General features: G+C 31.8%; 6 protein-coding genes, 2 long non-coding RNA genes and 2 pseudogenes across 12 annotated transcripts; 5 read left to right on the top strand and 5 right to left on the bottom strand.

The window, feature by feature from the left end:
- Nucleotides 1-5,230: 5,230 nt before the first annotated feature.
- On the top strand, nucleotides 5,231-6,892 carry LOC114180235 (U-box domain-containing protein 28 pseudogene; annotated as a pseudogene).
- A 2,643-nt stretch (nucleotides 6,893-9,535) lies between these two features.
- On the top strand, nucleotides 9,536-12,175 carry LOC146887167 (uncharacterized). The gene is made up of 3 exons (XM_085672055.1): nucleotides 9,536-10,673; nucleotides 10,760-10,983; nucleotides 11,407-12,175. The coding sequence occupies exons 1-3, from the start codon at nucleotides 9,732-9,734 to the stop codon at nucleotides 12,173-12,175; spliced, it is 1,935 nt and encodes a 644-aa protein (XP_085528181.1). The 5' UTR covers nucleotides 9,536-9,731.
- An 8,399-nt stretch (nucleotides 12,176-20,574) lies between these two features.
- LOC114182366 (RNA-binding protein 1-like) lies at nucleotides 20,575-31,165 on the top strand. Its single transcript, XM_028069237.2, has 6 exons — nucleotides 20,575-20,836; nucleotides 22,799-22,935; nucleotides 23,063-23,357; nucleotides 23,469-23,530; nucleotides 23,633-23,714; nucleotides 30,775-31,165. Exons 1-6 carry the CDS (start codon nucleotides 20,758-20,760, stop codon nucleotides 30,876-30,878), a joined length of 759 nt encoding a protein of 252 aa, XP_027925038.2. The 5' UTR covers nucleotides 20,575-20,757; the 3' UTR covers nucleotides 30,879-31,165.
- An 8,186-nt stretch (nucleotides 31,166-39,351) lies between these two features.
- On the bottom strand, nucleotides 39,352-106,346 carry LOC146887166 (uncharacterized). Its single transcript, XR_014994289.1, has 3 exons — nucleotides 106,165-106,346; nucleotides 105,985-106,055; nucleotides 39,352-39,416 (listed from the first exon to the last, which is right to left on the bottom strand). It is a non-coding gene; the product is annotated as an uncharacterized LOC146887166 (long non-coding RNA).
- Nucleotides 47,180-49,853, top strand: LOC114181454 (uncharacterized). Its single transcript, XM_028067918.2, has 2 exons — nucleotides 47,180-48,704; nucleotides 49,566-49,853. Exon 1 carries the CDS (start codon nucleotides 47,195-47,197, stop codon nucleotides 48,674-48,676), a length of 1,482 nt encoding a protein of 493 aa, XP_027923719.2. The 5' UTR covers nucleotides 47,180-47,194; the 3' UTR covers nucleotides 48,677-48,704; nucleotides 49,566-49,853.
- On the bottom strand, nucleotides 67,841-70,593 carry LOC114189648 (uncharacterized). 2 transcript variants are annotated; one of them, XR_003605707.2, is made up of 3 exons: nucleotides 70,295-70,593; nucleotides 68,344-70,227; nucleotides 67,841-68,224 (listed from the first exon to the last, which is right to left on the bottom strand). It is a non-coding gene; the product is annotated as an uncharacterized LOC114189648 (long non-coding RNA). The 2 variants fall into 2 exon arrangements; XR_003605708.2 differs by lacking the exon at nucleotides 67,841-68,224 and having other exon boundaries at nucleotides 68,231-68,535; nucleotides 70,094-70,227; nucleotides 70,295-70,582.
- LOC114180391 (uncharacterized) lies at nucleotides 73,177-75,218 on the top strand. Its single transcript, XM_028066702.2, has 2 exons — nucleotides 73,177-73,964; nucleotides 74,978-75,218. Exon 1 carries the CDS (start codon nucleotides 73,205-73,207, stop codon nucleotides 73,937-73,939), a length of 735 nt encoding a protein of 244 aa, XP_027922503.2. The 5' UTR covers nucleotides 73,177-73,204; the 3' UTR covers nucleotides 73,940-73,964; nucleotides 74,978-75,218.
- On the bottom strand, nucleotides 89,241-91,394 carry LOC114182714 (uncharacterized). Its single transcript, XM_085672268.1, has 2 exons — nucleotides 89,662-91,394; nucleotides 89,241-89,516 (listed from the first exon to the last, which is right to left on the bottom strand). Exon 1 carries the CDS (start codon nucleotides 91,308-91,310, stop codon nucleotides 89,673-89,675), a length of 1,638 nt encoding a protein of 545 aa, XP_085528394.1. The 5' UTR covers nucleotides 91,311-91,394; the 3' UTR covers nucleotides 89,241-89,516; nucleotides 89,662-89,672.
- A 19,065-nt stretch (nucleotides 106,347-125,411) lies between the features above and the next one.
- LOC114180397 (F-box family protein) lies at nucleotides 125,412-129,346 on the bottom strand. 4 transcript variants are annotated; one of them, XR_003603687.2, is made up of 3 exons: nucleotides 128,016-129,346; nucleotides 126,688-126,772; nucleotides 125,412-125,767 (listed from the first exon to the last, which is right to left on the bottom strand). XR_003603687.2 is itself a non-coding variant. In XM_028066709.2 (2 exons), exon 1 carries the CDS (start codon nucleotides 129,185-129,187, stop codon nucleotides 128,054-128,056), a length of 1,134 nt encoding a protein of 377 aa, XP_027922510.1. In that variant the 5' UTR covers nucleotides 129,188-129,346; the 3' UTR covers nucleotides 125,412-125,767; nucleotides 128,027-128,053. The 4 variants fall into 4 exon arrangements, 2 of the variants coding, with proteins under 2 accessions (XP_027922510.1, XP_027922509.1); XR_003603688.2 differs by having other exon boundaries at nucleotides 128,027-129,346; XM_028066709.2 differs by lacking the exon at nucleotides 126,688-126,772 and having other exon boundaries at nucleotides 128,027-129,346.
- Nucleotides 129,347-140,195: 10,849 nt separating this feature from the next.
- On the bottom strand, nucleotides 140,196-143,502 carry LOC146887165 (uncharacterized; annotated as a pseudogene).
- Nucleotides 143,503-144,179: the final 677 nt, after the last annotated feature.

Raw genomic sequence — 144,179 nt, 5'->3', positions numbered from 1 at the left:
AAATCCATTAAAAACATAATTGAAAAAAAATACTTTTCATTATTGATTTCTTAAGCTAGCTAGTAGCACTGGTTTTAGTACCCCAGTTACCAAGGACCATAAAATAAAATTCAACATATTGTAAAATGTTATTTCACATCAAGTTCTGGAGCAATGTACATGCATTTAATATATTGTATTTATGAAGGGCATTAATATAGCCATATGGCGAATTTTAAACGAGAGGTGCATTAGTTCATGATCTGACTTTATATGGCCACAGTATATTTATTTGCCTGACCCATTGGACCACCATTTAATTGTCTCTGATACCAACGGGGACACTCATAAAAGCAATGTTTCATAAAAAGAAAATTTATATTTAACTTTTTATCCTTTTAATGTTTAAGATTCACGTACAACATAATAATGCAAGGCTTGAATTTCATACCTCTAGGTTACATTTTGTTGGCTTTGGAACTTACTTACATGAACATTCATGTGGTTCAACATGCATAAGCTTGTATTAAAATTCTCTCTCTTTTCTCACTTCTCTCTCAAATATAATGACACATATATAGGATGTTCAACACGTGTATAGAATACGTATAAATAGATGTACAAGAAGTGGTAGTAATATATGTATTTGAACAAAAATATTGGACAATCTCCACAACCTACAAAATCCCTCGTATATACGATGATTTAACACCCTTAGAGACATCATTATAACATCTTTCATGTTTATCAACAAGTTTTATGAGATTCCACACATCTCCATATAAAATAATTTGGCATCTCCTAACCATTTTAAATGTTTAATGACACCCTAAATTTTATTTTCTTGAATTGTTATTTGAGTTAATGAAAATAATAAATGAAGTAGACCAATCATATAATATAATAATATAATAATAAAATGAAACTGGATAGAATTAGTTCATGTCATTCCATTTTAGTTTTTTTTTTCTTCTTTCTCTTTATCAATTTGTAAAAGAAATAGGATACATGACTTACAATATCTATTTCCTACTTATTATGAGTTTTATCCGCGGTACATGTGTCAACAGATTTTTTTAACATCTATAATTCTAATATTAAGACTACTTCTCAATGATAAGTTTTGCAACAAAGATGTGGTGGTATACATATGAAAACACTCTAATCTAACTCATAAAAACTTAGGTAGAATAACAATAAAAAAAATGGTATGTACCAAGGATTATTCTTATAACTAATTCCTCGATAATTATGAAGTGCATGGATTAAGAAAGTCAGAAATATTCACCCTTGTGTTGGCTAGATAAAAACCTACCCTTATCTTTGCCAAAATAATTGCTCTTCGGTTACCTTGAAATAATCATTAACAAGATCGGTTTTTCAAGGATGATATTAAGGGTACAAGTTAAGAAAAGTTATAAGATAAGAAAATGAATAAGACAGAATCATTTGTGTTCTTTTTATAAGAATTTTTTTAATTGAATGAGCATTAATATTCTTCCTATAATATTTTTAATGAATTGAGATGCTTTTATTAAAAAATTAATAAATGTTGTAAATAAATGACATAATTTTTTCTTTTTAATTCAATTTGAAAATAAAATATTTGAGGATATCAATTTTTTCTTCGACTACTTTAAATATGATAAGAATAATTTTGAAACAATAACTAAGAACACATAATAGACTTTATAAAGAATAATATGAAAAGTTTTTTTACACAAGATACGAAAAGTTTTAAAGCATAAAAGTTTGTTTACGTGGACATGGAAAACATTTTTCAGAAATCTCCAAGGTAATTCAAGGGAGTTTATAAAAAATTCCTTTTCAGAGAGATCTCAACACGGAAATACAAAAAATAATAATAGTAAAACAGAAGCATATAAATGTACTCTTTCAGTAAAATAATAACAATAATAATAAATTTCAATAGATATTTATAACTACTCTATGGCCAGACCACTTTGCTGAAATTCTTTAAGATATAAATTGTATTTTCTTGGTGAAGTTTGGTACAGAAATAGAAAATTGTTTAACACGTGATGTGAATACTTCTTTTTTTACAGTAATAGGTTCCACTACTATTTGCAAATTCGAGCCGAATTATAGAGTAGATTTAGATTTTAAAATTTTTCTTATTTTATTGGGTTAAATATGTTTTTGGTCCCTTAACTTTCAGTGAATTTTGGAATTAGTCCATTTTGAAACTTTGGACCAATTTAGTCCTTCATCTTTCGGAATACGTGAATTTAGTCCTTTTAATCAAATTTTGTTAGGTTTATTTGATATTTCGTACGCATTTTAGGATTGTATTTGAGTTATTTATACTGTTTGACACATTTTTGCTTTAATGTTAAGTCAAATACTATTGTGAAACGCGCTTGAAATGTCAAATAAACTTTACAAAATTTGATTAAAAGGACTAAATCCACGTATTTCAAAAGATGAAGGACTAAATTGGTTCAAAGTTTCAAAATGGACTAATTCCAAAATTCACTGAAAGTTAAGGGACCAAAAACATATTTAACCCTATTTTATTTCTAACCTGTATCTTCTATAAAAAAAATAACATTTCATGCTTGATTAGCTTTTTAAATTAAATACTTTTGTGAACTTAAAATATGGTCAAACTAATTTAGACTTCTAGAAGTTAGAATAGGACAATTGTTCCCTCTTTTTTTTTTTCCACCCTACTAAACGTCAACGATAAACCTAACTTAATGGAAAATAATTGCGAAATATTCACTATATAAATTTAATATTAATTAATTCTATATACAATTGATCTGGTCAATAACCTATTCATTTAAATTATCCTGTAATATATATATATATATATATATATATATATATATATATATATATATATATATATGCATATATGGACGGCTTTGAATCGATGCGTAATTATTGATATGTAATATGTTTCTCCAAATTATTTTCAGTTTAAAGTATTTCTACTTATATATTAAAACTAATAAAGTTTACTTAATAGTTAGTCATTCTTTTCAATTCATTAATAATATTAAGATGATTTATATTAGAAAAAAAATAACAGGACCTTGTAAAAAAACATATAATTTATTTGATACAGATTATAAATATTAAAGCAACAAATAATTTGGGTGGATAGAAGAATATATGCTCATGTTATCATCCAACAGGTTAAATATGATTTTCCAAAAATAAACGTTAATTTCAATTCAGTGGTGCTTGACTATAATTATTTTGATTATGTCAAACAATAGTAGGTGAAGTTCTTGAGTCAAGAGTGGTTGAGGTTTTGGGTATGTTGTTTATGGAAAACTTGCTTGTGACTTTAGCCGGTTGTTACTATCGAGTTGAGAACTTGTAGAATGAAGAAAACAAGGCTAGTCAACACAACTTTATGAAATTCCACAAAACCAGAGAGTTTTTGAGAATTCATTGACCACATTTTTTAAGGCAGGTATTCTGGCACAAGCATCACTCCCATGAACTTCTCTCTCTTATTATCATATAGACCAATTCAACTAACTCAACTTCCATTACTGTTTTGGGGTCTATTTACAGTAAGGTTGTTCTACCCAAAATAATTTAGTATTTTTAGAAATTACTCTAATATTCTTAGAGATATTATTTTAATAGACAATTGTCTGAACGGTACTTAATAATTTTAGAATATTAAAAAAAATTAAAATATTAAAAAAAAGTGAAAATGTGAATAAGTAACTATGGTAGATAATAACATTCAAGTTTATATCTTTTAAGTATTTATTCCTTACTTTTATTCATTGTGTGAGAACATTATGTGTATCTTTCTCTTTTTTTTATTTATCATGTTATCATGATTTTCTGTTTAAAAAAATCACTTTTCAACCTTTTAATGACTTGGTTTTAACTCTTATAACTATGCATTAATCATTCTTTTGAAAATAGACACAACTTAAAGGACAAGTTACATCCTTTTGTTGAAAAATATAAATATAAATATATATATATATATATATATATATATATATATATATATATATATATATATATATATATATATAAGATCATAATTACTCATAATCTCTTAATTACTTCTAATCATATTTATTATTCCAAGACGTTCTGGTTTTGATTTATTTCAAATGACCAGCAGCAAAAATTGTTTTGAGAAGCAATTAAAGTAATTTGAGTGTTAGCACAATAAAAGGCAGTCATGTAGTATAACAAAACTTAAGTGAATCATTGTCACTCGATATATCTTTATCTCTAACATTCGGTATTAGCTCATTTCCCCTAATCAAAATTAGATGCATGGGTAACACAATGGAAAAAACAAATAGAAACATCTAAAACCTACTTTCTCTCCTCACTATGGCAAAGGAAAAATAAAGCTTTTTTAGTTCATCAAAACAGGAAAGTAATTAGCCGAAACAAAAGCGTTCCATTACAGAAAATGGAAAAAATTATTGTAATATTCTTATTTATAAAAGATACTTATTCTCAAGTGGGTAATATTATTCAAAATATGCAAGTTGGTACTATATATTTAGCAATTCTAAGAAAACACTCTGTGAGACTTTGATAACTATACGTTCCCCTTTTTGCTTAGTTCTCATATACTCCTCTCTTGTACGTAACATATATATATATATATATATATATATATATATATATATATATATATATATATATATATATATATATATATATATATATATATATATATATAACTTCAATTTAGATGCTTTTAGATGCTAGCTAGCAGTATTATTTTGAATTTGATTCTCTGGAAACTTCTTTTACTGATTCTTTACTATATTTTACAATACACTAATTATTTTTAATTTTAATATTTTACAATATATTAATATATTTTTAATGTAGACAACACTAAAAAAACCAATAAAAAAATCTAAACTCTCATTCTTTACATCATTTTCAGGAGAGTTACCTTCTAAGCTAATTAATACCATTTCCAAATATATTCTACCCCACCTTAAAAATACTTATTGAACACATCAAATTTGGATGTCATATCCTAAACACTCTTAATATTCTCAGTTCTCAATTCAAAGCTATTTATGAAGTGTGACCATGGTTCAACCCTCCTTTCTTGGTTTAATAAATAATGAAAATGATTCATATGTGTTATCACAGAAGAAAATAGAAGAAAGAAAAGAAAATGGATGACCGTTTAAGTTAAGATGACCTAGTGAAACATCTGTACAAAACTGCACCTCAAAATTTTCAAAATATTTGAAGGATTGGTCAAACAATGAAAGATGTCGTTTTCCTCTTGAATACCACCCTTCTCACTCTGTCATATTTTTCCAGTTAGAGTCCCACTGTTATTAGAAACAAAAGTTTGACCAAAGACCACACACCCGTTTAAATGGACCACACTCTGTGTCAAGTGTGTGTATAATAATATCTCCTTTATCTTCTTACGCTCTGTGTTGTGCTGTGTGTGAGAAACCAAAGAGAAAGAAGCAGAAGAGAAAACAAAAGCATTGCTATTAAAGGAAAGAATGGCAAAGATAAGGGAGAAGTTATACATCACCGTTCCGAGTCTCTTTCGGTGCCCAATTTCAATGGACGTGATGCAATCCCCCGTGAGCCTCTGCACCGGCGTCACATACGATCGCACCAGCATTCAGCGCTGGCTTGACTCAGGACACGACACGTGTCCCGCCACCATGCAGGTTCTTCCCTCCAAAGACTTCATTCCCAATCTCACGCTTCACCGTCTCATCCGCCTGTGGCTCCTCTCCGCCGAACCTCCCTCGCCGGATTCCTCCGCCGACAACCTGCACTCCCTCCTCCGCCAAATCCAAACCGCCGACGATGACCTCGCCGGAACCCTCTCCAAAATCGCCGAATTCGCCACAACCTCTGGCGAAAATCGTCGGAAACTTGCCTACTTCCCCGGCTTCGACGCTGCCATCGTCCGCGCGCTGGCCAGGTGTAGTTCGCGGATAGACGCGTCTGAAAACGCGATTTACCTTCTCGACTCGGTCCTCCGAGAAAACGGAAATCCAGAGAAAATCCGAAGGCTAATTTTCGACGCTCGCCAACAATGCTTTGATTCGATGATTTTCGTTTTGCGAAACGGATCTACGAAATCGAAGATTGAAACGGTTAGAGTTTTGGAGTTTCTCGCGTGCGATTTTCAGTCCTCAAAATCCATCGCGGAAACGCAAGGACTGTTGTCTTCGGTAACAGGTTTTTTGAAGGACGGTGGAGAGGAGTTACGCGATGCCGTTTTGTTGTTTCTAGGCGTCGTTTCGGTGACTCGCTCCGCGAAGGTGGAACTAGTTAATTGCGGTGTTGTCGAATTGGTTTCGAAATTTTTACGAGAGTGTTCGTCGGCGAAGACGGCGGAGAGGTGTCTGAGGGTACTGGCGGTGCTGGCCACATGCGCGGAGGGGAGGGAGGCGATGGCAGCGGAGCCTTCATGTGCAGCGGCGGTAGTGGAGAGAGTGACGAAGGCGGCGAAGGCCGCGGCGGAGGACGCAGTGGTGGTGCTGTGGAGCTTGTGCTGTTTGAGCGGTAATGTGAAGGTGAGGGATGACGTGGCAAAGCGAAACGGTGTGGCAGTGATTTTATTGGTTATGCAGAGAGGGTGGGAGGAGCACGTGAGGAGCATGTGTGTGGATTTGATTAAGGTTTTGAAGGGTGCGTGCAAGAACAACGGGTTGGGGTTGGAACTAGGAACCTATGACACCAAAACCACTCATATCAAACCTTGCTAGTGTTGTAATGTTGATGAAACCAACTTTCCTTTTTTGGTAAATAGTTGAACCATCTTTTTAGCATGCTAACAAAAGAATGTTTCGTGTTCGTTTCACTCTTTTCTTTTATTGGAAAGAAAGAAACAAAAAAACCAAAATGTATATTGGTAGAGAATAATAATATTCCAATACAACAAACAGATTTGAAATTTTGGGTTTGAAGTTAAGTTTTGCATACGAGAAAGTTTTAGCTAATCAAGAACTTACGTAAACTAAAAATATAAGTTTTTATGACCTAAAGAATGTTTTAAACTTTTGGGTCATGGAGAAAACATCTACACATTCTTTCAACCACAAATAAGTTCTACAGTTTTCAATACTTTACACTAATAACAAGGAAAAAAAATGTTGTATGTTAACTTGTGTATGCATATAACAAAATAACTTGGTATTGTATTTTCTTTAAAAGATTTCATGTTCAAAGGAACTGTGAGACGTGGATTTGTAATATTCATTTGTGTTTGTTTCATGTGCTTTGAGAACGAAGGAATGAGTGAATTTGCGGAATTATTACATGATGTTGTCTCGCTTGAGATGAGGAGATTTGTGGTTGAGAATTGTATTTTTACACTAATGTCCTTAGTTTTTACAAAGTTTTATAAGTGTGAGGGAATTAATTAAATAGATTCTACATTTTTCATTAGAATCGATTCCCATTTTCGTTACAATCAATTCTTGATTGTGGTTTGCAAAATAGGGTGATCATGTTGGTGGATGCCACCAATACTTCACTTGAACAAGCGAAAAATGTCAATGACAAATTTGATAGCCTTTGCATTTCCTTATGTAGGGGCTTTGCTCTAGAAGCTTCAAAAATGAAAAAGGTAGGTGTGTTGATCATGTGTCATACTAGGAAAGTGTAGCATTATTATTATTATATATTATAATATATATATATATATATATATATATATATATATATATATATATATATATATATATAATATTAATTTTAACTATAAGGGTAAAATAGTAATCTTACATTTTAATCTATTACAACTTAATTTTTTACCTATCACATCAATCAAATCATTCACAAACTTTCATAAACTCCACCCTCAAATCCATTCGTTTTTATCTCTAAATCCCTTAAAAGAAACAACACAAATTTTACCTTCAAATCTAACTCAAATTCATTTATTCATCCTCGTTCTGAACAATGAGAGAGATAGAATGTTAATATAAGGTATAAATACTGATTAGGTACCCAAACTTTTTCTGAATGTTCATTTTGGTACCCGAACTTTCTGAATGTTCAATTTAGTACCCAAACTTTTTAAACGGGTTAATTTTAGTACCTTCCGTTAAATACCATTTAACGTCGTTTGAGACCTGTTGAGCTGGCACAGTGGAACAGATACGTGGCAGAATCAGTGGGTGTGCACGTGGATTAAGATGTAAAAAAAAGTAATTAAGTAATAAAAGCAAAAGTAAAAATTTGTGGTTCGTGTTTTCTGAGTGAATTGGGGTAAATATTACGTTGAGAGAGAATTAGGGCACAGGACATTAGAGAGAATTAGGGCACAACACATGAAATTGGGTGGAGAAGGAAAAATCAGGGCAGAAAGCGGAAAGCGAAAATTGGGATTGTGGTTCGACGATCGGCGAAGTTGGGAAGAAGAAGGTTCGGCAGTGGAAGACGACGAAGGGGAATCTTTGGCAGTCGTGGAAGGTGAGTTTTCTTTTGTGCTTTTTGTCTTCGTGCTGATGAATGTGTGTTGATGAATGTGTGTTGTTGTTTTATATGTTCGAAGTTGTACTCGTTTTGGGGTTTGTATTATATTGCATAAATGTTGTGGGGGGTGGGTTCTGTTGTGGGGGGTTCTGTTGTGGGGGGTTGTGTTGTGGGGGTCCTTTCTGTGAAGTGTAAAGTAAAGTATGCGGTGGGTGGGTGGCTTGTGGTCCCCTTTATGACTTTATACTGTTTTTTTTGTGGTATGGTTGTAATTTGTGGCGTTTTTTTGGGTATTCTTATTTGACAGGGTCAGTGATTTTACTATATTGGTTGTGATGTCTGATGATTGTTTTGAAGTTGTACTCCACCATGGTGGCCATTTTATACAAACTGATAGGTTAACTTATAGTGATGGGTTAACAGCTACATGGGTATGTGACCCGGATTGGTGGAGTTTTTTTGAGATTAAAGGGAAACTGAAAGAGATGGGTTATCATGCTGTGAAGGAATTGTGGTATAAAGTTGGAAAAGGATCAGTGTTACAAAATAAGTTGAAGTTGTTGTGTGATGATAAAGGAGCATTGCACATGGCAGATATTGCTCGAAGAAATGGGAATGTGCACTTGTTTGTAGTACACACAGTTTCTGAGGCTGAAGTAGTTGATAACTTTTTGGAATACTACCCCTTAGGTGATGACAATGTAGAAACTGGTCATGGAAATGTTGAGGTACAGGGGCAGATGGATTGTGATAGTGCTTGTGTAGGTGGCAATAATGGGGAGGCTGAATTGCAGGATGGTGGTAATAATGACAAAGAAGTTCACTCTGAACAGCCCGATGGAGGTGATAAGGTTGTGGATCCTGAATTACAGGATGATGCTAATAATGAGACATGCAAAGATGGGATGGAGGATGATGGTAATAACCCGGATGAAGTTGGGTATGATAAGGTGGATGGAGGTGATAAAGATAGAATGGATGATGATGTGCAGGGTGATAAAGATAGAATGGATGATGATGTGCAGGGTGATAAAGATAGAATGGATGATGATGTGCAGGGTGATAAAGATAGAATGGATGATAATGTGCAGGGTGATATGGAGGGACGTCATGATGAGGGAGTTGATGATGTTGAAGTCCACAGTTGGACTGAATCAGAACCTGATATTGCTGATGCTACAGGGGATCAGGAATTAGAAGGTTTAGTTGATGTCAATGTTGCTTATGATGGAGATGCTACACATGACCATAACTTGTGTGAGGGCAGTGTTGAAGTAGATCTGTATTTCAGTGAGGGAAGTCAGGAAAGTGAAATGGGATTATCTGATAACGAATGGGTGTCAGACCACTTGGACAGTGGTGAAGAAAGTGAGGACACAGTGGGGAAAGAAGAAAACACTAAGTCAAGCTTCATGAACTTTCGGATGCCAATAAACATGGAAGATTATCAGTGGGAAATTGGTACATATTTCATAGATAAGGCCCAATTTGTAGATGCAATTAGGACGTATGGTGTGCATTCTGGTTTGAAATTGAAAATTCAAAGAAATGATAACCGCAGACTTAGAGTTATTTGTTTAGGAGCTAAGGGAAAATGTAAATGGTTTGCATATTGTGGATATGTTCCTGCTAAAAACATTTGGCAACTAAGGAAAGTAGTTGACAAACACACATGTAGTAGAGAGTTCAATGTGAATTTAATAAATGCAAAGTGGCTAAGTGGGCAGATGAAAAACACAATTAGAGATAATCCAAGGACTAGGGCTGTGGATATTCGTAAGAAGATATCAAGAAAGTGGAACGTGAATGTGAGTAAGTCAGTGTCACGTAGGGCAAGGGCATTGGCCAATGAGGAAGTTGAAGGTTCTTTTAAAGAACAATTTAAAAGAATATATGATTATGCCCATGAAATTCTGAGATCTAATCCGGGATCAACTGCAAAGGTTAAAGTTGATACAATTGAAGGGAAAACATACTTTATGAGATTTTATATATGTCTTAAAGCCTGCAAGGATAGTTTTTTTTGTTGTCGACCTATTATTGGTTTGGATGGGTGTTTTCTCAAAGGGAGATATGGAGGTGAATTGTTGACAGCTATTGGAAGGGATGCAAATGATCAAATGCTGCCAATTGCATGGGCTGTGGTGGAAGTAGAAAATAAAGATACATGGAGTTGGTTCTTGGAATTGTTAGTTGATGATCTTGGTGGTCCCAATATATGTTCTTCCATCACTTTCATGTCAGACCAGCAAAAGGTATCAACCATATCGATTAAACACTTTTTTGTTTTTCATTTATCAACCATATGGATTAAACACTTATGAAGTGAATTGTTGAATAGGGTTTGTTGCCTGCTATACAAGACCTTTTGCCAGGAGCTGATCAGAGATTTTGCATGCGTCACTTATATGCAAACTTTAGGAAAAAATTCCCAGGAAAAAATCTGAAAAATCTGATGTGGCAGGCTGCAGTCAGTACTTATCCACAACAATGGGAAACAACTATGCGGATGATTAAAGAAGTTAACTTGGACGCATTCAAGCATCTAATAGCCATACCCCCTAGGTAACTGAACTTATACAATATTGCTGTCACTTTAACATTGTCGATACATTCTTATACATTGTTCTCATTTTTGTGCATAAATAGGTATTGGTCTAGGTCCAGGTTCAACCCAAGACCCATGTCTGATACATTAGTGAATAATATGAGTGAGGCTTTCAACAATGTAATTGTAGAGGCGAGGACCAAGCCTATCATAAGTATGATGGAACAAATTAGAGGTTACTTGATGGATAGATGAGCTACAAACAGATCAAAGGTGACTGCTGCAGAAGGGCCAATCTGCCCGAAAATTAAATCAAGAATGAAACAGGAATCTAAAGAAACCAAAAACTGGTTACCAAGGTATTTGCTATTTGCTATTTGCTATTTGCTGTTGTATACATACATTTTAAGTGGTGAACAACTTTGCTTTTATCATGGTAGGTGGTCTGCAGAAAAAAATTTTGAGGTTAGGCACACATTCAATGGGGAGAAATATGTTGTCAACCTAGATACAAGGGACTGCAGCTGTAGGAAATGGAGTATCACAGGGCTCCCTTGCTGTCACTCATTGGCTGCAATGAAATTCCTGAATTTGGATGAAGAAGACTTCATACCTTTATGCTTCAAGATGTCAACATATGAGGAGACTTACCAGCCAATAATATACCCAACCAATGGACAACACCAGTGGGATGTCACAGAATATCCAGATGTTTTACCTCCACAAAAAAGAATCCTACCAGGCAGGCCAAAGAAGAAAAGACGTCTAGAAGCTTGGGAGTTAAAGAAGAAAGATAAAAATGTTATATCTGTGAATAGATCAGGTGTAAGAAAAAAATGTGGCATATGTATGCAAATTGGCCACTTCAGAAAAACTTGCCCCCTACGGCCTAAAGAATATGGACCTGAACCTGCACCACATTCTGCACCAAAATCTGCTACTGCACCTACACCAGATACTGCACCAGAATCTGCTACTGCACCTACACCAGCTTCTGTACCAGACTCTGCACCTGCACCCACACCAGCTTCTGCACCTGCAACTACACCAGAATTTGTAACACAGGCTGCATCTGCTTCTGAATTACCTGCACCTGCATCTACAACACAGCCTGCACCTGCAACCACATCACAGTCTGCAACACAGAATGGACCTCCACCACCTTCTACAACACATGAACAAGCAACACAGATAACTCATGGAACATAATCATCCCAACCAGTCCACCAAAATCTCATTCCTCAACCAACACGTGGCAGACCTTTTTCAAGGCAAAAACTCCAGCATAGGAGAGGCGTTGTATGGAAACCATGACTTTAGGATTAGTTTTAAGAATTCAGGATGCACTTTTTGTAATGACTTTAAGTCTGCAACTTCACTAGAAGTATTTCATATGTATTATGTTATTTTGGATTGGTATAGTCTGCAACTTCACTTGAAGTATAGTCTGCAACTTCACTTGAAGTGTTACCAATACTTTTGTCGGATGTTTGTTATCCATACCTATGAACAATGTCCTTTTGTTATATCATATTTGATATTCAATGAATTTGTGGCAACTTATCCTGCTTTTGTTCAAATTTACATTTCTTTCTTGTTATTTCAGCCCATGTAACATTTCAAATACCAGAAAAATAAATGCAGCACTTTAAAAGATGGTTCCCATTTTTCATAACTCCGAACTTTAATTCATTTCATTAAATTTCATATTACAAAATAACCTTCCACACACCTAAAGTCAAACAACTTTAAACAGCTAATCTTTCACTACAGCTAATCTATCACTACACAATTTTAAACAGCTAATCTTTCACTACAATATCAGTCTACATCAACATCATGGATACTAAAATCAGATTCACTACAACCAATACACACACCAATCCAATTAACAAGTTCACCCACTTTCTCCATCCCTTAACTTCTTTCTCTAGAATATAAATCTTTTGCCTTTGCCTCAGAATAATTGCATCTTTTTCGTCATCACCATCTTCAATGCACCATTTAAAGAAAATGCACCCATAACAACCTTCACTTCCACCCTGTTCTTCAAAAAACAACACAACAAAGAATTACTTTACTATGCAACTATCTCCAAACACAAACATAAACTTACCCAAAAAATTAACACCATATGACTAACCTTGAAATTAGGGCATCCCCAAAACTGCCTCCCACCATTCTTGATTGTTCTAGCTGTTCTCAGCACAGCTGCCACTCCACAATTGCATGTGGGTGCTTCACCCAAGCCTCTACAGCCACCACTACTACAGCATGAGCTTTGATTTCGCATCACCCGTGAATTGTGAGAGCAAGAAGAAGAGGATTGAACCCTTGACATCTCTTCACCCTTTCAGAAAAACCAGAAGAGGAGAAATCTAAAATTAGGCCAACCTCCACAACAAAAGGGGCACTTTAATTTGATCCCAAATAAATACAATCCAAGTCATTTTATGCGAACCCTTATGTCTGCCACGTATCTGTTGCACACTGCCAGCACAACAGGTCCCAAACGGCGTCAAAGTGTATTTAACGGAAGGTACTAAAATAATCCTCTTTAAAAAGTTTGGGTACTAAATTGAATATTCAGAAAGTTCGGGTACCAAAATGAACATTCAGAAAAAGTTTGGGTACCAAATCAGTATTTATACCTTAATATAATATTGAAGGTGCAAAAGAGTACTTGGTGAAGCCAAGCCAATTTTCCCTCGTGTTGGGGTTAAGTGCATATGTATATCTTTTACAATAATCTAAAAATGCATATTTATATGTTGAAATAATTAGTTTGGATCTAAAACTTAGTATGTTTTAATAACTTTAGATAGTTCTTTTGTTAGATTACATTTGGGTTAAATGTGTTTTTAATCTTTGAAATTTTATGTGAATTTGGACTTTGTTTTTGTGTGAAACTTTGAATCACTTTCATCTTCAAACTTTATTAATGAATGGATAATGTTTTCGTCATCCAACGACGTTAAACATTTGTTGATGTGACAAACGACATTGCATAGTAAAAGTCAATGTGATTGTGTATATTGGCATTGTGTTTTAGAAAGTACCATATGTGTCTCTCTATGGTGTCTTCACTACAAGAAAATCATATATTATCGACCGACACAATTCATCGAAAATAACAAAAATTTGTTGGTAATTTGAGTTTATCAACGAATTATTGACGATAAAAAATTTGTTGGTAAATGGTCATTGTTAAAATTTACCAATAGGTTGTGAAATCTGTTAGTAATTATTGACAACAAAACTGTTGATAGTAGGTAATTACTTATTGATTATGGCTGTTAGTAAATTCTATCAATAAATAATGAAAACCCATTTAAGGAGTTGCAACATGGATTAGTGGAAAAACGCAATCCTTTTCCTTGATTATAAATATACGATTAGGAGTAGTATATTTTGTATAGGATTAAACTTTTTTTTTTTTGTAATGAGTCTTTTCATAAGGCCTTGTATTTGGGCTAAACATATATTTCTTTTGGGGTTTATATTTTGGCCATTGTTTAGAAGTTTGATGAATTTAATCAATTATGTAAATACTATAATCAATTAAATCAGGCAACATCTACAAATTTATAGTTTTGAGACTTTTAATGTTATTGTTTATGATCCTTGTAACTAATTGTAATAATTGTGTTTTTAACATTTTAATGCATTGGAAGTCCTTTGTAGAAATTAAAGGATAGTCCTTTCTTTACTTGGTAAGAGTTTTCTACTATAAACTTATTGGAGGAGTTTTATTTCCTAAGGTAAAATGGGTTGAAATTTAAAGTGGCCAATACAATTGGATACATGTTGTTGTGTTAAAGATTGAAGGAGACTCTCTCTTAGAGAAGAAAAACTTCAAGAAATTTTTTGTATATCTTGGTTATTGTAGAAACTCAATTGTTTCTCAAGGTGAAAATATAAGGCCATAAAAGACAAGTGAGATGGAGATTAATGAAAGGCTTCTAGCATTTATTCTTGTATGGATGTTGGTGTCTAAGGGGAACAATCATCTCAACTTTCAGAAGATGATATTTTGTTGATATATGCACAGGAGAATGACATTCAGTTGCATTGACCTACTATCTTCTCAGATGTCTTGATCAAAGCAAAAAGATTATTTACTTGTCATCTTTCTTTTTTTGTTTTTTTATGAAAAGTTTGCAGCATTATAGGATGAAGTTGGAGGGTGAAAATGCAATTATTATGTAGTCCTGAAATAAAATTGGAGAATTTTCTTTACATAAAATAGAGATGATTAAGAGAATCAACTGATAGTCTTTTAAGAACAAAAGATCTTACTTAATAACTACAATGTGTTCAATAACTTGCCCAAAAATAATAAAAGTCTTTTATCCTTTTTGAACTCATTTTTATTATAAGTAATTTTTATTTATTTATAGATATAATTCAATTAATTAAAAAGTAGTTAAGTTTAAAAGATGATTAAATAAAAAAATTAATAAATTTAAATAGAAGGCTACTTCAAAAATAATTATTTTAATATAAAAAAATATTTAGAGGATAAAAAATTCCTTCTATACTAGTATAGATACTCTTAGACAAATATATATATATATATATATATATATATATATATATATATATATATAAAGGTTTTTTAAATTTTTATTAATTGATTTTAAAATTGTAAAATTTATTTTATTTTCTTGTATCAAAATAAAATATTTGATTAATTGTTTTGAAACATACGAAATTATTAATTATTGTTTCATTTAAATTTAAATTTAGATTCTTTATTTTAATTGATAGAATTGATTTTGAAAAAGTTGTATATTAAAGTATTACAAAATATATAAATAACTTAAAAATATTGCACAAATTTATTTTTTAAAATATGTGAATAACTTAAAAATAATAAATTAATAAAATGTTACTATTCAAATTTACGCAATAGAAAATTTTAGAGTTAAATATGTTTTTGGTCCCTCAAGTTTCAGCGAAATTTGGAATTAGTCCCTCATCAAAACTTTTGACCAATTTAGTCCTTCATCTTTCAAAATGCGTGAATTTAGTCCTTTTAACCAAATTTTGTTAAGTTTATCTGACGTTTCAAGCGCATTTCATGATAGTATTTAAATTATTTACACTTTTTGACACATTTTTTCTTCAATATTAACTTAAATACTATCATGAAATGTGCTTAAAACGTCAGATAAACTTAACAAAATTTGATTAAAAGGACTAAATTCACGCATTTTGAAAGATGAAGGACTAAATTGGTATAAAGTTTTGATGAGGGACTAATTCCAAAATTCACTGAAACTTGAGGGACCAAAAACATATTTAACCCAAAATTTTAATTATATTTATATAATAAAATATTTTAATTTTTTAATACTCTAGTAGCTCGATAAAATACTAGTTTTTTTGTATAATTACTCGTATAGTACCCAGTTTGGAGCTAGTGTGTCAAATAGGTACCCGGTTTAAAAAAGTGTCAATTGCATCCCAATTTTTTGAAAAAAGTGCTTCAATTAGGCCCCTTTCAAACGGAGTTGATTAACATCGTTAGTCAACGTGCCACGTGTCAGTTTGTGATTTTTTTGATTTTTTTAATTTTTTTTTTAAATTTATAATTTTTTTTTATTTTTTTGAAAATAAAAAAAAATGTCAAGTGTCAAGTCCATGTGTGTGACACGTGACATTGTCAGTGCCACATGACATTGCAATGCCACATGTTAGTGTCACTACCAGATGTCATTGTGTTGATTTCGATTTAGTCCCTATATATGTCTTTTTGTTTCAATTTAGTACCCAAGTATATCTGATTCAATTTTGTCCCAAATTTTTTTAATAATTAAAATATTTTTGTAATCCATTTTTTATAAGATTAAAAATAATTAAGTATAAATATTTTTACAAAATTAAATACTAATACTTATATTGTTTCTCTCAATTTTAGACCAAATTTATTATTTGTAAAATGTAAGGCCCATTAAAAATATTTCCATTTCTCCCTGCCCTATATTTTAAGGGGTTGTCCTGGTAAGTGGGCCTAAGGGTTGGCCCAGTAGATAAAAACCATCTTTCTTTGCCCTAAGCCTCGCTTTTCGCTCATTTTCACAGAACCTAGGTCTGCAGCCGTCAACCCCTCTGCTAGGGTTTATTCACAGTCACGTTGAGCTAAGGGAGATTGGTACTCCATGTAAGTATTCCTTCCTGTTTGTACTGGTCCCTCTTCACCTTATCGAAACTTCAGTTGAGAGCCTCTACTAACTCCATCTTCTGGTTTTGTCCCACTCTGTTTTCAGCCCCATAGTTCGTCCTTAGAAGCCGTTGTGCCTGTGGTTGTGCCGCCAGGATCTCTACTAAGCTTTTCTAGGTACGGGAAGTTAGGGTTTCGAGTTCGAGTTGTCCCTAATCTATTTTTGGGTTGTCTTTGATCTGTTTGAACCTGCTGGATGTTTGTATGGATAAATCGCTATCTGTGGTGCGTGGGATATCTTGTATGATTGAAGGGTTTGGAAAATTGTATCTGCTGCAGGTGAATCCAGGGCGAGACCTGGTAATCTCGCACAAGCAAGTCGAACTCGCCTAAGCTAGTCTGGCAGAGGCTTGCCCAAGCCTTTTTCGCCCAAGGTCGCCCAGGCGGCCAACTCTTTAATTTTGAGCGAGCAGACAACTCGCCCAGGCGGGAGGGGTCTCGCCTAAGCGAGATCCCGCGCTGTTTCCTGTTCCTGTTTTGAGCCCTCGCCTAGGCGGAGGGGGAACTCGCCTGAGCGAGACCCCTCAGCCTGAGCGAGGTGCTGGGCGAGACAACGCTGTGTTTGGATGTTTGTTTATTTCTGGATGATCTATTTTGGTTGGGTATGAATGTTATGATGAGGGACATGTATATAATGGAGTGTGATGTATACGTAGCATGATTCATGAATTATAAATGATGTGTTTGGTATGAGTATTGACATGTGAACTAAATGAGATTTGGTGTTGTTAAAGTGGCATGATAATGAGATGAGTTGGATTCTATGTACATGGATGGATTATGATAAGTTGGAATGGGTTGGATCTGGAAATTGAAAGGTAACGACTTTAAAGGTTGATATAATGAGGGTATCTTTGCATGGTGAATATTATTTGATTGTATGATCGTATTTTGTCTGTTTCAGCGCATAATTCCTTGGGGTCTCTAGGTGAGACTTTCAGGGTCGCGCTTCAGTGGTCGGGACGTAATTCCATGGCCCCTGTTAGTGGGTGTTCATGGTGGTGCCCCATATGTATAACTAGGTAAGGATTTGAGGTAAGGTTGCATCCTGACACTCTGAGGAGTCAGTTAGTCTCACCTAGAGCGGACTGACTCCTGTGGTGAGAGTAGCAGGAGGCCTGAAATTCACTAAGGGCTAACCTTGTGGTGAGGGAAAATTGATCCATCATAAGACTTGTAACACATAGCTCGGGGGTGAGCAGAGGTATCCACCACAAGTGCAAGCATCCGCTGAATCCGACTAAGTTATACGTATTCGGATGAGTCGAGTCGAGTCGTAGTGTATTGAATGAAAGGTCATAACATGCTTGGTTGTTGTATGGATATGGGATGGTGAAAATATATTTGATTATATGATGAATATGTTGTCGGCTCTAGCTTACCCGTTTTGTTGCATGGTTGTATTGTATGTGGCTGTTCTTTCTTGCGATGATCATCAATTTGATTGATGGGAGCAGATGGGCGAGGTTCTCGTGGTCAACAAGGGAATGGTGATTCCGCTGCTTAGCCATCTGGGCTGGAGTTATTTTCTTCGTGATTTCTTTAGGGCTATGACCCATGTATCGCTTTATGCATTTCTACTCTATACTCTTTGTTAGACTTGTTTCTGGTTTTCCGTTGGCATCGTGGTGTGCCCAGGTTGTAGGGGTTGCGATAAGGACCCCAAGGCTACGCTACTGTACTATCGTTGCATGACGTTTCCTTTAATTTCGTTTAATAATTAAATGGGACGTTACATATAAATGTTATACTAGTATTTTTTATTAAAAACGACTTTTTAACATATTACTTTATTAATTACTTTTTTTATTAAGTTTGTTAATTTTTATTTTTTTTCCAAAATAGAACAATGTTGTCTCTTACTAATTTTAAACCAAAATTTCTATTGGTATGAATGTTATACTAATTTTTTTATTAAAAATGACTTAATAAAATGACTTTTACTACTAAATTTTAATATAAATATCAAATACTTAATTTTTGTAAAACTTTTATACTTAATTACTTTTAATTTTATAAAAAATGGATTTTAATTATTAAAAAATATTAAGTCAAAATTGAATCAGATACACATAAGTAGGTACTAAATTGAAACAAAAAAACATATGTGGGGACTAAATCGAAATCAACACAATGACATCTGATAATGATACTGATACGTGGCATTGCAATGCCACGTGACACTGACAATGCCATGTGTCACACACAGGGACTTGATACGTGACATTTTTATTTTTATTTTCAAAAAATTTTAAAAAAAATTTTAAAAAAAATAGAAAAAACCACAAACTGACACATGATTAGGGATGTCAACGGGGCGGGTAGGGTACGGGCAGTAGCTCCCCCGTACCCTACCCGCTAGATAAATATCTGTCCCGTACCCGTACCAATATCCGTCGGGTATCCATTATGCGGGTACCCGTCTATTTTTTTTCATACCCGCGGATATCTACGGGTACCCACAGGTATTTACAAAATTATTTAAAAAATAAATATTTAACCATAAATTCAAATAAAATAAAATAAAATACATCACTGTCATAAATTTTAAACTAACTCAAGTCCAAATAATTATAAAAATAAATACAAAATGACGTTCAACACGATGGAAATTCTTTAATTAGTGTTTTGATCAACAAGTCCACTTTCTCCGATTGATTCTTGAAAAATAATCAAATAATAAACCTCAAATATCACGTGCCAAATATTCTTATTTTGATTCCATCATTTGACAACAAACATACCATAAACGTCACTATCTATATATGGTTTGATGTATATGCCCAATTTCAAAAAAGAGAAGAGAAAAATGTTAAGGGATGTACTTGAAAGAAGACAACGTACCAATATTTCACGTTAGAAGAATGAAGACAGAAGACAAGATGTGCAACTTATAAAAAATTAGGACAAAATGTTTTTTACTAATATATATATATAAGGGTATTTTTGTGAATTAAAGTTTAACGGGTACGGGTATCCACAGATACATATACTATGATACCCGTACCCACCCCCTTAACATGCGGGTATCAAAAATACTCGTACCCACGGGTAGCGGGTATCCATTTTTAATATCCATTTCTTATCCATTGCGGGTTTTATCCGCGGATACCCACGGGTACGGATATTTTTGACATCCCTACACGTGATGTTAGTCAACTCTATCGAAAATGGACCTAATTGAAACACTTTCTCAAAAGTTGGGATACAATTAACATTTATTTTAAACTAAATACCTATTTGACACACTAACCCCAAATTGGATAATATATAAGTAATTATATATATATATATATATTTTTTTTTTTCTTCTTTTAATTCAGAGGATTAAACCCTGCGTCATCTCCACATAAAACAAAACACATGATATAATTAGAAAAACACTTATTTGCCATTTGTCCAACTTAGAGTAGTGAAGTTCCTCAGTCTTTAGTTAGTCCCATCACACAGATCAAACTGACTCAGTTTTCTACACCAACAGCAGCAACACGCAAACTACACCTACGGTTAGGGTTTCCGCCATTCCCCAAATACCCATTTTTCAAAAATTAGGGATTCTTCGGCCATGACGGACGGCTATTGGAATCGCCAACAGGCGCTTCTCCCTCACTCCGGCATGCTCAAGCGACCGCGTTCCGAATATGGTTTTTTCTTTTTCCCTCGATTTTCTTCGTGCTGCAGTTTTGGTTATCTTTTGTGCAATTTGCCCACTTTTTCTTGAATTGTTGTGAAAGTTTGCAATTTTCTGTTTCGTTTGTAAATTATTTGTTGTTGGTTGTCGCAATTTATTTGGGCGTTAAGTGCCAATATGCTTGCGCGTTAAACGGTGCTAATTTGTTCGCTTGTTCTAGCTTATTAGGTTCTGTTGTGGTTTAATGGTGTCTGTCTTTCTTTGGTCTTTCCGTTAATTTGTGGGGTTTTTATTAACTTGCGTTGGGATCTTGGTGTTTTTGTTAGAAGACAATCGATCAATCTTCTAGTGTAGAATTTGTTAAGGTTTTGTTAATGTAGAAGACAAACGCCTTTTGGACTATAGACATTGCATAGGGTTTATACTTGGGGTGATAATTCAATTTAAGGTCTGAGATACTGTTTATTTGGATTTCCTTTTTGTTTAAGATATTGGAGAGCCCAAATAAGTTGACGCCTCTCTTTTTATTTTTGTGTCTGTTTCCTTTGCTACACAGTTTTGGATTGGTTTTGGGAGAGGGGTGGGTAATACTTTTGTTCGTTAATAAATTGGACAAGAAAATGTATGTTTGTTGACGTTAATCCGGAGTGATTGGAAGGTTGCATGATAATCTCATTTGACAAAATCTCAATTGTCGAATAAAAGGAATGTTATATATTAAATAAATAGTTAGTAATTACAAATTTAGTTGTAAGTTAGTTACTTTACGTATTGTAGATATAATATAAGCCACCTGGATTTCATTTTAATTGTCCTGTCATTCTATCTTGTCTTGGGCTCTCTGCCGTTTTTCTCCATGGTGTCAGAGTTCTCAATGTATCCACCGTGAAGAAATTTCCCTTTGCATTGCGGCATTGAGCTTTGAGAAAGCTCTATCACACACCCACTCATATACATACACCTTTTCTCTCATTTTCCTACATATTTATGATTGTAAACTCGCTAATTTTGTCTTCTATCTTCCATTTTTACATTATTTTCTGATCAAAATTTTGAAAATCCACATATTTCAGTTCATTTCAAAAAATAGAAAATCCAACCTTATAGCGCAACGATTGCATTTCCATTTGCTACTGGTGTTTTTTACTGTCTAGCTCTTGTGAATTCAACTTTGAAACCTTGAATTCCTCTCCTCTCTCTCTTGAATTTGGCATAGCATTTTTTCTTGGTTTATCCACTTTTCCTACCTCTGGCACCCTGGCTTTGTGAGTTTTATCTTGTTCACCATTGTGGTAAGTTGACAGGGGAGCCTCATGTAGTATACCTAGAAAGAACACGTTCTCTTTCATTGGATTGGGAAGAAGTGTATTTGTCTGTTTCCATCTTCTCATAAGAGATATTTGGATGAATGTGGTTCCCTTCTATTAACCTGGTTACATTGTTGATCTTTTTTCAAATTGTTTTCTTCTAATGTTCTTTAAATTAAATTTATTGCTATACTCATTTTTCTATCCGTTGGATTAGATATGCTGATTGGTGGATTAGTTAATTTAATTTTATTATGTACAATTAGGCTTATTAGGTCCAGAAGGTTTAGTTCATGAAAGCTTGTGTCGTGTGGTACATTTTCTGTCTTTTCGTGTAGTTCTTTTTTAAAACCTTTTCTGTTTATGTCATTTTGGCTTTATTAGTTCCTTTTAGTATATTGGATCTTGATATTCTGATGGTGCATGAGTTGACAAGTAATGATATCTTTCTGCTGTGTCAGCAAACCATGATTTGGGTTTCCTAAAGCTGCACCAAAAATGGACATTCTTCTATTCTATTCAGTCTATAGCAGTGCCAGTGTATGAATAGGAAACATATATGATGGAGAATTTTCAATATAGTGTTTACAGCTTTAGTACTCTTTGCTATACAATTGATTTGTATCAATTATATTTTTTAATGTTATTATTTTATTTTTTCATTTCAGATATGCCAGCTTCTGGTCTGTCTTCAGGTAATGAGATTCATAATTATATTGCTCGTGATGATGACCGTACTGGGCACCGAATGCTAAAGGACACAAAAACAATTGGAACTGCTTATGATCGCTACCTTCAGAGTGGGGTAACACTTCATCTTGCTGTGCTTTCTTAAATATTTCAGTGCTGGTTTTTTGGGCACTTTCACTACTGTTTTTTTGGGTCTTTCACTGTTTGCTTATGAGATCATGCATCCTGTTTTGTTTATACAGCAAGTTTCTTCATTTGCCTCTGGGGAAGCCAGTACAGTTGGTGGTATTGGGTTGGCTAGGGGTGGTGGTGGCGGATTACCAGGCCATTCACTTGCTGATCCTGCTGTTTTGGGGCGTCATGGGGGTGGTGGTCCAGATCTAGTACCAAATGGACGGGGTGTTAATTATGGTGGTCAGCTACCTGTAGATGCTGTTTCCAGGCCTGGACCTGAGACGGTACCTCTACCTCCAGATGCTTCTAGCACTTTGTATGTTGAAGGCCTTCCATCTGATAGTACAAGAAGAGAAGTGGCTCGTATCCTTTTTATTCTAATGCAATGATTGGGAATTATCTTATTGCTTTTCATTTATTTCTGAGTTACATTGATTTTAGTTCAGTTATTCAAATTCCTTGACATCACCTTAGATATTTTCCGCCCCTTTGTTGGGTACAGAGAAGTGAGACTTGTGAGCAAAGAATCCAAACATGTAAGTGTACTGTTTGCAACAGATGCTTCTTTTCATCTTTTGGTATTTAGTTTGTTGGTAAAAAGTTGATCCTCTTTGTGGTGAAATGGCTGTTCATTGCAGCGTGGTGGAGACCCTTTAATCCTTTGTTTTGTGGACTTTGCAAATCCAGCTTGTGCAGCAACTGCTATGAGTGCCTTGCAAGGTATCATTTACAATTACCTGCTGATATAAAAGTAAATTATGTTTTGGTTTTGTAACTTACATACCTGCATCATTTTAAAATGAGATGAAATGTTGATGATTGTTATGAATTAGAGAGCATTCAGGCAGAATTTGGTGTGCAAATAGAATCAAATGTGAACATTCTGCTCTATTCTTGTTTGTTCCACCCCCTAGTGAAACCAAAATGTCATCTACGCTTGAATCTTATGTTCTAATTTATATTTAAAATGCCTTCTTTTTTTGTGGAACTGAATTTGCACCTCATATCTTGTTATGCTTATATCAAAACGCGCCAAAGACAACCCATATTTCATATTTTATCCTATTCTACGCACATGTCAAACACTGCCTTTGCATGGTTAAACCTTTTGAACTAATGACTATTGTTGGGAGCATGTTCCCAGCGATAAAACTGTTAGAATATCTATAAAATATCTCAACATTATTGCATGTTAGAATATTTTATAGTTATTTGATTACCTCTTGGGAGTAGTTTCTATATTTCATTATTTTCTTTTGGTTAAGCTATAGGAAGGAGGGAGACATTGAGCTGAAACTAATTAGACAACACAGATGCTTAATTTATATTGAAAAAAAGGGAATCAACACGGTAAATAGAGGAGATTTCGTACCCTCTTATCGTAAATATGATATGGGAATAAATAAAACGTTTTTAATAAATAGACATATAGTCTAGATATTTTTTATGACAAGATTTGCGGTATAACACCCCCTAAAAGCTGAATCATTTAGGTCATATGTGCCCAACATCTTGCAAATATAAACAATCCTTGGTCTTCTTAAAGACTTGGTGAATATGTTAACCAGCTATTCACTAGAGCCAAAAAATCCAGTGATGTCATTGGACACCAATTTTTCTCTTATGAAATGGCAATCACCTCAATATGTTTGGTCCTCTCATGAAAGACAAGATTAGATGAAATGTGTAATGCCTAGTTGTCACATTTGGTGCATTTGAGAAATTTATCAAATTTAAGCTCTTTAAGTAGTTGTTTTAGCCATAACCTTAGAAGTGACTAATGTCATTGCTTTGTATTCTGCTTCTGTACTTTATCTTGCCACACATTTTGTTTCTTGCTTTTCCACAATAGTAAATTACCTTCAACAAGAACGCAATACTTGAAGTGGAGCGTATATGGCTTGGTGAGATTACCCAATCATCACCAAAATACCTTAATTTTACTATATCCCTTGTCTTCATAAATGAGGCTTTCTCTGATAGCATTCTTAATATGTTTCATGATTTGTACGACTTCATCCCACTGGATTTGACAAGGAGAGTTAAAAAATTGACTTACTGTGCTCACTGTAAAGATGATGTCAGGATGAGTCACAACAATGAGGTGATGTCAGGATCAAAGTATGATTTTCCTTGATAAAGTACAAGTGTGACACCCAAAACCATTAGTGTGTCCACAATCTTAGCATTTAAACATCATTGTTTTGTCTAAATATGTCCAGAGCATATTTTCTTTGATATATGACCAAACCATCCTTGGATTGCGCAACTTCTTTACCAAGGGAGTACCTCAAGTGTCTAAGATCTTTTGCCTATAACTTTTAAGCAAGATATTATTTTAGTTGGACAATACCCTCCTTATCATTTCCTATGATAAAGATGTTCATATATACAATGAGATAGATACATCCTCAAGGATAATGACATTAAACCAGAGACCTACTTAGATAACTCGCCCTATGGAGACTTTCTCATCAAGATCACCATGTAGAAATGAATGTTATGTTAAGCTGAAACAGGAGTCTAGTGGTGAATTGCTATAATGTAAAAGAAAAGTCGAATAAATGTCATTTTCGCTGCAAAAGAGAAAGTGTCAGTATAATCTTCATATATTTTGTCAGTTTCCTTTAGCAACTACATGTCCTGTTTTAAGTGTACAACCATTGACACCCAACAATTGATCTGTCAGTTGGAGGAACTAACTCCCAAACTATTATGAAGGGCAGAAATCTCATCAATTGATGCTTGTTGCTACTCTGGGTGAGATGAAACTTCATTGGGAGAATTAGGAATAGGAGTAGGAGATATTGAGGAAAAAAAAGTATAATGTGTGATGGAAAGTTGATGATAGTTTAAGGTAGAGCATATATCATTTTAAATAATAATAGACTAGTCATATGTAGAGAAGACCGGGTTCAGTACGGGAGACAGAGATGGGGAAGGATCAAGCGTGACCCCCACTATATCATTATCTATCAAAGATGGGTCCCCTACTTGAATTCAATACGCTTGAACGACATTCATGTACTTGAAGGGGTGATGTTGAAGCATATCGAGTTATGGAGAGTCATCTGGTGGTGATGGAGGAATATTAACAGTGATGAAGAAGTGATTACATATGTCGTCATTAGACGGAACAAGTCTATATTATGGAATAAACTCAAAGAGATGTTAGGAGAGAACATATCAATTAAGATAAGGAGAGAAACATTGAAACTCTTTTTGAGATCTTGGCACCTGTCTACCAATGTTATGTGTCTTTGGTATAAATCAAACATGCCTCACTACAAATAGGGATGGAAACTAGGTAGGTTTCAGTGAAGTGTGAATATTGGATAACACTGAATTTTTGATTTGTCAATTTTTATCCATTGTTCATGTTGTTCTGTAGGAGCATTTTCAACAATTGTAGTGAAATGGGATTTGTTGCCCATCCCACTTAAGCATGACCTGATTTATGAAGCCCAAGTTGAATAGTGTGACCCGTCCATCTTCTCAATACTTAACAATATGGTGAGAAAAAATGGGAGAATTTGTTCTAGATATTGATGTGGTGTTGGAAGATTTCTTATTGAAATATAGAAAAAAAAAATGATAAAATAATCCAAGGAAAGTGAACAGTATTTTGGACTGTCGCTCTAATGGAGCTTCCACCATAGAGGTAGGAGTGCACAAAGGAGGCGACTTAGGCACATGTTGATTGGTTGTTAGGCGTCGATTGGAGTTGTGGTTGGAATGGGAAAGAAGATGCACATGAGGGTGTATGGACAGTTGGATAGCCTTGGCATGGTCCCAATCTTATGTTTGTTAAAGAAAATGATGGTTGTTTGTGAACTTGCTAGAACAATGCATGCAAACGGGAGAAAGAAAGGTTTGCCCAAAAACAAATCCTTTGGAGATACTTAGTCTACGACCAAAACAGCTCTGGAAAAGGCTCTAGATAACACATTAAGCTATAAGAAAAAGAGAAACATTGAGTTGAAACCGTGTGTTCTGAAGGCAACATAAGGCTTTATTTACATTGAAAAAATGGAATTAGTACAGTAAATGGAGGAGATTTGGTTTCCTCTAATAATAAAGATATGATACAGGAAAAAATAAAAATGTTGTTCTTAATAATTATTAAAATATAAAATATTAGTAAATTTTATATTTAATAGTAAAAAAATCAATACAGAAAAAAAGTAAGGAAACAATTATAAAAAGGATCATTTTAGTTAGTTTTTTACGAACAGTAAAATAAATAAGATAGGTTATGTTGTAAGTAGGAATTCTTTTTAGTGGTTATATAATGTGTACACTAAAAGAGCACTTACAAATAGAATCCTCATTGTTAATAGTTGGTTAGGTAGCTTTTTTTTTTTTTTTTTTACAAATATGAAAAATAAGACAGGTTATATTCATAAGAGTAAAACAGGTAACATAATGTGTACACTAAAGAGCAGTTACAAATAGAATCCTCATTATTCATAGCTATAGATAATCTTGATATTTTTAATTATATAAGATTTGTTCCTTATTTCAATAATTTAAGAACTTTTATATTTAATTAAGATTTAAAATTAATATTAATATAACTATGTTGGTAGTGAGGGAAGGAAATTTTCAAGAGTTCATTGTTGTTTTGGTTTTGGATAACTTAATGGGGAAGGACATGCTAGTCTCAATTTCTCTACGGTTTCCGATTTTAGTTATGAACACTTGATTTGAGAAGTTGAAGGAAAATTTATTCACATCTAAGAGTGGAAGGTTAAGGTCGAAGATTGATGACAAGGATATTTTGTGAGTCTTACTAACATATGCTTTTGATTATTGATATAACTCTAGCACGGTCATGTTTACCTTATTTAGGACAAGACGCTAAGAAGATTGATTGAGTAGCCTTGAGTGAACCAAAAGTTATCAGTTTGAGGTATAAGGAGTTGTGGTAAAAAGTGTTTGAGACAGAAACAAAAATGAGTGCTTTCAAAGGTATAGGAGAGCCTGGTATTGTTTAGCTTGCTAATTTACTTATTAAGATTTTGAGATATACAACAATGCTAGATAAAGGTATGTTCTATTATACCGGGGTATGCTTAGAATTGTGCTAATTATACAGGAGTATGGACTTAGGAGAGCCTGGTATTGTTTAGCTTGCTAATTATTAACTCTCCAATCTTAATGTAGACAACTCTCCAATCTTCCATTTTCCTACACAATAATTTCCAGAAAAATATACCTAACTCGAAAGAACACATAACACTCAACATCTTTTAATGAAATGAACACAAAACACATGAATAAAAACAAATAAGAAAGGTTAATAAGCTTAAATACTAAGTATTTATCAAGCTTATCAGAGGTGAGGATTTAAGACAATCAATTTGTTTTTATGTGATGAAGGTCTACAATAGAAACCATATCTTTTACTTTAGATTGATGGAATGTTATTGAAAAAGGCTTGCATGATTTTTATTGAATTGGAAAAAGCCTATGATGGAGTGTCTAGAGAAGTGTTATGGAAGATTTTGATAAGGAAAGGATTTCACATGGTCTTACACTTAATCTATGTACAGGACATGCATGGTATGCCAACTACTAGTGTAAGAACTCCAATAGATGAGACCAAAGGATTTTCTAGTAGGCGTTAAAGTAGAGATCACGACATTGGACTGAATACTTTGTATTGGGTATCAGTTTATGCATAACAATATCTAATCAGTTATGCGAATTGCTATATCCCAATGGTTTGGGCAAGGAGAGTTCAAGAATTGGCTCACCACACTCGCATAAAAGGAAATATTGGATGAGTAACTATCAGATAGTATAGTTGTCCAACCAACCCATATATTTTCCAAGGATTCGACAAGGGCTTCCCCTAATTGGTTAGTAATTTGACATTAGGATCCATGAGAGTCTCCACCGATTTCGCACTTGATCGCCAGTTTCTTTGATGTTCAAGAGCAGGACTTCCTCTTTGAGATTATTGATACATTCTTGGATTGTGCAACTTCTATACTTAAACAAGTCTCGAAACTTCCAAGTTTTACTTTGGAAGTAGTGAGAGAGGTACTGCTTGAGGCTGATAATTCGTTTTGATCATTTGCTGTAATTTCAATATCATCCACAGACAGTGAGATAAAGTTTCCCTTTGGTGAATGGGGATGGAAGACAGAGTGGTCAACTTCACTATGAATCAAATTGAATTTTGTATAACAGTTCAAAAGTGGCCAAACCATGCTCATGGATTGTTTAAAACCATATAGCGACTTGTGAAGTTGGCATACCATATTTTGAGAACTCCCCCTGAGCAACAAAACGAAGAGATCTCTCCATTCATACATCTTCGTCGTAGTCATGCAAGAAAAGTTCCTAATATTAGATCAGAGTAGCTGCCAATGACCGTCAATAATCCATTTTGGGTTAGATGATACTTCACCTATAGGAATCAGGAATAGAAACGTAAGACAAAGGATAAAGGCAAACCTAATATAAAGGAGAAAAGCAATGATAACTAAGGTTAATATAGTGGGGGTTGGGTTGAGTCAAATACCTTTTCTCATAGAAATAGGTGAATCATGTTCAGTTGGCAGACCCAAATCCTGTTATGAAGAAAGCACTAGTGAATGGTCAACATGTCATCGTGAGTTGTCATAAGAGCTTGTACATTATTGTCATTAGGTCGTGACTGACCTTGATATGTTTGAAGGGGTTGCTACTTGGGTCTCTCCTTTGGGAACATATAGGGGAACCACAAGGTCATCTTGAGAAACAGATGGAGGTGGAATAAAAGTAGGGGTTCTTTGTGTTGACAGGAGACAGCATTATGTGAGAAGAATTAGAATTATCAAAATCATAAAGACTAAAAAGGGAGATATAAATAAATATGAAATATTTTGAAGGTTGGAGAGAAACAACAAGATGTCTTGTACCTGGATGTGATGTAATAGCCTAGAAGACACATTTAATGTACCTAGCCAAATGTTTGTACCTGGAGTTAAAGATGTCTTGTGATTAACACGTTGTGAGAGCTGTATCTCACTAGAAGCGTTAGGGAAGATTGCCACGGCCACGAAGGACAAGAGTTATCTTAATAAGATTCTTTTGTGCTAACCGCCTCGATTTGTTGAGGAGTGTGTGTGTGTGCATAGAATGTTCCGTGAAAAATGTAATAGATTTACCAGTATGAGCAATCAAAGCGGTAGTGTTAAGATTAACCCGGTATGATCTGCAGGCTGTGGGGGTCTCTGTCAGATGTGTAATGTGAGACCCATTGGCTGGGTAAGGGGACGAGGTTGGGTTTGGGGTGTAGCATTGATTAGTATATAGAGATCGCAGAAAATTGGATGAGTTAGTTTGGACGGACATGTACAGAGGCAGACACAGTAGCCTGTGAGTAGAGCAGTTCTATGGTTTATACTCGTTAGAAGAAAGCCAAGTAATATTTGATGAAATTGTTTTGAGAGATGAAGAGGTAATTAATATTTTAAAAGTCTGGTATTTGACATACTTGTATAGCATTGTGTGATCCATGTAGCCTATGTCAACTACTGTGTATAAGGCTTTCGTCCATCTTGTAGTGATTAAAGGAAATTTAAGTTCTCTAAGAATAATAAATAAATGACTAGAACCGAAAATGAATAAGATTAAAAAACCTAGAATACAGTGGCATGTGTGTGATTACTGTGGTCAGGTGTGCTCCATTAGTTGGGAAAGCTAACAGTTTCTTATACTTAACGAGTTCACATATTATGGTGCAGAAAAGTTCTTGGTGTTTGCTGACATTGTGGTTGATGTACAGGTTATAAAGTTGATGAACTCAACCCTGAGTCCAGTCACTTACGGCTTCAGTTTTCTCGGTATCCTGGTCCAAGAAGTGGACCTGCATCTCGAGGTAAAAGATGAGCTGCTTCTCATAGGCCATTTAGGTGTTATGCTCATCTGAATGTCGGTGGTTCTTTATACCATCGTATTGGGGGCGATACTCCAACTGCCATTTTATTTGTTCCCTCCGGATACAATCAGTCCTTATTAGGTCATTTGAAATGCATAAAATATTTACAGGCTGAGATCAAAGTACAATTTCAATTAGAAAAAAATCTAACAAATGTGGATTTTTAGTACATGTATTCAATTACTCTGCTGTATCATTATTTGTTAAATTTAGTATATTATTAACCGTGCTCCCCAAATCACTGTTATTGGTTATCAAACATTATCAGTTATCCTGTTACGTTTCATACCACATTGGGTGGACTGTAATTTAATGTTAGTTATTATTCCAAAAGCTTAAAATGGTGTTCCCTTTTACCGGTGCCCTTCAGGTTTCTTTCACTCCTTCTGCAGCTCCACAAACTCGATTTCAAAATCCACCTTTCCACAAGTTTGTATAGTAATTTGCTAGTTTAGACATCGCAACGTGTTCGTGGTTATATATTGTTAACCTAAATTGGTTAAAACCTTTCAAATATTTGATCAACGACATCTGAACACGTTTATATTTGGACAAAGTCCCGATATGAGCATTGGTTAAAGGAATTTGTAACAGAATCGTTCAAGTCTCTCGCTAGAAGAAACTGCATTTTTCCATGTAAGCATGAGATACTCTAGTTTTTCACCGGGGCTTTTATGCCTTGAAATTAAGCTTTACTTCGTTAGAAAAAGGACAATCGAAAATTTCGAAATCAATGACCATGGTAAATGTGCTAGACTCTGCTTATAGGTTTTGGTGGTCACTTGCTTCTTAAGTATTTTGTGATATGAAACGTGGTTTCTAAGTAACTGGGACTTTGCAAACTTTGTAGACGTTTACAAGTAGGCTATGGCTTTCTGCATCCTATAATTACTAACTGCACCTCCTACAATAAGAGGGAAAGATTTAATCATCCTTTATCAATACCTTCACCGCGGCAGGGGAGAAAAAGAGAAAATTAAAAAGAAAAAACTAATTTAAAAAAACTTTATTTAGAATATATTTCATGTGTTTTGAAAAGCTATTTTCGAAATATATTTTATATAAGGATGTTCTGCAAAATTTGTTTCCAAAAGTTTCCAAAATACAAATCCTGAAGTTACTTTTTTAAAAGACAAAATGATCATTTTGAAAATAAACCAGTAACATAATGTTTGCAGGAATAAATGTTAAAAAATAATAATTTTTTATTAATAATTATAGGTTATATATATATATATATATATATATATATATATATATATATATATATATAAACCAGTAGTAAAAATTAAATTATCTCACCATAGTTTCAACTAATATTAGAAAAGTTATATGGTCATTTTGAAAGTTGATTTGGAAAGTTAGAAATAAAGTATACTTTTAGGGTAATAATAAGAGTAAAAAATTATGAAACAAGAAAGTACATTATGAGAAGACCATAAAAGTATTTACGTTGGGAATGCTTTCTAATCAAATTCTCAACAAACAAAATTACATTTCTATTAATAATAGCACACTGATTCTTTTAAGGTAAGCTTTTTTCATTTTCTTTTTCTTTTACTGAAGCCTTCTCTCCCGTATTTAATATAACACACAGTTTGGAATAAATTAATTATCTTCTATAAGATATTTTACAATTTTTAATATACTATTAGAATTTTTTTCTTTATTATCTTTATGAAGTATTCTGAATATGTGTGTTTTTATTAGTGAAAAGAAAAATTTAAAAGTCAATAACACTAAAGGTAAATTTGATTTATTCATAATATCTTTTAAAAAAAAAATAAATTTAATTAAATTAATTATCTTTTGTTGGTATATGTAACTTCATTATAAATACTTGTACGAGAGAGTTTACTATTATAAGAGCAAGAACTTGAATGAACTAGTCTTGCCGTTTCTTTTGGGTTTGTGTCCAATTCTACACTTCAAAACATTTTCTCAAATTATGAATTTATGATACTATACTCAATCATGGTGTCAATTTTTCTCTGCAAAAATTTCTATTCTGTTCATTTCATTATATTTGTTTATAAGTTTAATGATTTATTCAATTTTGTGATTGATATATTTGTTATTAAACTTTCATTGAAAATTTTAGTCAAAGAATTTGTTTTGAAAATCTAATACTGATACAATTGAAAATTTTTTTGTTAGATGTCTTATTACTAACTAATCTGAATTATGATGGTCTTCACTGACCTATATAGACACATAATTAAGTATTTTTAAATGTTGTAATTTGAAAAGCTTAAGTATGTATTACGTATGTATTCATTGGATCTTGACCACATTATGCTTTAATTTGGACAATCTATTAACTTTTCTTTTGTTTTGAAAAGGGTGTTGAAAAAACATCTTTTTCTTTTTTCTTCATACAATTATATGTGTATCACACTTAATTATTAATATTACTTTAGAAACAACTTTTTTCGTACATAAATCAACACAAACATTTTTATTACAATTAAATTATAGTAGAGGAAGTTGATACAAACCTAAATTACCTAACCTAATTAGCATGAATACATTTAATCGTCAAAATTTGTCAAACCTGGCTTGCTTTGTCTTTTGTCAAAAACTTTTATTGGTAATTTAATTTTTATTATATTAGTGTAATAAAAATGTCAATCTTTTAGAAAGATTTATCGGAGAAAACCAATAAAATATAAGTTTAACTTACGTAAAAAAAATTGACACTATTTTAAACGAAAATCATATATATATATATATATATATATATATATATATATATATATATATATATATATATATATATATATATATATATTCTCAACATGTTAGGGTTAATTCTTTCGACAAGAGACTTTTCCATGCATTGAATGCATTTATTAATTTAGATGGATTGTAACTTTGAGGCAAATACTTTGAATAGGAATTGTTGAAGCATAGGATAAACGAAAATTATGGATACAACACTACATCTCTTCAAAAATCATCAATCGATTTCACACTTAGTTTTTCTTTCATCATGATGGGGGACATAATAATTGAAGGTAGCAAACAGTAAGAGAATATGGAAATATAAATACTTTAATTATAATAAGTATAAATATTAAAAAGTTATTTATTAGTGTAATATTCAACAAATTTAAATGCATCTATAATACATAAATACAATTCATCTATCAGATATGACACATAGATATATATTAAAAAAATGTACAATAACTTTTAAAAACATGATATGATAAATATATAATTATTAATTTGTAAATTTAGATTAAAATCATATATATTAAACATAGTAAAAAATATCTAATAAAATATTATCATTATAAAATTACTACTACAGATACTTCAATAATAAACAGTAAAATATTTTAAAGTAATATATATATATATATATATATATATATATATATATATATATATATATATATATATATATATATATATATATATATATATATTTATTTATATATATATATATATATATATTTATTTATATATATATATATATATGTTCACTACTTTAAAATATTTTATTAATGTTTATTATTAAAGTATCTAATCTATAAATTAATAATAATTTTATAATGATAATATTTTATTAGATTTATATAATGATAATATCAGACACAAATATATTATCTAAATAGAAGTATTCGCATGTATCGTTCTATGCGTTATAATTTGTTATTAGAGTATTGAATAAATTATTTACTCATAATTATTTGCAACAGTGAAATACATATTATAGTATTAAAAATTCTTTTAGCAAACACTTTCCTTTAAAAAGAAAATAACCCTATCTGATGATCAAGGTTTTTCTGACAAATTTATCTTTAAATTATTGTAAACTATTACACTACTTTAACTTTCAACCCCAGTTACATTTTCTTTTCCTAAAACAATTGATATCATTGAATATACAATTATTCAATTATTCTCCAACTTCATGCTCACAATTGTAATAATTTTTTTCGGAAAAAAATGAAGAAAACACACGAGCTAGATAAAAGTATTAGAAAAACACACACACACACACATATATATATATATATATATATATATATATATATATATATATATATATATATATATATATATATATATTGGTTTTTTTTTAAAAATTGGCATTATATATGGGAGTGGTATCAATAATCTAAATAGAAATTGAAAGAATGGACAGTTTCAAGTCCTATTGGCTTAACTTTGTACGGTGTTGCTTTGATACCTTAGGTGTCATTGTTGTAGTTGGTGGTTGACTTTTCTCCTTCTTTCTTTTCTCTTTTCTTTTTTTTTTTCGCTATATTAAATTAAGGATATTTTAAGTTTTTCATATAAAATAAATAGGTTAAATTACAATAAATAGTGGCATAATTTTTTAAAATCCTGATTTTTTTAATCAAATGTTAGGTCAAAGTTCAATATACCAAAACAAACGTATATAAATTAAGCATTAAACCAGAACTAGAATGTTCCAAAACATTGAAATTAAAATCTTAGCAAAAAAAAAAAAATCGTGGATAAAAAATTAAAAGGAATAAAAAAAAATGAAATTTAGCATAAACTACCCTCCTAGAGTCCTAGCTAATTAACTAGCCTCTTCTTCAAGCAATGTCCTAAGCCACAACTTAGACCATGGTCATTCTTCTTCATTGAAGAAATAAGCGTGTGGGGTCTTATTTGTCCTAATGCTATTATCATTTTCCTATGTATTTTTCTTTGTGTGTGATTCCTAGATGTGACCTTCCCCAAACAAGCTAAAAAGTTGTGGATAATGCAAGAGACAAATTTCTTCTTCAAAGTAGCAATGTGTGAATGTACCCTAATGTGGTTATGAAGCATTATTCAATAATCAAGGTATTAATTAATTAATCAATTAATTAATTCACTCCTCCACTTTGTGTTCACTAGATGCACATAACATTTTACACTTAAGAAAGTGATTAGGGTAAATGGAAAAGCCAAAACTCTAGATGAATCCCCTTTGTAATTTAACACCAAACACTTTTTTCCTTTTTTTTTTCTTTTTTTTTGTATGTCAAAAGTATGTGCCTAATATTGATTGACCAATATTGCATTAATTATCACCATCTTTAATCAAGAGGGTTGCGTGCAAGAAAATTTGGCCAAAACTAACCACTCAGCGTAGTTAGGTTTTCTCTTTGTAACTTTGCAATATATAATATCTTCTTTAGAATGAGTTTATTTAAATACAACTTAGTTATAAGAAGAAGACAAGACATAGGATATCAACTTAACTATTAAAATCATATCCTCCAACACTGACTTTATTAAAGAAACACAGAATAATTAATTAATGTGAATACATTTAGCATTACAAAATAGGTTTTCTTATCACAATTGTAGTCCTCGCATGTTTCTATCAATAATTTAGGCCGTAAAATGGAGCTGTATAATTGCTGAAATTAATATATTGTAATTTGAAAACAATTGAGGCAATTTGAGTTCTCTTGTACCTGATTTTGGAGGCATTATTCACATCAAAGTGGAATTTAACTGGGTAACCAAAAAAAGCAAAAAAAAAAAACCCTTGGATATATTAATTTATGAAGGGTGAAGAATATGAATAGAGCAAAGAAGAAGAAAAAGACTTTAATACAAAAAAATTATATTTATATATATTGCAAAGTGGTCCATGTACAAAGTTATTATGCTATGATTGATGAGTGCATAAGGAAGGAAAAGTGAGGCATGAGAATAGTTGTAGCTTTCAGAATTAAGAGGTTTGGAATTTGTTTGGCAACTGTCCCAATTTGGAGGCTTAAAAAAGAATCCAAACACCAAAGGTTTATAAATTTGATGCAAAAACTACTTTGACTGTGTGTGTTTGGTGGATGCCAGCAGTTATTTATTTTATTATATTAATCTCTTTAATCAAACTTAGGAAATCAGATCTTCTTCATCATGCTGGTGCTGCTGGTGCATGTCTGGAATGTGAAACAGTCTTCTGCTATGTGTTTTTTTTGTCTCTAAACTATGGTAAAATAATTGTTTGACCCTAAACTTATTAGGGTTTCTTTATGGGGGGCCATAAACAAAATATGATTAAATACATTATCATATATGTATTATATTATTTTGTATTTACTAGTGTTTTTATTCTAATCTATTATATATAGCCTATACGTCTTAGAGATTTATTCTCTTTGTGATGAAAACGTATTTTTTTAAATATTATTATTAACATATATTTTTTATCATTAACATATATTTTATTAAAATTTTGTATACATTAATTATATATAAATGAAAATTTATTTATAAAGACAATAGTTTTCTTAAACAAATGATATATAAATTAATAAATATCAATATTCATAATATTTTACCTTATTTTGATACTTACTAACACATAAATATATAAAAATAATTTTAAAATACATTACAAAACATACTAATCTAAATTAATTAAAAATAACAGATAGAATTTATTTATAGAAAAATATATTAAATGTAAAATAAAATTTATGATAAATGTCTCAGAAAGATTAATGGCTATTAGGTAGCGTATTTTGTCAAATAAGACATTAGTAGTTGTATATATGTTTATTCTCAGAGAACAAAACTTACTTTTTAATTAGTAGTATTTTTCAATTGAAATTGTAGTCATTTTTTATAAATGTTGTACAAAAAGTCCACAGTAGTTATCTACTTGTAATTAAAAAAATAATTCATCTGAAAGATTTATTATATCCACCAAAGTTCTATATTATTTTAAACAATTTGAAAACTCTAATCATCTTCGTTCTTCTCATGTTCCATTTTGACCTACAACAATAGTACAGCGAAACAAATGTTAAATATATGCGATTTTATTGCATATGCATGTCATGTTTTATATTCTTTAATTAATTATATATATTTATATGATGTCGTGCATACATCATATATCTATATTTTGTCCTCTATAGAATTCTAACTAGGTATATCTAAGTCTCGATTTTCTCTTCTTATTTATTAAATAAAAAGCCATTGATTTATTGGTTTAAAATATTATGACCCAGTTGATTGATAACGCAATAATTACAAAAAAGAAAGACCTTCATAATTAGTAATTTTATATTTATTATAATTGTCAATTGTCCATTTTGCTTTCATTGATGATTAGACAGTAAAGAAAGCAGAAGAAAGATGTTACACGAAATTTCGAAGTTGGTAGCTTAATATGTTGTCCAGCTATTTTCGGAGAAAATTTCTAAAGGCAAATTTTTTATTATTTAATTTCAAGTTTAAGCAAGGAAAATTAATACATTTAATCACCAAAACACTTTGGCTAAGTAAAACGTTGAAAAAAATTGTTGTATATTTTCAATGTGTGTGGTTGTTCTATATGTTCTAGAAATGATATTGTATTTCCGATTAATTTTAAATGCAGGGCATCTATAGGATTAGAATTTACATCAGTTAAAAGTTCGAAGTATATTGCTTAAGAACCTCTTTCTATTTCAAGACAGAAAATTAAAAAAAAGCTTAACAATAAACAAAAAATTATAACAATGAGATGTTTTATTTTTTTTAAGTATATTATAAGAGATTTATCCGAAAATAAATTATTTATATTAAAAATAAAATTAATTATATCATAAATATCAATAACATAACTAATTTGATGGGTAATATAATCTATTATGAATTCATAATTGATTATTTATTTATATTTATATTATACATTCCTGGTGTGAACACAGACACGCTGTGTGTATGTATTAATTTTTTAAATATATATATATATATATATATATATATATATATATATATATATATATATTAAAAAAATTCATATTTCTTATCAATTTTGTTTTAAATTTTTTTTAGGAAATACTTATAAATTTTATTTTGAAAAAAATTACAGGAAATTGTTGCCAATTTTTTTGTAAAATATTTTGTATAAACACTTTTCGCAACAAATTATGTAAAAAATATTTATGAATTTTATAATTTTGTAGAAAATAATTATCTATGAAGAAATTACCTGTCAATTAAATTTAAAAAAAAAACTGCAGGAAAAAACATTTTGTTACAAATCTTTTTAACAAATTTGAAAGAAAATTCTTATGTAATATGAAAATTTTTAATAATAATGCAACATTAATTATAACTTTGTATTCGATTCAACGTATAATTAATTAACATAATTTATATATATATATATATATATATATATATATATATATATATATATATATATATATATATATATATATATATATATATATATTTTGTAATGTCCCATTTTATTATTAAACGAAATTAAAGGAAACGTTACGCGATAAAGTAAAGCAGCGTAGTCTTGGGGTCCTTAACGCAACCCCTACAACCTGACACACCACGATGCCAACATAAACAGATACAATTCTAACGAGGAGAGTAGAGAAAGAAATCATAAGCTGATACAAGGGTCGTATCCCTAAAGAAATCGTGAGTAAAAGACTCCAGCCCAGATGGCTAAGCTGCCGAATCGCCATTCCCTTGCTGACCACGAGAACCTCGCCCATCTGCTCCCATCAACCATGTTGATGATCATCGCAAGAAAGAACAACCACATACATCACAACCATACAACAAAACGGGTAAGCTAGAGCCAATCAACATATTCAACATGCAATCAAATATATTTTCATCATCTTATCCACATAGCAACCAAACATGTTATGACTCTTCATTCAATACACTACGACTCGACTCGACTCATCCGGATACGTATAAATCGGTCGGATTCAGCGGATGCTTACACTTGTGGTGGATACCCCTGCTCAACCCTGAGCTGCTCGATCCTGAGCCACGTGTTACCAGTGTTACGATGAATCAAAAATCTCTCCCACCACAAGGTTAGCCCTTAATGAGTTTCAGGCCTCCTGCTACTCCCACCACAAGAGTCAGTCCGCTCTAAGTGAGGCTAACTGACTCCTCGGAGCGTCAGGATGCAACCTTACCTTGAATCCTTACCTAGTTATACAGATGGGGCACCACCATGAACACCCACTAGCAGGGGCCATGGAATTACGTCCCGACCACTGAAGCGCGACCCCGGAGGTCTCACCTAGAGACCCCAAGGAAATTACACGCTGACACGGACCAACATTCGTAAAATCAGCAATAAAAGAATATTAAATAATATTATCAATTCCTTATCAACCCTTGAAGTTTAATCCTCATATCAATCACATCCCAAATTCATACCTCTGATTATCACCACCCCAATAAGTCTAGGGTCTCATCTCATGTCAAAACCATGTTCTTTTAATTCCAAACCACACATTCATTTTACATGCTAAGTCTCATACCAACCCATTCATCCACAATTCATGAATCATGCCAAAAATATACTTCATACTCCATTATATACATGTCCATCATCATACAATCATACTCAACCAAGATAAATTATTCGGGAACCATCAAACATCCAAAACACAGCACTGTCTCGCCCAGCACCTCGCTCAGGCTGAGGGGTCTCGCTCAGGCGAGACGTGCTCGCTCAGGCGAGCCTCCCCCTCGCTCAGGCGAGAGTGCCAAAAACTAGGGCATGGGCAACACGGGATCTCGCTTAAGCGAGATCCCTCTCGCTTGGGCGAGTTGCTTGCTCGCTCAAAAATTGAGCGAGCCGCCTGGGCGACTTTTCGCGCAAAAAACTTAGGCGAGCTCCCTGTTTCATCTCGCCTAGGCGAGATGGACTCGCTTGGGCGAGATTAACAGGTCTCGCCACTGTTCTTCGCTGTACCGCCATGTTTTCCGGCCAAACAACACATGCAAGCTATTCACACGCATCAAAACAAAGGATCAAACCGTACAAACAACAAATAACTCATAAACAGCTCAAAAAGGACTCGAAACTAGAACCCTAACTTCCCGTACCTGGAAAAGAGCTAACGGAACTCCGACGCGGGACCTTGGAGCACAGTAGCTCGAGTGATGGACCTAAGAACTGGCGGAACAGCGGTGTACACGATTATTTTCGGATTTTAATCGGTGGAAAACGAATGTAAAGCTTTAGGAGGTAAGTACAATAGGTTTAGAGTTACTTACGTGACAGTCGAACGGAACCCTAGCGAAAGGGGGTGGCGGCTGCGGCTCAAGGCAAGGCAAAGCTTTTTCTGAAAGTGGTAGGGTACCCTAGGTTTTAGGGCAGACCTAAGGACTTATACTATGGGCCGGCCTTTAGGCCCACAACTGTAGGGCAGCCCACTAACCTTTAGGGCTGGAAAAAGGAAATGGGATCTTACATATATATATATATATATATATATATATATATATATATATATATATATATATATATATATAACATTGATTATAACTTTGTATTCGATTCGGCATGATTAATTAACATAATTGTCAACATGAAGAAGAGAGTACCAGTGGGAAATATTTACCATGAAATAATTCAAATAAATGAGTTTTTAAATGTTATATGATCATTCATTGCACATGGACATTAAAATTATAAACAATATATGAATTATTGCATTATATATGGAATCATATAAACAAAATAACCTGATAGTAAACATATTAAAAAATATTTTGCTATAAAACTATATTTCCTGTATAATATTCAAATTTTGTAGTAATGTTGCTTTCATACAAAGAACATTATCTGAAATTGTCGTGTTCCATATGAACAATGCCTAGGATATTCATGCTCTTATAATTTGACGAAAGAGTTATTGTTGTTAGATGCATAATGGATTTTTTATACATAGACAAACAAGAATTTTCATTACTAAAGTACAAGTGATACCTAAAATATATACAAGTTTATAACTTGAATTCTATAGTCCCTCATAACAAGAAATTTCACCACTTAGTTAGAAATCCTCTTAAGTGTAATATTTTAAAAAAAATTGTTTTCCATATTTTTAAATGTCATTTCCAAAAATCAAGAAAATATTGATTAGTTATTTATACTTTTAATTACTCTGTATACAATTTTTAATATATATATATATATATATATATATATATATATATATATATATATATATATATTAAAAATAACTTATACCACATTGAAAAAAAAACCGTTATTGCATTCAAATTTCTACCATGAAACTTAGGTACTTGTTCTATATCAAACCCTATTTCTTCAAAATGGACAATCATATATACAAATATATCACAAAAAGTAGAGGCTAGTTGAATAACTTTTGATAACAATTATATCTTTTCTACCTCTATCAAACAATAGTAACTACCATAAATTATTGATCTTCCTTAGATAGAAAGCATAATATACCTAAACTTGGTATGCATAAAACAAATATAGAAACTCATTTATGAACTTTTCAGTGCATGTGAAATAATGAAGAGGAAATTTCCATCATCATTGGTGGCCTTTTCAGAACAAATTTTGTCCTCTCCATAAATTCAAAACAACATGTCCTCACAGTTCACACCATTTTTATGATTGTATTTTATTACAGCACACACCTCTGTATGGCTTCGACACCCTTCCCACAGACATCATCAATTATTGTTGTCCAAATACACATGCTAACTACCCTACTAATTTCGAGTTTTTTTTGTTCCTGACATTTTTAACTAATGATCATTTATTGCGGTTCATTAATTATCGTACCAACTCAAGATACAAAATATTGTGAGAATCAAAATATAATTTTTTTTTTTGATATAGGAAATTTTTTATATACTATTAAATGATCTTATCTCGTACATGAGTCTAGAAATGGGTAGTCTATTAGCAATCTAATATCGAGTGGAACAATAAAATGTCTAAGAAAGTTTGTTAAGATAGGCTCTAACTTAATTAAGATACTATGTTAGACGTGGACTTTAAGTCTAACTCAATTCTACACAACCGATTTGCACACCATTTATATACTATGAAATAATCTTATCTCTAGTCGATGTGGACTTTCAACATATTATTTTCAAAATTTTAATTTTGACTTAATTTAATCTTATGAAATGATTTATAAGTTATTTCTCATATGCACAATGAATTAAAAAGTTGTTCTTTTATTTAAGAAAAAACTTACATATAATTATTGATGTTATTTTTCAATTATACTTAAAATTCTGTTATAATAAAAGGTTGTGGGATTCCTTGATTATAGTTGGAGCAACAATGCTTTAATCATCATAGAAAATTACTATGATAGTACAACTGATGTGAAATTCTTTGAGAAGTAAATGTAGTCATAAAATTTCAAAAGCAGTAATAACAAGACTTCTATATTTGGTCTCAACACTGGAACGTGCAACTAAATTGGGTTCAAAGAAAATACAGGCAACAAAAGTAGATCGTCTGTCATCTATATCCGAAACCCAATCAGCATCATTACAGTAGGTATGTAAAATGTAGCAACTGTTGGAGAGAGCGAAGAACGATGTTGTAAATCATTAAAAAGAGAACCTTTTAATTTGGTTCTGGAACAGTGGCCATGAAGAAAAAAAATATATATAAAGAAATGATGATGATAGAATAGCCAGAAAAATAAAAAGCTGATACAAGAAAATCTATACTATAAGAATTTTGTTGATAGTTCATTACAGTCTAAGATAGACAATAACAGAGCACTAGTTGGTGTATCAACAGAATTGCATACAAAACAAAATCAAATAAAATTGGAAAAGAAAAACAGAAAGAGTTGACAACATTAACAATAAAATAGAATAAAAAAGCTTGCAAATTAAATTTGTGAAGTGAATAAAATAATTCTACTAAAATATTTACATTGAAATGGATAACTTTATATAATAATAATTATTATTATATTGATAATAGCAATGATAAAAGAAAATATTGAAGACATATTGCAATTGGATTTGGTTTGGGTTGATTTTGAAATTTCAAACTGTGTATTCAACTCAATTCTTAGAGACAAAATAAACCCAAATCCATCTAAAACCTTTTAGTTTTTTTTTTTTTTTCAATTTTCAGTATTTGGATCAATTTTCAGTTTTTTTTTTTAATTAATTCGGTTAACACGCCTAATACTGCGTAGATTTAATAAAATATGAAGTATTTAAGTAAAATTATTAATTGAAGAATAACACCAATAATTTGAGCAAGTTTTGTTGTTTAATTTATTCCCATGACAAGTGGACAATGAAAGTAGAAAGCTTAGTTAAATTTTAGAATAGAACCATCAAAAACATTTTCAAAATCTACAAAATAATTTTGTAGTAATATGTTGTTCTCACTAATTTACTAGTCATTTTCTTCCGCACGTCTAACCAAAAGCATAAAAACAACAATTGAAGTAGCTGGCAAAAGCTGATTATTTGGTTTAGTTTCAAATATTATCGTCACCATTGACGTTGTGAACACACCAAATTCACTATAATAATTCCAAGCCTTATTTCACTATTTTTTTTATAGTATTGTATGATTTCATCAAAGATATCAAATAGTTTGAAAACATTAAACACATTTTGTATAGTTTTGAAAAGAATAATGAAAAGAAATAAAAAAGTATACTACATTTATCTTATAGTAATGCTGTTTAATTTGTGTGTCGTGCAATTTCTCTCTCTCCCTCCTTTCATTAACCCGAAACCATTTTTTATGTTAAATTTAATTTAAGTTCTAATGTTTTATAAATTTGGATATTTTCATTTTAGTTTTTGTTAACTTTTTTTATATTGAGTACTTTATATTTTTCAATTGACATCTATTTTCATGTGATAAAATCACGAGGACGGTGACAACAAATTCCTTCACTACTTTACAATAATGACATAGAAAATATAATGATCCATTACTAAAACTTTTCTTATTACATGAGAATTTTCTTGCAAATTTATTAAAAAAATTTATAAGAAAAAACTTTTTTCTGCTATCTTTTCTAACGATCTAAATTGGCCAATAATTTTTTTGTGAGTAATTATTTCCTAAAAAATTATAAAATTCGTAAGTATTTCTTACAAAATTTGTTGGGAAAAGTGTTTTATACAAAATATTTTGCAACTGACAGTAATTTCCTGCAAATTTCTTTTATAACAAAATTTATAAATATTTTTTACAAAATAAAAAATTCAAAAAAAAATTGACAAAAAATATGAATTTGTTTAGTAGTGATCATGTTATAAGTATAGTTTCAATCAAATCAATAAAAAAACATTATTGTTATGTAAACCGAAATACTATTTTGTATTGACTAAAAAATCCCATATTTCACAAATAAATAAATGAATAAATAAATAGTTATATCATTTACAGAAAAATTAAATAATAAAAACTCAATAAAACATATAAGGCTTTAAACCTATTATAAATAAAAAGTTAATAAAAGTATCTAAATTTATTAAATTAAACATTCATCTCATTTTTTATGAGTTACTCTAATTTTGATGTGATGCAAGTTTTCACGTACGTAGTGGTATATAATTTGTCCTAGATTTTGACGTAGATGTAAAACGTAAAGAAAAATTGATTGGGTTGGATTAAGAAATAACAGAAATGTGATCTAATGATTGTGGAACTTTTGAGAAGGTGCTTTTCCTGTCCCAGTTTCAGATATAATCTATACAGTCAAAAAGTTGAAGCAGATGCAGAATTTGACATGAACAAATGCTACACATTTTCTTTCCATTAAAATTTTTATTAACGTCACAGTCCATTATAAAAGTAGTAACCAATCGCACTACTTTCCATTGCAGGAATTTTTAATTTACTTTCTGTAGTTTTTTAATTTTAATATTATAATTCTTAAAGTAGAAAATATTTTCATTACATGCACAGAAAAAAATGCAGTCATACATAGGCATTTTAAAATGTTATACTACACCTAGTGAAATTGATAAAGTGATAACTATTTTGTTTATTGTTCCACATTTTTCTAAAATGATTCATCTTCAGTTAGTTTATAGTGTAGAAACATAGGTACGGGCTTGTTGACTTTTAATTTTTGCATATTTTATTGGTTTTGAGATATGGTAGTGGCCCGAACAAATAATACAACTATATCTGACCTAGACATCACCCTAATCTATACTTAATAAGGACACAATATTAACTTTCATTTTTTTATTTTCTATAATCCTTATTATAAGAAAGGGAGAAAAAAAAATAAACATAAAGAAGAAGAGGAAGATAAAATAATTTATTTGGTAAAGTTAATTTTTACAGAAAAATGAAGAGCACCAAATACGGGTCAATGTATCATTGCGCGTCTGAACATATGCAATGTTTGACCCTTATTTAATGAAACGTAAATTATCATGAATATAGTAGTTGTAGAAAAAAATTGTAAGCCATGGTCATATTTTGATATGAATCTTTTAGAAAAAAAGTATAAAAACAAAATCAGTTAAAATATTCTATAGTGTAAATTAAAAATATTAGATACACATATTGGGAAATGCAACAAACAATTCAACATTTTTTTTTATCATGCCGGTGTGTGTCTATATATAAATAAATATAACAGATTCAACATTGTACAAAATATACTCATTAGTTTTTATTGTATTATATTTTATAGATAGTTTCCATCATTCATGAACGTGGTGAGCATTTTATAAATTTTTCTCTGGTATGAATTATTAAGAAAGAGAATATTAATCGGAAGTCATAGACAAATTCTTAAATTGACGTATTGCATTCAACAGTTGTGTACTTTATGCAGTAAAATGCTAAAAAGCAAAAAAGTAAGAGAGTTTTCAGACTGCATTTTTCTTCGTATGCCTTTAATTCCTTTGATAGGGAAAGGAATACCATGCAACACGTAAATATTCCTTTTGGCCTCACAATAAAAAGTGAAAAAAATAAAAAATAAAAGATAAAAGATGCCACCTTCATCATGACACACATGGTCCCAGGGAAGTACTACAAGAGATTAAATGGTCACCATGGATAGAGCTTCAAATGTTTCTATATATAAAAAAAAAAAGCTGTTAAAAATTAAGAGATGTGACAAATTAATTACATCAAATTACTTGACAGGGACAATGTGTTTATTAACTGTAATTACTTTGAAAATTGGGCAATGGAAAAAAAAATTGAAAGGATGGTTGGTGTCTTGTTCTTATAAAGAAAATAAAGCATAGTCAACATTTTGAAATAATTGATTAATTAATTTAACTGCTTCTTTATAATTATTTTCTTATAGCCAGCTGTCTCTATCAAATCCAAACCCGCGTCCCAGAATCAACTTGGATTGCATTAGTCTGAAACTCAAATTGAAGTTACTTTTGAATAGTTTCACATTGTTTTAGGAGATAAAATCTAAGTCCACCAACCAAGATAAATTAGTTGGATAAATGGGTAAAAAAGTAAGCTATATAAAGGGTATCCCTACCTTTCCTAATGGCAACACCAAAACCCAACATGGGGTCTTCAATGGCCTCTCTCACTCTCACCACTCTTGCATTAACCTTAATCTCCCTCACCTTCTCATCTCAAACTCTGGCTGACAACTACATCTACTCATCTCCACCACCACCACCATCACCAAAGCCTTACTACTACCATTCTCCTCCACCACCTAAACACTCTCCTCCTCCTCCTTATTATTACCACTCTCCACCACCACCAAAGCATTCTCCTCCTCCTCCTTACTACTACCACTCACCACCACCACCAAAACATTCTCCTCCTCCTCCTTACTACTACCACTCTCCACCACCACCAAAGCATTCTCCTCCTCCTCCCTACTACTACCACTCACCACCACCCCCAAAACATTCACCTCCTCCTCCTTACTACTACCACTCTCCACCACCACCAAAACATTCACCTCCTCCTCCCTACTACTACCACTCTCCACCACCACCCAAGCATTCTCCTCCTCCCCCATATTACTACCACTCTCCACCACCACCAAAGCATTCACCTCCTCCCCCATATTACTACCATTCTCCACCTCCACCAAAGCACTCTCCTCCTCCTCCTTATTACTACCACTCTCCACCACCACCAAAACATTCACCTCCTCCCCCATATTACTACCACTCTCCACCTCCACCAAAGCACTCTCCTCCTCCACCCTACTACTACCACTCTCCACCACCACCAAAGCATCCATACAAGTATTCATCTCCTCCACCACCGGTTTACAAGTATAAGTCCCCTCCTCCTCCCTACAAGTACCCATCTCCTCCTCCTCCACCATACAAGTACCCATCTCCACCACCCCCAGTTTACAAGTACAAATCTCCTCCACCCCCAGTTTACAAATACAAGTCTCCTCCTCCTCCTTACAAATACCCATCTCCTCCACCACCGCCATACAAGTACCCATCTCCACCACCACCGGTGTACAAATACAAGTCACCCCCACCACCAGTTTACAAGTACAAGTCTCCCCCTCCTCCCTACAAGTACCCATCTCCTCCTCCTCCCCCATACAAGTACCCTTCTCCCCCACCACCGGTGTATAAGTACAAGTCTCCTCCTCCACCAGTTTACAAGTACAAGTCTCCACCACCACCCTACAAGTACCCTTCTCCACCACCCCCACCATACAAGTACCCATCTCCTCCACCCCCAGTGTACAAATACAAGTCACCTCCACCCCCAGTGTACAAATACAAGTCACCCCCACCACCAGTTTACAAGTATAAGTCTCCACCACCACCCTACAAGTATTCTTCTCCACCACCCCCACCATACAAGTACTCATCTCCACCACCCCCACCATACAAGTACTCATCTCCACCACCCCCAGTTTACAAATACAAATCCCCTCCACCCCCAGTTTACAAGTACAAGTCTCCTCCTCCTCCTGTTCATTCACCACCTCCACCACACTACATCTACGCATCCCCTCCTCCTCCATATCACTACTAGATAGTGCTTTTGCGTAGTGTCCCTCGTGGTAATCTTCTTTACAAAACCTACGTTATCATCATAATCATATAATATTTACGTTAACATTCTCTTTACATGCAATCACGTTAAGCTATTAGGTTAATAATGCTCGGCCTTAGTTGACAGTTCAGAAAGTAAACTAATAATACGAAGTATGTGATGTTAACGCTCTTATTTGTTCCGGTCGAACAAAACTTTCATTTTTTTTTTTTTAATTTCAAAACTTTAAATGCTTTAGGTTGTTGACCATAGTAACCGTGGCGCTTTCAACTTCCGTTTTTTTAATGAAATTTTTGAGAAGTTTAAGGCCATTGTTTTGTTTATTTCAAGTTTATTAGAAACAAATTAAGCATATTTTTTTAAGCGTACTTTTATTATTCTTAAAAGATGTTAACCTTTTATCTTTTTCAAAGCTTTGATGGCGACTCACCTTTTTCAAGGGTATAAGTATAACACAACCATAGTACTACAATTTCTTACTCGAATTTAACACCGTATAAAGTATCGTATATTTTTTACTTACATGTAACCTTTTGCGTATATAGTTATAAATACTCTATCAACACTTACCATTTTTTCACACACAATATTATTAATTACATTAGATACAAATTTCTCTTTCTTTTTTTATGTAGATATATCTAAAGAGTGTTAGAGATTTTGTTTTTCTTCGTATACATAAATGTTTTAAGGATAAAAATCCAAAACCAAAGGGGAAAAAAGTATATTAATAATCTAAATAACAACCATTTTTCCTTCATTAGTATATAGGGAGAAATATTTCCTCATTTTTCTTGACATTATTGAGGGAATAAGCAGTGAAAGGGACTGTAGACTATTATGCTAACCATGTGCATGTACTTTGTAGGTTATTTATGAAGAATATGTGCCAATAAAGAACGTTGTTGATAGAAAGAAGATGCACTTTGCATTCACACAAGGAAAACAACGGAAGCAAAGTTTCCGAGCGTTTTGTCTCATAAGAAGAAAGACGTGTCAATCCTTTTCTTTTTCGTTTGTATTGTTTATCCATTATTATTGTGTTTTTATACAGTTGTAAGGCACTTCTTTTGCTTTCTGTAATTGAACATCGCAAGAATGCATTTTGGTTGTGACGGAAATTTAATAATAAATAAAAAAGAATGCTTTCTCTCTCGCTCTTTGTATGTTTATAGATAAATTATACAATTAATATATTTTTAGGGTGTTTCCAATAGTACTATAGTTTGATTTACAGATAATTAAAGGGTAGTTTATATTTAATTCAACTTCTTATGTACTAATAATTATGGTTTTATTATTATTAGATTAAATGAAGTCTTCGAAATTTAATGTTTAGAATCTTCTCATTTGGTCACGTTTAAATTTTGTGGTCACGAATAAAAAGTAGGATCAATTACAAGCATGATGACGATGCGTGGACTTGTCATCTTGTCATTGACATATTTGTCCGTATTAATTATGCATGCAATTCTTTCAACAAGAAAAGATATTATATTTAATATGAAATTTGAATATTATAACAACAAGTTAACAATAAGTATATTAAGATAGTTATTATTTGAACAGTATTGCAAAATGATGTTGTAAAAAAGATTGGGATTGTGTAAATTTATAGTAATCTGTAAAAAATTATAAATGTAAAAGAGCAAACCTTTGGTTTCCCCTAAAGGGCGAATCCTTGGATCTTCTCAATGTGAAAAAATGATATCAAATAAAGAATTTTATAATTTAGGTAAAAATGATTGTGCACTCAAACTCTTTGGTATGTCGAACTTATTATGTTAAATAGATATATGTTGTTTTCTTTGACGATAGATGTAAATGAAATTGAGCCACATGTGAAGAATGACTCAAATGAATGCGAATAAAGTTGTTGAAACTCCTATAACTTCAGCTGTTCATAAAAAATCTAAATCCAATTAGTTTTTATGAAATGATATTAAATAGAACAATATAATAAGATATTGTTTTAAAAAGATATGTTATTACAAAACATAAGAAAGGAAATAGTGCTTGATCATAACCTGGGTTGAGCCAAAAAAGTCTATAGAATAAAACACTCTCATTAAAATAGTTTTTAGAGCCAAAATATCCACACAATGTCTTGTTGGACTTTTCTTTTTAAATTAAAAAAAATATTAAATATAGTATACGACTTTCAATTTAGGTTGATCTGTCTTGACTTTCAATTTAAATAGACCTCAATCTTCAACTAAACCGGGCAGGATAAACCTTTAGCTCGGTCCGACCAATCTCAGCCTTCGACACAGGCTAACCCATTTCAAAATTCAGCTGGGTCGACCCCAATCAACCTTTGGCGTTAGTCAAGTTGACTAGTCTCGACCTTTGACTTGGGTCGTACCAGTCTTAACCTTTAGTCTGGGTCAGTTGCCTCGACCTTCGGTTGGTGACAGACTTATGTGTACATGAGGGTGCAAAGGTGCACCATTGGTTAAAATTATTACTAAGTATATGAAAAATAAATATTTCCCACCTTGATCTTATATATTTGAACCCGATGGTTGTTGCCCTATGATAGACATGTGTGTAGTGTAGTTGAGAGTCTACAAATACACCACTTGTCCCCACTTACTTAGGGTCTTATATCTGCCACTTGATTCAGCTAAATTCGACCAAATTGTGGTAGATGCCGACTCGACCGAAGTTCGGTGGGCGCAAACTTTGTTGAATTTTGCAAAAATTTGGCCGGGCCCGACTCCATCGAAATGTAGTCGAGGCCGGCTCCACCAAAATTAGGGGTGGGCAAAAAATCTAATTCTCATGATCCAATCCATTTTTTTCCTAATCCAATCCATTTAATATCCATTTTATTGAAAATCCAATTCATTCAAAATCCATTTTATTGGATATGGATTTCAATCTGATCTACATTTTTTATATTTTATGGATTGGATATCCATTCTCTAAATCTAGATTTTTAAAATGGATAATCCAAAATATCCAATCCAAATTTGGTCCAAAATGCGGTCGAGGCCGACTTATCCAAATTCTGCCAAATTTTGACAAGGCCAACTCGATCGAATTTTGACTGAGGCAGACTTTGGCGAGTTCGACCGAATTTCTATCGGGGCCCGTGTCGATCATCGACGCAGACCGGTCTGTCTTGACCATCACCCTAGGTTGGCCTGTCTCGATATACGATCCAAATTGACATTATCTCAACTTTTGGCCCTGGCGGACTTTTCTCGACCTTTGACCTAGACTAGCTAGTCTTGACCCTCGACCTGGACCGACCCATCTCGACCTTCATGTTTGGTTGGTTTGTCATGACCTTTCTTTCGGAAGACCCTCTCGACCATTTATAGACGATCCGAGATATCCCGTTTCAAATATTTTCCCAAAACAACCCATTACAAACTTTTGCCTAGGCCGGTCAGTCTTGGACTTCAGTCCAACATGACCTGACTCGATATATAACACAAGTTGAGGTTATTATTTTTAAGAATTAGTTAAACTCTTATAGTGGGGTCAATCTCACCTTAGCTTATGACCTTAACCCATTTGAGAGGGGGCTTTGAGAGTTGAAGCTTTATTTTGGTCCCCTCAAGTGGCTAAGGTTGTCCCATGGGTAATGAGTTAAGTTGACAACTTTAGGTAACAATGTAGAGAGAAGAGAGAGAAAGAGGAAAATCCAACAATAGATAATGAAGGACACAAAATTACAAAATTTTTAAGTTGTTCTTATGTGTGACAGAGATGTTCTTGTAAAACCCTAACGTCTTCTGCCTTGTCTTCTCAAATGATCTTGCCTCACTCTTTGTTTGAGATGTCTCCTCCTTCGAAATGAGGTGTGAAATGATTTCCCCTCACTTCTTTCGAAACTGTTTTCCCCACTAATGACCTTCTCCAACAAATTATTCTCCCATTTAGAGCCCTTAGATAATGTCCTTGGTTCCTTCGTTGAAGGTGTTAGGCTAGGCTCCCTAAAACACCACATGTGTAGATGCATCGTTTACTTTTCGCTGGTTTTGATTCCTCTTTGTGCGATTTCATTTAATGATCTATAAAATTGTTTCTAAGACACACATTTGATTTTTTTAAATATTTTTATTTGGTTTTATTTTTATCAGGTATAATATTGTTTTGATATTTTTAATATAATTATTTTCATTTTCTAACTCATTATCATACATGTAATTATCCCTATAATTATATAAATAATTCTTATTTACTATAATATAATAATTTAATGTAACTGTCATGAATATTTTTTATCATCATCCAACATATATTGAAGTTCAAAATATGAAATATTTATGTTAAATTTTAATTATTATTAGTTTAATCTTTGTTATGTGTGATTTTGATCAAGTTTTTTTTTATTAAGTGATGTATTATAATTTTTTTAGTATATAAAAAAGAGATGTCATTTGAACTTAAAAATTTGAAGTAATCAGACATTTAAAATATTTTTTAATTTGTTTTTCTTTTATATTTTTTTTAAAATTTTTAAAATTTTTTCAACTAAGTTTTATTAACATTTGCAAATTTAACAAATGTATTGGTTCTCATGAAATTTTATTTGGTATTCCAATTTGAAATATATATAATTATCAATTTTTTTCTAAATATTTGATATTAAAGTAACCAAAATATCATCTTTTTAATATTAAATATTTAACAATTTTATGTTTCCTTTACTGTAATTTTTTATTATTTTATAAAAATTAATTAATTAATATTGGAATAATAAGAAATTGAGTACGATATAGGTACAAGTACAAGTATATACCCGTCAACTAGTGGGGATTGGGATGGATAAAAAAATTTGATGCTTGTTTGATTTAGGTATGAGGATGTGGATAAATTTTTTATTTAGGGATGTATATGAGATAACGAAACGCCTTGTTGTCCATTTTGTTTCCATCCCTACATGTGACATTTGACACGTGATATTAACTCATAATTAGTCATGATTAATTGGTAATAAAATCTTGAAATATTTCTTAAAATTTATTATGAGGTTTTCTTGACATTTACTTGTAAGAGCTTTGAGGATTAAATTCAATTTCAAAATGAAAGTTATTACTAAAATTGATGATTATAATATCAATAAAATAACATGATATTGTTACTATTTGTTTAATAACATTCTCTTAAGGAATATTTTGTTCTCGACGAAAAATAAAAACTAAGAAGATGAGATATTGATATAAAATTTGTTTAGCTCTTGTGTTGATTTCTCATATCTATAAAGGAAGTGCATCGAAAAAAATAAAAGTAATAAGATAAAAGAAGGAGAATATTAAGACTACTACTATTGTTGTTTGATAAGATACATATGTGCAATAGTGAAAGTAGATTATGAAGAATTATATGTCTCAGTTTGTTAGAATTTCTTATATTATATGCTACAAAGATTAGGATTGTGTGGGAAATGAATTAGGTGGATAAAGGGTTGTTTAGCATCATAACAATATCAGTCTTAGTCAACGGTAATCCAACACAAGAATTCAATCTAACAAGAGGCCTTACACAAGGAGACCTTTTAACACCTTCTTTATTCATAATAATTGTAGAAGGCTTATTAGGAATGGTTAGACAAGCTATGAATAAACAACTTTTACAAGGAGTACTAATAGGGAGAAAAGAGACCACAATGTATATGTTGGAGTTTGCAAATGATATATTATTTACTTGTAAGATAGACACTAGAAGCATAATGGTAATAAAGAGTATAATAAGATGTTTTGAATTAACATAAGGGCATAGAATGAATTTTCATAAGAGTACAACTGAAGGAATGGGTCTAGAGGAGAGTGAAATAAAAACTAAACTTTTGGTAGCCAATGATCAACAAAATAAAAACTAGGCTAACAAAATGGGAGGGTCGGCAATTATCATTTGCAGGAAGATTATGTCTAATTAAATGTGTAATAACAACATTACCTTTGTATTATATGCCACTATTTATAGCGCATGTTTATGTGTGTGAAGAGATTATGAGAATGCAAAGGAAGTTCTTGTAAGGATAGAAAGATAACTTGGTTTCAATGGGGAAATTTGGGTCGGGATAAGGAACAAGGTGGAGTAGGGATTAATGACATCAAATGATCTAATATAGCTTAACTAGGGAAATGGAAGTGGAGATTAGGAATAAAAAAAGTAGGGCTATGGAAGGTTATAATAGAATCCAAGTATGGATGATGGAGAAGTCTTAATAATGAATGAAGTTGTAAAGGTGAATCTTGGTGGTGGAGAGACCTAAGAAAAAGTTGTGGATTTATATAACAATGTTAATTTGTAAAGAATGCGAAATGGAAGATTGGATCAGAAACTATGATAAGATTTTGGGAGGATAAATGGCTCGAGGAAATGACATTAGAACACTCATATCCTAGAGTACATACAAAATTCAAATACAAAACAAGTAACATTGGAGGAGGTAGGAGAATGGAACCAAAACAAGTGGGAGTGGGATATGAGTTAGAGGAGACAATAGTTCGAATGGAAAAAGCCACAATTACTAATACTAATGACAAAAATTTCCAAAATCTCACCAAGGAAAGGAAGGACACCTCGGTATGGGATGGAGAAGATGATGACTTCTATACAATTAAAGATGCTCAAGACAAGGGAAATGAGAAAAAGATATACTTTTTACAAAATTATGGGCTATAAAGACATTATCCATTGCCCAATATTTTGTATGGAGGACTACGCTAAATAGACTAACAACTAAGGATAGCTTAAAGCATGGAGGATTTAGGCCGGATATAACAACTAATCACTTGTTTTTTGAATGTAAGATAGCTGCAACAGTATGGAGCATGTGAGATCTTTGGCTAGGTATTAATAATGTACATCATAATCAAGCAAGAATACATTTCCAACCCTTTCATCTCATGAGCTAAATAAACAAGGAAATATGATTTTAGGGGAATGTTGATAACTATTATATGGAGTATATGGAACCAGAAAAATAGTATTGTGTTAAGAAAGCTCAAACCTGATGAGGAGGAAATCTATGGCCTAGATGAAAACTTGGGCATGGATAATGAGAAAAAAAAAATAAAAAAAAAACAATTTTTCCATACTTTGATTGGTATTTATCTCCTATTTATTGCATAAAATCATTGATATGAGATGCTTAAAGAAAATAGGAAAGGGATAGTCTGAACAGGGGAGATGGACGGGTAATTTTTAACAAAAGTTGCACAAATGGTAATAAATTTAGAGAAAGGGAAACTACATGAACATAAAAAAGATAAAATAAAATACTCTAAAATTTGGAAAAAGGGAAACCACCCCACATTTGGCCAGCAAAAAGTAAGTCAGCTGACTCACCTCACATAAGAAATGCGGACTAATTTCTCTGGCTCGTCCCACATAATGTTTGGCATACGGCTTTGCACGTCAACTCGCATGAGAAATTATTTACTTTTGTATTTTTTTTCACCAAGGTCTAGGATTTTGATAACCTTATTTTTATTTAATTAAATTAGTAAAAATAAAATATTCTATAAGGTTATTTCTTAAAAAAAAAAGCAATATTCAAATTTTATAATTTCTAATTTTTAAGTACAAGTATGTTAAAAATAAAATGACATTGATCTAGATTAAAATAAGGGAAAAAACGTGAATAATAAAATTGATTTTTGATGGATTAGAGAAAAAACTCTATAAGAAACACAAATTATCGGGTTGGTGCCACCGAATGCAGACCGACCCGTTGTTGACCTGCACGAGTTGTAGATTAAGCATAGTAGACCTAAACATACCGGTGGACTAAAATATTTAACCTGCTCAGTATTTTTCTTGCTTGCCTGCAAATTAGTATGTCTAACCCACCCCATTTTGGTAATTTAAGTTATTTTGAAATTTTTTTTGCATATATGATTCTAGAACGTTCAAAACTTTTGCAAATGGTTTTTCTAGTATTACTATTTTAGTTTCATTCCATCATTTGAATTTCTTCTTTACGTTTGTTCAAGTCAATTTCCTTTCAATATCAACATACTTTTTTTTTTTCAAAATATGTTTTTTGTAATCAAAGTGTTTAGTTTCTATGAATTAAATAGATTTTATATAATATTTTCATTCCACCCAAACAAATCATTGAGGTGGTCACTCGATTCATAATTTTTATTTATTTTTTATTAAATTACTGAATCAATTTTTCATCAAAATCAATAATACATTAATATAATATATTAATTATAATCATAACAAATTGGAAAGCGATTTGAACTATTTTAATGTCCTGAGAAAAAGTTTGTGTGTTTTTTCTCCGTTTTCCTAACATATTTGGACCCCAATGACGAACATTATTGAGACGTGACAAATGCACTGTCATGCAATATTTTCTTTATAACTATTTCTGGGACTTCACCCTTTGGGTACTGAGAATTGGGTTTATTTTGATCTTTCATTTTCATTGATTCTATTTTGCAAATGAAATGAACTTCATGTGCACGTTTTTTGCTTTCTTATATTCTAGAAAGAGTTTTTTTTTTTTTTTAACTTTCTATTTCTATTTCATATATGAAACAATAAAATGGTAAAAGGGATTAATATCTTAAATTACTTTTTTTTTTAAATTAAAAGGTTTATAAATTATTGGTAAAGGTTTATTTCTTTTTTTATTAATTTATTAAAATTTTAAAAATTAAAGTTATCTCCTTTTCCTTTTGTCTTTTCTTTCATTTTCCAACTCTCAGATCATGATTTTCAATCAAATCATTCTTGTCTATTTTTGATAAACTGGTGGTGTAATCGATCACAATAGATCAAATTGATTCATTTTGTTATCTTTAGTTATGATGATGCAAAGGTTATTTATGTTTTTGATTAAATTAGAAAAATATTTTTTAAAAGGGTTAGAGCACCCAACTACTCTATTTTATATTTATTTATTTTTGCTGATAAAAAAGAAGAAGTTAGAAACATATATTTAAAACATAAAACCCAACATTGTTTCTGCTATTATTTTTTCCTTTTACCAAATCTGAGATGCTTGCAAACACAATCTTGTATTTTTTTCTTTTTCTATCAAATTCATTTTTTCTTCCTAACATTCTAACATTGAAAAGTAGAAGCCAAAGATATTCAAACAAATGTACATGATTAATTGTATAATTTAATATGGAACATCTACGAAAGCTCGATTAGAAGATTTGTTAGGTCGAATATTGATAACGAAGCATAATATGAGAAATAAAAGAAATAATGTTATAATATTGTTTGTACTAACTACGAATGCTGACTCCATCAAGCAAATTAATCATAAAGAAAAAATTGAGAACATTTTGGTCTTTTGTTAGTAAAATGAAGCAGTTAGCTTCTTTTATTGAAATAAATATTACATTTTCGGATACATTATATTACTTAGAAAAGTCAGTGTGAACAACCAAAGTATATGTCAAGAATTTATTCTTCATCTACTGGAATTGGTTTCACACAGCCTTAGACAAGTCTAAATGACAAGTTTCACGTTAAGTAGTATAAGATCGATAATCGGTGGAACTTTTATATATTGATAGCTACTTTTTAAAGGGTGATTTTCCAAATGATAAAGCACTAATGTGAAATTGTATTGCTTTTGGTGTGTACTTTATTCCTTTTTTATTTTCTTATTACTTGTATATATACAATAGAAAAACGATAAGGGAAGCAACCTTTAGGGAACTAGGAAAATGAAAAGATAACCCATGAATGTGGAGTGCGGATATAAGGAGGGAGTGATTTAAATAGGAGATACTATAGGTTTCTATATTTTGACGGAAGAATTTAAAGAAAATACATTAAACACGAAGAGGAAGGATGAATAGACATAGAAAGATGATGAATGCAAATATATAATGTTAAGTCAGTCCAAAAAAATTACAAAAGATATAAGTGAAGAAGTTAAGTTGTATGATTTGTTTTTGAAAAATCAATGTTTTATTATTCGCTCATTTCTTTTCATGGAGAGTGATAATTATGAGGGATACTTTGTGCAATAGAGGCTAGAGATACGAAAGTGTGCAAAAATAGAGGAATCAATATATCATAACTTAGCATAGTATGTCATAACCTAGAAAAACATCATTTTTAACAATTTATACTTTTGGATTTGAATAATAAATAAAATAGGATTTGGATTTGTATGTGAGAGACAATTATATAAAACATATGAAATCAAAAGAATATATTTAGAAATGTAGAACAAACACAATGTGTAATGTACGATATAAGGTTAGAATGCTTCTATGGGGTACACGACTTGATCGAGTACATGTCAGTCCTCTAAGACGAAATGCACCCAGTCCATAATAACAGATCAAGATGAGACCATTGTCACCACTACCATTCAGAACAACTAAGTCTAAGGTTAATTGCGCTAATCCAATTATCAAGTAATTAGTGACTTGGACCAAAGCACAACCAAGTAAGACCTATGAATAGTGGTATAAAAGGCACATTTTATGAAGTACATTGATTACTATTCATTAACATTTACACTTTTACATATTAGATTGACTTTGGCATTAGTGTGTCTTTTGCAAGCATATCCCCCTCCTGTGTGATGTTCAAGGACGATTATTTTGAGAGATCGAGGACATGGACCCCTTGAAGTTGTGGCATTTAAAGCGTTTTAGGAGACTTTACAAGATATACCTCAGTCTTACAAGAACAATTGGCACCCACCGAGGGACCGACATATATTTTGAAAGGAAGAAGCAATGATGGTGTCTACTAGGAGCAGAGTGGTATGAGCAAGAGGGGTTGGGCCCTCAATTGATATACTCGATATCCTTGAATTGTAAGCGAAGATGCAATAAAAATTCGCTGACTATACGAAGCAGAATGTTGAGGAAATAGATAACCTGAGAGAAGAAAAAGCAAGGTTTGAAGAGGAAGATTGAAGTTCAAATGCAAGCCAAGGGAAAAGAAAAAAGAGGTTGATGATGCTACGCACATAGGGCGAGAATTCTGTTGAGAGGCGAGGTCGTTAATGAAACAAAAGAAGAAAGTAAATATAACCCAATCCCAAAAACTAGGGGTGTAACCAACAACTTCTCAACACCAAGAAGTAACCGCAAACATCCTTTCATTGTCGAAAACCCCTTCCTAAGCAATGGAAAGCTCCTATAATGTTATGACAATAGCTCGAACCTAGACAAGTATGTGTCCGTGTACACGAATAAGAACAAGCTTTACTAAACTGATGATGTCGTCATGTGCAAGGCATTCTCTTCCACTCTAAGAGAACCAACTCTAGATTGGTTCACCAACCTACCACAATTCTCTATTGATTGTTTCGATACACTAACTTCATCCTTCATAACACACTTTGAGACCAGCCGCCAACATGACATTACCTCCCTTTCCCACCTTAACATAAGACAAGAACATGGTGAGTCTTTGAGAACCTTTATTTACATATTTGGCATAGTCGCCCTCAAGATTAAGAATTTGAACCTTGAAATCATATTACAGTATATGATTAACGACTTGCAAGTAAAGTCGTTTGTTGATTAGCTACGCATGAACCCTCCTGCCAACATCAATGAGTTGGGGCAGTAAGTCGCCAAGTTCGTGCGAGTAAAAGATATGAGGAAGTACAAAGATAACATTAAAGTTGATACCACACCAGTTGAAAAGAAGGAAATCGACAAGGTACTCACACCTAAAAATAATGTTCGCCCACGAGATCGTAAACCTGTGCGATACTCGCACTATGCACGTTTCAATGCTCCCAGATCGAGCATCCTAGAAGAAGCCTTACAAGCTGACCTCATCCCACCACTAAGAAAGTTCAACAACCTACCTAAGAATGAGCAAATACTGTAGGAACCATCGCAATAATGGCTATACAACTTATGAATGCACGATCCTTAGAGAAAAGGTAGAATAACTAATTAGAGTTGAACACCTTAAGCGTTTTGTTAAGCAAGAAGATGAAAGGGCATTAAGGGTTGGGTACCAGATGACAAAAGGGATGCTAGAAATGACATAAACAAGTATGAAAGGAGGGAAAAACCAGCAAAACGAGAGGATAGATGACAAGATCGTCAAGATGACATACCCTTCCGAGGGGTATAATCAACACCATATCTAGAGGGTTCATAGGGGGAGGTTCCTCATCCTTAGTAAGGAAAAAGCACTTGAGAGTCGCACTATCAATACATGAAATATCATAGAGGTATATGAAGAGGATGCCCACAATCTTGTTTACAGACCCATATCAAGATTACCCAACAGTCATTACAATAGAAATGAAGAATTTTGCATTAGGGTAGTTAAGTAAAAATACTCTGTAAGAAAACATATAAGAAGCTGAGGTATTGACTTCCACACCACCTTTGGAGTAGGAAACTTGACCAAGACCATACATGTCCGATATCTGGTTGTTCATGCGCACACATCCTATAATGTTTTACTAGGTCGGTCTTCGTTAAACTTCTTGGGAGCAATAGTCTCCACCCACCATCTTGTCATGAGGTTCTCATCAGCTTCAGGGGATATAATAATAGTGCATGGAGATTAAAAGACAGCTAGAGAATGTTATATAGCCAGTTTGAAATTACCTTTCCCTCCACTAAATACTAACAATGTCGAAAAGGTTCAAGTAAGCAACATGGCCATGGGAGTAGTGGACCTCGATCCGTGAATAAATATTGATGCACGGATGGAGCTTGTTGGAGAAACCATAGCCTTTCCCTTGCAAGAAGAGGGACAAGATCTAAAGATTGGATTTACGATTGATACAAATGGAGAAAAAGCCATCGGCCAAGCTTTAAGCGTTAATGTTGACTTGTTCGTATGGACAACGACCGATCTCCTAAGAGTCGACCCTAGAATAGTGTCATGTCGTCTATCCATTTTCAAGGAAGCAAAACCAATTTCGCAAATGAAAAGATAGTTGGAAGAAGAAAGGAGACAAGTTGCCAAGGTTGAAGTTGACAAATTGTTAAAATCCTGATTTGTGAAGGAAGTGAGGTATACAACATGGCCTTCTAATGTCACACTGGTTAAAACATCAAGTGAAAAATGACGATGTGCGTAAACTATACAAACCTCAACAAGGCGTGTCCCAAGGATGCATACCACTTACATAACATTGACCGTTTAGTACATGGTGTTGCCGACCAGAACATTATGAGCTTTTTGGACACCTTCTCAAGCTATAATCATATTCTCATGACATAAAATGATAAAATGAAAATCACTTTAATTATAGAGAAGGCCAATTATTACTATGAAGTCATGTCCTTTGATATAAACAACGTTGGAGCAACACATAGAAGATTGATGGATAAGGTGTTTAGCCACTTATTTCCTTAGCTTGGTAAAGACATCCTCTTCAGCACCCACCTTCGTTACGTGTTGAGCCATATAACCTGTAAAACAATATAAAATTTTCATATTAGCCAAATCACACAAGTCATGGACAAAGTTAAACTTCCACACATGTTAATAGTCGGGTTAAGGGAATGGTAACAATGCACTATCTTTCGTCAGGTATCTTTTTTGGAAGCTGCTCCAACACCTCAACTATTCACCTACTATCAATGGACTAATAATCTTTGGAAATTTCCTCATAACTATAAGGGTCAATTGTCCAATAAAATGGGAATTTTGGCCTACTGCTGTTAATAACAGTGCGACCTCCTAGTTGAGGTCATGACTACCTTGGCAAATCCATCTTTAAACCTCTTAAAAGATTGAGAAAATTCATCAAGAACATATGACTTTGACCTACCCACGAATGACAACCATCTAACCGGACCCTTGGGTCGAGTAATGTAAAAATAAATGAAACTCTCAAGGGTAGGGATTAGATATAAAGCCTAGCAAATAAGCTTGAAAACTTGCAGACTACCCCCAGCTATTGGGATGAAGTTGCGTAAGAGCAACATTTAAGAGATAAAGAATACCCATGGTGAGCTCGTAAAAAAGGAATCAAACATGAAACTGAATAAAAAAGTTCATATATACAAAAAAAAGAAAAAAAAAACTCATCTTCATCCCCTTTTTGCGGCCATCGCACACACTGTCTTTACCGCTTACCTTCTAAAGAGAGACGATGTCAAGACTCACTCCCGGCAAAATATATATATTGTTTAACCAAGAAATTATTAATCGTGACCACCTAAATTAAAAGATGCAAGTTGAACCCCTTCATGGACCCACTTTTACCCGGTCCTCTTGGGAAGAGAACTCTGAGTATGCTCCTCGAGAGGGTCCTCCCTACGCTACCTAGTAACCTCCATAGTTACTCCTAACACTCTAGATAGTGAATCCTTTGATAACCCTAAGGACTGGCTACTACCAACCTCTCACTGATACTTATGTTTGACTCGCTAAATGACATACCTTAAAGTACTCGACACTTTTGCAATTCTGTTATGAAGTTTGTAGAAGAAGATATCAGCAGCCGAGCAAATCTCAGAGAACTTGGTAAGAAAAAGTGAATAATAAAACACATCGCAATGTTTCGCCTTCCTCCCCTCCACACCAACAGTCATAAACCTTCAACAAATACTCAAATCCATATATAATCAATTTTGTTACAATTGAAAATAAATTAACGATCAATTCGAAAAATTGTATAATTTACAGAAAAATTAAATAGCATGTTTAGAGAAAAATAAAATTAAATAAAAACTAATAATAAAGTGCTATAAAAAGGAAAAAGAAAACATCAATCTACCTTCCACCTTTTCCTAAATTCTCGTAAATATAAATTTTTCACATTGTTCTAAAAATTGCAAGATCTATAATTCGAAATCTTTTTTTTTTTTATTTTGGTATTTTGAAATTTAGAATTTTATTTTGTAAAAAATAATTTTTGGATTGCACAATCTCAAAATTAATTTTTATTTATAGATCGCAAAATCCAGATTTTTTATTTTTATTTTCAAATTGTACAATATAAACACCATGGGTGATAAGAAGCACAATTTGATTTTTTCAACTACTTGATGAGATACACATAAAAATTATGGGGTGCATAAGAAAATAGCCCAAGATACGAAGGAAGTATGAACTTTCTTTTACTTTTCTAACAGGGCCTAAAATAGACCGAATAAGAGCCTGATATCAGAATAAGGTATACTATTGTACGAAGTCCGGTCCAATATTCTAACAAGCAAACAAACAAGTAGAAAAAACTGTAATTTCTTTTTAATTTTTTTTTCTTATCGCGATATCTATAATGACATTATAAATTTAAGAACTCATTTTATAAAATGAAATAAATTTTAATATTATAATATAAAATTAAATTTTGGATCACAATATTCTTTTTTATTTTAAAAATATTAAATAATCAAATAAAATATTAATAACAACGTTTTCTATTAAAATAATGAAACATAGGACAAAAAGAGAAATGAAGAAGTTATGTAATCAATTTCAGAGTAGAAATCACCGAGCTGCTCACAATGTTAAAAGCTTTTATAAAATGTACAGAAGTTTTTTTTTTCTTTATTTTACTTGTAAAAAATATTTTTACTTTTAGCTTATGAAATTTAAAAATATTTTTTATATAAAAAAACTTCTAGATTATATAATTTAGAAATCACTTCGAATTATGTAATTAGAACTTTCTTTACTTTCAGATCTTGTAATACAAAAGTAACATTTTCACAGAAAACTTTAAATTGTACAATCCGATGATCATATTTTTATAATGTTAATTTTTCATAAAAAAAAAAAAAGAACAAAGGAATAGTTTGATCTTTTAACCACTCAAATAGAGAGTGTAGATGAAAAATATGGGAATGTAAAGATAAACGGTCCTAAACAACCTACTGTGATATGATTTTTATTTTTTTTAACTTAATTTAAGATCAGAAAAATATCAAACATTTTTGGGGAAAAGGATTTGTTGAGTAAGAATGATGTTAGTAGCAGTGAAGATATTGGATTAGGATTTATGATCAATTTAAAATTTTGATATAATATATGAAATAATATATTAAAATACTTAATATGCAGTGTGTATTTACATAGCATCAATTAAAAAAGGAAGAATATTTAATGGGATTTTCTCAAGTATGCAGGAGTTGACCTCTTCCAGTGTATCTACAAGCAAAGTTGATACTCAATCTTCGAATTAATTGTTTTAAAATCTTACAAGTTTAAGATTTTAGATGAAAAAAAGTCAAATTATCATGAATCTTTTTCTAAATAAATTTAATAGAAATAGATGATAAACTATTTTTCCACCAACTCTGTCATAAGCTGCCAAATACGCTAACATTATGCGTAATGGACAAAAGATCCTTTTGTGCAGAGCCTCTTCCCTTAAATTTGTCTTTTCTTCTTATTTCATTTTAAATCCTTTGAAACAATATGTTAAAGTTAAGGGTGTTAAACGCGTTGGTTTATGGTGGTTAACTTAAATATGAGTTAACTCAATTCAATTTGTTTTTTTATTGACTAAAACATTTTGTAATTCAGACTCAACCCACTACTACATATTGATATTGATAAGTGAGTGAATTCAATAAGTAAAAAATATTTTATTTTTTCAATTTATTTTATATATTTATTTTAAAACAATAAAAGTTAATTAACATACTCTTCTTTTATAATCTTACAAGTGTTTGGTTTATTTTATTAAACATATTTATAATGATATTATTTAAAAAATTAAAATATTACATCTTTATAACTTGATAAATAAATAAATTAAACATATTCAAATATTACATAAAATAGAAAATAATTATAATGAAAACTTATGAAAAAATGGCAAAAAACTAATAAACTTAGTCCACCTTCAAAGTTTGAACTTGTTTTCCCACAACTTAAGAATAAAATAAGTAAAACTATCATTTTAGACCTCCGGTCAAAGAAGATTTCAAAATATTTTTTTTACTACTACTGTTTTTCTATTAATTAATTATAAAATTACTTTTAAGAAAAAAAACTCAAAAAAATATTTTTGTACTAATATATCTTTATTGAATTAATTATAAAATTATGTTTGAGATAAAAGATGCCTCAAAAGAATATTTTATTACTAATATAACTTTATTACATTAATTATAAGTTTATGTTTGAGAATAAAATTTAATTAAATTATTATTTGTGTATGTTAATTTTTATTAGTATTAAAAATGATAATTAATGAGTTGAAACATTTATTTAGTAAATTATAATTTTGTTTACGAAGAAGATAATGATGAATTATTTTTATTCTCTTATAATTTTATTTTCTTCTTTTATTTTTTTTATCTCTTTGTGATTTTTCTTGTCTGTCCTAATTTTCTTCTCTTCTAATAGTCATTTTTGTAGGTTTTTGACAAATTACATTCCTTTAATCTCATATTGTCCGTGTGTACCAATTTTTCATCATCATTTTTTATTAGTATGTTTTTTCTTTTTATTTGTATTGTTGTAATTTTTATTCTATTTTGGATTTGTACTAAAATTAAAAATGCGTTTCTTTTATCCAGTTTTATTTTTCGGTACTTTTCGATTTACAAATTTTTTTAGCATATATTTTGACGAGAAATTGAATTTTTTCTACAAAACTATTAATTAGAATAACTATTAGTCTTTTGGTGGATAATAAATTAATTACAACATAATTTAAAGTTGAGTTTTTTGTAGAAAGATATTCAAGTTTAGGAAAAAAAAATACTTACTATCTGTGTTTAGAAGAACTTAAGTTTTGTAAAAAAAATCATATTAGACGCAAAAAGAAACAATTTGATGAAAACATTGAGAATGAAATAGTAAAATCTCTTCAAAAATTGTTTAGAATTTATTACTTTTGTATATTGTAGATAAAGAAATTAAAACACTTCAAAGTAGATTTGAACAATTTAAATATATGAAGATATATATATATATATATATATATATATATATATATATATATATATATATATATATATATATATATATATATATATATATATATATTTTATGTAGAGTTAAAAAATTAAAGTCACTATATTGTACATTTGAAAGAAAAATGCTTTTGAAAAAGCTCTAAAAGATGATAATTTGTTGGATAATGATGAATTTAATTTATTTTAATAATTAAATATCTTAAGAGAAATTATAAATTTAAAAATGATAAACCAATTAACATTCTTAATTAGTATATTCTTTTCCAAATGCATATATAACATATAAATAACAATTCTAGTGTCAACAATGTCTCAACAAAGATTACACTACAAAAATTTTATATATTAGCTACAAAAAATTTTGTACCTGATCCGTAGCTAATCCGTAGCTAAACAATTTTGCGACAGATTAACTATCAAATTGTTAGAGAATTTTCCGTAGCTAAATACAGGTAGCTAATTAGAGAGGGATCAAATCCGTAACTAATCTGTAGCTAATTCATAGTTAATCCCTCTCTATTCCCTCTCTAATTGAAGTAAAAAAGTTTTACAATTTCTAGCTAATTCGTAGCTAATTCATAGCTAATCCCTCTCTATTCCATCTTTAATTGAAGTGAAAAAGTTTTAAAATTTCTAGCTAATTCGCAGTTAATCCCTAGCTAATTCGTAGTTAATTCATAGCTAATCTGTCGTAATTTTGTTATCGTTAATCCGTAGCTAATCTGTCGCAATTCTATTGTCGCTAATCCGTAGCTAATCTGTCGCAATTTTGTTATCGCTAATCCGTAGCTAATCTGTTTCAATTTTGTTGTCGCTAATCTGTAGTTAATCTGTCGCAATTTTGTTCTCGTTAATCCGTAGCTAATCTGTCGCAATTTTGTTGTCGCTAATCTGTAGCTAATCTGTCGCAATTTTGTTCTAGCTAATCCGTAGCTAATCTGTCGCAATTCTGTTGTCGCTAATCTATAGTAATTTGTCGCAATTTTGTTCTCGCTAATCCGTAGCTAATCTGTCACAATTCTGTTGTCGCTAATCTATAGCTAATTTGTCGCAATTTTGTTCTCGCTAAACAGTAGCTAATTTGTAACTAATTTGTTGTAATTTTTTTCTCGCTAATCCGTAATTAATTTGTCGCAATTCTTTTATCACTAATTTGTATCACAATTGATTAGTTAATTTATTGCAATTCTATTAATCTCCTACAAATATTATTTTGTTAATTGTAATTACTTAATTGTTATTCACTCTCTATTATGAATCATGTCCATAAACCTATGGCCATAATAAAAAAAGAAGACAAAGAAAATAAATTATTCACAAAAAGTGTCTAAATACCTCCAATATTTGCAATACCTATTTAAAAAGGATAGATAATAAATCCTATGATGATCAAAGTATATCCATCCAACAGTACAAAACAACATAAAAGTTTCCACCAATGTATAATAGTTTTAGGACACAAAAGCATTGGAGGGTATCAACAAAAAGTAATGCATCAACACAATTAAAACATAAACAAAGTTTTGGATTCTTTAAGACATGTCTTCATTCTTGTTTCTTCAAAGCAGACAATAATTCTCTCTTAAAAGATTGCCTTTGCTCTTGCATCTGTTGTTGCATAGTTGCTTGCATTTCTGCTTGTGCCTTCATTTGTGCTTGCATTAATGTTTCTATGAAGGTATTAATCCTACAAAAGAAATAACGTTTCCTGAAACACAAACACAAATGTTTAATATGTTTATGAAACAAACCAGATTCACTACACTCTAGAATGCCGATAAAAAAAACAATACTCAAGAACATGACTAAATAGTGAGCACTTTTTACCTGATTAAGCATCCACTTCAATCCAATTGCAGCTGAGGCCTAATTTTTGGAAGAAACATTTACTCTTCCTTCTCTAATAGAAAAAGTATCCTTATTCAAGCTTATATTAATACCACTCTGTAAATGACTTTGTAATTTCCTTTCTTGTGTGAGTTCAAACTTTTGGCACCTAACATGTAGTTTGTGAAGCACCTGTGAAAAGGCTTCATAAACATTATGCAATCTAATTCATTTTTATTGTTACAAATATTTTTCTTTCTATCAGGTCCTACGATCAGACATTTAAAACAAGTAAAAATATCAAACTCTAGATAGCTACATTAACAATCAGAAGCTTTTGGCAAGTTGGCTCAAATTTTCAACCTTAAGTAGAACATAAAGAACAAATGCACTTAAAGAGCAGGTGCACCACACTAGAGAGATAAATAGTGATAGGTAACAGTCAAAATTATTACGCATCAATACCATTACATCAATTTGATTACTAAAGTTAAAGTGAAGATAAAGATGAAAATCACACCTTCCCTTGGAATAATGATCCATCATATAAACTTTATAAACAAAGATAGTATACTTTGTATTTACCCTACACATTAAGGTTTCAAAAGAATAAAGTTGTGATAAGATAATAAATTATCAACACTCATTGCACAAAGATACTTGGAGAAATTAGTTATCGTAGCAAATCATGTAATGCACAAGAAAAATGAGTAAGAGTAATTGCTCAAATTTGTGGAGGAACTTGGAGGATGGCATAATCTTTAGAACTTTAGGTACTCAACGTATCTATTTACAAGCAGTAGAAGGGTTCAAGAGCACTAATAATTATAATTAAAAGTTGAATGGTTATTTGGGATACTGTTGATTGGTGTTTTACACGGTGTCATTAACCCAAGTGATTGGTGTTTCTTAATTGTTCAAAGCAACTCAGCAAAAAAAGTTATCCAATGATTAATAGAAATGAAATAATGGGGTGGCATATAATTATTTTGTATAAATTAGCAAAGAGAAAAAATTATAGAATATATAAATAATAAAGAATGTATCAAATAAAATAAATATATTTTATTTAATTACTTTATATTTTTTCGGTTGTGGATCTATAATATCAATGAGAGATTACACCTCTGCAAAAATTTTGTTACTTAATGGATGAAATTTGAGGTGGGGGAATTAATTTAAACAATTAGGAAAATATGATTACTAAATGCAAGACTCTAAAACCAAGAGCACTAAAATCTACACATAGCAATGATAGATGACCATCTATGTACAAATTCTGTTAATTAATGGATGGAATTTGGGGCGAGGGAATCACTTTGAACAATTAGGAAAATATGATGACTAAATGCAAGAAAACCAAAACTAAGAGGACTAAAACTGCACATAGACTCAAGTACACGAGCTAAAAAAGCAACCAAGCTTATAACTTACGAATGTCTTTCAGATTCATTCAATAAGGATCATAGGTCAAAGACACAATTATTTGAAACTCAAAGCTCAATTGCTCACGTGAATCCTCAGACAGAATCGTTTGCCCAAAATTATTACACTCACGCAATTATAAATTTCACATATTCGATCATCTCATAAAAGTTTATGAAATAAAAACATTAACATAAATTCACCGTAATAAACTAATGTAAAAATATTCATCTAGTTCAAACAAATAAAAAAGTAGATTTTATCTATCTAGAAGAAGAACATTTCAAAAAAACATTGTGAAGCATGAATAAGTGAAATCGCACACCTAAAAACGAATCGATGTAATGGAGACTCTGAATTCTCCAACTTGAAACAAATGATACTTTGTCTCCTCTTCCATCGATTTTTCGATTAACCTTGCTCTTGCTATCAACATCAGCTTCGAGTCATCTTCACGTTCTGCAAATTCAAGAGTTTTTAACAAAACAATTAAACCCTAATATAAAATTTTTTGGATTAAACTTACCTTCCTTGAGAAGCCAATCGATTCCGATTGCGGTCAGTCATGTGAATCCAACTGTGAGTCTAACCTTGACAAAAACCATTTGAGAATGCCAAATGATAGGGTTTGGAAACCGTGCTAGTCTCCACGATGATCGTGAGATAGAGCATAAGAGCATCTATGAGGTTGAAGATGGTGTAGAAGTTGAAGATGTTGCTTTCACAGACGCAATTGGGGAAAAAATCCTAGACGAAGAAAACGAAAATTATAAGTTACTAAAGATTGGCTGAATTAATGTATTCAGATTTGCAAAATGAAAATATGAAAACCTTAAGAAAATAAAAGTTTGGTAAAGTGAAAGGAGAGGGTAGAAAGAAGGCGCTGAAAGATTTGAAAATTTAAAAAATGTAGACGATTGATGATGACTGTTTTTGTCTTGTCTCTGTGGATAAAATATTATATAGTTAATTATCTTACAGATATTTAAATTATTTTTAATTTTAACTTTCTAATATAACTTGAACTTTTATTTCTTTTAAATTTATAATATTCCGGTGTGTAAAAGATAGTTACAAAGGTAACTAATAATATTTTACTTTATTAATTAAAAAATAAAAATAAAATTCCTAAATTGTCAAATTAAAATAAAAAATATGTTATAATTTATTTATTGATATTGATATTGATATTGATATTTTAATATATACAATTATATTTAAAAATAATAATTTTAAATATTTAAATTAACAATAATTTAAAATATTTAAATTTTAAAAAATATATATTTAAATTAAAAATTGTTTTTATTTTTGAATTTAATATAATTTTAATTGAGAAGGAACAACTACAAATATATATTATGATAGCTATTTTGCTACCAACAAGTTATAATTTTTTTTCATCGCTAATTTCTCGCAAATTAGCTAGGTATTAACTACTAATATATGTTATGGTAAATTTGTAGTTATTTTGTTATGGATCAACTACAATTGTATTCCTTCGCTATTTTCTCGCAAATTAGTGAGAAATTAGCTACAAATATATGTTTTGGTAAATCTGTAGCTATTTTGCTACGAATCAGCTACAATTTTATTTTTTTGCTATTTTCTTGCAAATTAGTGAGGGATTAGCTACAAAAAATTTTCCTCGCTAATTTCTTTAGCAAAATACAAAATTTCTTGTAGTGTTAAATGGATTAACATTATTATCTATCGAAGAAGAAATGTTAAATGAAATTGATTATGACAATTTAATAAATAATTTTGCATCAAAAGAAGTGAAAAAATAAATTTTATATAAAAGATATCATTTTTTTTAAAGTTTGTTTAAGGTCTTCCAAACTCTTGAGCTGCCCTGCCAGCAGGGTTAAGTGAATTGAGTTCATTTTGATCCATATTTATAAAAATTGAATATTTTCTAATCTATCTTAAGCTCAAAATCCTGTTAAACCATATTGATTCATTATTAAAATTCATTTTGACATCTCTGGTCTTATTTTTATTGTCTATAAAAACAAATAAAAAATATAAATCAGTTATCACAAACTTAGGTACAACCAAATTTTTAAAATAATAGATAAATATTAGACTTAAACTAAAATAAGTACGTTGTAGATAATATTTAACCCAATCTATTTTCACTCATACATATAACATACTTAATTTCCAACATTAATTTATTACTCATGGACCTTATAACATAGATGGCCATGCATATTGCTACAAAGCAATACATGTAATTATACGTCCCTCGTGACTAACGTGTTTCAATTTGACAAATTATTAACTAACTCAAGGTTGGACTAGCTTATATTAAATAATTTTTTCAATGCCCTACCGTCTTCGATATTTTAAAAATTTCATAAACTAAAGTGAAACAAATCAGCATTTCTTCTAGACGACAAGTATATTACTCTTCAAACTATATTATAATATATATATATTTAATATCCAGGGTAGTTTCCTCATGTCATGATCATAATTAACATAACCATAATAATATGCTCCTATTGGTTGTGATAAAGTATTTAATAAAATTTGATTTTCTGAATAAAGTGAAAAATGTCATAGTTAGGCAACAATATATGCTTGGTTTTTCAAAGTTTGGTATGAATTGCAAACAAATAAAGAAGCAAAGTGACAGAAATTGAAAAATAGTATCCTCCAAGACTTCTTTTGCTTTTGAATATTTGAGTCTTCAAATAATTTCTCAGACTAACAAAGCTAAAATAGTTAAACAAGGTTGGTGTCTTTTTCTACACAGAAAAACAAATTAGGGTATAACGTCAACATTACCAGCTGTTTAGTTAGATACTATTCTCCTTCGATCAAAATCTACATTGCTTCTTACACGAAATAATATAACTAATCTATATTTTTTCTTTATTCAATCTTTTAACTTTATTTTATTATGTATTTCTTTGCCTTTTACATCGTACACAAGGACAAAATGCACTCTAACCACTTTCTTGTACGGGTAACCACAATAAAAAGTCCTATTAAAACACGATCACATCTCTCATTAATTCATTTATTGATCATGTAGACTTTGGTTTTGTTTGAATGAGTTTTTCCCACAAACTTTTATAAAAAAATAAAAATGAACTAAACTTTTTTTTTTATATTTATAATGAAGAACATTTTAAATCTAATTTAACTTGATAAAATTATTTTGTAAAATAAAATTGTAAGAGAGATTTAACTTTTTATTTACGGTTTCGTATTTTACTGTCTTATACATATTATATAGTAAAAATTTATCTGCAGTTGAATATTCCAAAATTTCAATGGGGTTAAGTTGAATAGATCAAGTCAAAGGTACTGCTTCCAAGATGATTAATGAGTTGATGTTAGCATGGTGAAAAAAAAAAACTATATATAGGGGTTACAATCTCTGCTAACAGCACAAGAAAACCATTTTTGAAGTTCAGAGAAAATGGGGTCTCTAATGGCCTCTATTACTCTCACTCTTGTGTTGGCATTAGTGTCTCTAAGCTTGCCATCTCAAACCTCTGCTGATAACTACCCCTATCCATCTCCTCCACCAACCCCTTACTACCACCACTCACCACCACCACAACAGTACTCACCACCCAACCATCCTTATCACTACCCTTCACCACCACCACCAGTTTACAAGTACAAGTCTCCACCACCACCAGTTTATAAGTACAAATCTCCACCACCACCGGTTTATAAGTACAAGTCTCCTCCTCCACCAGTTTACAAGTACAAGTCTCCACCACCACCCTACAAGTATCCTTCTCCACCACCACCACCATATAAGTACCCATCTCCTCCACCTCCAGTCTACAAGTACAAGTCACCTCCACCACCAGTTTACAAGTACAAGTCTCCACCACCACCCTACAAGTATCCTTCTCCACCACCCCCACCATACAAGTACCCATCTCCACCACCACCGGTTTACAAGTACAAGTCACCTCCACCACCGGTTTACAAGTACAAGTCACCACCACCACCCTACAAATACCCATCTCCTCCACCTCCTCCATACAAGTACCCATCTCCTCCACCACCAGTTTACAAGTACAAATCTCCTCCTCCTCCTTACAAGTACCCATCTCCTCCACCACCACCATACAAGTACTCTTCTCCTCCACCACCACACTATGTCTATGCATCACCACCTCCCCCTCACCACTACTAGACATCATTTACTATACCAACCCATGGTAAGCCAAGTTATATATAAAACCTATTTGCTCTCCATTCTCTTTCAATCAAGGTTTTAATTCACAAGTATACGTAAACTTCTACAATTTTAGTATGTCGGTAACAATTATAGTTTAAAAAGTTAAATATGTTTTTCTTTTTTTAATTAGAACTAATTTCTGACTTTGAACATAGTTAATCTCTTATCTTTATTGCGTGAATTCAGTTATTTTAAACAAATTTTATTCAACTTTTTTTTGACATTTCAATTGCATTTTTCTTGTTGATATTGAAGTAAAAATATGTAACGGTGTAAACAATTTAAATACTATTATGAAATATGTTTGAAATGTCAAATAAATTTAATAAAATTTAGTTAAAATGATTAATTTCATCCATTTGGTCAAAATTTTGAAAATATATTAATTCTAAATTTTACTAAAAATTAAAGAAATAAAAAACATATTAAATTCTTAAAATTTTAAACAACTTAAATAAAATCATGAAACACGTTTGAAATATTAAATAAATTTAATAAAATATAGTTAAAATGATTAATTTCATATATTTTAAAAATAAAAAAACTAAATTTAGTCAAAATTTTGAAAAGATACTAATTTTAATTTTTACTGAAAATTAACTACAAGAATAAAAAACATATTTAATTCTTAAAATTTTAAAATGATGAAGTTGTGAAATATTTAATTATTTATAAATAGCATCCTCACTGTTGCATTTTGGCCCTTCCTTGAACATAATCATAAATTAAAAAAAAAAACCTTAAATTTTGGACGGCTAAGAATATCTTATCCCAATCTTAAATTTTTTTTGTTCTAAATTTTACATTTATCATGTACTTTTTTTTTATATTTTCCTCGTTTGGTAGATATGTTCTGATTTATTCATATTTTTTTCCTGTGTAAGGAAAAAAAACTTGTTCAATTTAGGATGCATTGATATACCTAATGTGAAAACTTTCTCCACGCATGTTATGATAAACTAATGACATACATGTTGACGTGTGGTTTTTCAGGATCTGAAGAATAACGTGTGCAAATAAAGGGGATGGATTGATGGAAGGAAGAAGCACCGTAGGGTTTATGCAGTGAAGAGAGGAACGTGTTTTACGAAAGTTGTGTTTATTTGGTTTCGCTTTGTTTTTTATTTTGTATTTTAAATATTCAATGTTTTTAGGCACTGTTCTGATCTGATGATCCACGTGGTCTTGCCCCAGTTATCATATCATATAATAAATAAATACCCTCATTTTTTTTCACTTTGAAAATTTCCATTTAAAATTTCTGTATATTTTGGTATAGCCTCCACCAAAGAGTTTCTCATGCAAGAAACACGAACGTGAAAACAAAATGACGCGCCTCATATTTTAAGATTGTTTTTCTGTATTATCAAAGTGTGACTACAACCTTTTTAACAGTTGCAACCTTCCAATTATGTGTTGCAATAACTGCTGTTAAATTTTATTATTTCATGTATAAATTTTGTATATTTCAATGTTCTGGCTGATAAAAGAAAAAATATATTAAATATGTTTTTATCCCTTAACTTTCAGTGAATTTTGAAATTATTCAATTTCGAAACTATGAACCAATTTAGTCTTTCATCTTTCGAAATATGTAGATTTAGTCCTTTTAATCAAATTTCGTTAGGTTTATCTGATGTTTCATACACATTTCAGGATTGTATTTGAGTTGTTTATATTGTTTAACACATATTTGCTTTCATGTTAAGTCAAATACTATATTGAAATGCGCTTGAAATGTCAAATAAACTTAACAAAATTTGATTAAAATGATTAAATTCTTATATTTCGAAAGATGAAAGACTAAATTGGTCTAAAGTTTCGAAATTGACTAATTCCAAAATTCACTAAAAGTTAAGGGGCCAAAAACATATTTAACCCAAAATTCATCGTATTTTTTTTTTTGTTTGTGCAGTCTATCATGTCATCGCTATTATCAGATGATTTATTAATGAATCCTATATAATATATTTGTCTCGGAGTAAGAAAGATGTGTTGAAGTTCACATCAATTAAAGCAAATTTACATTATATCAATGGATACAAACCTCATTTTATAAGTAAATTTTTTAAATATGAGTTTAACTTAAAATTTATTTTTCAATATATTGTTCCAGTTCGTATATACAAGATATTTGATATCTAGGCACTTCTTATAGACTTACAATTCATTGTAACAACTTATGTATATTCCTACTGATAAATTGATATGATAGGTTATCCTATGATAGTTTATAACCAAAGGCCTGAACTTTCATCGAAGTACATTTGACCACATATGCTTTTTGAAAACTCTCGCATTGTTTTTGTTCAGTCACAAACCACCTTGACCTAATTCATGATATCAAAATCGTGACATATTATTATACAAATTCTGTTAATAACTTTGGGAGGAAACCGTTGGAGAAAATAGTTCAAAACTTGGAAAGAAAGGTGGGGTGATGTGTTCCTAAATAAGGAAGGAAAACCACTTCACTTAGTTAGATACTTTGAATTGTGCAAAATATATTTTAAAATACTTACAAACTTGTTTTTTTCAAGATATTTTTTCTTTCACCTATCAACTATATACTTGTGGTGCTGATTAATGTGAACTTTTAAAAAACGAATTAGTGTTTAAATGTTCATTTATTATTAATTTTTAAATTAATTTTCAGTTCAAATAATTTAATGTCAATCAAATTGATGTTAATACCTTTTTTATTTAATTTTTATTTAAATTAATGTAAGTTAAGTTGAAGTTAAATAAAATATATTTTTAATGTTATGCTCATTTTAATTTTTATTTAAATTAATATTCTGAAAGTTTGAGAGAGGAGTACGAAATTAAACTCCTTACTACCATACTAGAACAATCTTTATTATCTGCATATATTTTTATGTAAATATTTTGGCGGGAAATTCGTGCATATTTTTTGAAATCTTTTGGCATAAAATTCATTTGATTTTTCATGTACAATGTATTTTGCAGAAATATATAAATAATTTATAGTGAGAATTTTTAAAATATGTGTAAATTTTCTTTTTGTAAAATTATTCATTAAAAAAAATTATTAAACTTGGAACATACATGTGTGACATGGAAAGAACTACAGGCTTAGGGTTTTGCAGTTTGGCATCATGAGGATGTCTGGTTAGAAAACAGCATCTTTGAAAATAATAATGTAAATACTGAAAACGTCGTCGAGTTAATAAAAGTATTAAACAAATCTTACATATGTAAGTAAGAATATACTCTCCCTTTGCAAATTGCAAATACAGAGGCAATGTTACGCTAATAACAAATACTTATTATGAAGACTTTTGTGTTTGAACTTTGATCACAAACTACAAAATTTCAATGATTAAATAAGATTGGTATCCCTTTCCACGAAGAAAATAAGGGTAATGTCAACATTACCAACTGAGTGCCTATTCTCCTGCTCAATTAGAATGCAATCTCTCATCAAATTCTAATTGCTTGCCAAACACATATATAGTATAGTCAATGTAAATTTTTCTACACCTCAATTCTATGTTTATTTTCTATTTTGCCTTGCTTTTCCACCACACAGTAATAACGTGAACTTTCGTGCAACATTGAAATAATTTTAGTATTATTTTTCAATCCACAATATAATTAACTTGCAGCTTACAAGAAGAAACTACAATAAAAAGGACTTGAGAGAGATATTATTTGTTCAATTAACATTAATTAATAAAATTTTAGAAAATGAAGGTTGATGAATCATTTTCATATGTGTGTACATGTATATATCATTTCAATAATTTAATAATTAAATCTTATTTACTGCACAATATTAAATATGAAATTTGAATAAGTTAGACATTTATAATTTATTACAAAGAAAGGGTCCAAGCAATAATATCTTTGGAAATAGAATTTTAGAACCAAGAAATGACGATACTATTTGCTTTTGACTAAGTAGCAAATAGGGGATTTGTTGGAGGAGGTAGGGAAACACTACCATTGATGAGAGAAAGCTTGTTTGTGGAGTTTAGTCATGAAGGTTTCTATTCTAAGTGGGTTTTTTTCCAAGCTTGGGCATCCATCTTTTAGAGATCACCAATGGAGGTTTTCCTGTCATGAGAGTTTTTCTTTGATGCTCAACTTCAAATCTGGAACTTGATGTTTCCATACGGTGAATGATTTTTAAATTGTGGCCTAACCACCAAAATCGTTGCTCAGCCGAAGACTTCAATTTTACTTTTCTAAATTCGTATTTCTGGTTTGAGCTGCAACTTTTGGAACTTAACACCAACTTCATAATTTTTTTTTTCATTTTAACTGCAAAATAACACAAAATTTATTAAATTCCACTTTTTATACTTTTTCCATCACCACATTCTATATTTATGTGCAATTAGAACATTTCTAATAATTTTTACCTAGAATTAATGCAAGATAATTGTCTAAATGATATGCAATTTAATTAATACTAGATACTTATCAACAAACCAAATAATAAGAAGAAATAAAAAATTGAATATATATATATATATATATATATATATATATTAGAAATTTTTAATTTTTTTAAATTATATGTACTATATATTGAAAATTTATGGAGATGAAGTTGGACATCTTTTTATATCTTTTATAAGGTATAACATTTAATATTAATAAATAATAAAACATAAAAATAAACGTAATAAAGAATAAAAATATTTATTAAGATATTTTTTGTTTTTTTCATTGTCTTTTCCATAGATTTTACTCATTTCTCACTCTTACCTATTTTCTTTTTTGTTTAAAAAAAAAAAAGAAAGTTAGACTTAAATTCGTTATTTTTTCTCTTATTTTCTCATCTATTATTTTCTATTTTTGAAGAAAAAAAAGTTAACTCTCTTGTTGTTATGACTTTGGCAAGTGTACCAAATCGAACAAGTAGTAACCGATAAGACCGATATATTGTTTCCTAAGAGACTCGTGTATACTAAATAATCGTGTAACTAATAACTAATTTAAACTAAAGAATGAATCCATAATTTGGATTTTTGTGCAAGAAAGTAAATATTGCATAAAAAAGTAAAAGGTGAACTTGGATATTTGAAGCTCTAAAATATGAAAAAGACTAGAAATGCAGTGGATTGATATTGTTGGGGTTAGATTTTACCGACTTCACTCTCATGCATATAAAACACTACAATTCTTCTCCATTAAATAAGTGTTGCTACATTATCACATATGCGACCAAATTAGTATTCACAAATTTTTTAAATTTATTATTTTTTCACGTTACCGACTGAAAAAAGAGTTAATTATTTTATTTTTGCGACTGAATTAGCCACCAAAATTTTGGTGGTTAAATTTTTACCCTGTAATAGAAGGTGGTCAATCATTTTAGCAATGGATTAGTGACCAAAGTTTCAGTGGCGATTTAGCAACAACTTTGAATTCGATCACTAATTGGTTGGCAAATAGGATTTTCACTACCACATATTTTTTACTACTAAAATATTTGTAACTGATTTTATAGGTTTTAGCGACTGAAAAAGATGGTCACTAAAATGGTTTTTTTTTTTTTTGTATTGATAGTGGATAACACAGTTAGAATCTATATTATGAATGTAATCATCATGGATCTTTGGTGTCTTAAGCTATCATAGAGATCGAAAAAAATCTATTATGGTGAAGCACAATAGACACTAACCCATCCCAATGTCAACAAATCTCATAAATGGACATTTATATATCTTGTAAATGGTCGATATAGGATATTTGATTTAGACCTTATTTGCAGATAATTGGGTTTTTAGACCAGTTCTTAACTTATTCTATTTTGAGTTTTAATTGAGTTATTATCATATGTCGGTATCTAGATAAATGTATAACTCAAGTTGGTTGATATTGTGTTTTTATAAAAAAGTTAAAGCATCCCAAGTACTCCCTTATTATGTTTATTATTCTTTGCTGATAGAAAAAAAAAACTAAAATATTATATTAAAAATAATGTAATAAATAAAAGGTGGTGACTCGTGAAGAAAAATTGCACACTTAACATGTGTTTGTTTCAACAAATTTAATGTTGATGAGCGAGTGAGAGTATTCATTGTGTTTGTTTCAATGTATTTGAAGTGATTTGGGAGAGCGCATTTATGATTTTAGTTAGTATCTCCATTCTCACAAATAAAAAAGATTTGGGGTGATTTAATCTACATGCAAGGTAGAGTTACAATTGTGTCCTTTTTTTTCTTTTAACCGAGCTTGTGCATGAGCGTGCATCTGCTAAAATAGTACAGATTATTTGTGTTCCTTAACCATGAATTTAGATGTTTGAACATTGGTGAGTGAGGCCTTTGTAATTGAAAATTAGGTTGGTCTAGGAAACTATAAGAGTCACTAGTAGAACAATAAATTTTAGTGGTTGTAACTTAGTGGCGGTCATAATAAAATGACACTATAGTTAAAAGAAAAAAAATTGTATAATATTTATAGTTGGTTTAAAACTGATGGTACATTCCAATATGTATTTTGCCAGCTTTGAGTAATATCAGAGAGGTGGAGCTTCGTTTCTCATCTGCTCCGCTTCATATCATCTTCCCTTCTTCAATTTTATCTTCTTCAATCTTTTCATCATCTTTAATTTTCTCTTCGCCAAAGTCATTCTCCTGTACAAGTGTTCTTCTTCTCATTATGGATTTAGCTTTGGATAAGTGTTTTTCTCTTTGCCTATTTCACTTTTGTTGCAAGTTTTTCTCAAATTTAGGGTTTTGATTGTTTTCATTACTCAACATAACCAAAACCAAAACTAGCTCCTTTTATCATTTATGAATTTTTTTTCTTCGTTGTTCTTCTTTTTCTTCATCTTTCTTAATAACTATGGCAAATTAGGATTTTCACCGCATTTATGTTATTTCTCATATGCAATTGAAATCTTGTACATTATTCTATATTTTGCATATAAATATTGGTGCATATATTTTATAATATAAGTTAATTATTTAATTCAAGACTCTTGTTTCTTGGATATGCATTTGTAGATTTTGGGACTAGAGGTTTGTGCTGATACCATTGTTGGAAATGTTATATTAAAAGGTATGTCTCCTGAAAACTTGAGTAAAAGTTTCTATTAGTTAATTATTATATATCTATAAATACATGGGAGATTATTTGGATCATCCCTTTATGACCTTAAGCACAATCGTGCAGTTAACTCTACATATTTATCCTATTATTTGGATCATCCCTTTATAATGGAGTTGCTCCACATTCCATTGATTTTCTAGATACAAGTACAGGGCAATTTGTAGCTGAAGTGATTAACCAAAATATCACAACGATCAGTGCAATGAATAAGCTTCATCCGCGTGAATATATCCTTGCAACTAGGATTTCCATGTTTGGCTTATCTTATTAATGCTAGTAATGAATTCTTTTAACGTAGGGTGAATTTGATTAGTTGATTAGATTTTACTCATGCAACCAGCACCAGAGACTTATAATCTATTTGACAACATTAATCTAGTCTCTAGTGAATGGAGATAACACTACAAAAATTCCAAGGATGAGTTGTTAAACATTACTCAAACTCGTGAATCTGTGTATAATATAAATACATGACTCAAGCAATTATCTGGCTTCTATCTAGCGTTAAGAAGTCAACTCAAATTATTTCAAAGTATTAGCCTAGTCAGCACCTCTCAAAAAGCAAACCAGGAAATGTATTGGAGTGTGCCAGTTGGTTTAATTGATTCATATGCTATTATTGTAAGACCTGAGAAAGTACTAGCTCAAGTGGTTGAGAGTACTTGGTTGTGTGAGAGGACTTGAATTCGAGTCTTATGTATGTCAATTGTATGTTATTTTAATTTGTGCATTATTTTAATGATATGTTTGAATGCGGTTAGTGATAATGTAATCCTAAAATTATAGGAATTATCATGAAACATGGATTGGTTGAATTGGTTGTGCATTGGTTTTTCAATTGAGTGGTTGTGTGTTCAAACCTTGTTGGGAACGAAACTAAACTTTCTTTTTGCTTAATTTTATTTTGGCATGAAGATGAAAGGACAGAGTAACCCTAGCTGCCATGAAGGACAACCTAGTGACCTGGGAAACACTAGGTTAATACTCATTGAATAGCCATTAAGCATCTTTTTATTTTAATTTTTGGTTTGGGTGGAGTAAAGGGTCATTAGAGTGGTAGTAATTCAGAGAGGGAGAGAATTAGTGAATAGAGAGGTACTACAGTGCATGTGGGTGATTGAGCAGAGGCTTTACCATAGGAATCGTGCTGGGTTGTAGAGAGAATTGAGTGTGGAAGCCATTGTTGGAGTGGAAGCAAAGGTCAAGAGAGTTTAATTAAGGACACCTATCCAATTAGATTTTTTAGCAAGGAATCTAGGTAAGGGGAGTTGTTTGTATATGTATTAAATTCGCATAAGTTGTATTGAACCTTGCTTGAGATAACTGCATGAAAATTCTATGTATTCGCACTATTTTTCAAGATTTCTGGGTTTCTGCCCAGAAACCGCCTAGCGGTAAAGCCTGAGCTGCCAGACGACTCATCAGATTTTTTACTGTGTTCTTGGTTCTGGCATGAACTGCTTGGCGGCGATGAATACCTGCCAGGCGACGCGACACTATTCATGTTTTCTTGGTTGTTTTGATGCTGTTTGTGCGGAAATCAATGTGATTTCTGGAATTGAGGTGTGTATACCCTATTAGGTGCCTTGCTTCTATGAAACTATTTAAAATTATGGGCATGTCAAAATGTTGGAAACACTCGTGCATGATAATCCATGATCATATATTCAAATTTTGGGAGGGAGTGAATTGGGGTTGATTCCAGAGAGTAAGGGCCAAGTGAATTTTAAGAATTGAACTGGGAAGAGAAATCCAGTTATTATATGTGAATCTTTGTATTTTGGTTCATTTAGCAACAGGGATACCTACCAGAAAGAGGCTAATTTACTCGCAGGTAGGGAAAAACCTAGTTTTGGGCTTGGTACTGATATGCCGCCTAGCGGCGTCTTGCTTGCCGCCAGGCGATGACGATGCACAGACATTGTTTTGCGAGTTTAGGTAAGTAGGAGATGAGGAAGAGACCTATGGGAGTGAGTGGAAATAGGAATTAGGTGATAAAATGGGAAGGAACAATATACATATAGTAATTGAGAATGAGAATAGTTAAGATTGTTTGAGATTATGTCTGTAACAATATATGGTTGTAGGGACGTTGATAAAAGAAAGGAAGAATGTTAACTCTTATTAAAAGTCTCATATTCTGAAAAGCATAAGTAGGCTTGGGGGTGTACAAGTGGGACAATAGATAGTCGTGCCTCAGTGAGTTAACATATTAAATCATGAATGGTATGGTATAGATTGGAAGTTGGTTGAGTTGGATGCTTATTACTAATATAATGTGATTAGGTAGGTGGTGTACTATGAGGTACTATACTATGTGGTATCATTATAGGGTAAATTGAGTCAATGGATAGTGGTGGAGAAACTTGGAAAATGTTAGGTCTTGAATATGGAGATTTGTAATGGGAATTATAGGCAATGGAGTCATGTGTGGAGTAATAGTGAACCAAGCATAAGACTCTGATGGATGGTAGGGTATTGACACCTTTGGAGGTGTTGGTGGAATGCAGGATAATCTAGTTGAGGTGTTAAATAGTAATAGGTGTGCTTGTGGTATAGCATCTGGCGGCACGAGTGTGGCCGCTAGGCGGTAGGATCAACGTGAGGAGTCCCTACACCGTGTGGCGCCTAGCGGAGAGGTGGAATCCGCCAGGCGATAGACCCTACAACAATGGGTCTGTCTGGAGCCTGGCGCCTGGCACTGAAGAGGTTCCGCTAGGTGATCTGTGCAGGTTTCGCTTGGCGACGCTTAGGTTGCGCCATGCGATAATGCTGCAGTATGTGAGTTGTGTATGTTGCGTTTAAGCAATGATGCTATACTTGGATCAAGAGATGTTGTACCATGAGCGGGTAGGTTCATGGATGGTGGTGAACACGTGATGGTATGAGCATGGAGGTTCATATTCTGTTACTCTCGTGTGGGGATACGAGCGAGGTAGGTTCATATGTTTCGTGCTCACACTTCAAAGATGCTGAGTGTGGGGAGGTACGTAGCTGGTGGATCACATGTGTTGGACTACGGCGGGCAGGTTCGTAGAGCAAAACTACTAGCGGGGAGGTTCGTAGAGCAGGACTACGAGCAGGGAGGTTCGTAGAGCAGGACTACGAGCAGGGACGTTCGTAGAGGCAAGACCACGAGCGAGCATGTTCGTGTGAGCATCATAAACCCTGTATCCGAGACTAACTATTTGTGTGTTGTGAAGGTTGAAAAGCCTTGGGGATAAGGTCTTGGCCAAGAACTAACTAGAATGAATAAGATGGGGGAATTACTTTTATTGTATTGACATATATTTTATTTTGTGTATAAGCTCACTCTTTCTGTTTGTGATTGGCGATGATCGTTTGATTCGTTACACGAGAGCAGATGATAATACATGTGATGTTATGGATGCATAGACAACGGAGTGAGGGCTAGCTTGAGGACTTGAGCTAGGGATTTTACCATGTTTTCTTTCACTACTATATTGGATTTTGGGAATTGTAATACTTTTATTACTACTATTTCATAATTTTTGGCGCGTTGAATAACATTTTAAATTTTTTCCCTCGTTTGGGAATAATAATATTGCAATGTTTGAATTTCAACTTTTATTTATCTATTTAATTAAGTAATTTCCTTAGGGACGTTACAACTATCACAAGGGCCACAGAGAACATACATCAATAAATAAGTGTTCAACTTTATGATTTTCCATGTGCGGTTGAACATTATGGCTTTTTCACCATACCATTTTGCATCATGTTCAAACAGAGTGATGGATTTTCTACTGATTTTCTCAATCTGTCGCCCCTTTTTCCTTGTAGTCTGAGATGAAGCTCACTGGAGTTGATACTAAGGCACTCAAACAACACTTCGGGAAGAAAATTTTGGAACTTGAGGAATAGAAAAGAAAAGTACAAGTTAGACTGAGCTTATTTAATTTTAAATATTTATGAAGTGCAACATTAGAAGTTTATTTTTATCCTAGTGATGGATTTTGGACTAACAATAACCAGAAGAGAGGGACATATTATTGCATAAGGTAGAGAATCGTACTACTAATTCAGATGCACTAGCACACAAAATCCAAGATGTTCATGGCCAAAAGTTGAAAGCATTTGAAGCACAAGTGATGATATTTTTACTCACCTTAATGTCAATCTTGAGTTATAAGGTTGTCATTCTTTGACCAAGACTTTTTTCTATTCCTTCTTTTAATATTAAAACATCTGATTTTACACCTCAAGAAGAAATAAGAAAGCCATGTGCAACTCTTAAAGCAAAAAGAGAATAGTGAAGAAGCTGCAAAAAGACTATAGGCTGAGATATAGTATACCAAGGCTCAGAAGGCCAGTATTGATTTTGTGCATGCCTTTGTGGTTTGTCTCAATATGGCATGGCAATTTTTTGTTAAATGTTTCAATATTCTTATGCTTCTTAATCTCACCCCATCTAATTATTGAATCCATGAGCATATACAGATAAATGGGCTAGAGATGAGCATGAACCAACTCATCCCACCAATCTGGCTTGGTTCAAGGTTTGTTTTGACGGGTTTGAGTTTTGAAATTAGACATTTTAAGGATGAGTTGGGGTTACATTTGGAGTCATTTTAACTCAATTTGATGTATTATTTTCTCAGAAAATATAAGATTCTTAAACAATCGTGTATTGATTTTCTTTTTTGTGAGATAATATTAAATTTACAATGCAGATTTTATTTTAAAAATATAATATTACATACTTTAATTCAAGCTTTATACCTTTTAAGTTTTGGTTCAAACGAATGACTCGGTGGAACTTTTAGGTCGGGTAGGGACATAGGTAAACTTATCCCAACTTATCCCTTGTTCACCCTTCAATTAAGAAAAAAAATATATTGTTTAGTATCCTTTTAGTGGAAACCCCTTAACTTTGGAATTATGATTGTCTAGCACATTTAACATTGATCATAGGATCACAGCCTATGCGACCCTAATTTTTTATAATCACTTGATGTAGGAAAATTATATTTTGACTCCTATTTTTTACTCCCATTTATTCCCTAACGTGGTTTAGTGTGGACCATTGATTCTTTGAAAGGAAAGAATAATGATACATTAATCAATGACCCACAATAAGCCATGTTAAGGAGTAAAGGATAGAAGTCAAAAAATGGGAGTCATAATATCATTATCCCTTGATGTAACAGTAGTAGTCACACAATTTATTAGAGCAACGTGTTATTTCATTTCTATGGAGGCCCAATATTAAATTCATATTAGTAACCCTAATATTAAATTCATCCTCAAAATACTTAGCTAATGCCAATATGATATCGTTAATGAACATTCTTGATTGAAACATGGAACCTAGCCCACAAGTCCATTATGCAATTAACTGTCTATTTAAGAAGGCTCAGAGCAACTATAGGTGTTGTTATGTTCATACGGTTTTTCAACCCAGATTTGGGAACATAATGATGAAAATTTAGGACACTAAAATGATAGTCATGGACTTGGCTTCAAACCTTTGTTGTTTAAAATTCAAACAATGTTTCAGTGTTAGATGTGTAATTGCAAACCAAGACATATTATTAGAGTCTACCTTCAATAATTTAAATAAGCAATATTTAAATAGATTTTAGGCTTTCCAATATTTTTTTTTATTTTTAAAAAGTCATAACTTTACCAGCGGTTACAACCGCCATTAAATCTTTTAAATTTCTAGACTCCATGGCAATTGTAATTGTCACTATATTCTTTTAATTTTTAAACTTACTTGCAGTTAAAATTGTCGTTAAATCTTTTAAATTCTTAAAATTAATTGTGATTACAAGTGTCACAAACATTTTGAAGTTCCTAAATTTAGCGGCGGTTACAACCGCCGCCAAGTATTTAATATATTTTTAAAAAATTAATTTAGAGATAGTTAATACTGTCTTTAACAAATTTAGTGGCGGTTGTCCCAGTAGTTATAATAAACCGACATTAGTATGGTTTTGTGACACTAAATTTTGTGACAATTAATTGATTGACAAAAGAGAAAATAGTGATGATTCTAATCACCACTTAGAGATGTCAAAATGGGTTTCAACCCGTGAGCCAACCCGGCTCACCACGGGTTCGAGCCGGGTTGGGTTGAGAAAAATTCAACTTTTTCAAAAGTGGGTTGAACTCAACCCGGCTCACTTAACCCACGGGTTAAACGGGTTCGAGCCGGGTTGAAGGTGGGTTGGCCCGCTTAACCCACCAACATTTTTTTACAATTTTTTTTTATTTTTTTTTAATTTTCTTTTAATTTTTTTTAAATTATTTACTACTCCAATTATATTTGTTCACAATTTCATATTTTTGAATGCTAGAATGTTGTTTAATTATATTTGAATTATTTGAATGTTTAATTAATTTGATTGTCAAGTTATATATATGTTGATACTTTAATCTTTAACTATAATCTTTATAGTAAATTACTCAAGTAACCGTCTTATAAACAATTTTTTCTAAATTAGCATGAAAAAAATGTATAGTTTTTTTTATTTATATTTTGTTGAATAGCATGACAGAAAATTTGTAATATTAGTCATGCTTTCTTAGACTAATGGATACTTTCTTGGAAATAATTCTTCATATATTGGTGGTGAGCATGATCAAAACATTGATTCTTGATTTTACTATCATTGTCATCTCATGGGTTACTTAAAAATTTATTTAAATATTTGAATAATAAAAAAAATAAATAAATAATTTTTTTAGGTGGGTTGGTGAGCCGACCCACTTAACCCACCAACCCGTGGTGGGTTGAGCCGGGTTACAAAATTTCTAGCTCACCAGAAAGTGAGCCGGGTTGGGTTCACTCATTTTGAACCCGGCTCGTGGTGAGCCAACCCGTGTGAGCCGGGTTGGCTCACTTTGACATGTCTATCACCACTAAATAATAATTACAATACTTAATAATAATAATTATTATAATATTAATAATAATAGTTAAATATAAAACATTTCAAGAATAATATTATTGAAAAATAATACAACATCTATTTATTTTATTATAATATAATATTTAAATTAAAACCATTTTCAACCATTGACATTGTATTTTAACTTAGTTATACCTATTAACTTCTTTTATTGAAATACTAATCATCTGAATTCTATTTTAAATTAAATTCAACTAATAAAATTTTATTTTATAATAATTCAAATTATAGGGACAAAATTGTAATCTTACATCTTAATCTATTGAAAAAAATTTATGTTTATTATTATCTATCAAATCATTCATAAACTTTTATCAACTTTACCTTCAAATCTCTTCGTTTATCTCCTAAAACAAATAACATCACAGTACTTTCTTCATATTTTCTTCATCACCTCAAATTTATCCATTCACTCTCTCAAATCATCTCTTAATCCAAACACATCCTTAAAGATGAGTATGATATGTGTGATTAATTTCTTGAAACTAAAAGTCCGAAAACCACAAATTATTGTGTTACAAAATTACTTACCATCTTCCATTTAAAGGCATTTAAGCCATTATTAAGAAGGCTTAGCTTAATTTTCGCCTTCTGCCTACCAAAAATCGTACAATTCTGCTATGACCTAAAAGGGATTATTCCTCTACATTCAATATTTAATATCTACAGTTATTCCAGTTAAAACCAATGTTATAGAATTAGATGATTCTACATATTTTTTTTATACTTTCTCACTTCACTTAATAAATTTTTACAGTTATTTTATATTCACTATTTTACTTTTTAATTTATGTTTTTTTATAAACAATTTTTGTAATGAATAAAATACCTTTAAAATTACAATACACACTTGGTGTAAAACAACATTTTCTTGCACCTTACAATACTAAATAGCTTGTAATTAATTGGTGAATAATATATATATATATATATATATATATATATATATATATATATATATATATATATATATATATATATATATATATATATATATATATATATATATATATATATAATACAGTTTTAAGTTATTATGTTCGGCCTTTGTACTAATATGGAAATAATGTTAAGAAAAACGAGGCACGTGCATCATTTTTCTTCCACGTTTCTTTGCATGTGGAGCTTTATAAATCCTTTGAACATCATTTTAACGAAGAATATTTCGCTTCCATTGGCATTTCTCATACCAAATATACAGAAATCTAATTAATGGGAAGTCAAAGTCATAAACTTAGGGTATTTATTTGTTATATATATAATATAAGTTGGCATAATACAACATAGTGCATTGGCAGCAGTTAGAAAACCGCAACGCATGCAGGAGAAGGAGTAGACATGGATCAGATTTGAACTGTCCCTTAAATTTTAAAATATATAAAAAGATAAATACTTAAATATATAAAGAAAGTGAAACCAAATCAATGCTAGCTTCATAAAACGTGTTCCATTCTTCAGTAGATGTCCTTCCATCTCCTTTGTTTGGACACGTTCTTCATTTCCTGAAAAGTACACCACATGTACATGTGCATAAGCTTATATTATTAGTTTGTAATATGTAATTAACAAAATGAGAAAGTTACCACGTTACATATATGAATGCATCTTAAATTGATAAAGATTTATAGGGATTCATGGAAGCCCTACCAAATAACATTTTAGTCGTGGTGACGACGACGAGGGGGAGGTGGACTGTGATAGTATGGAGGTGGAGGTGACTTGTGGTAAACTCGGGGTGGTGGAGAATGGTATGGGTAGTGTGGTGGTGGAGGTGGCCTCTTATAGTATGGTGATGGAGGTGGTGGATATAGTTCATGATGGGGTGGGGGTGGTGGTGACTGGTAATCTCGTGGTGGAGGTGGCGGAGATGATTCCTTGAAGGGTGGTGGGGGTGGTGGGGACTTATAGTAATGTGAAGGAGGTGGAGGAGAGGAGTCCTTTGAGGGTGGTGGGGGTGGTGGGTTCTTATAATATGTTGAAGGTGGTGGAGGAGAGGAGTCCTTAGTGGGGGGAGGAGGAGAGGAGTCCTTTGGAGGTGGTGGAGGAGAAGAGGAGTTCTTGGGAGGTGGTGGTGGTGGTGGAGAGGAGTCCTTAGGAGGTGGTGGTGGAGGAGAGGAGTCCTTAAGGGGTGGTGGAGGAGGAGAGGAGTCCTTGGGAGGAGGTGGAGGAGGTGAGAAGTCCTTAGGAGGTGGTGGAGGAGGAGAGGAGTCCTTGAGAGGTGGTGGTGGAGAAGAGGAGTCCTTGGGAGGTGGTGGTGGAGGTGAGGAGTCCTTAGAGCGTGGAGGAGGAGGGGAGGAGTCCTTCAGAGGTGGTGGTGGAGGAGAGGAGTCCTTAGAGGGTGGTGGAGGAGGGGAGGAGTCCTTAGAGGGTGGTGGAGGAGGGGAGGAGTCCTTGGGAGGTGGTGGTGGAGGAGAGGAGTCCCTGGGGGGTGGTGGTGGAGGAGAGGAGTCCTTAGGGGGTGGTGGAGGAGGAGAGGAGTCCTTGGGAGGTGGTGGAGGAGGAGAGGAGTCCTTGGGAGGTGGTGGTGGAGGAGAGGATTCCTTGGGGGGTGGTGGAGGAGGAGATGAGTCTTTCAGAGGTGGTGGTGGAGGAGAGGAGTCCTTAGGGGGTGGTGGAGGAGGAGAGGAGTCCTTGGGAGGTGGTGGAGGAGGAGAGGAGTCCTTGGGAGGTGGTGGTGGTGGAGGAGAGGAGTCCTTAGGGGGTGGTGGAGGAGGAGAGGAGTCTTTGGGAGGTGGTGGTGGAGGAGAGGAGTCCTTGGGGGGTGGTGGAGGAGGAGAGGAGTCCTTGGGAGGTGGTGGTGGAGGAGAGAAGTTCCTAGGAGGTGGTGGCGGAGGCGGTGACTTATAGTACGGTGGTGGGGGTGGTGATTTATAGTATGGTGGTGGTGGAGGAGGAGAAGAGTCTTTGGGTGGTGGTGGGGGTGGGGGTGGTGAGTTATAGTGTGGTGGTGGTGGAGGTGGGGGTGGTGACCTTTGTGGCTTATTGGGAGGTGGTGGGGGTGGTGATCTGTGTGGCCTAGGAATTGGTGGGGGCGGTGGCCTATACTTGTGATGTGGAGGTGGAGGAGAACGACGATGATGGTGATCCCTATCATCCTTGTCATCCTTGTCATCTTTGTCATCCCTGTCATCTTTGTCATCCCTATCATCTTCGTCATCCCTGTCATCTCTGTCATCCCTATCATCCCTATCATCCCTGTCATCCCTATCATCCCTGTCATCCCTATTAGTTGCCAAGGTGAGAGAGCTCATTGTTAAGAGAAGAGTGAGAATGACCAAGGTAAATAGTGATTTCATTTTCTCCCAAACTTATTCCTATTGCCAAAGGCTTTTTGATTGTGCTACTACAAAAGCTTATGTCTCCCTTATATAGTTGTCCGATGCATCATCTTCCAATACTCTATTGCTACTATGTATATACAATTGAAAAATGATTCTTTGACAAATATTTTGTTGACAAATTTAATAAAGTTGACAAAGTTATTAAATATAATTTTTTTATTAAAGTTATAAAATAAAATAATAAAACTTTAGAGTTTTTTTTTTACCAAAAATGATTGTTTGTCAAAGTTTATTAAATAAAAATTTGTGAAATTTTTTACCAAAAATGATTGTTTGTCAAAGTTTATTAAATAAAAATTTGTGAAACTATCATTTCTCATATAAATTTACTCTTTCGCAGTTAAAATATCTACAAAATACCAATTTAAAACTCTTAGTTAATAAACTAAATAATATATTACACTGACAAACCCTTTTATGTGTTTTCACGTTGCACTTAACAGGTTTCTTATTCTTTCCATAATCTCTCTTAAGGTACAGTGAATTTTATCAAGCAAATTAAACAGATTTAGTGTAACTAAATAACACATGTTAGTGTATTATTTGTTTAACATAATTAAAGGAATTACATACGAAAAAGAAAAGAGAGAGATTGCAAGAAATGTGGAGAAAACACAGAAATATCAATATAACTTACTCTAAACTAAAAAGTACGATGATATTTTTTATTTATAAATAGTTTTGAAACTAAATTTCATGCTTAGTTAAATATATTTAATATCAAATTTTTTTTATATTATAGTGTAACATCCCAAAAATTACAAATATTGATTAGATAACTTTTAATATAATTTTTAAGACGGCTAATAAATGTACATAATATATATATATATATATATATATATATATATATATATATATATATATATATATATATATATATATATATATATATATATATATATATATATATATATATATATATATATATATATATATATATATATAATTTAAAGATAATGTATTACATTATCATGGTATGTACAACTTCTCTGGATTGACAAAATAAGCACAAAGTATAATTATCAACCCCTAACTAAATGAATTAAAAAGTTAATTACGCATGCAAATATGATATCTAATATTTGTAGATTTAATTTATATATGATTGTCGAAAGTCTTATATTAATTATAAATAAAATTAATTTATAGTGTATAAGTAGATATAAACATCATCTTAAATTAGTTTTGAGATTTAATTAAATTTAAAATTCACTTTTTAATATAATATCTATATTTCCTCAATGTTTTCTAGTCAAATTTGTCCTTTTTTGTAACAAATGTATTAAAAATCTTCGTGAGTTATTGAGATAAGTTAATAATTTTGATTGAAAAATAGTGTAAATAGATTTTATCCCTGTAGATGGTAAAATATGTGTAAAATGTGAGGTAGACTGGTTATAGTAGTTTCTTGCTTGGACCAATGTAAAATGATAGCCAGTTAATAGGCAGTAAATTAATAGTAAAGTTGACATTAACCTTTTTCTTTAAAGAAAATAAACCAACGTTAATGAATTTTATAGATATTTAGTCAAATTGAATAATAAGTATTCCTAAATTTAATATATGTACATATTATTCTTTAATTTAATTTTTAATTATTATTTAAAATAAATTACTAATAATTATTTAAAACTTAGTTAAATTATTTTAGGTTATTCTTCCACACACATAATCACTATTAAGAGTGACAAATGAACTCTTCTTTACGAGAAATGTCCAAACTCATTTGAATTTTAATAGAAAATTTTTGTATAATCAACAAGCAAGAAACACACTCAACAATTTACAATATAATAACGAACCTAAAAACACACAATCGATAATTTTTTAAATCATTTTAAGCATTTGTTGATTGCATTTTGATCTCATAAAATGTTTGTATACTTCTCTTTTCATGATTGCAAAAATTCTTGCAAAGATTGAGATTTATACTCCTTTATAGTGATTTAAAAACGCAATAATAAAATAAATATTGACATGTATAATCGATTATATTATTTTATAATTGATTATTTCAACATAATTTTAAAAATATACATTAATATATATCTGAAATAAACGATCATTACATCATTTAATTGATTAAGCATGTTTCCCATTATATGTAAAATCTAATTTAATTGATTATAAGCTATGATGCACAGATACGATACGTGTATCGGATATGACACGTATCTGATACGTCGATACGTTTATTTTTAAAATAATAGGATACGATACGTGATAGATATGTGATATATGAATAATGAAAAATATATAATAATTCTTACAAACATAATAAATATATGATTGTTAATGTGGGAATCCAAATTTTCTAATTAGAGACCAATTATTTTGGTAGTCAAAACCTTGTAGCTAATATTAGTGACCAATTTAAAAGTCAATTTATTATTGAAACTATTTTAATTATCAATTTAGAGACCGATTATAATTTTTTGGAACTATTTTAGTTGTCAATTTAGTCACTATATAGTGACTAATTACTTTTTGTCATTAAAATTGGTCACTATTCAAATATTTTATTATAGTGTACTACTACTTTATAAATTAGATACTTTATTGATAAGTATCGTTAGAGTATCGTAAAGTATCGGACACAATACGTGTCGGATACAGATACGTGACCACCCAAATTGAAGTATCCGTGCGTCATAGATTATAAAAAAAAACAAAATCGATTATATAATTAAAAATATTAAAACTGAGAAGCGCTATATTTTAAATCAACTATTTTCCTGCATAATCGATTATTATTGGGCTTATAACTTTCTAAAAAATAATTTAACCGATTATGTAATTGATTAAAAATGCCAAAATTTTATTTTTAATTTTAATAAATAAATAAAAATGATAAAGTTGATAGGGTAACCAAGAATTTGCATAAATTTAAATAATTTATTTTACAGTTAGTTTTATTGGTCCAATCTTCATTTGATGTAATTGAGACTATCAAAGAAACATACAACCTAACAAAGGTGTAGAAAAACTAAACTAAACCTAACTAAAAAATGTAGGGTAAAACTTTTTTTAGGTAAGTGAAACTTGTTTACATCAAACTATTTACAATGTATGAAACGTGTCTCATAGTAATAATAAGAGAACTTTGAAAGAGATAGGTTGGTTACCAGCCATTAATGCACTTATTGAAATGTTTTACATATATTACGTAAACGAACATCGGTATTGTTTTGTATTTCAATTTTTTATTTTAAGTCAAAACCAATTGATTTTTTTAAAGAAAAAAAAAATCAAATTTACTTCGAACCTTACCTAGTTCAAGACGTATATTAGTGAGAGTTTTTCTGTCAGTAAATTTTTTAACTTTGATAATTTATATTATTTAATTGAACAACAGTTCTTTGATCAATAGTAATTATCAATACGAGTTCCTATTTATATACAAATATTATTATAACTAGTTTACATGACTCACAAACATTATTTACTAAAACCTCACTCCAAGGACTTCTCTCTAATACAATTAAATTATCTAAAAATCTTAACAAAGTTTTACTAAATCAATCATCACGTTAATAAACTTATTTGATAATCGATAAACTTTGGTTAATAATTAGCTTTTATTTTAATATTATTTTATAAAAACTTTATGAATTGTTTTTCCATAGATATAATTGGGTGAAATGCTTATTAATATTAGATGATTTTTTTACCATTAAAACTTGTCAAAAATTATTTCCACTAAAAGAGTTTTAAATAAAATAGACTGTGTATTGCATATATTTATATATTTATCTATTTATTCATTAACATCTTACCAATGACTTTTTGGTAAAAGTTGAACACTAGAATACCCTTACAAAACTGAAAAACCAAAAAACTAGAGTTTGATAGTTTTGGCAATAAAAATATTTTCTGGTCATTTTTATAATCAATTAATTAATATAACTAAACATCAACGAAATGATTTTTTATAATACAGTGTCTACAAAATATATTTTAAAATATCTAAATTAAAAAATATATATTATGAATATATTCTTAAATTAATATAAAATGTAATGATATTGTTATAGTATTATCTACATATTTATTCTTTTATGTCATGTTTTGGTTTCAGAATATATATTATTAACTTAAAATTATTGGATCTATTAAATTTATTTGACATATTATCAACGACCATTATAAGATTTAAGTCTTCAGCAATGTATTATATTAATTCAATCCTTTTTGAATTTGATTAAAAGGATATTTGCAAAATTCAACTCTATGAGATTCATGAAATTTATTTTAAAATTAATATTTTTTTTTCATTGATGTGTTTAAGTTTTGAAATATCTGCAACTAATTATAACAAAAAATTTAGTTATTTTTATAAGTTTATTGAAAAATAATTTTAATATATATTTTACGAAAAAACGATTTACGTAAGAAAAATGTTGTATATGATGTTGAAAGAGAAAAAAAAAATAACAAACGAAAAATAATCACAATCTACAAATTTGATAATGCACGAAAAATAACTTATTATTTTCAGAAAAAGTGTACTACATTTCAGTTTATATCTCGGATAGTTTTTTTTTTTTCTCTGAAAACAATTAAAATGGATGAAAACATTTTTTTTTACTAAAGATGCTATAATTTGGACAGTTAATTATTAGGTGTAATCGTTTTTATTTGTCCCAACGCAAATTATTTATTTATTTTTTGCTAAATTCATTCAATGCTCCACATTATAGTTTAATTTAATGTGCAATTTATTGCGATTATTACTTATCATAAAGTTAGGTTGTAAAAGATTATTTAAAATGGAAAATAGAAATGTATATTGGAATATGTATAATGGTGACCTTTTATTTATCATATCTTAATTTTAAATTATATATTATTATATACTTAAAATTAGCAAACAAACTTGTATCGTAAATATTATTAATGTAAATTATTTCATTCTCGACATATAGTAATATACTGCAATTTTTTTAAGCAAAAATATTTAATGGGTTAAATATGTTTTTTTTTCTTAACTTAAAATTAGTATTAGTCTCTTTTCAACATTTTGGATCAGTTTAATCTTCTAATTTTATAAACACATAGATTTAATATTTTAATAAAATTTGTTAAGTTTATTTGAAGTTTCAAACGTGTTTCTTATAATATTTGAGTTATTTACATAATTTGACACATCTCCATTTCAATGTTAGCTGATAAATTGTTTATATTGTTTGACACATTTTCGCTTCAACGTTAGTTGAAAAATAAATTTGAAACGTCAAATAAATTTAACAACATTTGATTAAAATGACTAAAATTACACATTTACAAAATTAGGAGACTAAATAGGACTAAAATTTTAAAAAAGAATTAAATTCTAATTTTCACTTATTTAAAATTAAAAGAATAAAAATATATTTAACTCATATTTAATATACATTCATTTGTCAAATAAAGTGAAGGATGCCATAGTTAGGTAACAACTTACCCGATTTTCAAAGTTTCCTATAGAATGACAACCCAACAAAGAGGCAAAGTCCCACAAATGAAAAATTCTTATGGCGAAGACCGAAACAGTTAAATTATGTTGGTGATTTTTTCTACAAAGTAAATAAGGGTAAAATTGACATTACCAACTCTTAACTATTTATTTTTCATCACCATTTGCATCAACATTGGCCTAAACATGAAACATGATCAAAAGTACCTCACTTTTTACTCTTGTTCTATATTCCACTTTCCTTATCGTACATTTACAAGGACAAAGTTTTTCGGTACTGCTTTTCAATCAAAATTTTAAATTAATATCAGTATAGTTCATGATGTTTTTTAATGTACACATTACCAAAAAAAAGTTGAATTCAAATTAAAAAAACGTATTAACCACACATATCTGAGGTGTTTATTAAATTATTCATCACAATTATTATTTTTCTCCTTGCTTTTATTCTGGTACTATTGAATTTTGTATTTTACTGTCTAACAGTAGAATCACATTAGTACACAGACACTCCATTTTCTGTATCATTGTTTGTTAACTACAAAAAAAAATCAAAAGTCTGAATTTATTAATGTTTTATAGTTGATTTTGTCGACAAATCAGAAAATTCGTCGGTAAATATCAATAATTTTTTATTAATAAATATTATGATTTTTTTTCTATCCTTCATTTTCATTTTCTATTATTGTTCTTCATTACTGTCGTCCAAACTTGTTGTTGTCACCATTCACCACACTTTTGACTCTTTTTCTTCTCTTCCTTCTCCACTTCTTTTTCATCCTCTTACTATTGTTAAGATCATTATACTTAAGCATGAAATGAATTTGTTGCATAATATTCATCATACTGCAATACAATGGTATTGAGGTTATGGTTTTCCATTTTCATCCTTTAGTCATTTGAGTGTAATATGTAAGGCCCCATTTTCATATTCTACCCTAAAGTTGATGGGCTGCCCTTGTGAGTGGGCCTAAGGCCGGCCCAATGTATAAAATTCTTAGGTCTGCCCTAAACCTAGAGTTCCTTGCCATTTTCAGAAAAGTTTTGCCTTGCCTTGAGCTGCAGCCGCCACCCCCTTTCCGCTAGAGTTTCCGTTCGACTGTCACGTAAGCTAAAGGGGCTTCTACTCCATGTAAGTGCCTTCCCCAGCCGTACTGATTCACATTTCGCTACCTTGTTTCATATTTCCAGTTAACAAGCCTCTGTTGACTCAGTTTCCTTGATTCTTTTCGCTGTCCAGCCAGTTCTGCGAGCCATCTTTGAGTTGGTGCATCTCGGGGTCCCGTATCAGAGCGTTTTGCTAGCTTGAATCCCAGGTACGGGAAGTTAGAGCTCTTGTTTGCCAATAGTTTTGATCTGTAACGGTGTGGACTTCTGTTTGTATGATTTTATCCTTCGTTTTGATGTATGAGAATGCTCTATATGATGGTGTGGTTCGTTTTCATGGCTGTTGCAGTGAAGAACAGTGGCGAGACCTGTTAATCTCACCCAAGCGAGTCCATCTCGCCTAGGCGAGATGAAACAGGGAGCTCGCCGAAGTTTTTTACGCGAAATGTCGCCCGGGCGGCTCGCTCAATTTTTGAGCGAGCAGGCAACTCGCCCAAGCGAGAGGGATCTCGCTTAAGCGAGATCCCGTGTTGCCATGCCCTTGTTTTCTTTGTACTCTCGCCTAGGCGAGAGGGAGGCTCGCCTGAGCGAGCACGTCTCGCCTGAGCGAGACCCCTCAGCCTGAGCGAGATGCTGGGCGAGGCTGTGCTATAATTTGGACGTTTGATGTTTCCCGAGTGATCTGTTTTGATTAGGGTATGATTGTGTGATGATTGACATGTATATAAAGAGTATTTTGTATGTTTGGCATGATTCATGAATTGTGGATGAATGGGTTGGTATGAGACTTAGCATGTGAAATAAATGAGTGGTTTGGGACTAAAGGAACATGGTATTATCATGAGATGAGACCCCAGACCCATCGGGGCGGTGATGATCAGAGGTACGGACTTGAGAGGTGATGCATATGAGGAATTAATTTCAAGGGTTGATATGGGATTGGAAAACATGATTTAATAATCTCTTTTGTTGATTTATGAATGTTGGTCCGTGTCAGCGTATAATTCCTTGGGGTCTCTAGGTGAGACCTCCGGGGTTGCGCTTCAGTGGTCGGGACGTAATTCCATGGCCCCTGTTAGTGGGTGTTCATGGTGGTGCCCCATCTGTATAACTAGGTAAGGATTCAAGGTAAGGTTGCATCCTGACGCTCCGAGGAGTCAATTAGTCTCACTTAGAGCGGACTGACTCTTGTGGTGGGAGTAGCAGGAGGCCTGAAACTCACTAAGGGCTAACCTTGTGGTGGGAGAGATTTGATTCATTATAACACTGGTATTACAAAGCTCAGGGATCGAGCAGCTCAGGTTCGAGCAGAGGTACCCACACAAGTGCAAGCATCCGCTGAATCCGACCAAGTTATACGTATCCGGATGAGTCGAGTCGAGTCGTAGTGTATTGGATGAAGAGTCATAACATGTTTGGTTGCTATGTGGATATGAGAGGATGAAAATATGTTTGACTGCATGATTTATGTTGTTAGCTCTAGCTTACCCGTTTTGTTGTATGTTTGTGTTGTATGTGGCCGTTTTTCCTTGCGATGATCATCAACTTGGTTGATGGGAGCAGCTGGGCGAGGTTTTCAGGGTCAACAAGCGAATGGTGATTCCGCTGCTTAGCCATCTGGGCTGGAGTTTCCTTATGTTTATTTAGGGCCATGGCCCATGTATTTCTTTCCGTATTTCTACGCTACATTTTACGCTGTATTCGTTTTTAGCTATCCTGTTTTTGTTGGCATCGTGGTGTGCCTAGTTTTGTAGGGGTTGTGTTAGGGACCTCAAGACTATTCTGCAGTACTATTATCGCGTGACGTTTTCTTTAATTACGCATTAAATTAAATGGGACGTTACATAATAGTTGTGAATCATTATTAGTAAGCAAAGTGTAAAATTATGTGTTATGATATAAATGCGAAAGTCAATGTAATTTGAGGGTGAATCAATGCGAAGGTAGCTTCAAAGGTTTCTAGAGCATTGTCATTGATAGGTTATATAGGTGAAAGGAGCTTGGAAGTCAATGTGATTGTGTTATTCACGTGGGTTTCATATCACAATAATAACGATAAAGAAAAAAAAATATATTGAATGGACATTAATGGTCCTGCACTAAATTAGAGGTAGATGGAATATTATGATATTACAAAGAGAATTTTGAGTTAAATCCTTAGCAAACTCCAACGTGCAACCACGAAACTAATGACCAAAAGAAAAGCTAATAAGGTAATATAAGTTTGTTATATTACTTAATAAATTAAAGATGTTTTAATAATTTAAAATTATATATATATATATATATATATATATATATATATATATATATATATATATATATATATATATATATATATATATATATATATATATATATGACAACAAGAATAATTATGGAGACAAATAGGAGGACAAATAGGAGGACAAGTACAAGAAATAAGGACGAATAGACATATACTTTTTCATTTTGGTTTTCATTTTCAATTTAAAAATTTGAACATTATTTATATGTGTACTTAGTCGAACTTAAAATTTTTTATCAAGATGAAAACAACTTATGGATTTTTAGTCATGGATAATCTTTTAGTAAAATTGAAATTTTGACGAATTTTTTCTATTATCGATGGTTTGTATTCGTCAATAATACATGATTTTTGTATAATGATAATATTTAAAAATTAGACCAATTTACCAAAAAAATTTTAAATATTTTAAATAGTAAATTCGGAAAAAGAAATATGATTATTTGTGTACTCTTAATTAAAAATTTAAGTAAATAAATCTGTGTAAAAATTATCTATTTATATCTCATTTTTTCATATTAAATATAAAAAAATTTTTTACAAATCATATATCAAATATTTGTGAAACACTTACATGCAAATAAATAGGTTTTTTTTCTATAATTGTTTTAATGAAATTTAAAAAGTGAAAAAATAGTGAAAAGAAAAGAAAGATGGTTTCCTTTCAATAAGAAAAATATATAGAAAACTTTCAAAAATGTAATATTATTAATGTATTAATAAAAATTTAATTTGCTCCTACAAAAACATTTCATAAGAAGCTCTTCTCCTTTTGCGATACTCAAGCCTAAATGCTACCCAAAATCCATAAGAGATTTTCTGTGTTCGATTTCGATTTAAAGATTGAACTCACTCTCCAAAAGCTTTTCTACTTTCCTTAATCGTTGAAATCACACCTAGCCATATTATCTCACATGTTTCTACGTATTAATTTAAATGTAATGTTGTGATGTCTTGATTTGTAACTATTTTATATTTTGTCATGTAATACTCTTAATACAGTTCATATTTAAATTTGATTTTTTTTTTGTTTGGATATAATTTAATTTAACAAACAATTAAAATATATATGAAGTATACCAAATTTATTCTTAATTATATTTTATCGGAAGCAAGTAAACATGCAAAAGCTGTAATTACTGGACGAGTGCGGTTTATGACAACTTAATAGTAGGTCTGATATGCTACATTGTAATATTCAAGTTTCTTTTTAACATATTACGTTATTTCAACTACATTTTTTAATTTGATTAGTAGTATATTCGTAAAATTCAACTTTCCGGATACCATGCTTAAGTAATAAACTTAAATAAGGTTATAAATGCGCTATTTTTTTTTTATTTCATTAAATATTAATTGAATATTATTAGCATTATTAACTCTAATTGTTAGGCGTATTCATTTTCCACTTGTCGCAACCAAATTATCTTTCTCATTTGTTAAATCCATTAAATGCTCCAAAAGGTAATAGTTTGCAAAATATACATTTAAATAAATTTAATTTTGTTAAAAATATAAATTATAATAAAAATACCATTGTAAATTTATATAAAAATTAAATCTGATATAGGGATAAAATTGATTCAGTTTTAAAAAAATTGGGATCAAATTGAGACAAAATAATAAATAGAGGGACTATATTGAGACTTTTCACATCCAATATTGACACGTGGCACTGCCACTGCCACATCACACTATCTCTGCCACGTGTCACAATGTCAGATTGACATGTGGCAATTTTAATTTTTTTTTTAAAAATTATAAAAAAAAAATAAAAATTATAAAAAAATTATAAAAAAAATTATAAAAAATTAAAAAAAGTCAAAAAAACCACGTGCTGACACGTGGCACATAATTAGCACCGTTACTGGTCAACTAACGGAAAGGAACCAATTGCAACGAATTTTCAAAAATAGGGACTCAATTGAGTCAAATAAAAATGGGGGACCTACTTGAGATTTCGTTAAAAAATGGGGAGCTATGAAATGATTTAACCTAAACTTAAATAAGGTTATAAATGCGCTATTTTTTTTTTATTTCATTAAATATTAATTGAATATTATTAGCATTATTAACTCTAATTGTTAGGCGTATTCATTTTCCACTTGTCGCAACCAAATTATCTTTCTCATTTGTTAAATCCATTTAATGCTCCAAAGGTAATAGTTTGCAGATTGTTCAAATTAAAATAAACTAACAAATGGTTATATTTCAATTATTGGGTATATTATTTATTAAAAAATAAAAATTTGAAAAGGAAAAAAAATCAATATATATATATATATATATATATATATATATATATATATATATATATTACTAATTTACGTTTATCTATATATAGTTATACACAAATCCTTATTATTGTTCATAATATTGACTTTTAATATTTTTATTATAGTATATACAGTTTGTTATCATCTTTTAATTTTAAAATATTAAATATTTAATTATGATGGTATAATGATTGTCCTTTATTTAAAAATATAATTTTTATTAATTATACCGTTTGATTTAATTAGATTGATTTGCGACTATTTTTACAATATCACAATTATCACTAGAACAATAATACGCTCCTCTGAGTGGAGTTTTTATAACATTTAATAATATGGGAATCCAAATAAAGTGAAAAATGTCATAGTTAGGTAACAATAAAGTTTGCTATTGTAAACGAATAAAAAGGCAAAGTTTCACAATTAAAAACACATACTATCGACTATTTAATAAGAAAATTTGTAAACATCGATCAATTTTAGTGGCCAGTAATTTTTATTAACTACAGTGACCAATTTAGATATCAATTTATAAAGCTAAAAATTATTGATTACTAAAATAGTTATTATTATACATAAAAAATTATAATCGGTCACTAAATTAGTCTTTAAAATTAGCTATCATAGTTTTGGATAACAAAGAAAATTGGTCACTAAAAATTAGTTACCTAGTTTTTTGTTACCAAAATGAATTAGGTTCTAAATTAATCTTCTATTAACTAATGACTAATTTAATGACCAATTATAATTTTTTGTTTATAATAGTAACTAATAATTTTTAATTTTATAAATTGGTATTTAAATTGATTATTATAGTAATTAGTTATTTTTTATTTTTAAAATTAATTTCTAATTAAAAATTTGTTTGTATTGATATTTATAGCTCTCAAAATATAAAACTAAAGCTTTTGGTGTTGTTTACATCAAAGGTTAATGTCAACATTACTATTTACTACCTATTAACCGGCTATTTTTCTATATTGGTCCAAACACGAACTACTATAATAAATGTGTACCTCACATTTTGCAAATATTTTATACACGTCCTATCATACATATGGAAATATGTATTACAATTATTTTTCAATAAAACTAGAAATTTAATTATATATACATAAACATTTGTACAAGAGGACGTTTACAAATATTTATAGGTAAGTACTTATATAGTAAAATCTTGATAATTGTAATATTAGGTTTTTAATGTTAGAGTTATGATGATAAATTAAATGGAAAATGAATATATCTTTTAATATTTGTAAATAAATTTAAGATTATTTATTTTTCATGTATTTTAAAATGTTAATCCTCTAATACGTATATATCTTGTGTTCTTTTCTAAAATTCAAGATTAGTCGTGCATCACTTTTATGATAAAGTTTTATTTGTTAGCAGGAAGTAGTGCCGGAAATGTGGACGAAATAATAATACATGAAAAGGGAACATAACATTGAGGGGAGAATGGTTCGAGTGGAAAAATTTTCATATAACTAAACTCATAATAGAATTATCAGCAAATATATCAAGAAGGTAAGGTCAAGATACTTAGTGTGGAAAAGATACAAGTATGAAAAATATACAGTAAAATATGTACATAAAATTTTCTACAATAATATTAGTGGGAAATATAATGATTTTTTTTTTCTTTAAATTGGAAGACAAAAGCAATACCATGTGCAATACACTTGGAAACTAGTGTATAAGCCCAAAAACATGCATTCATGGTATACAATAATAACACGAGTTTGAAGAATCATATATCAAATCTTAAAATACTTTAGATTTTGGATATAGCAATGGAGAACTTCTTTAGATGTTAAATTAGACTTTGGTTAGGATGATAAAATACATGTATACGTGAAGTATAACGTCTCATTTAATTATTAAGCAAAATTAAAGGAAAACGTCACACAATATAAGTACAGTAGCGTAGTCCTGGGGTCTTTAACACCACCCCGACAAAACTCGGACACACCATAATGCCAAAGGAAAGTTGAATACGAATACAACATAGAGTGTAGCGTAGAAATACAAAAAGAGATACATGGGCCACAGCCCTAAATAAAACACAAGGAAAACTCCAGCCCAGATGGCTAAGCAGCGGAATCACCATTCGCTTGTTGACCATGAGAACCTCGCCCATCTGCTCCCATCAACCAAGTTGATGATCATCGCAAGGAAAACAGCCACATACAACACAACCATGCAACGAAACGGGTAAGCTAGAGCCAACAACATATTCATCATGCAATCAAATATATTTTCATCATCTCATATCCACATAGCAACCAGACATGTTATGACTCTTCATTCAATACACTACGACTCGACTCGACTCATCCGGATACGTATAACTTAGTCGGATTCAGCGGACGCTCGCACTTGTGGTGAATACCCCTGCTCGACTCTGAGCTGCTCATCTCCGAGCTATGTGTTACAAGTGTTACGATGAATCAAATCTCTCTCACCACAAGGTTAGCCCTTAATGAATTTCAGGCCTCCTGCTACTCTCACCACAGGAGTCAGTCTGCTCTAAGTGAGATTAATTGGCACCTTAGAGTGTCAGGATGCAGTCCTTACCTTGAATCCTTACCCAGTTATACAGATGGGGCACCACCATGGGCACCCACTAACAGGGGCCATGGAATTACGTCCCGACCATTGGAGCGCGACCCCATAGGTCTCACCTAGAGACCCCAAGGAATTACACGCTGACACGGACCAACATTCATAAAACAACATTAAGAGAACATCAAAAAGCATGTTTACAATTCCATACTCATCCATGAGATTTATTCCTCATACGCATCACCTTTTGAATCCATACCTCTGATCATCACCGTCCCATGAGTCTAGGGTCTCATCTCATGTCAATACCATGTCCCTTTAATCTCAAACCACACATTCATTTCACATGCTAAGTCTCATACCAACCCATTCATCCACAATTCATGAATCATGCCAAAAATATACTTCATGCTCCATTATATACATATTCATCATCACACAATCATACTCAACCAACATGGATCACTCGGGAACATCAAACATCCGAATCACAGCACTGTCTCGCCCAGCATCTCGCTCAGGCTGAGGGGTCTCGCTCAGGCGAGACATGCTCGCTCAGGCGAGCCTCCCCCTCGCCTAGGCGAGAGCACAAAAGCAGGAGCATGAGCAACGCGGGATCTCGCTTAAGCGAGATCCCTCTCGCCTGGGCGAGTTGCCTGCTCGCTCAAAAGTTGAGCGAGTCGCCTGGGCGACTTTTCATGCAGAGGCCCTAGGCTAGCTCCCTGTTTCATCTCGCCTAGGCGAGATTGACTCGCTTGGGCGAGATTAACAGGTCTCGCCACTGTTCCCCACTGTAACAGCCATGTATAACGAACCAACCAAGCATGCAAAGCATTTAATCACACCAAAACGAAGGATTTATTCATGCAATCAGTAACTCACTCAAGAACAGCCAAGACAACACCAAAAGACTGAAACCCTAACTTCCCGTACCTGGAAATCAAGTTAGCGGAACGCTCCAACACGCACACAGGAAACCAAACTGTCCTTAGGGTGGTCAGCAGCTGGAACGGACGGTAAAACAGAAGAAAGGAGGCGGGTTATTACTAAACCCTAACAATAACAGCAAACATAGACCATGAAAACAGAAGCATGAGTCAAGGGACGACTTACGTGAGTAGGACTGAGTTTGAGCTTGAAGGAGGGGGACCTTAGGGCAAACCCTAGCAGAGCTTTTCGTGAGAGGTAGTGAGGGATGGCGGCTGGTTTCTGAAAGAGTGAATGTGAGGTGGGATTAGGGCAACATAGCAGGGTTTATATACATTGGGCCAACCCTTAGGCCCACTTAGGGGCAGGAAAAATGGGGCCTTACATTCTCCCCAACAAGAAAATTTTCGTCCTCGAAAATTCATCGATGAGATAGGAAGGAGCTACGTTCTCCTTATCTCCTCTGGGAACCACTACTCAAACACGACATATACAACGACTCCCACACCTATAGTCATTGGAAACTTTGCCTCTGTGCTAAGCGATATGTGTCCAACTATGTAGATTAGATTAGTCACTACTCTCGAAGCACTCCAAATCCTCCAACCTTAAAATCCGAATGCTCCTCCATGCATGCCCCACTAACTTGTATCTAACATATTGACTCACTTTCTATATGTTCTCTGCTACCTCTTGTAGGTTTTTATCAACTTCTCAGATGACCTTAAGTCTCCAACCAAGGCACGCTCGTTATCACTTCACATCACCTTGTTCACTCCTTTATGCATCACTCCACTGACTTGATCACTCTTGAGTGTTGGCCTACTGCCACACCATCAACACTTTTGACCACTTTTATGTATATTGAGACTCCTACATCTTCTCATTTAAACCTTCAACTGCTTTCTTCACCATGTCGCATCAGCATCCTATCTTCATCTTTAATCCCCCTCTAACTTATAGGCAACATTCCACAAAACCTCAGAACCATAACTTCCATTGACTTCAAATTTCTAGTCTGGTTCGTACCACGTAACCCCACGGTACCCTCAAACTAAGATATTCCGATTTGGCTTTTCTCAACCTTGTTGAGAGGTTCACTAGTGCTAGTAAGATGACGAGACTAATGAAATCCCCTCACACATTCTCTTCCCAACCCAAACACTTATGGTTCTCAACCAACTCTCACTCTTACTTCATCAAATCAAGGATCTTCAATTCCCTTCTCTGGCAAAACATCTACTCTCACTTCCTCACTTCCAAGTTGGCACCCTAACTTGAAATCATAACTCAAACCATCCCCCTACTTCTCTTGCACAACTTTCTTTGAGAACCTTCATAATTCCAACTTTAACTGGTAACTGAACATCCTTAACTGATACTTATAAGAACGACACATTTGTTGTTCATAAGTAAGATAGTTCTTTCCACACACCTTTTACCCCTCATAAGTATCATTTGCCATCATCTCGCTGCGCTACTCTGATCACCACAAAAGGCCACTCATTTGTTTACTCGAAATGATGCCCCTTTCATGTCTGCCGTGACAAGGAATCAATCATCACCGAGAAACCTTCTTTCAAAACTTCTATGCAACTTGTAAAATCCTTTGGACTCACCTCTTTATAGTCTTAGTGTCTCACTTTCGCAACATTGCATCCACCCTTCCTAACTATGCGTCCTGTTAGGCACTTCATCCTTTGTCAATACCCTTTCTTGCACATTTTAAAGACTCTGTTCGCACTTGGATACTCGCTGTTAAACCTTGACGACACAGCTAACATGTTTGAGATTGCCTTACCTCCATCATGTTCTCCACTCTATACAACCATAGGTCTGAAAAGTCAATCCTCCCTTATCTAATGTTTTCCTTTGAACAATCTATTCCACCACTACCTTTCCTCTGATGTTCACCAAATTTGTTGTCATCCTTGTGGTCATACTTAGTATAAGCCACTACTTTTCCGACATCTCCTCCACCTCCGTATTTATTTCAGACTCGCTGTAGAAACCATTCCATTAGGGACTATTGTCTCAAGTTTCCTCTTCAGGCACCAATGCAAAGGGAAACTTTATCACACCAAGGTCAAAACTCTGGTACTTGTCCCACAGCACGTCTATAACTCCCCTTACCACTGAGATCCTCTTCGTCTACCATCCACTTTCCCTCGTCAGATGTCTTTGATTCACGTGAAGCTTTGTCCCCACTATTTAGCTTGGTCCATACCTCACACGCCACCATTGAATCATCTCTTTTTAATCCAAGAACACCACCTCATGGGTTGTCCAGCTCATCAGGGTGAGATTGAGAAAACAACTGATTCACCCTTGAGACTACGTCCCAACATCGCATAATTCAGATCGGATTTAAATTCAAATACTTTGATCACCCCGAAGGCACCATACCCTCGAGCGGGTCTCCACTTGGTCGCAATTTTGGCGAAACCATCGTCTCAACTTCAGTCCTTTCTTAAAGACAACCATCACTCATCTACCATACAGACGACATCAAGGAGTACACGATCCCAAGAAAATCGGCCCTTAGTCCAAGCATCTCTTCGTAAGGCACATCTCTGTATGAGATTTATTCGTGCTAACCACTTTAGCATCAACCATCGTAGACACCATGCCAACCACTCAGAACTTCCCTCTTTATTTCCCCCATCATTGTGTTATGACATCAGTTGGGTTGTCCTTCCATACGAGAATAACCCTTTAAAGGCTTGCCCCTTCTTCTAGTACGTGAAACCTTTCACTTTATACCCAGGGTCAGACGTCCTACTCGTGGGAACTATTTTCCCCTTGAAGCATCCCACTCACAAATTTGAAAATACCCATCATTACCTGCTGACTATTAATCCTGGTATGAATCCCTTATGCCATTTCTTCCTTATCCATCAATTGTTCCTTTCCCTACTTAGGAACTTCATCTTTCCTGACTGATCAGTAACCCTTATCCATCTCAGCCTCCCACTAGAGGTTTGCCATCTTTTTGCACTTCCCAGTTTCCTCCTCTCTTACCTTTCTTGTCGCTAAGCAATTCCTCCACTTTTAGCAACCTTAGGTTTGTCAATTGTTCCTCTTACACCTCTCCAAGAAGTACCAGATGTGACCATATGACTATATTCCTCCATCTAACACCGTATGCATTTTCATAACTCGGAACCTCACCATCGTCGGGGTGTAGAATCAGCTTGATTTCCTCAAACGATGTGGCACTTGCATGCACTGATACCCCTTAGTGTTATTCCCTTTCGATCCAACTCCTTTTAGAAAACTTGTAGTATCTATTTTTCGGAGAGTCTCTCCTTAAAGCTCCCTCTGACCAATCGTTATTTTGGGAATTCTAGCATATTCTCCAGTTCATTAGTCCAAGACATTACATCTCAATTCCCTTATCTCCGTAAACACTAGACACAAAGCACAGAGACGCAGCAAGACAAACTAGATCATACCAAGCAACAAATCTATCACTTATAGACAACGAACCCCTTTTTGTCTGTCGCCCCTATTTCCCCGAACCATCAGAATTAAGAAAGGAAAACAACCTTTAATCTAGTCATGAGTGTGCACCCTCATTACTCTATCAAGGCGTTTTCTGTTCCTAAACTTTTGGTTTCACTGACAAACTCGACTTGACATGGCTACTTACGCCCGCAAGGAACGACAAACCCACAACCTCAGGTCATCCTAAGGACGAACTGCTCTGATACCATAAATGTAACGTCCCATTTAATTATTAAGCGAAATTAAAGGAAAACGTCACACAATATAAGTACAGTAGTGTAGTCCTGGGGTCTTTAACACCACCCCGACAAAACTCGGGCACACCACAATGCCAAAGGAAAGCTGAATACGAATACAACATAGAGTGTAGCGTAGAAATACAGAAAGAGATACATGGGCCACAGTCCTAAATAAAACACAAGGAAAACTCCAGCCCAGATGGCTAAGCAGCAGAATCACCATTCGCTTGTTGACCATGAGAACCTCGCTCATCTGCTCCCATCAACCAAGTTGATGATCATCGCAAGGAAAACAGCCACATACAACACAACCATGCAACGAAACGGGTAAGCTAGAGCCAACAACATATTCATCATGCAATCAAATATATTTTCATCATCTCATATCCACATAGCAACCAGACATATTATGACTCTTCATTCAATACACTACGACTCGACTCGACTCATTTGGATACGTATAACTTAGTCGGATTCAGCGGACGCTCGCACTTGTGGTGAATACCCCTGCTCGACTCTGAGCTGCTCATCTCCGAGCTATGTGTTACAAGTGTTACGATGAATCAAATCTCTCTCACCACAAGGTTAGCCCTTAATGAATTTCAGGCCTCCTGCTACTCTCACCACAGGAGTCAGTCTGCTCTAAGTGAGATTAATTGGCACCTTAGAGTGTCAGGATGCAGTCCTTACCTTGAATCCTTACCCAGTTATACAGATGGGGCACCACCATGGGCACCCACTAACAGGGGCCATGGAATTACGTCCCGACCATTGGAGCGCGACCCCATAGGTCTCACCTAGAGACCCCAAGGAATTACACGCTGACACGGACCAACATTCATAAAACAACATTAAGAGAACATCAAAAAGCATGTTTACAATTCCATACTCATCCATGAGATTTATTCCTCATACGCATCACCTTTTGAATCCATACCTCTGATCATCACCGTCCCATGAGTCTAGGGTCTCATCTCATGTCAATACCATGTCCCTTTAATCTCAAACCACACATTCATTTCACATGCTAAGTCTCATACCAACCCATTCATCCACAATTCATGAATCATGCCAAAAATATACTTCATGCTCCATTATATACATATTCATCATCACACAATCATACTCAACCAACATGGATCACTCGGGAACATCAAACATCCGAATCACAGCACTGTCTCGCCCAGCATCTCGCTCAGGCTGAGGGGTCTCGCTCAGGCGAGACATGCTCGCTCAGGCGAGCCTCCCCCTCGCCTAGGCGAGAGCACAAAAGCAGGAGCATGAGCAACGCGGGATCTCGCTTAAGCGAGATCCCTCTCGCCTGGGCGAGTTGCCTGCTCGCTCAAAAGTTGAGCGAGTCGCCTGGGCGACTTTTCATGCAGAGGCCCTAGGCTAGCTCCCTGTTTCATCTCGCCTAGGCGAGATTGACTCGCTTGGGCGAGATTAACAGGTCTCGCCACTGTTCCCCACTGTAACAGCCATGTATAACGAACCAACCAAGCATGCAAAGCATTTAATCACACCAAAACGAAGGATTTATTCATGCAATCAGTAACTCACTCAAGAACAGCCAAGACAACACCAAAAGACTGAAACCCTAACTTCCCGTACCTGGAAATCAAGTTAGCGGAACGCTCCAACACGCACACAGGAAACCAAACTGTCCTTAGGGTGGTCAGCAGCTGGAACGGACGGTAAAACAGAAGAAAGGAGGCGGGTTATTACTAAACCCTAACAATAACAGCAAACATAGACCATGAAAACAGAAGCATGAGTCAAGGGACGACTTACGTGAGTAGGACTGAGTTTGAGCTTGAAGGAGGGGGACCTTAGGGCAAACCCTAGCAGAGCTTTTCGTGAGAGGTAGTGAGGGATGGCGGCTGGTTTCTGAAAGAGTGAATGTGAGGTGGGATTAGGGCAACATAGCAGGGTTTATATACATTGGGCCAACCCTTAGGCCCACTTAGGGGCAGGAAAAATGGGGCCTTACATTCTCCCCAACAAGAAAATTTTCGTCCTCGAAAATTCATCGATGAGATAGGAAGGAGCTACGTTCTCCTTATCTCCTCTGGGAACCACTACTCAAACACGACATATACAACGACTCCCACACCTATAGTCATTGGAAACTTTGCCTCTGTGCTAAGCGATATGTGTCCAACTATGTAGATTAGATTAGTCACTACTCTCGAAGCACTCCAAATCCTCCAACCTTAAAATCCGAATGCTCCTCCAAATCCTCCATGCATGCCCCACTTAGGGGCAGGAAAAATGGGGCCTTACATGAAGTGGGTCATTGGTAGCTATAACCTAATAACAACATAAGAGATTTTTTTTTTAAATGTTAGTTGTTAGTTTTTGTTAATGGAAACCCACAACCTCTCCCACTCATTCCTTTTAAGAGACCAAATCAATCTTATTTCTCCAAATTATTAGGAAGGAGATCGAATTCATGACTTTTCTTTCCCTTGCCTTCCATCTCCTACATAAGGGATAGATCCTACATTTCAAATATCTTTATGTGATATGATTAATAATATTACTTTAGGAATTTGAGGCATGTTTCTAACTTTAATAGAAGGCATGAGGATATAATTTTGTTTCGAGGATCAACAAATTGGGTAGCCATACGTAGATTACGTTGTAGTAAACAAAGCCTTTAACAATTGTTAATTTTTTTTTTAAATCGGGTTTACACATGTCATTAATAAATGTTGAGAATAATTCAAGTGTGAATCAAAGTCCCATATTGGATAGAAAAGACAAAATTAAACATTATATAGGAGGAAAGATTTATGAACCCGCATTACCTTAATGTTTTGGATTAAAAGTGGTATCGAATGTCTTACTTGTGTTAGACTACACACACACACACAAGTGGTGTCAAATGTTTTACGTGTGTTAGACTAATGTCACACACACACAAGTGGTGTCAAATGTCTTATGTGTGTTAGACTAACGTGACACAAAAAAAAGTGGTGTCAAATATCTTACATGTGTTAGACTAATGTGACACACACAGACACACACACACAAAACAAGTAAGAACATAACATGGACAAAGTCAAGAATATATGCAAACCTTAGAAACAAGGAGGAAGTGTATGTCATTTAATATTATTTTACTAATCAAGTGCAAATGGAGGTTGGCTATGGAAGATGAGGAACTACGGAAGGAAATTTTAGAATTCAAATATAGGTTTTGGAGAAAATTGAATGATAACAGTAACCTACACACAATTAAGGTGGTGGAGTGATTTGAGGAAAGTATGTGGAAATGAGACAGATGAGAAGTGGTTTGATAGGGATGTGGAATTGAAATTAGGGACAAGTTGTAAGATTATATTTTGGGAAGATATATAATTGAATGGCTTGATGGGAATGGTGTGTGGAATGAAGGAGTACTTGGCTTGGGTGGGAAAAACCACGTATCCCGACCCTAATGGTGGAGTTAAAACAAAAATATCTAAATATGGAAAGGGAGGTTGAATGGAAGAGTTGTTATGTAGTGGGGGATGTCTATACTACTAGATCAGCTTATGAAAAGCTACAATAGTAGTTAACAAGGGGACAATACTGCACTCTTCAGACTATTTTGGAAAGTTAAGGCTTTATCATCTGCACAACATTTAACATGAAGGGTAATTATGGGTATAGTGACAAATTAGAAAAACTTGAGATGTAGGAAATCCTATGAGGCAACAATATATGCATGATGCATGGTGAGGTGCATGAAATAAAGTGTCATCTATTTTTCACTTGTAGTATATCAACTATAGCGTGGAACACATGTGGTACAAGTTCAATACAACATAGACAAGCAGTGAATCACTTCAAACAATTTAGCATTTTAGACCTTTGTACCAAAGATAATATCATTTGGAAGTGTATAGTAGTGCAAATTAGTGATTTTACATCAATATTTTACATTATTTTCTTTCAAACCTCATAGAGGCGGTGTCCTTTTTGTAATAATGTGGACATATATTACATCGGTTAAATAAGTAACCAATGTAATATTGGGAAGTGGGAAGCCATTACATCGGTTATAAGCAAAATCAGTGTAATCAACTCAATTTTTTTCATCTTCCCGCTTATACTTTGGCTATATTTTTTCGCACCTTTTCCTTGTCGTACATACCTATTTCCAATGGAGCTCATGTTTTGCACTTTGGTGTCTATTGGTTCTCCATTCTGTTTGGGATGTAGTGGCTTCATTTGGCTCTTAGTTCTCCATTATGTTTGGGTTTTAGTGGCCCCATTTGGCTCTTAGTTCTCGATTCTATTTGGGCTATAATGGCTCCCTCGCACATTCTATGTTTCAACAATAATGGCTCGCTTTGTTCTCACGCTAGCTGTAGTGATGCACCATTGCAATTTGGTGTCTCATGGTGGCTCGTCGTTGCAGATTTGATGGTGCACCATTGCATATCTGGTGGCTTGTCATTGCACATCTGGTCAGTGGCGGATCTTGATGTTAGGGGAGCCAAAATAATATACTCAAAATTCAAAATTTATATATTTAATTATTGTCATTAACACAATAAAAATGAATAAATAATTTAGTATAATAGTGTATCTACAAAAGAAATCATACATATACAAAGGATTGTCCTTTGTTTTTCAGATTTTTGAACTCATCCATAATTGAGTCAAAACTAAAATTTTTAACTATTTCTTTTTCAATGTAAATATAAACATGTTCCAAAACATTAATATAAAACATGTTCCTCTAATAGAACAATGTGATCATTTGTATCATGATTCAGGATACATAAAGCTAATAAGATATTGAATTTATATTGATTTCATCTTCACCAATAGCTTTCTTTTTATCACTTTTAAGAAATAAATCTATTCTTTTATTCTTCATCAATATACCTATTTCTTTTTTAAGTTTAAGATTAAAAAATAATTTATCATAATTTAATTAAAAAATAAAAATGAAGATTTACTAAAAGAAAAAAATCAATGACAATCAAGTCCCATTAAAATATGATTATGAAAAAACACATAGTACAGTCATTCTTTCCTATAATCATACAAAAATGAATATAAGGCTTATGTGGTAAAAAATAATGTTAACTATTAAACAAATATTTCACTATCAAGTAATATGAGAGAGTTACCTTTTGTCTTCACAAATGAAAGAGAACAAATGATAAATGAAAGCAAAAAGAATAAGTTTGTATTTGACTATTTTTTTTTTTCAAAACAAAAAGAAAACATGTGACAATGTGAGATCAATATAATTTGTGGAAAACTTAAAAATACAATGAAAAAGAAAATAAAAAATATCTTAATAAATATTTTTATTCTTTATTACATTTGATTTTATATTTTAATATTTATTAACATCAAATGTTATGCCTTATAAAATAAATAAAAAGATACCTCATTTAACTTCTATCAATTTCCATGTTACATCTGATAAAAAAATTTAAAAAATAGAAAATAATTAATATATATATATATATATATATATATATATAATATAAAAAATTAAAAATTGGGGGGCATGGCCACCCCTGCCCCAATGATCCTCCGCCATTGGATCTGGTGGTCGTTGTTGTAGATCCAGTGGCTCTTGGAACAAATCTTTAATCTCTACACATCCAGTGTTGGTGAGCCCTAACCTCTGCATCCCCATAGCTCCTTGCATTTTCTTTCACTTTGCCACAATTTTGGGAAATCCAAACAATAACATGGCTTTGTCTTTGGTGATTTCAACTATTTTTTCCACTATGAGATGGAACAACTTCATAGAAAATGTTTCGTAGAAAACTTCATGGACGAGCAAATTTCTTTTGAAATATTAAATCGATTGTGAGTTAACCGATGTAAAATATTTTTAATTTATTACATCAACTAGATCTATATCGATTTTAAAACTGATGTAACATATCTTTAAACAACCTTAATGTAATACAACATTCTTGCAGTAGTGATATGTGGATATTTTAGGTATTTAAAATATAAAAAAACAAAATTATATTTAAGAATGCTTGTGTGAATACAAAATAAATCTTTTGTTCGGTGCATATTAAAGCTTGAGCTTTGTTAATTAACACATAAATTCAACAAGGTACATTTTTTATGCCCTGAATAAGATCAATATGGTAGTAACAGGGTAGTAAGAGAGTTGACAAAGTTGACTGGTGAAGGATGGTAGGATGTTTATGACCTAAAAGTCTTGTTAGAAGCAAAAAAGTGAGGTTATAAGAAGAAATACACAATGGAGAATTATATTAAGTAGGGGTGGGCATGGATTGGATATTTAGATATCCGCTCCAGATTTAATTTGAATCCAAATATATGGTTCAGATTTTGATCCATATCCACTTTTTTTTGAAAAAACAATTCGGATATTTTGAAATATATATCCAAATATTAGGATCAAGTTAGATATCCATATCTAAATATTTGAATCAATTAAAAATCTAGATTCATTTCTAAATCCATTTTTAATGAAACTTAACTTTTTATAAATTTAATTTTAATTTTAAATTTATATTTTAAAAATAAAATAATTATTTCACCCAATACATAAATATTTTTTAAAAAAGTAAAATAATATATAAAATAATAAAAATATAAAAATATTATAAATTTAATAGTATTAAAGATTAAACATAATATATTATTTAAATTATTAACATTCAAAAAAATTAAAATCATATAACTGTCCATATAAAGTCATTTAATCTTTTAGTAATGAAAATGATTATAAAGTCTTACATCTTCATACAATATCACTAACATTAAAAAATAACAAATCCAAAAACACTCTAGAGTTCATGGCAATTTTAACAGTCTCTTCAAATAGAATGCACCAACACCTATTCGATTACAAAGTTCAAAATCTCTTCCATGGCTCATTAACTCAAACTCATTAGTAATATCTTCACAACCATCTATATATGAAGCAACTGGAGTTGGCATCAATCCACTTAACTTGTGATTTATCTGAAACATGAACGAATTATTAAAGAAATTTAAATAATCTATTCCAATGATAGATATAATAACAAATCCATATTAATAAAATCATGTTTTAATTGTCATTAACAACTTAAGGTTTTAAGAAAATCACTAAACAATAGAATACAAAGAAAGAGAAGTTATTCACATGAAAACGGAAGTCCATTCATTACTACTAATTGCAAGAGGCATTGAGCTTTAACTCAAAGAAATTATACTGTGGTCATCATCTTGGGAAACTAACTCTTTAAGAAATGAAAGAAAAAAGTATCATTAGTTAATACATATTTAATTGTAATATTATTACATAATTTAAACATCAACATACCTTGGTCAAATGATTGAAGCTCTTCAAAATCGTAGTCTAACAATGATGGTGAATGTGTGTCTTTTAACCAATCCTGTGTACAAATAAGTGCCTCCACCTTTTGTTGTGATAAAGAACTTCGATATGGATCAAGCACTCTTCCTCCCGTGCTAAATGCAGACTCAGATGCTACCATAGAAACAAGCATAGCTAATAGCTCTCATGCTATGTTTGACAGGATTGGAAATCTACATGAATTCATTTTCCACCAATCAAGAATGTTCAAAGTTGTTTCACCAAGCTCTTCCTCTAAATACTTTTGAAGTTCAGATTTATTTAAAGAGGTTAATCCTGTTGTTTGCAAAAACTTATTCTGACCATATGGATCATGCTTATAATTGGGTACATCAACATGTGTTTGTTGTGTGTCATTTTCAGCTCTCCCGTTTCGACTTTTATATTCATCAAACAACAACTTTAAGGAAGTATCGAGCCGTGACTTTAACACCCATCCATCATTTGTCTTTTCAGGATCAAAAAGTTGATCAATTGCCCAATTCATATAACTCATCTTGTATCTAGGATCTAAGACAACAACAATTAACAACAATATATTGAACTTGTTAGGTTCACCCCAATATTTCTCATATTTTTTTCTCATTTTTTCAGCCATCTTATATGTAGCAGTGCTTTTAGCATTGGACTTGAGGAGATGATTCAAATAGGTAATGAAATGGACTTCACACCAAGATAATATTCTAACCATTCATAACCTTATGTTTCTCACTTAAAAGATAAAATATAACCTATTATTTAATTCATTTATACATTTTCTGCACACGTATATGCCTTCTTACATGTATGCATCTCCTTAAAAAAAGACACTAATGTTATTCTTAAAATCTAATATTATTATTAACAAATATTTTATTACCTCGAATCTTGAAGGGTCAAACTTCTCTGATCTTTAGATTAATAAAATGTCTTTACATTGAATTCATTTACTGCTATTACTTTTTCTCTGATATAATAAACCAATAGAACCCTTTTTTCAGAGTGATGCAACAGCAGTTACCAAATCATTATGCAAGTATGTTGGCAGAAAGAGTCAAAGATGTGGATTCTTAAAACACAGACTAAAGAGAGTAATTTGTAGAGATCACAAAAATTATCACTAACTTAATATAACTACATGTTGTATCATATAAACTATTCAAGAGACAGCTTGCAGAAAGTCAATCATGCTTCTCTCCAAATCATTGACACTTAAAAGCCTAACATATCCTAGTGGTCATTGCACGCAACCTTACCTTGGATAGGCAAAGAGACTGTTTCCAGAATTAAACTCATGACCAACTGGTCACCAAGACACAACTTCACCATTGCATCAGGGCTCACCACCTAATTATTCTCACATTGCCTTCAACATAAAAGCATCCAGAATAAAACCACTTCACTTGAAAGTCAATTTTAACTAAAATCAACTTTACTAAATCCAAGCACACAATTGTGGAATTTCCATTTAAAATGCATGGGAAGTTAATTGCACATTCAGTCCCTAGTTCAACATAAGCTTGGCTAGGCCCCCAAGTAACTCGAAATATTTCCCAAGTATTTAAAATAATTCAATCATGTTCCTTTATCAGTTTGTGGTTTAGTCAAGGTTGCATGGCCATTACACTTTGCTGATAAGGAGATGGAAGAGCCCTCTTTTTTTTCTTTTAATGACACGATTGTATCCTTGCTTATATAGAACAAATCCACATTAGTCCAATTGCCTTCAATTTAAGGCAGTCTGATGAATAAGTGCATTTGTTTCAAATTATGTGAGCAAAACTAAAGCAATTGAAACAAGAGGACCAAAATTTAACTAATCTCAAACAAGGAAACCAAATTGCACTGAAAGGCCTTAAAGAAAATGTTTACCAATATATAGCAGATTGACAAAGTTGAAGTAGCTTCCAATCATTGAAAGTAGCTTCCAATCACCAAGAGAATATAGAGGGACACAATGTTCTGAAAATGTTTTGAGAAGTGAGGTGTCAGGTTTATACCTCAAGCATGAGATTAGACCTCAATTATTTCAGGAATTCCGATATTTAACCTTTACCCAATTTATAGACTTGTAATCTTTTAGTGAATTAAAAAAAATGTTGTCGTCAATGTTCAACAGATTCAACAGATACACCAATAAAGGAGAGAAGAAAAAGGAAAATAGACCTTGAATCGATCAAAACGCAACAGTGTCAAACGCAGCAGTGTCGTACGCAGCAGAATGTAGTAGTGTCGAACGCAGCAGTGTCGAATGCAGCAAAACTAGTGTCGAACGCAGCAGAACGCAACAATTCGTTCTCCAAAACAAAAATAATGAATCAAACTTAAAACTAGATAAAATAACAAAGGAGAAACAAGAAACATCGTTGAATTGGAAAAGAGAGAAGAGATTCATATACCTTGAATCAATCAACTGCACCAAAAGAAGAGAGAAGAAATTTAGGGTTCAGAGAGAATTGAAATCAGGGGAAACGATTCAGATAAGTTTAGATAAAAATATGATCCAACCTTAAAATTTAGATTTCCCATATGTTAAAATCTATAAAAATAAAATAAAAATCTGATCTAAAAAATATATAAAAAATGGATAAAAAGTAAAAAGCAAAATAGTTTTACAATGGATCGGTTCAGTTTAAAATTGGATCAGATTGAGGAAACCAATTTTTTTGCCCACCCTTGATACTAAGCATGCAAAAGAAGGACAAGTGTGTATGAGTACAATCTTGAAAGAATATAGGCGGATAGGTAAGCATTTGGAAAAGTGCTATTCTATTTTACATGTAAGGGATTAATATCGTGAGGCAAAGTAATAATGTAAAGTGGTTGAACGTACGTTACTTGAAATGTTTTCTGAATAGAGATTGGTTGGCATTTAACTTTGTTATTCATTTGAAAGTTTATAATAATCTATACTATATTGTACTATATTTAAAGGTTTGAAATTATGGGTACTTTTTATTAGTATTTGGGGTTATGTATATTTTTAGTCACTGAATTTTGATCCAAAATTGGAATTCGTTTCTGTTTGAAACTTTGATACATTTTGGTCCCTACATTTTAGAAATGAATGAATATAATTCTTTTAACCCAATTATGTTAACTTTTTTTGACGTATCAAACACTTTTTATATTAGTATTGGAGTTTTTTACGCTGTTTGACACATTCTTGGTTCAATATCTACTGAGAAATATGTTCGACACCTCAAAAAAAGTTCACGTAATTGAGTTAAAATAAATATATTCATTCATTTTTAAAGTTTAGGGACCAAAATATATTAAAGTTTCAGACAGGGACAAATTCCAATTTTTGATCAAAATTCAAGGACTAAAAACATACTTAATCTCAGTATTTAATATTGTGTTACAACTATACATATAGACACTCCAAGTGCCCTGCTTTATTTATTTTATTCTTTTTTACAGATAAAAAAAAGGCTATAATAATAAACAAAAATACTATTCTGTTTTTTTGTTTAATTTCTAAACTTTCTAACTCTAGACTTGCAATGTTTGGTAGTAAAATATAGTTTTGATCATCTCTATTTCAACTACTAAGGCTATATATAAACCACTGTTCCATCATTTGTCATGGTTACAATTTTTTTCTTGCAAACCCACAATACACACGGTTTTTTGTAATCCGTCATCTTATACTCATTTCTTCAATCACTTTCTTTCCCACATACGTACATTTCTATCCAAAAACTTTTATGTATTTTCTTAAACTTCATGTTAATTAACTTATTAGCTTATTAACTTTTAAAGCTTCATATTTGATTTTAATATTGTCTTTTTTCTTTTCAACTTTCTTTTCTATTTTATTTTCAATAAGGGCACGTTAAACATGAATAGATTTTGAAAAAAACTTATTTATATTTGTTAGCGTGCATGTATCTGAGAAAAATCTTAAAAAAATTAAACAAACTTTTTCATTGTGATTAAAAAATATTATCGACAATACTCAATTAGGCTTTTTTCTACTCTTATTTTGAATTAATACAATTTATTTATGCGTCCAAACAAAAAGCGTTATGCCAATACTTTACGTCATGCAGCTATTAGGCTAGTAATATTCCAGTGCATATTGATTAGAATGAGTAATTTATTAATGATATGTGTATATAAAGAAAGAAATGTGAGATTAAGTTATTAGTTTGCGGTGTTCATAAGTCCCACTAATTTGACTCAAAGTCAAAATTAATTTTGGATAGTTTATTTTTTTTTAAAATTATAAGTATATTTTGAGAAGGAATTTAAACTATATTCTAAGTTTTCCTACTCTAGTCTAATATCATACGTCGTCTTTTAAATTTTGAATAATCATGTATTAAAAATATAATTTACTGATTTCAAAGATAATACTTTTATTTGAAAAGTATTATATTTATATTATTTGTTATGAAATATATTATAGACTACGCCTTCGTTATAGTCGTTTAGTATTCTAATTATGTAATAAGATTATAGATAATGCTAATATCACTGTTATTAGCATAACTTAATCTCGCTACATACACTATTGATTTTTAAGTGTTGTTTGGGTATTTCTCCAATTTTATCTTTGACAGAAACAACTTTTAATTAGTCTAAATTAAGGCAATAGAACATTGATAGACCATACGCATGAAAAAAAAAACAATATTAATTCTCAGTGAAGCTGAAGTCAGATTTAGTTCATAAAAATAAGCCAACTTTACAATTACAGCTAATTGTTGATTGCCAATTTTTCATAACGAATTTCAACTAAGCCACTGTGAGACGAAATAAGGTTTCCGTAAACTGATCCAATATCAAAATTCATGGGTCTCTTGCTCAAAAGAAGAGAAATAAGAAAAGAGTTTGCTTCCTGCACCCCTATACCTTCATTATACATTTCAATGTTGACTTTCAGATCACCCCTGTCTGAAATTTTCCAAAACAATTTTTTTTGGAACAAGAATTTTAGATCAACCTTTCTGAAATAAATTTTCTAGAATATATGAGATATTTTCTACAACACTACATAATCATCCATCTTCTCTTTTTGAATTGAGCAATGAGGAAACATTAAGGATTAAGCAATCCATAAACATTAAGGACTGAGAAATTAGAAAATATTACAGATTTATCTAGATTAGGGTTTTTGGAATAAGAAAACTACAAAAATATATAATTTTTACCAAACTCACAAATTCAACATTTTATTTTTTCTCTCTATTCTCACCATCTCTCAAAGATGTATTCACTTATATATCATAAATTCGTTTATCTAATTGAAATAAGATTTTCAACTTCATGTCAAAACATATATATTTGAGTATGAAGCTATACATTAATAAATAGTAACTCAATGACACAGGATATAATAAATTCAACGAATAACAAATCTTGTTAAGGTGTATTTTGAATAATTTTGATATCATCATAAAAAATAGACTTTAAATCTAATTTAATCTTATAAAATTAACCATTAAGATAAAATTTACATCTATTTATATACTATAAATTTATAAATTTATTTTATATATAGTCAATCAAATATATCCAACCAAGATAATGATCGTATTATCGTAATATCTGCGACAATGTAATACAGCAATGGAATGTATTTTAAGCCTTTTGCTCATAACACGTGGTACAGGAAGAAAAAGTCGACAAAAATTTGCTACTTCGGTCTAATTGAGTAGACCAACCCATTGAAATGAAAAAAGAAAATGTCACCCCTGAAGAGATTAACAGAAAACAAAAACATGTCAAACTACTGTTTCCAACAATTGATTGATGTTTACAGTAACATAAAATTCCTAAGGAGTTTAGTTCCGACGTGAAACTTATCCTACACATGTAATGTAATGATAGCAAGAAATGAGTGATAGTTTGTGGAAGGTTTGCAAATCCACTAGTGAAAGGGGCGTGAAATAGGGAAATCATATCCTGTTCTCATACACACTAAACCTAAAACAATCCAAAATATTCCACTGAAGCTGGACACGCATTATAGATGCTCATAAGAATCATGATAAGAAAAAGAAGAAGAAGATAAGTAACATCGTTGTTCAAAGATGCTATTTTTTTTTTTTTTTCTCCTTTTGTCACCAAAGATTCTCTTTCTAAAATCCCAAATGTACATGCTAACCTTCCTATCTCCACAGACCAATCGCCAGCCAGATACAGACCCAAAGGTTCATCATCACAATTTTTTTTATTCCGTTAAACAAAGGCAGGGGAATTTTGACTACAGTCACAATATTGAATACATTAGTACTGTTTTCTTTTTTAGTAGGGTAATGGAAGAAGGTAATTTATTTTTATTAAAAAAATTAAAAGTTTTTATGATAAAAAATATATTTTGATTAATTTTAAATAAAATTCTAAAATTTTATAAGGCTTATTTTAGTCATTCAAAATTAGATAATTTTAAATTTCATTCCAAATATAAAAACATTTCCATATTCTCAAATTAAACTTACGTGTCTTTACTTTACATTCTCTCCTTAACTCTATTTTTGTTTGAGGATCAACTTTAATAATATAAAGTAATTGTTAGGATAATTATTCTTTGATTCATGCCGATTAATTTTTTTCTAATGATTTTTATTAGTTACTTAAATTTGTTTAAATTTTTTGTTAGGATAATTTCGCTTGATTAATTGTTGATATCGGAAAGACTATTTTTCTATAGATATAAACTAAGATTTTTTTCCTTTTTATGAATATTTGTCATGATTATTGATTTGTTGATGTATGCAATTTTTTAGCAAATGATAATAAAAAAGTCAGAAAATAAACCAATAACATTGTAAAAAGGATCTTAATCTATGTCAACATAAATATTTATGACTGACATCGAAAAAAAAAAATCACAATCAACATATATCAAGAAAAAGTTAAAAAGTTTTGTGAATATTAGTTGAAAAATATTTAAAACGAATTTTAAACAAAAATAATATCAGAAAAATCAAGTGAAAGAAACTATTCATATTAATGTTTTTAACTATTAACAATTGTTTGGTAGTTAAACAAATTTTCATATTTAATAATAATTGAAATACAAGAACATTAAAATTCAATAAATTTGAATTGTTTTATTTTAACAAAAAATTTGAAAAATAAACCAATTTAAAATAAGATGAATTCAAATTTAACATATTCAAATGTCTCAAACTCTCAAATATAAATTGTGAATTTATCTAAATAAAAGGTGATTGTTTCAAAATTGGAAATAAAAAAAAATAAAGGAAATTTAATATGTAGCTTTTTCAATTATTGAAGTGCAGCGAAGATAGAGATACTCAATACAAACTTTTTCATAAAAATATCAAGAAAAAAAAAAAGAACATGAAAAAAAAATAAATGTACTTTTTCTAAGATTACTTTTTCTAAGATTAATCACATGAAAAACTAAAAATTTTAGAAAGTCTCCTAATTTTTTTATAAATTAGTTTATACAGAAGTTAATTTTAACTTGTAAAGAAGTCCATTCATTTTTATTCTTTTCTAAAAATCTTTACTGAGAACCATTTTCATACATCATCTAAACTTACCCTAAAAGTAGGAAGGGTAGACGTAACCAATGCCGTCTCCATTGGCAATTTTAAACTGTTTCTAGGATTCAAACCTACCACCAGGTTACAAAACAAAACAAATTATTATTGTGCAGATAAGCTCCTTCTCAAGATATGAATATAGAATATAATTTCAAAAGGAAGCTAGGGAGATTTTGAGTGAAAAGATGCCTAGGACCATTTCTCATGATCTGTAATCAGTGGTTCACTCAAATTATACACACAAATTCCTTGCCCTTTTCTTTTCAAACATCTAGATAAGCTACTACATAACAATTCGGCCATACTATTATCCTAACAGCTCAAATTCTACAAACATTAGTTTCCTTCCCAATATTTTTTCAAAAGAACGTGTCCTTTCACAGGTTCTTTACTTCTCAGTCACAGGTAACATCATGATTCTAATTTGATTAGCTTCTCACCCTTTTCCTTCGATAGGAAATACCATTGTGTTCCTAATACCATTCTACTGGGAACCATAGCTGAACTAGTTTTGCTTATCAATCAAGTTTAGGTTCCCAACAGCTAGCTTTTATTTTGGGGTGGGGGTGGAAGACCTAGCACAGAACTTCTCAAAATTCATGGAAATCTTAACTCAATCTATCCTTTAAGTTTGGATGTGGAGGACCCAACATAACTTAGCAACCATCAAATACTATACTTCATAATCACCTCTATTCCATATTATGAAGTTATTAAGAATTATACATCCTTCGGGGATTGTAAGCAGAGAAGTACATGATTTATTTTTTCATAGGCTTTACTCATACTAATTTCCATGGATTTAAAAGTAAAACAGAATAAAAAAAGAACGGAATGAAAATATTATTCTACATGTAGAAACAGCTGGTTTTTCCTGTTTCCTCCAGAAATACTTTTTGGTGATTCCAAAATGATGATAGTGGATTAAAACAAAAAATCCTACCAAACATTTAAATACCAAATAGATATACCTCAGTCAGATCACACTTTATTAGTGACAGAGGGAAATCACACTTCCGCACAAAACAGAACAAAGAAAATGGTGACTTCACTCCTCTCTAATTAGATGCTGCTTAGGCTAGCTCTTTCTTTTCGGTGAGAGGCCGGCGTGATGTTCCTACCTACTCTCCGCACTACATCGGCGGCTTCAATGGCAATCTCTAGCTTCCCAAATCCTATGAGAAGCATGGTTGTAAATTAGACCTTTATAATATTTTTATGGAGAAGGATGACATATCGGTTCTTAAACATTTTCTGGATGTAACTTAAGTCAAAAGCCCAGATAACAAACATAGGAGTGTTACATGTTCACATTTAAACAATTATTTAGATATAAATTTGAGGTCAATTCTTTCGGTGTAGATTTAATTTAACATTTTGCATTTATTCAGATGACTTCTCAGAAAGAGATGCTTTTGCAGAGGTTTCTGCGTCACAAATTGTAATGTTATAGATATATGAAAGCAGACGTGAGGATGGTCCGTACAATGAAGAAAAAAAATCCTCGCCAAACAGAAACAGTTTACAAGCTCAACATACAATTCAAGGAATATCATATATGACGACGTGTGAAAGACCAACTCAAGTTGAAAGTTCTCCGCGTATTACAGCAGCTTATATCCAGATTGTCAAAGGCAAAAATCCAAATCACACTTCTTCTAGAGCAAGAAATGTTTAGTCTCCGTATTCAACTTGAGATTTGAAGTTTGAAGATGTAAACTTAAAAGGAAAGGCACCAGGCTTAAGAAAATTAGGATAAGTTATAAATATCTCTAGTATTTTCTTCCACTATTCTCCAGATTCTCTAATATTTTCTTCCAGTAAACATCTCTAACTTAAAAGGAAACTTTATTAAATTCTAAACATCTCTAATATTTTCTTCCATACATGAATACAAAAGCTAAAATGTCATATTAATAATTTCATATGCATTACACATGAAAACATCTAAATCACAGGACCAAATTGATTCCTATCATTTTTTCTATAAATCCATAACAAACTTCTATATATAGACTCTTCAATATCTTATGATACGACTTAAAATCTTATGAGCTGAAATTCAAGAGATGGAAGAATAGGCTCAGTATCTTACATGTAAAATTTCAAGTCATGAGAGCTGAAAACTCGTTGGCGTCCAATGCTAGAAAGAAAAAAATGTTCATGGCACGCATCTAGTCCTATAATAGAGCTGTTTCAGTCAATCATTTTCCTTTGCTAATTGTATTTGTATTTGTAAATGAGAAAAATAAAAGTGAGCATAAATTGGCTAAAGGAGAATCATGCTTTCAACTAGAAAGAAGAAATCTAAACTAGCTCCACCGTAAAGATAGCAAATAACTTCAGAATGAGTAGTGCAAATCATGGATCGGAAGGGTGACAGAAACCCCGATCTTCTAATTTGATGATTTGTGCATTTTGACTAAAAATCAACCAATAGAATACCTACACAAAAGGTTATGCTATTCTGAATCTCCAATACAATATGACAAACAAATCAAATCTGTATTAACTTAATGGAAACGTGCTCAACTCTACTCATTCACATCAAGCTAAATTCACTCGATTAGGAAAAAAATGCTGACTCCCTAAATCTATAGGAAATTGTGCTAATCAGTTCTAGTGGCCATGCAAACCCTTCATCTCACAAAAACATTAAAGTTTTCTTTTCCACACAACCCACCTAGATCAGTACCACAGTTCAATCCCACCACTTTCCAGCAGAAACTCAAAGGAAAATGCAATGGCCAATACAAAGGGCCTAACCTATACATTTGTTTCTCTCAATTAAAGTCTTGAATGGACAATTTTCTTCATAAATATTTATGAAAGAAAAAAAAAGGTGAAATAAACATCTCTCACAAGGTAAAAATTGCTTATGCGTAACTTAAAAGCAGCTTTTGTGAAAACCTAAGCGATTTTAGCTTCTCCAAAAAGCTAATTTTAACTTAGACATACTTAACTTGTGCAAAAGTTAATTTTAACTTATTGAAGAAGCTTATTTCACCTTTCTTTCTTATTTTTTTCTTCTACAAATACTTTCCTGAAAAACTTTATCTAAACATGGCCAAAAGCATTTGTTTGTCTACCACCCTTCATTCAATTGAAGCATTCACTTATTATACATTTGTGCTTACAAGTAGTTCACTAGATTGACTAGGGGTCATTCTGTGTTTCAACTTTCAACTCATCACAAGATCATTACCAAACATTACACATGTCTACGACCGATACAACAAAAGATAAGAGTACAAATACAAACGGAGAATTTACACAAATAGCAAGACTCTGGAAACACAAGATCCCACAAATCAGTTAAAATTTGCATTGAGAAACTAATGGTACAATACAGCACGTTTCATAATCTTGCTACTCGTTGATAATAAAAATAAACACAAACAATATCAATTAACACAGCATTACCAATTAATTACCAGTTTCCAACCACAAACCCTAAATTCTCAGGGCACAGCATTGAGCCTCCCTTCAAACACAAACCCGCGGTAGAGTCCGTCGCCATTCCCGGGAAGGTTATCGATCCACCGCCACTGCTCCCCTTCGGCGGCACACCGGTCCCAGAGCGCGAGCTTCCCGATCCTTTTGGCGGAGAAGCAAACCCTGTCACCGCCTCCGAAGACTTTGAACTTTGTCGATTCACGGAAGGCGCGGAACATCTCCAGCGGCATGCGCGCTGCCTCGTCCCACTCGAGCTTGTCGAGGTCGAGTCGGAGGACAAGGATGGTGGAGCAGGGCGCGTTGAGGGCGAACGAGGACTTGAGGCCGCCGACCATAAGGATCCGGTTGCCGTGGCCGCGAACGAGGCGGGGGCGCTTGAGGACGTCGAAGACGTCCCCCCATTCATGGCGCTCGAGGCGCGACCACGAAGGCGAAGGAGTTGCGGCGACGTTGCAGGAGAAAAGTTTCCACTGGCTGCGCCAGGGGGAACCGACGTCACAGAGAGCGAAAGCGGAGTGGTTGATGAGTAAAGGGGAGCGGGGTTTGGAAGGGAGGTTTGAGGAGAATTTGAGCCACTTCGGCGTGCGGTGGCAGTAGAGGGCGGCGAGTTCGGTTAGGACCATGACGCGGTGGTCGGCGTCGACGAGGACGGCGCCATGGCGGGACCAGGCGGAGCCGAGGTGGGGGAGGACGCGGAAGGTGCGCGTGAGAGGGTTACATGCGATGAGGGATTTGGTTGCGGTGGTGTCGGGCTGGGAAGGGTTGGCGTTGGGCTTGGGCTTGGGCTGAGCCCAGAGGTAGAGGAGACCGTGGGAGGAAGCAACGGGGAGAGGTGAATGGAAGGGGAGAAAATCGAGGGGAAAATGGAGCCATGTGTTATGGTCGGGATCGAAGAGGGAAAGAGAGGTGTGAGAAGTGTGAGAGGTGTGAGGGGTGTGGCGGTGGCGGAGGGCGAGGAGGTGGAGGTGGAGGGGAGGGTGGGAGATGGAGAGGAGGTGGAGGAAGGAGGGGGCGGAGAGGAGGTGGAGGAAGAACTTTGAGAGGGAGCGGCAGAGGATGATTTGGCGGAGGGGGAGGGAGGAGAAGATCTGGTGGAGCGTGTCGTGGGGGAGACGGTAGATCGGGGGCTCCTCCTCCATCACACCACGGCGGTAGGGTTGTTGGCCGGTGGTTGGGCGCGGTGGTTGCGGTGGTTGGGATGGTTCCAGTCAGAATAGGGAATACAATATGCTAAAATGCTTTGTTTGCTTTAAGAAGATTAGTAAAACTGAGAAACTTGCTTCAAGCTTCTTCTTGCTTCATATATTGAGTTTCCCACACTCTAAAGCCAATTTCTCTTGCATTATTTAACTCCTCATTCTGATTCTGGATGAAAAAAAGTTATTTTCGAGAAAAAAAATTATAATCAGACTTAATATATGTTTTTGTCTCTCAAACAATATTTATGTTTATCTAGGAAATTTTTTGAAAAAGTTTAGTTTAAGTCATTTCATTTTAATATTTAAGATTTATGTTATTTGAACGGTTTTAGGATAAAAATAAGATAAAATTAACGGGAAGGTTAAAACAGTTATTAGGAATTAAAATAAAATATTAGAGTAAAAATATATTTAAGTTTTATAATAATTATGATTTTTAAAATTTATTGTACTATTTTTTTTCTTGAATCTTAATTATATATGATATTATAAGAAAATTATATATTATCCACAAATACGATGAGTTATTAATAACAAAAATTCGTAAGTAAATAATGTTTATCGACGAGCACAAATTTATTGATAAATTTTACCAAAATATATAGAAATTTGTCAATAATGACTAACAATCACAAATTTGTCAGTAATTGTCTATTGTAAATATTTGTTAATGATGATTAACGGATTCTGACTCTCGAAAATATTTGTCAGTAAAATACACAATTGAGTTACCTTCTTTCCCCTTCTATTTCTCTTTTTTTTTCCTTTATTTCTTCATCTTCCTCTCATGTCCTCTTCATCATTGTCAGGTCATCATGCCACCACTGTCATCTCAAGGTCCTCCTCCTCCTAAAAAACTTCATTGCGGGAAATTTATCGTCCAAATTATCAATAGATTTATTGATAGAGTGAGACAACCAATAATTATGATGATATTGTACTGATATATCCATCAGTAATAACTAAATAACAATTTTTAAACCTACATATTTCAAACAAAAAACAATTATATTTCTAATATAAGAGAATACTTAACCATTATATTTATTACATATAACTAACTAACAACTACTAATCATCTCTTTTTATATACAAAAATTAATATAATTTTAAAATTTAATAAGATTATACAAATGGATAGAAGATGGAGATGCTTTGAATGATTCAAGAGAGGACATAGTCTTCTTCTATAACAATAACATGCAAAGAGAGAAAAGGAAAATGGGTTCGTAGTGGTAATAATATGCAAGAAGAGAAAAGTGAGTGTGTGTGGCAGTCACAATGGTAATGACAATGGTGAGGTAGTTTTGGGGTTTGAGTGACACTATTATGTCTTAACAAAGTAATGATGCAAAGATGAGAAGAAAATGAATTAGTGAAATTTTGGCATAAAAATCGATGATAATTTCTTAGACAATTGTCGTCACTTCAACTTTTAACTATGTTGACTTAAAATGATTAAGGCCAAGAAAAACGGGTGGATTGGACTTCATAAAAATCAATTGTTTTTCAAAAACTTTTGCAAACTTTCGTTAAATCTATATGACATATGGAATAACAAAATCCTTATTATTGGACATGAACATTTCGACCAATTATACAATGCATTTGATTAAAATGTTGGGCAATTAACACACATATATTGTAATTCAAATTACAGACACTCAAAGTAGTATCACTCAATGTAGATCAAACAAAATTAGCACAATGAATAAATTGATTGTTTGATTTGTGTTTAAACAACTACCATAATCATATTTGAATGTTGTATACGAAAGATTTTGATTTAAAACAAATATGAAACAAGAACTTGAACAAAAGCAAACAAAATATCAAGACACGTGAATTTTCACACTGGTTCACTCTTGCGAACTACATTTAGTTAGCATATTCAACCTAAGCATAACTTTCACTAATAATAATCACAATATTACAATTATACACAATCTTGTAATATTAAACACACTTCTTGAAACCTACAAGAAGTAACTTACCTTTACAACACCTTGTTGCAACCTAGACACTCTCTAGAACCACGAAAACTCACAAGACAAGAAACAATCAAACTTGAAAGGCTCTCCTTAGCTTTCTCAAGATACGTGATTTTGTCCGAAGAAAACAAAAATGTGAAAGTAATCACAACCTCAGAACGTCATGAACACCTCTAGATCAGAGAATAATGTTTTTTCACATGAAAAGTGTTTTTCAGAATTACTCAAAATGTATCTCAAAAGTCTGCATTTTTCATTGAGCCAAAGTCCTGATTTAAGGATATGATGGTTGACATATCTAATCGATTAATTTTAACTAGAAATCAATTGATTTCATTTAACTAGTGGAATTAGTTGATTGTTAGATAATTCAACTGATTGATATGATCATCACATATCCTATTTGGAGGAAACAATTAATATGTTAAAAACCCTTTTTTAACATATTAACAAACTCCATTACATTTGTATGAACCTAATTATAATTTACAAGTCTTCTCCCATTAATCATCATCAAGTTTTCATGTGCCTCACATGGATTCATTTAATCAATTCTTGATAGACGATCACAAACTACAATTACATGTCCAATCATCATTGTAAAGTGATTTTCAAGCATGGTTTCCTAGTCAATTCTTATCATTTCCAATTTTGATGACATTTTATTGGCCAACCATCATTGTAAAGTTCACTATAATTGTACAAAGACATTTACTCTTTGTTGACTGCGACCCTTATATTATCATCATTAAAAAATTTGTAGATTGTAGTTTATTATCGATGATTGTACTATATTATAATACAAATAAACATAACTCATTACATTTAAAAATATTTTTAACACTAAAACATGTTGTATAATACAAGAGAATACCACTTGAGTAAGGTGTTGTCGCTTGAAAGATATAATCCATACTAATAAAGAATCCAGTTGGCCTTTTCCTCGCTTGAATGATGAGTTATCATTTAAGTAATGAAACTCAACTTGAGTGGTATACTGATGCAAAATAAAAGATGTGTTCAACCATCTCCATACTTGAACAACAAGTTATCATTTTAACGATGAGACATATCACTTGAGTAATACTTTGTCGCTTGATCAAGGAATTTCAAATTTGAAAGTGTTATATTCAACCTTTGTTTACTATAGTGGGATTGCTTTACTTGAGCAAGACATGTAGACATAACAACTCTTAACATACTCAAAATAACTATCTAACTTAATTCACACCTTTAATATATAAAGTTAATGCAACTAGTTTAAAACCAGAAAACGAATCTCAAACATCTTCAATTCAAATTTCAATTTTTTACATGACCTTATTAATGATTTAATAAATAAAACTTGGTGATCTTATTTAATTATATCATTACTTTAACTTATATGTTTATCATTTATTTGATTCACATACAAGAATTCAATCAAATATTATTAAGATTTTGTATCAATGATATACTTTTTACATTAATAAAAAAATATTATATGGCTTATAATAAGTTTTTTTATCCCAATATTCATAAGATTTATTAATGTGATTCCTTAATATATATTTTTGTCCATAATTCAATTTTCATTTTATTTAAAAAGATTCAATATGGTCATTTACGTTAAACTGGTGTAACACCGTTTTAAAGGTGAGAGCACGTGTCACTAAGTTTTTTTCTGCTTCTTTTTTGTTTTTTTTTCTTCTTCCCCCTCCTTCCACTACCCTTTTTCCCTTTCTCACTCTTTCCATGGTGATCATTCTGCATCTAGCCAAGGTGAACGAGTTATGCTCGTGCGACAAAGAGTCAACTTGTAGTGATGTCAACAAAGATCCTCTTGGAGTATCCAATTGTAGGTTGTTGTAAGAGTTCCTATTGGGTTTGAGACAATTAAAGTTGCACTCCCACAAGGGTTTAAGGAAAGGGTTGAAGGGAGAGGGATTGTTAATAGTGAATGGATACAACAATAATTGATTTTGCAACATCCATCATTGGGTTGTTTCATAACACATTATGGTGTTCATTAACTAAGACATTAGTAAATTAGTGTCAAATGGTGTTATAAGTTTGGAGAAAGATGGAGAAAAGAGGGAGAAAAGAGAAAAGGGTGGTGAAAGGTGATAGTAGACAAAGATGGAGAAATGAGAAAAAGGTGATGGAAGGTGGAAGGAGAAGGAAACTAAGAAAAAAAAAGAAAAAAAAGTCAGTGATATGTGGTCACCTTTCAAATAGTGTTAACACTACTTAAAGGAGTGAACCACATTGAATCTTTTTAAATATAAATAAAATAGGAACTGAATGGAAAAAAATAATTAAAGGATCACATTGAGTAAGCCAATAAATATTGGAACAAAAAAATCTATTAAGTCAGTATTATAAAATTATTGAGTTTGATATGAACATAGGAGTGTATGTAGTGGTTATCTACCTATATATATTCCGCCAATTCAATGTGATAATGTTTTATTTTAGTAAGTAAGAATTGGATAATTAAGTTTGAGTTATATTTATTTAAGTTGGTAAAATTATAATTGAGCTGAATGTATGCTTTTAGTATACTCAAAATGAATGACAATGCATACATTGTGGTGTCTTGAAACATGATTCAAAAAGTGTTTCATTAACAAAAGATGTTGTCTTTAATTTAATTGAAATTATATATAAGCCAAGAGTTTTATAATATATGTCTAGAAATAATAGTGACACTAAGAAGGAAAATATTGAGCTAAAGACGAATAAATTGTTCAACAAGTATGATAATATAGATATGATCCTATAAGAAGAGTCTTATGATGACATTAAAAGACAACGAGTTGATAATAGTTATATTGTGGCCTCTACAGTAAGGAAAATGATCCAACACGTATGAATATGCATATCTAATTGCATTCTTCTTAAATAGTTGTTAGCAAGGTTGTGAAAGATAAGTACACAAACATATCATCTGTTTATACAAATAGGGAGAATGCTCAATAACCGAGCACTATGAAAGAGGAAGAAATTAAGTCATTTCATCATAAAAATTGAGTTTTGATATGTAAACATGTTGATTATAGATTGAATAGTGCATAATGTGCTAACAAATGATACCCGATGATAGTTTTGAATCTAAGATGCTACAATTTGAAAAAAAAAAAAACCTGATTTCCCAAACGTGATAATTGATTAGCACGTGCTCGTAAGATATTAAAGTTTTGAAAACCAACTCAGCTTAAAAAAACGACTGGAATTGGCCATTTCAATAAGCTTGAAACTTTAACAACACATCTCTTACGCAAACATCCCTTTTCAAACTCTTTAGTTACGCTACCAACTTGATTTTTCTAGTTCATGTCTAATTCTCGGTTTTGTTTTGAGTGGATGATAAAATGCTGAATTAATTGACTCCAATAAATAAAATGGATTAAATATGATTTTAGTTCTCGAACTTTGACTAAAATTAAAATCCGTCTCTGCATAAAATTTTGATAGATTTTAGTTCTTAAACTATAAAAATGAATGAATATAGTCATCTTCATCCAATTATATTAATTTTTTTGACATGTTAAACACATTTTAAGATAGCATTTGAGTTGTTTATATCATTTCCGCTTTAATATTAACTAGGAAATGCGTTAGACATATAAAAAATATTTAATATAATTGGATTAAAAGAACATATCCATTTATTTGTAAAATTTAAAGACTAAAATGTATCAAAATTTGGAATTTCCAATTTTATACTAAAAAGTTTAGGGACTAAAAACATATTTAACCCTACTTAAGATATTACAAATTCCCTTCAACTTTTCAGGCCAAATGCTTTTTTTTCTTGTTTTTTAATTGTCAACCTAAATGACTCTTAGATTATTTTTGAAAAGTTTTATTCCCAAAAACTTCTCACAAGATAAACTAGTAAAACATAAATCCTTACCAAGTTAAAACTAATTTGTATTGTAATTCATTTCTAGAAGTTATTTTATTTTTTCCCCGTTTTTTTTTTATAAAAAAAATCATTAATATATGGATTGAGTTGTTAAATTTAAACATTCACAAGTAAAGGAGCATGATGGAAATTATGACATGTTTTTAGGATGGAAGTTGAGTTGTTAAATTTATACTCAATTGAAATATGGACAAAAAAAAAATGTTTATACTAAATATTGAAAAGTTCATTTCTTTATAGAGATCCTTACTTATAGAATGAAGAAAAAGCATGAAGATGAAGTTGCGTCAAGGCACTACAATAGTAATGAAATATATAACCACATAAAAAAGAATAATATTTTGTTTGAAAAACTTTAGTAAGAAGGTAATCATAATAAGTAAACTCGAGCCAATATATATTAATAACTTTATATATATATATATATATATATATATATATATATATATATATATATATATATATATATATATATATATATATATATATATATATATATATATATATATATATATATATAAATAAGAAAATTTCCGAAAAAAGAGTTTTATTTTATTTAAAGTGCCAATGAGGCCAGTTACATTGACGTGGAAATCACTCAATACAAAGATGACATAAGTACTTCTTGAATGCTTTGATTTTTCAACTCTGAAATCTAAGTTTCTATCTCTTCAATTAATATGTTAAACTAATTATCATTTTTCACTTCAATCATTATTCCCATGACTTAACATTTTAGAATTCTGAAATAGTAGGACATTGATTTTGTTTTGATCATTATAATTGCAGTTTTATTATCTTAATTAGTATTGTCCGAGAATTGTATCTTAAATAAATCACCCAATGCTATTTCATACACAAAACTTGAAAGGATGATGACTAAGCATGGATGGGCTTATGTCCGACAAATTCAATACCTTTTAAGAACTCCATATTCTATTTAATTCACGCAATCCACAAATATTTTTAATAATTTTAAAATAAATATTGATTAATGTAATTATTTATATTAATATGAACACAATTTTGGAAGAAGAAAATTAGATAGTAGGATAAGCCACGTTATAAACTTTTTAAGAAAAATAACATTAAATAAGTGGAGAAACACAAAAAACTTAAAAATAAATAATAATATTATAATAACTTACCTAGTTTTATAACTTTTTAAAACATATTTGTAAACTATTAGTAGTAATATTTGTATTTTTTACCATGTTATTAATATTTTTAATTTTCTACTTATTTTGTATAATATTAATATAAAAATGGTATTTATGGTGGTGTAAATGTGTAAAACAAACATGGCAATAGCAAAGAAAAGTGACAGAGAAAGGAAATAGAAGCTTATGCGTGAAAAAGAAACTATATGTTCTTTTTTTTTGTAAAGTTACTAGAACGCTGCAATAAAAGAAGTTGACCCCTTTAAATAGAAGAAAAATAAAAAATTAGGTTAAAATTTATCTTTCGTAATAGAAAAATTTTAAATAGGTCACCTTATTTTTATGTATTTAAATTTGATTCTTATTTTGAAAAATTTGATGCAAATATTTTCTGATAGTATTGTATTAATAATGTTAAAGATGTATCACATGCATATTTGTGACTCTTTTAATTTTAAAAAAAAAATACAAATTCATCATGTGTCAAGCTGATATCATGTCACATGGTAATGACAGAACGATGTAATAGTGACATTGTCACGTGTCACTGTCACACCAAATGTCATTCTTATTGTCTCTATTCGATCTCAATTTTCTTTTATTAAATTGACTAATTTCATCTCTATTAAAATATTAAAATAAAATTTAACTTTTATATAAAAGTCATAAATATATTTTTATTAAAATTAATATTTTTATTGAATATTTTTAACAAAATTAAGTTTATTTAAATTTATATTTTACATTGAAGTTGTTAATAGAAAAAAAAATTTTAAATTAATTTCAACTAACAAATTCGTTTATCAATTGCGTTCTATAAAATATATAAATTTATGAACTTGTTCGACTCTTTTAAAATTTATATTTTACATTGAATTTGATTTGTATTAATATATTATTATATTATAATTTAATATTACTTTTTATTTAAATTTATATTTCAAATAATATATTAAAATGTACAAAATTTAATAATTTCTATATAAATATTTGAGTTGGTTTAAAATTAAAAATTTTATAAATTTAAATGTAAATTTTTTAAATAATTTAAAACAACTTTGTAACAATTTAAAGCAAATAAATTTAAAATTTGAAAAAAAATTTAAAAAAAATTTGATGTAAAATATAATTTAATTAACCTTGTTAAAAAATATTTAATAAAAATATTTGTATAACATTTATATTCAAATTATATTTAGTTTCAATTTGTAGGGGACAAAGTAGTTCAATTTTGAAAAAAGAAAAATTAAGACTAAATTGCAATAAAAATAAAAAATATATAAACTAAATTGAGATTCAGACAATAACACTTGATATGACAATGTCAATGACACATGATACTGTCACATTGAAATATTATACTGTCATCGTCACGTGGTAAGACACCAACTTGATACAGGACAAAAAAAATTATTTTTTCAAAAGAATAAAAGGAAATAAAATAAATATTTTAAAATTTAAAGAAAAAAAATCACAAACTAATATGACACCTTTCAACGTTATTCAAACTATAGTAATGGAAATCTAACTATATCAAATTGTTCAGAATAGAAGTCAAATTAAAATAAATAAAAATAAAGAACCTATTTAAAATTTTCGTGTAGAAACACATAATTTAATAAAAGATTATAAGGGAATGAAAAAAAGAAGAAAATAGCGGTCCAAATACAAAGGACTATAAGAACGGTTCATAAAAGAAGTTAATTACTTTGAGATACCTCTCTGGATGGGAATACATATCGATCATTCCAGCTTAGAACTTATTTACTTTGAGAATAAAAATTAAAATAATCCTAACTAATAGTTTATCTTCAAATTAAGGTTTTTAAATTACGTTAAATTTTTCTTGAAAACAAATTAGTTTATACGTTCTTACCTGATTATATGTTGAATCAGACAAATTTGTATATTTTGTTATTTGAAGTTTCTTTAACGTTTGAGAAAATAATGTCAAGAGTAATTCTAAATCAAATTTTGGAAAATAATAAACATTATGATTTAAAATTACTAACTGTCATTTTATCTCTAAATATAAAATAATGTATCTAAATAAACATTCTTTCACATTGTTTCCATAACGAGAAGGAAGAAAAATCTCTAAAAACTTGTTTGAAGATACTATCAAAACTTTCTTGATTTGATTATCCATATTAAAGACTCTAATACATAGTCTTGGAAGATCTTTCGTTTCACTTTTAAGAACAGCAATCACTGTGGAGTTATAAAAAAAAGATTTCAAAGATACAAAACAACGAGAACATACAAAAATACAGAGAAAAATAATAAAAAAAACACAATAAGAAAGAAAGAAGAAGAGATATAAGAAAGAAAGAGATACAACTTTGTGCTTACGATGTCCAATACTGCTTATCTGTAGCATTGAGATATATCGTCTAATCAATGGCAGTGTGAGACCTTTTATTTATTCTTAACTTTGTGAATTTATCCCTTGTGAGCTTAATTTATTCTCACTATTGACAGCGTTTCTTTGTAATCTTGATGGTTCTTAATCTGCGAGAAGATTGAGAAATTGTACCGAAGAAATTTATATCTCGTATAATCTGAAAATGTTTGTGTACTTGTATAATCTGAAAAAGTTTATATACTCGGTGTAATCTGAAGTAATTTGTGTATTCATGTAATACGGAAATATTTGTGTATCGGTTGTAATTAAAGTTCTACTGCACCTAGGCGGACTGATAAAGTCGCACGGCCAAGTCCGTCTACACATAATCCCGCAAGCAAAATTATCAAGTGAGTAATCGGACAAGCGGCCTAGGTCACCTACTTCAGAAAATAAGACGACATCTGTTGACCACTCCACACTTAGAACATTACAGATAAGGTCCCTAGTACCACAAACATTAACCAAGGGCATGAGCCAGGCCCAAGCCCATCTAGGACCCAAGTAATGGCCCAGCCCACAAGAGGGACAACCATAATTAATAACTCTATAAATACAGGTGGATCCCAACAATTAAAGGTACGCTTTCATTAATCCCTTAGTTAAGATCTTTGAAGAAGAATCTTTGCGCTGACTTGATCGTCAGAGCCTTCTCCGCATGTAACCCCTCAAGGATCCAAAACGTGCACATCGACAGATGGCATATGCAGACCGAGGAGGAACCAACTCAAGAGATTGATGATTGAGATAAGATGATATTTGTGTCCTTAACATCTCTTATTTGTCTTCGCAGGAACAAAAATCTTATTTGATTAGTAAAATCTTTTAACTTATATATTTAAGGAAGAGCTAAATGTAATCCAAGATTCGGGATGAACTACTATAAAATTCTTTTTATGTTTGATTATTTGTTTTTAAGTTGATTCCTTTTTGTGCTTGGTGAAAAAGAGTCGAGACTACATTCAACCATTATGTCCCAAGAGGAAGATGAGACTTAGAAAAGGAATAAGAGAGGGAAAGAAAAATAAAAGAAAGAAAAGATGAAAGAGAAAAGGATGTGCAGGGGTTTCACACTAATACTTTATATTTTATTTAAACGAAAAGAAATTAAGGACTTTACAAGTTAAAATTTAATTTATATTTTTATAAAATATATATTTGTACTGATATTTTCACTACTTTCAATTGGTTTGTGGTTAATGAGGTATTGCATAATTCGAGCACACCGCTAGTAAGTTCTTAAACATATTTTATGAAGAAAAACTTCATTGAATAATGAATAAAAAACACATGAGAGAATCAAATACACTTAATAGAAATGGAATTCTTGCAATGAACAAACAATACATAACATTTTTTAAAACACAAAGCCACAATTTTACTATTTTTTATGAGTTAATATTTTTAGACTACAACACCTGTTAATATATAATCGATACAACAAGATATGCTAAATAAAACAAATTTCTTAGCTCAAGAGATATGAAGTACATCGTTATCACACTCTTCTTCCAAAAATAATAATAAGATACAATACAACACTATAGTATTACAATTAAACTTTGGATTAAAAAATATCAGTAAGTACATACAACACATTCATATTAAAACTAAACTTTGAATAAAATATCCCATGCAGTGCAAAGTGATAAGGTTCTTGCCTTTAACTTATTTTGTTTACCATGAAGGCATAATTGAATTTAAAAGAAGACAACCCCAAATCATGTAACCATTCTCACAAGCCATTGAGGCTTTCCCATTAATAACACACAACATCCCATTCCCATTCCAAATACCATTCCAAATCCATATCCTAGAGCCACCGCTTTCCATCCAAATCCAAATCCATCTTCTCTCTTGAAGGACAGTGAAGGTGGAGAATGTTGTTCAGGGTCCTTGCTGCATTTTTTTGTCAATGGGAGTCCACATAACCCTGAGTTTCCCTCATAGGAATCATTGGAAAATGTATTGAATTGTTTTCCTTCAGGTATTGTTCCCACAATGTGATTATTGGAAAGATTCAGAACTTCCAGAAAGTTCAAATTGGTTAGTTCTGTAGGAATCATACCAGTAAGCATATTTGAGGACAAATCCAATGATTCTAAGTTTGTCAAATTTGCCAAGGATTGGGGAATAGGACCACTAAGCATGTTATGAGAAAGGTTGAGCGCTCTAAGAGCACGAAGCTCTCCAATCACATCTGGAATCTCTCCCACAAATCTGTTTTTTGATAAATCAATGCTTACGAAGTCTCTCCGAATTTTTTCCATTGTCACAACGATGGATTTTGTTGTTATAGTCAAATAATCATTTTTTAATTTTCGAAAACCTGGGTAAGTTCCAAGGTATTCACTATTGTCACCTTGAACAACATTCTTCATGGCTTCAAACTTTCTTATGTAGACCTTTGGTATTGGGCCGCTGAAGTTGTTGGAAGAGATATCAAGTATAACTAAACTCACAAATCCATGTTTGGAATTTAATTTTTCAATGGGGCCATGCAACATATTGGCTCGCAAAACCAATAATCTCAAATATGTCAGACCTTGGAGCCAATGGGGAAAGGTATCCTCTAATTGATTGTTGGCAAGATTTAAATCCTCCAGAATGATGCAATTGGACAAAGATTCTGGCAAAGAACCTTTTAATTGGTTATCATTGAGATTCAGACTAATGAGCTTACAGTTGTTTGAAAGGATACTTGGCATAGTGCCATGAAGTTTGTTCTGCTGTAGATCCAAAACTTGAAGGGATGATGAGTTAGTAAGGCATTGTGGAATGATGCCCGTCAACTTGTTGTTGGACAATATGAGATACTCAATTAAACTTGCATTGCAAATTGAGGAAGAGATGCCACCAGTGATTTTGTTAAAACTAAAATCAATATACTTTAGTTGTTGGTTCCATGAGAATTGTTCCACAGGCAGTGATTGCTTCAATTGGTTTTGAGAGAGGTCTAATGAATATAATGAGCTATTTTTGAATAACCAATTGGGAACTCTTCCATTAATTTTGTTATTGGATAGGCTTAGATATTCTAACATTGGTACTTTTCCTGCTAATTTTGGAAATTCAACTAAACTTGTAGAAGATAAGTCCAACATCAGTAACGAGGAAAAAGTGTAGTTGACATTAGATTCAAAATTTAGGGATAACAGATCATTCTGGGAAAGGAGAAGATATTCCAAATTTGGAAGCTTAGAGAAAAGAGAAAAGTGAATATATCCACTTAAGTTGTTGGATGATAGATCTAATTTAGTAAGATTTACAAGGTTGAAAATTATTTCTGGTATATTACCTTGTAACTTGTTGTAGGAGAAATCTAGATACATCAAGGAATTTGATATGTTTGCATTGACGAGCCCTGTGAATTCATTTTTCCATAGAAACAAATACTCCAAAGATGGCAAGGATAAACACCATGAAGGAATTGACCCATTCAGCAAGTTGTTATCAAATGATAAGCTAACTAGACTGGAAAATCCTGATATTTTGTCGGGCAAAGGGCCTTGTAACTTATTATAAGAAAATTTCAGTTCAGAAAGTTGAGTTAAGCCAAACAATGAAGATGGGATTTTTCCTTCAAAATTGTTATATGACAGATAGAGAACATTCAATTTGGTTAGCCCGACAAACACGTCTGGGATCTGACCACTGAATTTATTAAGTGAAAGATCCAAGAGAGTGAGATGTTGAAGATTTGAAAGTGTTGATGGCAGCTCACCTCCTAAGTTGTTACCATTGAAATGCAATTCTTTAAATTTGTTTGCCTGTGGAAAGACATTTGGGATTTCACCACTAAGACTATTACTACGGAGATTGAGAAAAGAGAGACGAGGAAGGGTTAGGAGTGAGGATGGGACTGAATCGACAAGAGAGTTAAATGAGAGGTCCAATGAAGTAAGATGTGAGAGGTTAGAGAAGGATGGAGGGATTGAGCCTTGGAACTGAGAAAGTGAAAGATCTAAGATATTAAGAGAAGGATTAGTACAACTAACTTTTGGAAGATGGCTTCTAAGGTACAAATTATATGAAAGATCAAGGTATTGAAGATTTGGTAAACAAAAGATACCGTCTGTCAAGTTTTCTCTTAGCTGAGTCCCTTGAAGACTAAGAGTAACTAAAGAGGAAGAGAAATTGAGAATCTTAATTGAAATTGAAGACATGTCTGTATAATCCAAAAGAAGCTCTGTTAGATGTGTTGCATTTTGGAGTAGTCTCTTCCAACTGTCTTCTTTCCACGTTAAATCAAAGTTAAAAGAAAGATCGAGGGTGGCTAATTTGGAAAGGTGTGAGATTTGTGAAGGAATTTGACCTTGGAAGTAAGAATCAGATAAGTTTAGGTAGGTGAGGCTGGCAAAGGCACCAAAGTGAAATGAAAAATGAGATGGATAGAAAGAGTTGAAAGCAAGGTTAAGTGATCGAAGATGAGAAAGATGGAAAAGAGTACTGTTTGGATGGATTTGGCCATAAAGGCCACTGCAGGAAAGGTCGAGGCCAATGACATGGCCGGAGATGGGGTGGCAGGTGACTCCAAGCCAAGAGCAACAGTCTGTCTCATTTTTCCATGTTGTTGTCTTTGGATAATAACTATCATTATAAAAAGTAGGCTCATCAATAGTAAAAGAGTTACCGAACTCCTGCAAGAGAAAACTGTCATAAGGGTTGCATAAGGAATGAGAGGATGAAATATGAAAAAGAAAGAATAGAAGGAACAATCTCATCCATAACTCCATAATTACTTCTAATAACTCACTCTCAACTCTATGGTTTGATATTGATTGTGTTGAACACTATATGGGGGATCATCAACATTTATACCCAAAATCAAAAACAACGTATGCGCAAAGTTAGGCTTTCATTGTGTTGTGGACCCACAATACACAATGAGAGATTAGAAAGATAAGCAACCATTTCATACAAGACTCGATTCTAACTCGGTGTAAAGTGTTTAGTGTAATGAAAGGGTTAAGGAAAAAGATGCATATATGGAACTTGTGGCAAAAGTAAATCTCTGACACTGCTTCCACCTTCAAGACTTCAACAACCCACTACATGAATATTTTAAGTGCTTACATACAACTTTTGACTTGAAACTCATTCAGTGGATTAACTCTTAAATATACATAATATCATCATTTCTAGATGTTAAAACAGTAATGTTATATTCTGTATTATAATTGAACCATTAAGATTTTATTATTTTGTTTAATCCTTATCAAGTATAGAGATTTGTTACTTTTAAAGGAACCAATCTTTAAATACAAATATACTTTAATTAAATTAACATAAGATTAAAAGGAGTTTAAAGTAAATTAGTCACCATAGTGGGGTTACTGATTTAGTGGATAAATTTGTGTTGGAGGTCAACCTAATAAAACTTTTTTGGTCATAACGGTGGAGAATTTCGCTCCTCTATCTTTACTTTATTTTATTTTTTTATGTTTGATTAGTGTGGCCAATGCGG

Source organism: Vigna unguiculata, chromosome 4, assembly GCF_037176805.1.
Source record: "Vigna unguiculata cultivar grain cowpea cultivar isolate G323 ecotype 2 chromosome 4, ASM3717680v1, whole genome shotgun sequence".
NCBI classification, from domain to species: domain Eukaryota; kingdom Viridiplantae; phylum Streptophyta; class Magnoliopsida; order Fabales; family Fabaceae; genus Vigna; species Vigna unguiculata.
Note: the sequence above shows the minus strand (reverse complement) of the source record. Positions and strands in the feature narration are given on the sequence as shown.

What these genes read in the sequence shown, in the direction of transcription:
- LOC114181454 (XM_028067918.2), top strand. Translation starts at nt 47,195, where the DNA reads ATGGCAACACCAAAACCCAACATGGGGTCTTCAATGGCCTCTCTCACT.
- LOC114180397 (XM_028066709.2), bottom strand. Translation starts at nt 129,187, where the DNA reads ATGGAGGAGGAGCCCCCGATCTACCGTCTCCCCCACGACACGCTCCAC.
- LOC114182366 (XM_028069237.2), top strand. Translation starts at nt 20,758, where the DNA reads ATGACGGACGGCTATTGGAATCGCCAACAGGCGCTTCTCCCTCACTCC. An exon ending in ATCGCTACCTTCAGAGTGGG is followed by an intron (nt 22,936 to 23,062) that starts GTAACACTTCAT and finishes TTGTTTATACAG; the next exon opens with CAAGTTTCTTCATTTGCCTC. An exon ending in TGCTATGAGTGCCTTGCAAG is followed by an intron (nt 23,715 to 30,774) that starts GTATCATTTACA and finishes GTTGATGTACAG; the next exon opens with GTTATAAAGTTGATGAACTC.
- LOC114180391 (XM_028066702.2), top strand. Translation starts at nt 73,205, where the DNA reads ATGGGGTCTCTAATGGCCTCTATTACTCTCACTCTTGTGTTGGCATTA.
- LOC146887167 (XM_085672055.1), top strand. Translation starts at nt 9,732, where the DNA reads ATGGGATTATCTGATAACGAATGGGTGTCAGACCACTTGGACAGTGGT. An exon ending in TCATGTCAGACCAGCAAAAG is followed by an intron (nt 10,674 to 10,759) that starts GTATCAACCATA and finishes ATTGTTGAATAG; the next exon opens with GGTTTGTTGCCTGCTATACA. An exon ending in CTAATAGCCATACCCCCTAG is followed by an intron (nt 10,984 to 11,406) that starts GTAACTGAACTT and finishes TTATCATGGTAG; the next exon opens with GTGGTCTGCAGAAAAAAATT.
- LOC114182714 (XM_085672268.1), bottom strand. Translation starts at nt 91,310, where the DNA reads ATGAAATCACTATTTACCTTGGTCATTCTCACTCTTCTCTTAACAATG.